At 41.8% G+C, this 139947-nt stretch overlaps 9 protein-coding genes and 2 non-coding genes across 19 annotated transcripts in view; 5 read left to right on the top strand and 6 right to left on the bottom strand.

Annotated features, from left to right (window-relative positions):
* ccbe1 (collagen and calcium binding EGF domains 1) overlaps window positions 1–18090 on the top strand; it is a 27759-nt gene extending 9669 nt beyond the window's left edge. Inside the window, exons 3-11 of one of the 2 annotated variants that reach the window (XM_029515839.1) lie at window positions 10105–10157; window positions 10395–10529; window positions 11112–11249; window positions 12051–12157; window positions 13557–13665; window positions 13759–13898; window positions 14962–14997; window positions 17188–17223; window positions 17571–18090. In XM_029515839.1, coding sequence (XP_029371699.1) covers window positions 10105–10157; window positions 10395–10529; window positions 11112–11249; window positions 12051–12157; window positions 13557–13665; window positions 13759–13898; window positions 14962–14997; window positions 17188–17223; window positions 17571–17843 — 1027 coding nt within the window. In that variant the 3' untranslated portion in view covers window positions 17844–18090. Of the gene's footprint in view, window positions 1–10104; window positions 10158–10394; window positions 10530–11111; window positions 11250–12047; window positions 12158–13556; window positions 13666–13758; window positions 13899–14961; window positions 14998–17187; window positions 17224–17570 lie in introns of both variants that reach the window. The other variant, XM_029515838.1, reaches the window with a different exon arrangement.
* An 891-nt stretch (window positions 18091–18981) lies between these two features.
* notch1a (notch receptor 1a) lies at window positions 18982–41863 on the bottom strand. 2 transcript variants are annotated; one of them, XM_029515410.1, is made up of 34 exons: window positions 41616–41863; window positions 40503–40584; window positions 33416–33678; window positions 32972–33310; window positions 31860–31982; window positions 31537–31770; window positions 31300–31455; window positions 30996–31181; window positions 30801–30914; window positions 30095–30208; window positions 29770–30003; window positions 29564–29674; window positions 28149–28341; window positions 27880–28025; window positions 27644–27757; window positions 26955–27074; window positions 26695–26847; window positions 26370–26598; window positions 26061–26262; window positions 25804–25957; window positions 25507–25691; window positions 25182–25314; window positions 24808–25065; window positions 24610–24722; window positions 23926–24497; window positions 23378–23818; window positions 23118–23263; window positions 22803–23016; window positions 22639–22723; window positions 22373–22535; window positions 21965–22263; window positions 21711–21858; window positions 21508–21605; window positions 18982–21374 (listed from the first exon to the last, which is right to left on the bottom strand). In XM_029515410.1, exons 1-34 carry the CDS (start codon window positions 41671–41673, stop codon window positions 20112–20114), a joined length of 7443 nt encoding a protein of 2480 aa, XP_029371270.1. In that variant the 5' UTR covers window positions 41674–41863; the 3' UTR covers window positions 18982–20111. The 2 variants fall into 2 exon arrangements, with proteins under 2 accessions (XP_029371270.1, XP_029371271.1); XM_029515411.1 differs by lacking the exon at window positions 27644–27757.
* Window positions 41864–54065: 12202 nt separating this feature from the next.
* On the top strand, window positions 54066–69605 carry sec16a (SEC16 homolog A, endoplasmic reticulum export factor). 3 transcript variants are annotated; one of them, XM_029515792.1, is made up of 32 exons: window positions 54066–54122; window positions 55747–58046; window positions 58644–59177; window positions 59288–59439; window positions 59548–59636; window positions 59804–59927; window positions 60187–60385; window positions 60584–60767; window positions 60867–61009; window positions 61101–61162; window positions 61450–61588; window positions 61714–61956; window positions 62040–62137; window positions 62253–62334; window positions 62457–62574; window positions 62683–62794; window positions 62897–63002; window positions 63115–63255; window positions 63336–63449; window positions 63820–64021; window positions 64157–64617; window positions 64732–64776; window positions 65008–65175; window positions 65267–65353; window positions 65457–65513; window positions 65629–65749; window positions 65868–66005; window positions 66100–66182; window positions 66374–66445; window positions 66860–66919; window positions 67896–67964; window positions 68107–69605. In XM_029515792.1, exons 2-32 carry the CDS (start codon window positions 55821–55823, stop codon window positions 68179–68181), a joined length of 6504 nt encoding a protein of 2167 aa, XP_029371652.1. In that variant the 5' UTR covers window positions 54066–54122; window positions 55747–55820; the 3' UTR covers window positions 68182–69605. The 3 variants fall into 3 exon arrangements, with proteins under 3 accessions (XP_029371652.1, XP_029371650.1, XP_029371651.1); XM_029515790.1 differs by having other exon boundaries at window positions 55747–59177; XM_029515791.1 differs by lacking the exon at window positions 66860–66919 and having other exon boundaries at window positions 55747–59177.
* A 249-nt stretch (window positions 69606–69854) lies between these two features.
* LOC115052226 (uncharacterized) lies at window positions 69855–72631 on the bottom strand. 2 transcript variants are annotated; one of them, XM_029516235.1, is made up of 6 exons: window positions 72262–72631; window positions 72051–72165; window positions 71749–71861; window positions 71558–71657; window positions 71232–71350; window positions 69855–71075 (listed from the first exon to the last, which is right to left on the bottom strand). In XM_029516235.1, the coding sequence occupies exons 1-6, from the start codon at window positions 72350–72352 to the stop codon at window positions 70966–70968; spliced, it is 648 nt and encodes a 215-aa protein (XP_029372095.1). In that variant the 5' UTR covers window positions 72353–72631; the 3' UTR covers window positions 69855–70965. The 2 variants fall into 2 exon arrangements, with proteins under 2 accessions (XP_029372095.1, XP_029372096.1); XM_029516236.1 differs by having other exon boundaries at window positions 71749–71858.
* Window positions 72632–72896: 265 nt separating this feature from the next.
* rpl28 (ribosomal protein L28) lies at window positions 72897–75157 on the top strand. The gene is made up of 5 exons (XM_029516099.1): window positions 72897–72936; window positions 73391–73478; window positions 73909–74032; window positions 74754–74872; window positions 75020–75157. The coding sequence occupies exons 2-5, from the start codon at window positions 73398–73400 to the stop codon at window positions 75107–75109; spliced, it is 414 nt and encodes a 137-aa protein (XP_029371959.1). The 5' UTR covers window positions 72897–72936; window positions 73391–73397; the 3' UTR covers window positions 75110–75157.
* Window positions 75158–78677: 3520 nt separating this feature from the next.
* On the bottom strand, window positions 78678–90512 carry pdcl (phosducin-like). Its single transcript, XM_029516446.1, has 15 exons — window positions 90302–90512; window positions 90130–90213; window positions 88259–88375; window positions 87026–87166; window positions 86799–86942; window positions 86226–86407; window positions 85921–86004; window positions 85443–85689; window positions 84344–84630; window positions 83547–83694; window positions 82859–83213; window positions 81733–81791; window positions 80383–80565; window positions 80036–80217; window positions 78678–79769 (listed from the first exon to the last, which is right to left on the bottom strand). Exons 1-15 carry the CDS (start codon window positions 90306–90308, stop codon window positions 79206–79208), a joined length of 2784 nt encoding a protein of 927 aa, XP_029372306.1. The 5' UTR covers window positions 90309–90512; the 3' UTR covers window positions 78678–79205.
* Window positions 90513–92433: 1921 nt separating this feature from the next.
* On the bottom strand, window positions 92434–95795 carry rpl37 (ribosomal protein L37). Its single transcript, XM_029515858.1, has 4 exons — window positions 95748–95795; window positions 94524–94659; window positions 94094–94178; window positions 92434–92543 (listed from the first exon to the last, which is right to left on the bottom strand). The coding sequence occupies exons 1-4, from the start codon at window positions 95748–95750 to the stop codon at window positions 92474–92476; spliced, it is 294 nt and encodes a 97-aa protein (XP_029371718.1). The 5' UTR covers window positions 95751–95795; the 3' UTR covers window positions 92434–92473.
* Window positions 93126–93204, bottom strand: LOC115052497 (small nucleolar RNA SNORD72). Its single transcript, XR_003841366.1, has one exon. It is a non-coding gene; the product is annotated as a small nucleolar RNA SNORD72 (small nucleolar RNA).
* On the bottom strand, window positions 94729–94808 carry LOC115052498 (small nucleolar RNA SNORD72). The gene has a single exon (XR_003841367.1). It is a non-coding gene; the product is annotated as a small nucleolar RNA SNORD72 (small nucleolar RNA).
* Window positions 95796–97562: 1767 nt separating the features above from the next.
* On the top strand, window positions 97563–108706 carry st8sia5 (ST8 alpha-N-acetyl-neuraminide alpha-2,8-sialyltransferase 5). 4 transcript variants are annotated; one of them, XM_029515920.1, is made up of 9 exons: window positions 97563–97950; window positions 102082–102189; window positions 102507–102602; window positions 104640–104732; window positions 106219–106305; window positions 106794–106938; window positions 107071–107183; window positions 107344–107436; window positions 107550–108706. In XM_029515920.1, the coding sequence occupies exons 1-9, from the start codon at window positions 97805–97807 to the stop codon at window positions 108010–108012; spliced, it is 1344 nt and encodes a 447-aa protein (XP_029371780.1). In that variant the 5' UTR covers window positions 97563–97804; the 3' UTR covers window positions 108013–108706. The 4 variants fall into 4 exon arrangements, with proteins under 4 accessions (XP_029371780.1, XP_029371781.1, XP_029371782.1 ...); XM_029515921.1 differs by lacking the exon at window positions 102507–102602; XM_029515922.1 differs by lacking the exons at window positions 102082–102189; window positions 102507–102602.
* A 4863-nt stretch (window positions 108707–113569) lies between these two features.
* Window positions 113570–137914, top strand: loxhd1a (lipoxygenase homology PLAT domains 1a). The gene is made up of 42 exons (XM_029516445.1): window positions 113570–113767; window positions 114107–114278; window positions 116633–116747; window positions 118365–118445; window positions 119152–119336; window positions 119949–120047; window positions 120223–120371; window positions 120449–120572; window positions 120699–120949; window positions 121027–121162; window positions 121302–121462; window positions 121583–121669; window positions 121850–121985; window positions 122118–122272; window positions 122367–122527; window positions 123718–123794; window positions 123900–124096; window positions 124207–124399; window positions 124487–124647; window positions 124726–125059; window positions 125167–125318; window positions 125701–125834; window positions 126201–126349; window positions 126466–126570; window positions 126666–126794; window positions 126888–127052; window positions 127142–127323; window positions 127443–127559; window positions 127991–128153; window positions 128441–128595; window positions 128778–128987; window positions 129198–129321; window positions 129452–129660; window positions 129783–129968; window positions 131244–131371; window positions 131458–131575; window positions 133432–133609; window positions 135579–135764; window positions 136071–136241; window positions 136759–136897; window positions 137193–137348; window positions 137434–137914. Exons 1-42 carry the CDS (start codon window positions 113570–113572, stop codon window positions 137912–137914), a joined length of 6909 nt encoding a protein of 2302 aa, XP_029372305.1.
* The last annotated feature ends 2033 nt before the right edge of the window (window positions 137915–139947 follow it).

Here is a 139947-nt window from a genome sequence, read left to right as displayed (position 1 = left end):
CCTGTCACTTCCTATCATTGCATAACACTTCACTGAATTCTGTTAAGCGTGATTACTGAAAAGTTATTTTAGATTCTGCAGTAAATGAGGCGTTTTGATTTCTGTCACGTACCAGCTTTAGGCGGCATTGTCATTATTAAAGATTGATTGAGAGCTCGTTTTCAATTCAGGGCAATTTTCCCACTTTTTGTTGGTTTATATATTTCTTTCCATAGACATTGGTGACATGGTAGGCCAACTCTGACTGTTAGAAGGTCTCAGCTGAGAAACAGAGAACATCTGCTTTTTGCATTTAAGTATTTATGGATGTTGTTGGAGTCAATCTTACTTGGGAATGAAGATATTTCTTGTTAAAGGCAAATATAAAACCACTGTTAATCTTAGATCACCGATTGGGAGGCCGGTTCATTGGGGACCAGCTTCCTTTAAATGATTATTTTACATTTGAATTTTATATCACAGTTTTTCTCTCTTTTTTTTTTGTCATAGTGTTTATGGAATCAGCTGTTTCATTTGTGAGTAAAAACAAAGGAATTTAATTACTAATAATCCCCTTCATCTTTTGAGACTCTTTAAGCATTTCCTAAAATGGACATTTGCACACTTTCGCAGTAACCTCTGTGTTTGAAGAGGATTATTAATATCTGGCTCTGGTCCAGTTGAATGGTTTGAGTTAGAAACACATGGAAGGGCCGATGATGGCTCACTGGAGCAGGCCATAGACACGGTGCTCGATCAGAAACATCACGCATCTACCTCTGCACTTGCCCTCAACTTTTCCAATGAAAGTTTATACCCATAATAATTTGACTTTTTTTTTTTTTTTAACTCAAAATGTGACACAAAAAAAGATACATTTCCTTATGGATTTCTTCACGTTGTAGAGCGTGCGGTCAGAGTCAAATCCGATTAGTCTGAGGCGGGTAGGCCGCTGAGGAAAAGCCGCAGAGGCTCGGATTGCCTCTGTTATAGCACACCAGTTGTGTTTTCGCCACAGCTGTCCACCTAAACTGAGCAGAGCTCAAGTGCCTCGCTGTAGTAGGTCGTTGAAAAACTGACAGTTTTGTCGGATTATGGTGGAAATAGCAGCGGGATGGGGTGCTGTGCACAGAGAGAGGTTCTCATTTTAAGTCACCCTTTATTCTGTCATGTTATAATAATAATAATTTCCTATAAGGCTGATCTACAGTTTTTCAGCAGAAAAATATTCAGGAATATTCACGAGCAGGCATTCAGTCGTTTTATGTTTGCAGAAATTGTTTCTGCTTTTGTTTTTGTACAGATTAAACAAAACCAGACACATTTTCTCAACAAGCTTTGAATTAGAAAGTGAAGAAATTTTATTTCTCAAAATTTTAAATATCCTTTTAATAGGACACAGAAACCATCGCGGCAGTCATTTCTACAACCAGCAACAACAGTTCCTTGTCATGTCTGTGACTTGTGCTGTTTCACAGACTAGTCAGCATATTTTCCTGCCTTTTTTTTTTTTTTTTGCATTTACCAGGCCGTCTTGTTAGCGTTGCGTCACAAGAGAGAAAATGAAAACAGAAGGCCAAGAATTAAAAGCTGAGTTTTGAATTAGTCACGTTAAATTGAGCGATGCATTTCGCGAGTTTTCAAACCAGACTGCTTGTTTGTTTTAAATGTGGGGCCTGACTCAGAGGGGTTTTGTGCCAAAGCTCTTTGACTGTTGCGGGCAGCACGCTCTGAGTTCAAACAGTCATTAACCAATAGGTTATGTTAATGTACCATAGTAGTGATCAAATGAGGCGCCATTACTTCTCTAGGCAATTGTATATGCACTCACTCTGGATACAGAAAGAAACAGCAGTTTAAAAGGATGAAAGGACCGCTCGGTTGTTTTTGATTTATTTTTATGCATAAAAAGTGATATCTTGTGTCTCAATCTGGCCTTTCTTTGATTTTCTAATACCAGATTTCTGCCGATTCAGCTCCATTTATGTTTCAGTAAAAGCTCCTTGGATGTTCAGTACATCAGCAAGTTGAGTCGTGTGTAAAGTACAATTAGATTTTTTTATTTTTTTTTTTGTTGACAGGGTCGAGGTGTGCTCAGCTTGCCCTTTAAGCTCCATTAAGGTGTTAATATCCAGTCTGAGGGGTGAATGAAATGTGGAAAGGGGCTTCTAGCACACTGGGGGTTGTCTCATGTGTAGCTCTATTAGCCTCATTAAGCTCACATTTTTGGTTTTATGGATTCCAGGGGCTGATAATATTCCTTTTAGTCTCGTGGATGTGAAAGCATGCAGTCGTTTCTTAGCACATTTGTTTTTTCTTTGCCAAAACTTTGCGATAAGGTGATAATGTGTCTGGCCTGTGTGTCTGGCAGCTTGTCTTGGCGTTCTTCTGTTCCTTATTGGCTTATTGGCCTGTTTCTCATTAATGCAGCTGGAAAATAAATCTTTGAACAGCAACAGGTGGAAAAAGATATGTGAAAAACTATGTTGTAACGTAATTGGGGCCATCTTAGCAGAGTTTAAACGTTAAACATTGAAGATGTTATTTGTGCAGTGTAGGCATTGTGTCAGCAACAACTAGTTCACTCCTTTCTTATAAAGTTCAATGTGTGCGTGAAGCACTTGAACAGCTGAGTTCTTGTTGGAAAGTGCAACCTAAGTAATGTCCCTTTAGTCCTCACGGTGAGTTATGCTGCTGAAAGTCCTCTGGGGTTATAACACTAAAAGTGCAGTTGTGTGAAATGGCCTACCTCCAGCAGACAGATATGAGCTTATAGAAAACAATATTCCTCCAACAGAGTTTGCCTTTTATGGCATCTCCAAACAATCACCTTACATTACAATATAATTAGTCACAATTATGGGCCATAATATAGCATAGCTGTATTATGTCAGCAATGCATTTAAGAGAGTAATGTTTGTGCATTAGGAACAATCATGACTGACTTTGGTGAGTCAGTGAAATATTATTACCAGAATAAATGACCCCTACAAGAGTGTTTTGTTTTGCAGCCAGGAGATTTGGAAAACACAAAGGTATCCAGGCAGTCTGAAAACACACTCGCTGTATTTAGGTTTTTTATTGTTTTTACGTGTTCCTATAAAACTCCTTCTCCTGAGAGTTGTTTTTTTTTTCTTCTTCTTCTTCTTCTTCTTCTTTTTTTGGAAACAGCATTTGCAGAGGTAACAGTCCTTCCAAAAAGCCCATGCTGTATTGTGGTCCGGTCTGAAATCCCTAATGCGTTGCTTAACTTTGCATCCTTTTTGACATGCAGATCGATCTGTGCTTCCAGAAGTGGGACACATTTTGACACGATGCCGTTTAAATGTCGACATGACATAATGTGAATCTCCAGAATGGATGTCCAAAGGAGGAGTTACGGACAGCCGTGTACATTTGTTCAACAGTTCATTTTACACTGTGGAGACCCTGAAGGTCTGGAGGAAAGCCGTGTGTGTGTGTGTGTGTGTGTGTGTGTGTGTTTGCTAGCTTGTCTATGCCCAAGACTAAGTGCATTTATTTGAAAATGACAGCATTGAAATTGTGATCAAAATTGGATAGTCTGAGTTCCTTCCAGATTTTTTGCTTTGACAATATCCATTAGTCAGATGAATGTATTTGTGATGGACTTGTTTTTAACTTGTCCACATTACTTACAAGACGCTGAACAAAAACTGCAGGCATACAAAGGCAGAGCTCGGTATATGAAAATATTGTGACTCACTGCTGTTACTGCCTTTTTTTTTTTAATGGCACCAGACGGAGACCCCACCTAAACCATCTCCTTAGGATATAATGCATCATTTGATGTGTCCAGGATTTTCTTAGTTTGGCACCAGTCCCATGCTAGCGTGTGGTTGTATACTTTATAGTCTGCGCTGCAGCCAGTCACCAGGGAGTGTTCAAAATATTTTGGCTCCACTTTTGGGGAGCCGTCAATCTTTATATGCTGTAATTTATTAAAAAAATTAGTAATTACCAATAGCCCAATCTACTGATTGCAGACTTCAGGGGGAATGATTATCCATGGAGTAATTAGTTTGCCAATTTACCAGTATTATGCTTTTCATAGTTTTAATCATGAGGCTGTTAAATCAAGAAAATGTGAGTGACAGTTTGAATTTCTCCACCACTTTCCTTTAAATCACTAATAATTTGGAAAATCTACTCGAAAAGCTTTGAGTCTACAGATGATCATGGGTGATCCTGCTGTGCAGCACAGACTGAGTGCAGCATCGACTCTGCTAGTAAAAAAGACTTCATGCCAAGTCGTCTGCATATTTGCAAAACACAGGGTAAGATGATCAGTTCTGTTGTGGATTAAGTCAAAAGGACCAGTTCCAGGTTTTAGCAGCTAAAAAGAGGGAGAATTTTACATCTGGATGAACTGAAATGAAACTGGATGCTGGCTTGGCGGGAAGCGCTTTTGTCCAGCTCATCGACTGAGTTATTGGTGACTGGTGAGTACATGATGAGGAAATGTCTGACAGTTTTGTGCAAGCACACTGATTTACAGATTTTGGATAACGTATGCGGGCTGAATTCTTGGCAGTCGAAGCAGAAGCCACCACGTTTTTGTCAACAATAACAACTCTTAGATACTATAAATTTTAATGGAAACAACTACAGCCACCTCACACTAAGTACGAGGCAGCTAGCGGATGTTAAAGCGAGGCAGGAGGCAACAGTGACACAAGTGGAGAGAAAGAATGAGGAACTAAATGTCAATTAAAGATCGTCGAGGAATTTGGTAAAAGGTCCACAAATTGATGTCAAAGGAGAGAAAAAGGCAAAAGAAGCGCAATAGTGGATTCCAGAGGATGGAAGATACAGAGCAGACAAATAATCAAGAGGCCTTTGGCACCGACTAAGATCTCTCTGGAACTTAATAGGAGTGAAAATAATTTTAAGCTCTTTTGTCATGTTTTTTTTATACTCCCTTCTTTAGACCATATATTAGGTAGAGATGAAGAAAATGATCTCAGCTTATAATAATTTCTGGCACTCTTGAGTTCAAAGAAATTGAATATTTATTCTGTAATGTTTTCAAAATGCAAACCGTGAAGTTGTTCCCATTGCCATGTTTATAAAAATGACCAACATTTCCTCCACTCACTTCTTTTTGGAAACATTTGCCTGTTTATTTTCTCTTGGCAGCATTGTATAGGAACAGTTGCTAATAATTAAGTGCATTTGCCATTTAATCTATAAAATCCAAATTAAATGCCGATTACAGCTTTCTAAAGTGACATCAATAACTGCTCTGGTTTGTCCAAATATTGAATTTACAAATGCACATAAAACAGAAAAGCTAGAACCAGATGATATTTGGCATTTGACTTTAAAGAAAGAAGCTCAGATTATGAAACGTATTAATTCTCCTTATTCAGCATGCGTGAGTGTGTAATTTGTTTTCCTCCCCACTTTGGAAAACATCTTTTGTGTGGAATGCAGACATGTTTTTGTATATCACTGGCAGCAATGCTAGACAAATAAGCCTCCTCTGAGGAGACTGCGTGTGCTGCCTCACAGCTGTGTGTTTGTGTGTGTGTGTGATATCCTTTAGTTTTGTAATTGTAATCCCTAATAGAGAGGAGAGCATGCTGCGATGTGATGATGAGACCCCCCCCCTTCGTGTGAAGGTGCACACACATCTATTCATTTATCTTTCCTTTTGTACCTTTCCTGTTGAATGAATTATTCTATGGCTGTAACAGTCTGACTGTGTGAATTAGTGTGTTTCGTTACAAGACAAATCCAGGCCAAGCTGATCTACCATGTTGGTTCAAGAGAGGTCCTCTGTTTATAAGGTAATTAGAGTGCTTATGGTTCACCCCGGGTAACTGAGGTCAGACTAATCTATGTCTAGATGTCAGGGGAGGGCTGGTAAAATGATACGGATCGCTGGCAAAATTAAATAACCTTTAGGGTGAAAAAAGGCACAGGTGGCAAAACACTAATTGTATGTGATGTCCTGCTCATTCTGGACAAGTGCAGGACTCAGTGTAGTGTGTCTGCAGTCGAATGGCGTTCAGCAAGCTGGTGTTGTGTATGAATGTGTGTGTGTGGACATGTGACTGTGTGAACGGCGCTCATTGATATTCTTGAGTGTCACAAAGGTTTTTGGGGATATCGTTCCTTCTTGTTCTCTCTCGCTCATAAATATGAATTAAATCCACATGTGTTTTGAGTTTGCTTGCTGATTTGCATGAAGTCCGTGAGCAGCTAACAAGCTCGCACAGGAAGTTATTGTTAGCTGCTGTTATGAAAAGTGCCGCGGCTCCGTGCGTGTCTCGTGTTGTGCCCTGAACATTGTAAAGAACTTTATGCCTAATTACCCACGCTCAAACTTTGGTGTAGTAGTTAAACGCAAAAATATCAAAGGAAAATTCCCATCATGCCCATAGGCCGTCCCCTTGTGTGTCAGCGTGGAACCTGACCTGGATCTGACCTGTTTCGGCTGTTCAAACAGACAGAGACAAAGATGGAGAGGAACCGTGGTGGACTGTGAAATAGCTTTTTGGGAATCAATGCCAGATATTGACTGAGACGGTTGTTAAAGTCTAGACGAAGCTAAAGAATTCTATCCTTTAGCATTAGAAGTGGCTGGACTTTATTACCACAGACGCCGTATCTGTCCAAGAGCCAATCTTTACCCAAACAGCTCCAATAGTCATCTCTCTGGAGATGTGAGTTCGGAGCACGAGCACTAGTCGCAGGTTCCAAGGAGCTATGTTCTGCTATTTCAGGAAAGGTAGCATTAGCATTAACAGCTGTTAACGGTGTATAAGAAAGGTTGGCGGTTCATTCTGTCAGGTTTCCTGATTCCGAAGTTAGCATGCTAACCAGCTAGCCTTAGCAGGTCACATGAATTTATGAAACGAGTGTTGGGAAAGTGTCATGAAGAGCCATTGTACCTGTTACGGCGATGGAAAGAATCTACACAGAGTGGGCAGCGTCACTCCAAATGGACCATAACGCTTCAAAACAAGCATAACAACGCAGCACCAACCATGAGATTTCAACTGTTAAGCATTCAGGTTTATTCTAATCTCCTGAACATAAATCTGCATCCGCTATGTGATAAGAATGTCATGTCCTCCTCCTCCAGATAATGTCCATCTATCTGAATTTATCTCCGAGACTCTTTGACAGATATTTTTACTCCCAGAGTAGAAGCCCTGACACTGGTTTGAGGTTATTTCATTGCACTGACCTACAGCCCTGTCTCTTTTCTAGTATGTTGTTTTAACTTGTCGACAGGTTCATATCATTGACATCTCAGTCCTCTCTGGGTCTTTTCATGTCCACATGTGTCTAAATACACGAGGTCAACAAAGGGACAACGTAAGAAATCAACCATTTTAAATTGAATCAGTTTGTATAAATGGGAAATGCAAGATAATACTTGATTGAATGTGTTTTAAAGGGACTTTATTCTGCAAAGTAACTAAATACCACTTTCTAGATATGTTTATTTAATGATATAATAAAAGAAAGGACAATAAGGTAGAATATGATGGGGCTAATCAGCATTTCCCTGAATACTAATTTAATAAAGACGCAGTTTGGTGAACTCACAAATCGGATATGGATCCAGTTTCCATGGGACGTTGTTGCCTCTTTCATGATCTTCTGGAGACGGACATAGATGTTTGTTTTCTCATGATTGTTCAACCATCCCTGGTTATTTTGCTAAGCTGCTTATTTGCTATAAGTGCCTTCTGTTCTCATGGGGATGTTATTGTGACATTAAATATTGGGTCACACAGGAAAGCACATTCAGATCGGCTCTCTCTGGGTGTCCAGCCTGTAGCCTTTCCAAGCCACAAATGCCACAACACACAATTTTGCTGAACTATGATAAAATACATGGCAAATGTGGAAATAATTATCCGCAGTTCGGTACATTTCCCAATACAGTTAGTTTTGTTTAAAATACAAGCATATATCAGTGGGTCAGTGGGTGCACGAGACACATCAGCTCAAGCTTGAAGTGCATCAGCAGGCTCTGCAGGCTCTTTAAAGCTGCTATGGTTGGAGATATGTGGGGTCTGTTGGTAGTGGAGGTCATTTTAAAGAGGCTGAAGAAAGACGTAAATCTAGGGAGTTATGACTGATTGGGGAGAAAAAAAAAAAAGATTTTCCCCCCAAAAAAGAAAAATTTATGTCTGTCTTTGTGTCCATTCTGCTTTTATTCCACTTTCTTCTTCTTTCTTGCTCTTGGTGGTGACTTAATGATGGATTTACTTTTTATTAATCATCCCTGTCATTGACACATGTACACAAAAGCACATTTTATTTGTGGGCATGTAGCTTTGAAATAAAAGTGATGGCATACACAGGTGTGTGCGCGAGTGTGATACGTCAGTTATGCTAATCATACAATAACACAAATGCAGGCCTTTCTTTCACGCATGCACATATACACACAAACACGGCTCGCTCTCATCTCATGGTGGGCGTCCTGAGAGGCGACTGTTCCTCATCGACAGTAGCCACACCTGCAGGAGCTGCAGTGTTGAGTGTCATAAAGATGCGAGATGAGATTGTATCAGGTTAATATTATTCAGTGTGGAGCACAGTGAAGGAGGTTCTTATTGTCCCTCTTCAGGCAGTAAATATTCAGCGAGTGAATACACACTTGGCTGCTCTGTTTATGCGGCACCTTTCAACATGAGTGTAAAAGCAGTCAACTCCACAAAGTAGGCACATCGCAGAGTCGATGATTTATCCTGCTCAACCGAGATTATATGCGTCTGATGACGGCGTTGCAAAAAAGCATAACTGCTTTTAGAGTTGGGTCACCAGATGCACAAATACAAATGGAAGCAGTCATAAATGAAAAAACTGAGAGATCCCCGGTTTCAGGTTATAACACTGTGGTACACTCACTTCTGTTCCAACTTTCTAATAGACCATTTAGGAAAGAGATCTCCTAAATCAATAAGGAGTCTATCTACAGAAAGTTTTTCTTACTTTTCCACATTCATTTACATTATTTCCCCATATGTCTTCTCTTCACTTTTCCTCCTATTATTTATAAAATAAATTTAGCAAAAAGGTGTAATTATAACTAATTCACAGAACACTGAACATGCTAAGATTAGCCTTTAGCCTCATACAACTGGTAGCGTTGCTCTACAGCATTTGTGTCATCTTCCTGTGGATAACTGCGTTGAGAGCCAAATAAATGGGTAGATCAATTAGAACAATTGTGTTTGAGTGTTGGTGAGCAGAGTTTTCATTAGAGGAAGTTGCCAGAGAAGCCAGGAGGAATCGTCATCACTGCTCCTGAGTAAAAGCTGTAAAGCAGCAGTGCATCACCAGTTTCTCTATCAAAGTCAGTTTGCGTTGTAATCGTATTTATTTATTTATTTTTTTACATCTGCTGTTCAACACCTGGTAACACTTTTCCCCAGAGCTGAATGTGGCAAAGGATGAATGAATGTGCTGATAAAATGCCATCATCGCAGTGATGACATTGGTGCAACTTAATACAGATGTTGGAAGAAATTATGGAATTATACGAACAGACTTCAAGGGAAAATGTTATTGGTTTAATTTTTTTTGTTTTGTTTCGTTTCACATTGTCTCATCAAAATGTTTTCACTTTCACTCTAATAGACAGATGCACAAACTCAAATGCATACACTAATCATTTGGATAAAGAGTAATAGGCCTCATTAAAATATCTTAAGATCTAAGTGCAGACTTGTGGATTATTTTTGGAAAATTTGAGTATTGGATAAAGCAGAAATCAGCAAAAAAGAAAAGGATGAAAGAAAAAAATCAATTGGAAACTGGCACTCAGAATAGTTAACCTGATAGTGAGCGTAATACACAAGAGTGCTGTTGGCCATGAACATGTAAGAGCACTGTGTGTGTGTGTGTGTGTGTGTGTGTGTGTGTGTGTGTGTGTGCATGCTGTCTGTCTTCATGGGAATGTTTTCCACATTATTACAATTGTAAAAGCAGACCACATCACCAGTTCATGACAAATTTTACACATCTTTATGAATCTCAAATGGGAAGTATCACACTCTTGAGAGAATTAGGGACGTGAGACGATGTACAGTAGTTTAGATTTTTCTTCTGACATTCATGTGTTTGATATTTTTGCAGAAAGAAATGCTGCAAGGGCTTCAAGTTTGTTTTAGGCCACTGTATCCCTGAAGGTAGGAAAAACTGCTGTAATATCTGTCTTGAGTATTTGGAATTATTTTTTTTTATTTTTCTCCCATCTTGTCCGATAAGGTCTCTGCCTTTATACTTGGCTCGACCTCCTCTTGTTTTAACCTCACTAAATGTTAAACGACCTGTGGTTGAAGTGCTGTCTGATGATGATTTGCGCTCCCTTTGGTTCACTACAAAATTCCATGTTTTATTTGTTTTATTTTATTTTTTTGTTGTAGATTATGACGTGTGTGCCGACGCCCCCTGTGAGCAACAGTGCACCGACCATTTCGGCCGAGTGGTGTGCACCTGTTACCCCGGGTACTACTACGACCGGGAACGCCACAGAAGGCGCGACAAGCCCTACTGTCTGGGTGAGAAGCTTGTACAACAACTCATCCACATAATTCTTTTCTTGAAAAACAACGAGCTGCGTCACGTTCTCGAATTTTTTAACTGTGAGTAAGCTAAACTCGTTGCTGTTTGTTTATGAAACCCCTTTTAGGAGAATAGTCTGTTACTGCAGAAGTCAAACTTCTCAGTGCAGTTTCCAAACTGGCTCGGTCTTATGAATCCCATTTCAAAACCAAACTTGGCCAAATGCTTCACTCACATGCAATGAACTGCAGCACTGTGTAAAGCTGGACTGCTGGGCTTCTTTCAAATGAGAATTCACCCCCTCAAACTGGTGCGATTCACTGGAATGCTCAGAGTAAATCTGAACTACAAGACAATTTTAGATTTTTTTATTCTTGCACACAATTCTCTACTTTTTTATCGTTGCTCGAACGTGTTTTAATTTAGTTGTATTTATTTGTTGCAGCTGTTTGAGCACTAGACTAATTATAATGACGTTACTGTCTTTTTTTTTTTTCATTTTATGTGCTGTGGTGCGTTTTAATGTGCTGTCTCAGCTGACATTTTGTCTTTCTACCCTTCGCTCGCTGCCTGTGCAGATATTGACGAGTGTGCGGACAAAAACACAACTGTGTGCTCTCAGATCTGCATCAATTCTTTGGGGAGCTACAGGTGTGAGTGTGAGAAAGGCTATTTTCTGGAAGAAGATGGGAAAACCTGCACCAAAGGGGAGCGAGGTGAGAGGACATTTTCTTCTTTATTCAAGAGCACATCTGACTGCGATGCGGACCTGACCACACATTGTTTTTTGGAGTGAGGGGAGAAAGAGACTCGCGTACTGCAGACATAGACACCTGGTAGTCATTACACATCTCAGCTCCTTCTGCATGTCAGAATAGTTCTGTCTCCCAAACATACTGCGGCCCCCACGACTCGTAGTCTGTTCTGATTTGCTGGATGCATTTGAGAAAAACATCACAAATGGTCCAGACAATAATAAAGTCTAACCCTTTTTTTTTTTTTTTTTTTTAACTCCTTCAGTTGCCAGCGAAGCGGTCAAAGGCTGTAGATTTGCTACTTCCTCCCATGAGTTTATCTTCCATTACCTACTAAAACATTTCAAGAGAAGCTGGAGACTGAGAAATGATGGTTCATATAGCTGGGCTCCTGCTTTATGTGTGGGGGAGAATGGTGTCCAGACACTTTCACTCATCCATTAAATATATGCATGCTCAGAGTTGGGCCCATTCTGCGACAGGCCTGAGAGGGAGTCAGTTTTGTCCTTATCGCTTTTTTAGTTTTTACAACACTATGGAAGCATTATTGATAACGTATGCTTTAATTAGGCCAGTGAAGCCGGGCGGTGACGTCTGCGTTGCTTTCCTAACTCATGCTAAGCCAGCCCACTTATTCATGTAAAGTTTGGGGAATGTTTTGACTTTTTTGTGACCTCGCCTGATGATTTTTTTGAAAAGAGAACTTTTTTTGGTTGCCGTCTGTGAGAGACAGTTTTTTTTTTTTCCTCCAATTGTTAGCAGTGCACCTTTTTGAGAAGTCTGACAACGTGATGAACGCGGGAACTTGCTCAGCCACCTGTAACGATTTCCACCAGATCAAGACGTCTGTCCTGCAGCTCAAACAGAAGGTAAAGATAACAAAAAGCGTACATGTTTTTATTTGAAGATATGAAATGGATTGAATGTAATTTCTCTGTTTACTCGACTTTTTTTTCACTCGTTTTTTTTCTTACATCGTAATCCTTCATCCTGTAATCCTTGCCTAGTTTTTCAGTGGTTGACCACAGAAAGGCTCCACTGAGGATTAAACTGGCATGCTTGATTAAGATTAATGTAAATTTCTGCAAAACTTGCGTCTTTATTTCCACCTAAAGATCTGGCTTTTTCTCCAAGGAGTCCATACCTGACAGTATTTCAGAAAAAACAGACACTTTTTTTTTTTTTTTTTAATCTCTGGAGAATATATTGTAGCACTTTATTAACTGATGAAGAAAAATGCTCAAGTTTCCTTCACTTTACGTAGCTGGTTGGTTGTAAGTAGGATGTTTGGCAGAAAGGAAAGGTATAATATTTACCTGTCTAATCACAGACGTCAGAATCTATCTGAGCACAAGTCTGTCAGCGGCGGCACTCAACACCCTCGACTGTAACAGATGATGTATTGCTTCCAGCTGTGTGGTTTGGTGCTCCCGCAGCTCTACTGTACATACGTCTTTTTCCCTAATGTTAATACATTAAGAAAACATGAGTGGAAATGCGATACATGCTTTAAATACTTACTGTTCTACATTATTACAGCTCATGATCATATTCTCATTTATTCAAATAACAGGAAGGTTAGAGTTTGAATCTGGGGTCACACCGCTGTTCAGACACCGCGGCCCAACGTCACGGTCTTCCATAAAACTTGCTGCTCGGCAGGTGAACCTGTATGTTTCATTGTCTGGGTACACAAATCCTGATTTATTGGCCCTTGCAGTATAGCAAGGTCTTTGGCGTGGCGGATCCACATGATGTTACACAGAGATCAAAGATAACTTTTTATCCCAAGGATGCCACTTAGCATACAGAGCAGGAGCTCCCCTGGCCGTGCTGGATAATGTGGAGGGGTATGCCTGCTTGTCCATCTGTCTGGGTTACAGCTTGTAGCGTGGTGCAGATGGAGGATCGGCTTTCATCTTTGCCAGGGTGCATAATTTAAATGTAATTTTACTTGAAGTTGGCCGTTCAGTGTGTAATTTTCCAGTTTGACAGCGTAGCTCTTCTGAAACAGTATTATATGAATGACAGCCACAGAACAACATTGTGCAGTTATGTTTGATAAAATTGGTCAATAGAACAATTCGCATTAATGTTGGCTATTTAATATGTTGTTAATTATACTGTTAACACCGTTATTTGCAGATTATCGGGTTATCAGGACAAAAGGATGTGGGGAGAACAGAGGCCTTTCAAAATAAAACACTCAAATTCCGGCGCCATTGTCTTGTGTTTATTAAGTCATTTCCTTCTGCATCCTTTTTTAAGATGGCCATGCTGTCAAACAGTGCTGACATCCCTGAGCAAATGACCAGTGAGAAATTCCAGACATCCTCCGTGTTTTTACCGGGGCCTCCAGGTCTCCCTGGTCCTCCAGGTAAGACACGTACAGCTAAAAATAATAAAACAGTGTCAGATTCTGAATAAGTTATCTCGTGTCCAATAACAACTGTCAATTTTTTTCATTTAGGAGATCCAGGTCCAGTGGGCTCTCCAGGATTTCAAGGACTGGTGGGGCCCCCTGGCCCTCCTGGTCCCAGGGGCTTGATGGGGCCCATTGGACCCACACCAGACTTGAACCACATCAAACGTGGCCCTCGAGGACCAGTGGTTAGTTCAAATGGACAACTTTGAGAGTTATTATTTTTAAAGATGCATTGTATATATAACGTTATTTCTCATATTGCTCATATTTAACAGTGGACACAGTAATTTAGAAAATTGTGTTTTTGCCAGCAAAAACAACAGAGAGGACGCAATCCTTCAACACCTTCAGCTCTTTTCTTTGGCTTGCTGTGTTGTTGTTGTGTGGCAGTCAGTCCTGCATGTAAGTCTGAAAACTGTTGGGCTCTGAATCAAGAATGTGCAGGATTTGGCCGGAGAGACATATTCTCATTTTTTTTTTTTTTAGCTAATCATGCAATCTTGTGATTTCAAAAAAAAAAAAAAAGACTACAATAGAGTTGGTTAAATCCCAAGATAAATTACGACAAACCAAGACAGTGAGTGAAATAGTGAAAACACTGTTTTATTCCAATTAAATCAGTGCATTTGTTTGTAAGGTCTGAGTACAAGGGGAGTCATCCTCTCATCACACAAAACCTCCATTAGATTCTGAGCACAATTTGAGGTTTGGCAGCCAGGTCACATTTGTTTTTTTGACTGACTGGATGTTAGAGTTTCAGAGACGACGAACATGGAATAGTTTCTGAGTCACAGGCGTGATACTGATCTGAATATTGGCCCCACTCCTTATACCATGCCGTCACGCTTCTCTAATGATGATTATCCCATGAAGGAGATCAAAGCGCTCTCTACCACAGAGCTGAAGTCGCACAGCAACAGCCCTGGGGGCAGCCGCAGAATTAAGCTTGGATGATCTGGGCTGGTGGAGCACGATGACGATGTCAGTTTTGTGTTCCAATAAAGATTTAAAGTGAATGTGTCATCTGAGAATATGAGTGAATTGAATATTAACACATTTCTGTTTGGCTGCAGGATCCATCATCTGTGTGTGTGTGTGTGTGTGCGTGTGTGTGTGCATGTGTGTCTCACTAGGCTAAGAGACAAGAGAGCCATTATCTATCCACCTGTCTTTGGAGTGGGAGGTGAAGCTGACATAAATGCAGAACTGTGATTGAAATAGGAATAAGACTCTCTTTATATTTAACAGGGGCCTCCTGGAGCACAAGGAAAAGATGGCCTGAAGGTGAGGTCATATACTCATTTTGTCACTGATGTGTGTTTTTTCTCTTCAATCCCAAACAACAAAAAGTGTCTTTTTTTCAGAGCAGAGATCTGCTGCTCTACCCCTCAGGCAAAAAGAACAGTCATCAGTGTTGGCAGCAGAATTTGACTCTTGGCTTACTGATTCAAATGAAAGAAACCAAAATGGTGAATAATAGTTGCTGCAGAAGGTTTTGAGAAAGTACCAACAAAGTACATTTGGCCCATCTGCCAACGCCATGCCTGTGAAAAGATATTTCTCAATAGCAAAATTGCTTGCAACTCCTTCAGCTTTGTGCAGAGTGAAAAGAACAAAACAGGACATTCACAAATCCTCAGCTGGATGCTGCTCAGGCAGGTAGTCCCTGCAGAGAATAAGAGCATTTATCTGCATGTTTCTACAAGTTGAAAGATGAAGAGTAGTGTGTCTGACGGTATTTCGCACAGTTAAACTGTATGTGCGATATGAACACAAGCAGAGCATTGTCCGTTGACGTGGAGCCATGTACAAATAGCTGTACTTGGCTGTGGAAACCTTTGAGTTATTGTGATTGATTAGAATATCAAATGGATTACACAAACATTTCCTCTGGGTTGGCTGCTGGGGGGGGTAGTAACCACTTTTCCAAAGGGTACCTGGAATGTTTTTTGGCTTCTCGGAGGCCTCAGGCAAAGTTTTCACAAAAAGAGCCTCCATGAAATGGTAAAGCCTCAGATTAAGGAGGCACAATGCAGATCCCAACCTGGTTTCTGTGAGATTTGTGTTTGCGTTATTCACATTTTTGACATTAAACTAGATCCCCCCCGCCCCCCTCCTCCTCCTCCAACTTTTGTGGTATTTATATTCAGGAAATCAAAGAGCAGCTGAAGTCAGGAGAACACAGGGGCATTATTGCTGCAGACGATGTTCGTCTGTTTTCACCTTCAAAGCTTCAAAACTAATGCAGTGTGGATTAAAAGTACACATGTCCCGAACGATGTATAGCAGTTATTTGACTAATGTGACCCTCATTTGTCACTGCGATAATAATGGCTGTTCAAATATTATTAGTCACAAAAAACAAGGATCTATTGGTAAAAGCTCTGTGATTGAATCAGTGCATCAGCTCGAACTGAAAATATGTGACAATACTGACCATTATTAGGTACAATTTAGAATTTAGAAAAAAAAAAAAGCCTGTGGCCTTTCTGTGCAGAGTGTGCATGCTCTCCCTGTTTGTGGGTTTCCTCCGGACATCATGTTTGGGTTAACTGGTGACTCTAAATTGTCCGTAGGTCTGAGTGTGAGTGGTTGTTGGTCTCTCTCTGTCTCTGTGTGTTGGCCCTGTGATGGACTGGTGACCTGTCCAGGCTGACCCCGCCCTCACCCAGAGTGAGCTGGGATTGGCTCCAGCCAATGGGGGGATGGGGGGGAGCTTGTGTGGAGGACAAGATTTGGGATTATTGCCTAGTTCTATCCGGCCAATAGCACTAAATTATTATGACTGTGATCGGCAAAGATTTGTTACTTGTAATCGCTGTCACGCTGGAGGAGTATGAGGTCCACAAGCTGAAGAGGTTCTCGTCTGTTTGCTAAACTTGCAGATCACGTATGGAACAACTTAGGTGCATCTGCCTTTTTGACACCGTACCTTGCTGTTCTCGCAGTACAGCTGGGATGTTTGTGTGGATAGATTGGAGGGTGATGGTTATCTTCCTCTCTGAATTTCAAATCCAAACCATCTGCCAAAACACTCACAGCCCCGGTGTGACCCTGAATCCAGCTAACAACCGCAGTAACGCAGGTCAATGTGAGCATGCTACCGTGGGTCGGCAAGGTCAGCCAACAAACTGCATTTACATGATTTCAAGGATTGTGAACTGCACTTTTCTGCTTTCACATGAACACAACGGAGCATTTCAGGAAATTCATGTAGGAAGATTGATATCACTTTAGTCTGTGTGCTAACTGCTTTATGAAGAAAGAACTGGAATTCATTTATCTTAGCTCTAAGACTGGAAACTGGGGGAAATACTCTGGCTCTACCTAGAGTTCAAAAACACGCCTACTATGCAATGCATATGAGAGTGTTAGTGATGTTTAGGCATATTTTTTTAACTTTGGCATGCTTTTTAACATGCTTTTATTCCCCAGTGTAATTCAGCTAAATCAAATATTTGTTTCATTTTGCAGGGAGATAGAGGAGCTCCTGGCCCTGTTGGACCACCGGTAAGACTATCTATCTATACTGACAGCACACCACGGTAACTTTTTTACTGCTCTCTAGGATGTTAACTACAGGACTGGCTCACTGTGGATTCTGTTCAATGAAACGCCACAGTTAATGTTTCTGTCAAACTCAAAGTAAAGTATATTCTGTAGAGTGGAAGCATCAGCGCCTTAGGTAGACACTCATGGTGCTAGTGTCAACAGATCATAAGGAAAGAGTTCAGTAGTCAGTGGCCTCTTTTTTTTTTTTTATTATCTTATCTTTCCATAACCTGAAGTTCATTAAAAACGATAATAAACATTTAAATGTTTGCTTCCTTATTTGGTTTATCATCCTTGACTCTTAGGGTCCACCAGGATCCTTTGATTTCCTGCTCCTTCTGATGGCTGACATCCGGAACGACATCGCTGACCTGCAGAGCAAGGTGTACGGTCGACCTATGCTCTCCCCGGGGGACTTTACTTCAGTCCCCGACAGCTGGAGGGAAAACCAGGAAAGTCTGGATGCAGGCTCGGGTGAGGAATTCAAGGACCCTCCAGCCCGAACAGGTGGAGGGGCCAAGAGGAGCAGGAAGAGGAAACCGGGGCGAGACAGGACAGACTTGGACCAGAATATTTAAAGAGGGTGGATTTAAATACTTTATCCTGGATGTAAATATTGAATGTTTGCCTTGTTGTTTTTTTATTTAATTCTTTTCAACAGAATGTATTGTATGTCTCTGGATCACAGATGTTTATTTTTATATGATATTCAAAACTGTGTGAATATTTTTTAACAAAATGAGTAGACTTTGCTAATGCATGTTTTTTTAAATGTTTTTTTTAATGAGCATACAGTTTCTTAACACCACATTAAACAAGTCTCTCGAAAGATTTTCGGTCCTCAGTGTTTCCTCCTGTTTAATTATTCTGCTTGGTATAATCACAATATCATATTTCATTTGGAGATAATGAAGGGCATCAAAGCAGCAGTAGTCAGCAGGGTTTCATTTAAAAGTAGAGAGAAATTTCAGAAAAACAAAAATAATTGATTTTATTATTCAATATGAATGAGGTAGAAATTAGGACAGCAAAAAAGACAAGAAAATTGTAAGCCTGTAGATTGATGATAGAAAAAGCAAATCCCCGTTAGAGATAAGTCTAAACTGACACATCTTTCTCCAAAGATCCAATACACATAAGAACCACAAAATCTTACATTTTTCACGAATTTTCTCGGCAAGAATGGAACATCAGTTGCTTTTTCCGATAAACTGTTTATATTTTTCGTGGCATCCACACTTTACTTTACTCTATAAACTTGAAATGAAATAAATTTGATTAATCTTCAGCAACAGCAGAGATGTGTCCTCTACCCAGCTCTTCATTTTCAATATGGTAGGATCAGCTTATTACCACTGGGGGGCGACAGGCTCCAGCTCTTGTGGTGAAGGAAGACCTCATCTAATCTTCATTTTACTGTCACGGATGTTGTATTGATGCGCTCTGTATCGATGAAATGGCCATGAGGTCAACGAAAAGAAAAGAAAATTAAACACAGAAAATAATGGGTTTTTTTTTAAAGCTTGACAGCAGCTTTTATTGAATCAAGACAAGTTTTACAAAACATTTTTAAACAGGAAATACTTTGCAAACTACAACTTTGCATGAGCATTGAATTTTTTGAATTACGTCTTTTCTTAAAAACATCTTTATCTCTGGATTAGTTTATAAAACATGACATTTAGACACCTTATACCACACTCTCTGACACAGTGCAGGCGATGTCGACAAACAAAGGTCCCGGTTTCTTTCACAAACAATGTTCTCCACCTTGAAGATTTTTTTTTTTTTTACCTTTTTTAATTTAACAAGAAATCTCACAAATACATCGCTTCTCTTAGGAAAAACAAGAATCACACTGGCACTATTTTAAACGGTGGCAAATGTAACATTTCAACTCCCTACAACAGGTCTGTAATTTAACACTTAGAGGTTAAACATAGTAACCATAATTACTGATTTGAGACACAAAATGAGCTACAGAAAGACTTCGAGCGTCATAAATAATCACAAATCAGTTACAGCACTTGCCCAGACCATTATTTAAACAAACAAAAAACGCTTAGCTTGATATAGATGCATTTTCCATTAATTATGAAACACATCTCTCAACACATAAGAGACATTTGTTCTCTGCTGTAAAGGTCCCAGATCTTAAAATTATCTCTGTAGATTTCTGATATTTGTAGGAAGGAACATTATGAAAGATGACATGAATGTGTGTGTGTGTGTATGTATACAAGTGCGTATATATACATAAACACACACACATACATTGGTTTGATCATCATCTGACTCAGTGATAAGACTTAATTGAATGTAGCTCAGTAACAATTCCTGTATCACGTAAAGACAATAGAGGTTAAAATATAATTAATTAATACTGAATTTTTGAAAAATAATCTATAAGAGAAAAAGAAAAAAATATATGTACAAACATAATGCAAATCCCAAAAATAAAATTTGGAAGGACCAATGAACCAAAAGATTAAGATAAATCCAGTGAATATAGCAACACAAGACACAAATAAATAGCCAGTGTACACATCTAGGAGTCCTTTTTCCGATACACACTCCATTTCTAATCTTCCCATACTTAACAAAAAAAAAAAAAAACATACAAAAAAAATTAAAAAAGCATAAATATAAAAGCATCTTCTTTATATTTCAGGTCAAAAAAAGCACATAAATAAATACAAAATTACTAAAAGTCTTTATCGTTAGTAGGAAAAGGTTTGTGTAAAAAGGAGCATCTTCAGTCTTGAAACAGGTTTGTCATTTTCTTTGTGTATGAACTTTGTTTAAAAAAAAATTTCCCTACAGAGTTCTGTAAGTTTACCAAGTCACTACTTAAACTGGTCTGGGATCAGATTCATCTGCGAATGGATACTTGTGGGTGGGCTGGAGATGCCTTCTGACCAATCGGACATGTTGGAATGTGGTGATGAGCTGGACCACTGGTCAGGAGAACCGGGAGAGGGAGTCAGAAACGGGTGGTCGGGGACCTGAAGCTGGTGGTTAGGTGTGTTGTCCATGGGGCCAGAATAGCTGTGCTGAGAGGGAGGGGTAAGAAACTGGGTGCCGAGGATCTGGGTCTCCTGTGGCATTACGGTGTGGATGGGCATGGAGCGGCCTGAGCTGCTGTTTTGTTGCATGTCGGAGCTGTTCAGCTCGATGTTGGGGAAGCTCTGGTTGAGAGTCTGGCCAGCGGTGGTTGAGCTGGAGCTCTGGTGCTGGAGCTGCCGTGAATGAGCCTGCTGCATCATGTGTGCGGGCGAGCTGAGGTGGCTGGTCTGCAGATTCTGGTAGCCCATGATCTGAGAGAGCGTGGCTGTGCTGACGCCGTGCAGCGGTCCCATCATACTGTGGGTTATAGGCGGTGCCTGCGAGAAGCTTCCTTGCTGGCCTACGCTTGGGTGCATCCTGGAGACCCAGTCACACTGGCCTCCTCTGTTTCCACCTATGGATGTTGTGCCCTGACTACTGGGGCTGGACACAGGCAGGTGGGAGAGACGAGGTGGATTAGGGTCAAAAGACATGCAGCCCAAATCTTTAGCCATGCTCATCTGGCCCATATGGGTATCTCCATTGCCTTGTAGATGATTTAAAGACATAGGTGGGGACTGCTGGAAGGGGGATGCCATCGGAGGAGAGGCCACATCAGACAGGTATCCATGTGGAGATTCGAGGGAATCAACAGGGGAAAGGACAGCCGATGTGTCCAACAAATTATTCTTTCCGTCCAGGGACTTTTTCTTCTTCACTCTGTTATCTTTGCCTCCATCTTTCCCTCCTTTTCCCCCAGAGCTAATTTTGCGAACCTTCTTGGCAGAAAGGGTAGGTTTGAGGTTGCTAAGGTAGTCATTAGGAGAGCATAGAGGCGGAGAGAGGCTGGAGGTACTTAAGGGGGCACTGTGAAGCCCGGGACTTCTGACCACATTGTACTCATCCAAGAGACGAACGATGTCGTGGTGCATGCGTTCCTGGGCGATGTCTCTGGGCAGCTGGTCGAGATGGTCAGTGATCTCACGATTTGCAAAATGTTCCAGTAGAACCTTGGCTGTCTCGTAGCTGCCTTCACGAGCTGCTAGGAAGAGTGGCGTCTCCTCCTGAGAAAGAAGCCAAAAACGTTGAAAAAAAAAAAAACAAAACCAAAAACGGTTAAAAACTATTAACGGACAAAGTATACTTTGTGGAATGTAAGGGTCTAAATATGTGAAATAGGCCAAACATTTCACATACCTTGTTGTCTTGCATATCCTTGTTGGCACCATTTTTCAGCAACACCACAGCGGCTTCTACGTTGTTTACAGCTGCAGCCCAGTGAAGAGCAGATTTACCTGCAGAGAAAATGAAAAGGGAGAGCGTTTACTATCATAACACACAAGCACACTGAGGGATCTTTCTTAACTGTTGAGATGCGATGCTGATAAAACGTTAGCTACCAGAGTCGTCTGTGGCATTAGCGTCGGCGTGGCAGTTGATAAGTTCTTCCACCATGCCCTCAACCGCCAGCCGGGCAGCCAGAATCAGTGGTGTGGTTCCGTCATGCATACGAGCATCAAGATCAGTGGCACGGTTTCGGATTAAAATCTGCAAGAACAAAGACTTGTTTACTTAAGTGCCTTCAAGCTGATGGACAGACTTATCAAAAACAGAAGTCGGTAAGATGGGAGATTTTTGTGGAAGAAATGGTTACCTGGAACACTCCCTGCGCATCTGCCGCCACAGCAGCGTGAAGCGGGGTGCGGCCCATGTTGTCTTGCACGTTAGCGTCGGCGCTGGACTCCAGGAGGCGTTTGGCAGCATCAGAGCGAGCGTACCGAGCAGCTAGATGGAGGGCAGTCTCTCCTGTGCGGTCAGTCTGGTTGTGGAGGTTGGCACCCTGGTAAATGAAATCAGAGATGATTTCTGCCGACGGATCCTCTTCCTCTTCACTGTTACCAGTCTCCAGTCCTCCACCACTGCAGGAGGCGATCATCAAAGGAGTGAAACCATCTGAAAGAAGAATGGCAGGGATTAGACTGAGTGTTTGCTGGTCCCAAGTGAACACAGTTTTCACGGTTCACAATGGCAGACAGACGGTTATTCATGTAAGTGTGCACACCTGGTCCTCTGACATTGACGTCCATGCAGTCATTTTCTATCTCTCCTTGAGGAGGCGTGGGAGCAATGGATGGAATACGTAGGTCGGCTGCATCCAGGTGCTGCTGTGTCCATTTCCTGTGGTCAGTGTGGTCACTCAAATCCAGCATACTCTGCTCCTCAAACTGAAAAACATAAATCACTGTCAGTATCAATGGGTAGCGTGAAAATGGTAATGCATAGTTTGGTATAACTAGTGAAGCCTTCTTATCAACGTGCACATCTTACCCTGAAGCGCCTGCAGTCTGGATCGTCATCACCCCATTCATTTTGGTTGTCATCCATAAGATTGATATCCGAGTTTTTCATTGGCCTTTTTTTAAAAAAAAAAGAAGTTAGATAAAACACTACATGATCCAGTCAGAAGTGCTTCAGTTTCATTTCCTACGTACTTCAGCCCGACAGAATCCTCTCCCAGCGGCTCTCTGCGTTTCTTTTTGCTGGGTTCTGACACTTTGAATCCTTCTGGAAACCAGAGCTGGCCATGTTCTCGTCGCCGCTTCCGCGACACCAGAACTCCCAGGCAGATAAAGCCCAAAGCAGCCAAGCCCAAGAAGACTACATACATGGGGTAGAGCTCAGAGGAGGATGGTGTGGGTCTCACACCTGAAGATAGAAAAGAGAGAAAATCACTGTGTATTACTTAGGAGGTTGGTCACTACTTTAATTTTATACATTTATAAAAGGGCTGAATTAAAGTGACATACTTGTGACCGCTTCAATATAGGGAACATTGAGATTCCCACTGGAGGCCAGTGCTCCCAGGAATGCCGCTACATCTGTGGCACTCTGGAAGCATTCAGTAGACTGCTGGTAACATTGACGATTGTCAATCTCCAGGTACACTACAGACCTACAAGCAGAAATGAGTAGAAATAATATTATGTGCATTTTAACTAATTTTAATCTTTGTACAAATCATATCACATATCATGATTTTATTTTTATTTTTATTTTTGGTACGCACCCTTTGACTTGCAGAGGATCCAGTTCTCTACGTTTCCGTGGGCTGACCATGGCAGACACACGTTCCGTCACCTGACCCAAAACATTAGACGGCATCGAAGCCCACTCGGGCCAACCGTCTGCAGAGCGCTTCAGCACATTGTGCTTAACCAGGTCCTGCTCGTTGCCGTAATAAGGGAAGATCATTGGTTCTCCTTTGGCATCTCGACGAAAGACGATGTTGGTGTGGAGGACACTGCTGAGCTCTCTCAGGAAAGCTGAAGAACGGTTCTTAAGTTGTTCTGGGGGAATGTGGACCACCAGAACTAAGTGCCCATCTGCCAGTTTCTCTGGCATGTTGTTAGCACAGTCCAGACCGTCCCATTCACATTCTGCATTGTTGCAGCCCTGGTCACAATGACCATCAGCATAGTGGTCTTTACAGTACTGGTCATACAATGGGCTAAAAAAAAGAAAAAAGACCAGATGAATATTCTGAGATTTGTGGAGAAACAAAAATCCAAACAAGGTTTCTACAATAAAAATAATTTTTCTGTTTTCTATACTTACTTGCACTGTCCTTCCTGTCCTTGGCAATCAAAGCCATCGTAAAGGCAGCCAGGGCTGTTGCACTGGCCATCACACTTCCCATCATTGAAGTATCGCCAGCACTGCAGAGCCGCAGAGCAGTTTTGCCATGGATCATCAAAATTCAGCGAGCAGTCTCCTCCATCCCAACCACAAGCGTGGTTGTTGCACAACGAGTCGCAGATGTGGTTGCCTGCCCACTCATCACACTGAGGAATCTCACAGCTCACCTCCACTTCCGGAGGTGGCGTGATGTCCCGACCAAAACCTCCGACAAAGGAATAGTCCAGGATGTGGCACAGCAGGCCATTGAAATTGCTGGGGCAGCTGCACTGGAAAAAAGGGGCATCTGGTGTGTTCTGGCACGTTCCACCGTTGTAACAAGGGTTAGAGATGCAGAGACTGTCGGTGGGGGTCTGGCACTCAGGTCCAGTGAAGGCCGGCGGACACAGGCAACGTGGGCCAAGGTGACCTGACACACACGTACCTCCATTTCTGCAATTCAGACTCCCACAGGAGCGAGAATCATACTCGCAAGAAGAGCCAGTGAAGCCCTAAAGGGACAGACACGGATAGAGATGAGTGAACTATATTTGAGGAAAAAATTGTATCAAAAACATCTTGTATGGTGCACTGGTTCTCAGGAGATGTCATAGCTGCACTCACAGGTGGGCACTTGCAAATGAAACCATGGGGTGTGTTGCTGGCAACAGCACATGTCCCTCCATTTCTGCAGGGTCTTCCTTTGCAGCCATCAAACACTTTATCACAACGCTGACCTGAGAACAGAGGCCAAAAGTATGTGTCAGGTGGACATACAGATACGTCCCACAAGCATAATGTATTCTTGGGGTGATGAGGTACCTGTGTATCCAGTGCGGCATTCACAGCGGTAGCTGTTGGTAAGCTGAATGCAGTTGTATGACCCTCTGGGATCACAGGGGTCCGACAAACACTCATTGACGTCACCCTCACAGCGCTCGCCTACGTAACCCGGTGGGCATACGCATTGGTAGCCTCCAATGCGATCCACACATTTGCCATTGTTGAAGCACTTAGGCTCATTGGTCAGCGGATCACTGGAAGGGTTGCAGTCGTCCAGATTGATCTCACAGTGGACACCTGTAGGAAAGAGTAGTGTTGGGTGAGTAAATATCTGTAACGTCATTTTTCTGTGGTCATCTACATGCTTAGATTTTTGCACGGTGTAGATGGGAATGTGCAATGTAGGTATTTACCCTGTGTTCCTCTGGGACAGGAGCACTTGTAAGTGTTGATGAGGTCGATACAGGTGCCTCCATTCTGACAAGGCTGTGATTGGCATTCATTGATTTCTTTGGAGCAGTTTACACCATGGTAGCCAGGGACACACTGACAGAGAGAGAAAAAAAATCATTATGCTGAGGAGTTTTCATGGAAAGAATATTTTATCTGATCTAAAGCATGAAAACAGATTTCATGTCCATGTCCAAGTTTAATATGAAATCCCCATCTCCCATCACCAGATGATTTTTTTTTTCCCCCCATTTTGACCATTTAAATTCTCAGTCCTATATTCACTACCTCACAACTGTAGCCTCCCAGGTAATCAGTGCAAGTGGCTCCATTTTGACAGGGATTGGGTGAGCACTCATCAACTTGCTCCTGGCAGTAACTTCCGGTGTAGCCGGCCTGGCAGCGGCAGTAATGTGTGTTTCCAGCATCCAAGCACTGGCCTGAGTTCCTGCACAGGTGACTCACCTCCACACCTGGAATCAACAACAGAGGAACAGGATGTAAAAATCACTCACAGGAATTTCATCGTAAAACAAATGTGAAGGCAGTTGGTTAAATGATACGATGATTGAACAGCTGTCGTACCTTGCTGTTTAGCTGCTACCTCACAGGACACACTGGGGATGTCACAGTATAGGCCAGTCCATCCAGTCTGGCACTGGCAGGTGTAAGAGGCTCCCTGCTGCCAGCAAGAACCGCCGTTTTTACAGGGGGAAGAGTCACACCAGCGCACAAGATTCTAACAGGGAAACCAGGAGAAAAAATGTTAAACTGTACACAGAGGCAATGCATGAAAGCAACAAGTACCTAAAAGGTTACTCTGACAAAAGACTTGCTCCCACCTGACAGTTGACTCCCGTGTAGCCATGAGGACAAGTGCACTTGTATGTCCCATAACTGTCAAGACAAGTTCCTCCATTGAGGCAGGGCTTAGAGTCACACTCGTTGATATCATACTGACAGTAGCTGCCGGTGAATCCAGGGAGACACAGACAGGTGAAAGCATTGATGCCGTCAACACAAGTGCCACCATTGAAGCAGGAGCTGCAGAAACACAACATTAATGCATTATTCCATTATCATACACACTTTGGGCTGATTACTGAGCAGAGTTTTTGCAGTTAAACAAGTACAAACAGCGTTTTGACTACCTGTCGGTACAGTCATTGGTGTTGATCTCACAGTTGATGCCGCTGAAGCCAGGCGGACAGGTACAGGTGTAGCTGTTTACACAATCCGTGCAGTTGGCACCATTCCTGCAAGGGTTGCTCTCACACTCGTTGATGTCCTGTTCGCATCTGCCACCACGAAAACCAGGCGGACAGGAGCAAGTGAAACTATTGATACCATCGTGGCACAAACCACCATTACTGCAGGGATCTGAAAGACACCAAAGAGGATATAAGTTTTGTGTTTCCTACTTTGAAGTTGTAGACAAGATAGGAACTTTTCAAAAGGTGCATATCTCTTCCTTACTTGGTTTGCAGTCATCAATGTCCGTCTCACACTTCTGGCCGGAGTAACCTGGCTGGCACTTGCACTGGTAGCCGCCCATAGTGTTAATACAAATGGCACCATTGCGGCATGGACTTTTCACACATTCATTGATATCAATTTCACATGTTTGACCTTGAGATAAAAAAGAGAGTCCAATTAAAGTTCATTTCATTATTCAGTGGAGTCACAGATTGATGAAAAGGACATGTGAGAGATGATTGACAGAAATGGGTGGATACCTTGCCATCCCTCAGGGCACATGCAGGAGAAACTCTGGTAGTCTTCAGACTCCTTACATATGCCACCATTTTTACAGGGTCTGGGGCTGCAGGGAGCCAGCAGGGTCTCACAGTTTTCACCTGGAGGCAGAGAAAAGACAACATCAGTGTTTGCATTGCACTGGTAAAACTGAGAAATCAACAACAAATGACAAAGAAACTAAATGTAAATCCCCTCATGTTTTTGACCCCCTATCAAAGTTTCATATCTAAATCCCAGTTTCTATCCTGCTTCCTTATCCATTTCTGTGACAATTTTCCAAACAGGAAGGGCCTTCCTGTTTCCTGCCATTATGTGGTTCCAGACAGGAAACAGGACGGGACGGAAGTGGGAATAGGGCTAGGGGTTGGCTCCAGCACTCAGACTTGTATTAGCCACTGTGGAATGTTATTCCAAAACACACACGCACTCTGTTATCCCTGAAAGGCAGACAAGCATAACTTTCCACACAGAGATGCCAAAAACAGACGTCCCTGTTAGTGGCCATTGGTCGATGTTTACTATGACAACACAAGATAGGATAGAATAATGCCTCTGTGTGGAAAGTGGGAAATTGCTTTTACTTTTTGAAACCTGTGCAAATAGCAGAGTCAGCAGATAACTATGGTGGTAGTCCAGGTAGTGAATAATGATCAGCTACATGTCATACCAGTGTAGGGCAGCAAACAGTTGCACTTGTATCCTGCCACATCATCGATGCAGGTGCCCTGGTTGAGGCAGGGGTTGGACGCACACTCGTTGATGTTAGTTTGGCAGTTAGGTCCTATAGCGGCAAGATTAGAAATTGCATTTGGGTTAGGTATAGGCCAACGAGGCACGCACTCAGTCTCAATGAGCAAAGAGGAAGCCGGGTAGTGACAAGAAATGGCAAGAGTTAAAACTGACCAGTGAAGCCCGTTCTGCATGTACAGTGGTATCCGCTGGTCATGTCCTTGCAAGTTCCCCCGTTCATGCACGGATTGGACTCGCACTCGTTGTTGTTGATGTCACAGTTTAGCCCGCTCCATCCGGAGTCACAGGTACATTTATAGCTTTAATAAAAATTAAAAGACAGGCCAATGGTGATTATTTGTTTGAGACATATTTCTGAATCGGCACAAAGAAATTGAACATTTTTTACCACTTTCTGCTGCTCACTCATCTTAAAATCTTACCCATTGATGAGGTCCTGGCATCGGCCATGGATGCAGGGGTTGCTGCCACATTCGTCCACCTGAGACAAGCAGGTGGCGTCATTGTACCCCTCTGGGCACAAGCAGGTGAACCTGTTGATGCCATCGACGCATGTGCCACCGTTGTGACAGGGGTTGATGGCACACTCATCAATGTTGATGTTACACATTGCTCCTGAAAGTTAGTAAGATATGATTTTATGACAATGGCAGCAAATATTTTTTTTGAAAGATGTAAACTGATAAATATCTTCACTTTCTATTATGAAAGCCCCACAGATGGACACCACTCTGTGTTCTGGTATTCTTTGAGCCTTTGCTCACGGACATGCATTGTGTGGTTTTTGACAATAGAGAGAGCTAACACTAAGGATTCAACATTCAACAGGCAGCAGCTCCAATGTGTGCCTAGCCTGGTGGCCCCTGGAGGCCCTTTTGCCTCTCCTTCATTGATTGAATGGGGCCCTGTTGAATAGGCAGAAGGAGGGTTTCAGCTGGATCTGAGGGGGAGGTGCTGCCAAGAAAGGGGGGGGCTGTCGCTACTCACCCTATTCACACATACACCACCCCCCTGTCCGGGGAGAAGTAACCTCACCCAGGGCTGTTTACAGGGACAGAAGGCCAGACCCATTTCACACACGGCCGAGTAACAATTAAACCCCCCCTCAGATCCCCCACCCAGCTCCCTCCTCCTCTGTTCTTCATCAATCAGTAAGGGAGGGCCCAACTGCCTGATCTTCAGTTACAATAGTCCTCTGTCCCTCTGTGTCTCAGTCCCACCATGCCCTCCACACTCACCCCATCAGCACAAAAAGATGAACGGGAGGAGGGATGCACTGCAGCCTACACACACACACACACACACACTTGTTCCTCCCTGCCCTGCTTTTAGCATAATGACACAGCCGCTACCAGTCAGAACCGGCTCTGTTGGGCCATGAAAGGGAGGACAACAAGAGCGGTCCACTTTTTGGAATACTGCTTGCTCATCAAAGTTTTATATACTAATACATTACAGTTAATCCAGAGCCAAAGTTAGTTATATGAAAACACTCAGTGGGATTTGTGATGTTGTCGCACACTAATAAACACATGTGATTAAAGGCCAGGTTCTTTTCCTTTTAAAGTATCGCCTTACAGACTCTTTCCAGGCTCAGTGTCACAGTCTTTTCAAATGGTTGGCAAGGTTTGTGCTTTGTGTGTGGGTCTGGTTGGAGACTGTGTTCCTTTCTCTATTACCCCCCCCCCCCCCCCCCCCCCACCCGACACACACACACATAGGGAATATGATGCCATTGTTCTGCAGGAGTGGACCCGCCAGCCACCTGTCATACCTGCCCCTCCCAAAGCTCAGTGGACCATCCCACTGCACCTGTGAAACTCCACCGAGCACTCACCTGTGTAGCCCGGCTCACATGCACACTCGTAGCCATTGATTTTGTCAATGCATCTCCCGTAGTCGCAGGGTTTGCTCTTACAGTCGTCCAGGTTGATCTCACAATTGAAACCTATAGAGTGGAGCACAAGTGATTAAAATTTTAAATAAAAGGCATTTTAACTGGAAGACTTCATCATTATTATGTGTGAAAGTCTAAAACCTAACCTGCAGTGCCTTTGGGGCAGGAACAGATATACGTGTTCTCCCTGTCCTGGCAAGTACCACCATTCTTGCATGGTTGGCTCAGGCACTCATTGATGTTGGTCTCACAAAGGCGACCAGTGTAACCAGGGTGGCAGTAGCAAGTGAAGGAGGCCAGGCCATCCTTACAGGTGCCGTAGTGGCAGGGGTCAGAGTAGCATTCGTTGATGTCTGTCTCACAATGCTGCCCTGTGTAACCTAGATGAGAGAACAGTGCGATTGATGGTAAAGATCGTGTGGTGAGGAAGTGGAAATTGAAAGAAATCTGCGCCAAAAAGGTTTGCTTTACCTTCGGCACATTCACAGGTGTACTTGTTTGGACCATCGGTGCATTTTGCTCCGTTCTTGCAGGGGGTGCTGGCACATTCGTCAATGTCCACCTGACACAGATTCCCTGAAAAACCTGACGTGGATTGAATGAAATACAGCTTCAGACTTTTCTTCAGTTCAGTTGCTTTAAATACGTGAAATTTTTCAATGGAGCTTGTCATGTTATGTATATCATACAGAAAGTGAGAACTGAAAAACTAATTTGCATGTGAAGTGGGTCTGGAGGACACTAAAGGTCTTAACGAACCATTCCACAGCACTCCTTCCACCACCCCCCACCCCGACTCCTCAGCTCTTACTGTGCAGTGAAATCTTTCTTTCAGACCTCAATACAATAGCCTCCAGCTTACTGGGTATAAACCAATCCCTACCCCCAGTTTTGGCGCTGAGCTCTAATACAAACACTCATGCCCGCGAAATATGCTAATGTTTCTGCATTTAGACATGGTCTGTCCTGCTCACCGAACAACCCTTCTGTGACACCATTAGTAGAAGTAAATCATTTACATGCAATCTAAGAACCAGACATGCTCTACTCATTGACAGATTCGTTAATGATTCACTTGTTTATTGCCTCTTCACTGCTCCCTTTGTCTGATCAAAAAGGACTTACAAGAGATCAGAAGGACTGAAGAAACAATTTTTTCCTCTATCATTGGTCTCACCTTTGGGGCATTCACAGTGAAAGGAGTTGATCTTGTCAATGCATTTGCCGTTGTTGAGACAAGGTTGGCTGGCACACTCGTCTGTGTTGATGTGGCAGAATGTGCCTTCATATCCTGAAAATTACACAGTTGCCATTTAAAACTGAGCCACATAACCCGTTTTCTTCTCCGTACAGTAAAAACAAATGTTCCCACCTGGCATACAGATGCAGTGGAACCCTCCAATCTGGTCCAGACAGGTGGCATCATTGTGGCAAGGGTTGGACATGCATTCATTGACGTCCATCTCGCAACGAGGACCTTCATAGCCTTGAAGACACTTACACTGGAAAGAGCCTTTGGTGTTCAAGCAGCGACCGCCATGTTCACACGGGTTGGCACCTAAAATGTTTAAAGAAGAAGATATTACACTTATGTGGTCATGTATAAAAAAAAAGACAATTAGAAATGAATTTCCAAACCAAGTCCGAGGGGAGGAGAAAATGGCTTTATTACTTACCAAGGGAACACTCATCAATGTCCAGGTTGCAGGCTGACCCAGTATAACCTGGGGGGCAGGTGCAGATCGCCTTGCCGTTGACTGGATTGGTGTCACAGTTGGAGCCCTTTTGACAAGGGTTGCTGATGCAGGCGTCATCCAAATGGCACAGCAAACCTGTGAGCACCACAAGATCCACATTTTCCTTAAAATGTAATGACATCATTGAAGTCATGATCTGCATGCCTGGAGTCGTACCTGTGCGACCATGAGGACACTCGCAGAAGAAAGATGCCACGCGGTCGTGGCACGTTGCACCATGGTAACACGCTGCACTGGCACAATCGTCTATGTTTTCGCTGCAGTCGTCGCCCATCCAGCCGTTGACGCAAACACAGTGGTAGCCGCCATGAGTGTCATGGCAGGTCCCACCGTTCTGGCACACATTGGGCATCAGCTCACACTCGTCCACATTTTCTGTGCAGTATTGACCTGAAAGGTGAAACGGGTACGTTTAGAAATGCTTTCTTTGCATGTTTCTGATTGAGATAAAAGGAAAGACTCTTTAATGGAAAGATCACCTGTGTAATGAGGAGGGCACTGGCAGTTGTAGGTATTCACACCATCTACACACACACCACCATTCTGGCAGTTGTGGCCTGGACAATCATCTATGTTGTGCTCACAGTGAGGACCTGTAAAGCCTGATGAATAGAGAGACATGGGACAAAAAGAGATATGGTGAAAACAAAAAAAAAAAAAGCTGACTATGATAAAAGAAAGATCTGGCAACATCAAGACTTTCTTCCTCTTTGTATCACTTTGCGCTTAAAATAGAGATAGTCTCCATATCCTCGTGGCAGATTGTTTTAATGCCCTGGAGTTGACAGCGGTGCTTGTCTCCTCCTCAAACATCAAAGGCTCGAGTGGGTGTTTTACAGCCACGATAGTCTGATAAACTATCAACATCGCAGCCCTGCAGGTGCCTGTGCGGCTTCGCTATCTAAACGCATTCCAGCACGGACACCCACGAGACACACACAGCATGGGTTAAACTTTAACACATAAGTCTACAATATCCCTCATAAGTGCAGAATCAGACAAAAACGCAGTCAGCCAGCTGAAAGCTCAAACAAACATTAAGTCTTGGACCTTTCAGAGAGACACTACTGTGCTTAGTGTGAAGTGGTATACAGAGGATAAGTTGCGCCACAGCTGCCTGCTCTCTGGATTTAACAGCAATAACCACAAACTACGCAAGAATAGTTTTACACAACATCGCAACGGTTATGGGTGACAACACAGTCAAGATGTGAAACAGACTGGCTGTTTTTAGGTGAAAAACAAGATACTTTGTGTGATTGTGTGTTTGACCTCATGAATAGGGTGTGTATATCTATACATTTATCTGAATGTGTGGCTCCTGGTGTTGTGAGGGGCCTGTTGGTGATTATCAAGAGGAAACGTCTGTGGGACTGTATCCTGCCACGGGTGGCTGGCAGAGTCAGAGAGGGGAGAGGGGTATGTATTCCACCCAATCAGATTATACTACAACAACAACTGGATTATAGGTCAACTGATGTAATAGGAAAACAAAAGTGGGTGCCAGATACAACTCCATATGTCAACAGAAAAAAGTTAACTACTATTGTCCTGCTTATTAGTGTAGGGTAGATGGACGTCTGTGTCATACCTGGCAGGCAGCTACAGCCGTAGGTTGTGTCTCCCTTCTGGACGCATGTGCCTCCATTCTGACATGGTGATGGGCTGCATGGCATGTAGGGGGTCTCGCAGTGTTGGCCGGCAAACTCTTGAGGGCAGCGGCAGTGGTATGAACCTACCTCGTTCACACACACGCCACCGTTAAGACAGGGGGAGGGAGTCTGAGCACACTCATTGACGTCTTGCTTGCAGGTTTGACCGTGAAAAGCAGGCGGGCAGGTGCAGATGTAGGTGGAATCAAAGGCCGAGCACTGGCCACCGTTTGCACATGGGTTGGAAGCACAGGGGTTGGCGAGCTGGCATGTTTTGCCTTGAGAACAAAACAGCAAAAGAAAGTTATTAGAAATGATGGCTTATAGTACAGCGAGACAAAAGAAAATACACAAAAAAACATAGATATCCATCACATCCATACCTGACCACCCTGGTGGGCAGCGGCATCGGTAGACAGCCAGGGTAATGAGATCACATGTCCCTCCATTGCGACAGGGGGAGCTCATGCAAGCATGGTTGGTGGGGGTCAGGCAGAGCCGGTCGGTGAAGCCCAGACGGCACACGCAGCGAAAATCGAATGTGTTGCCATGGGAAACAGGGTGGCATTCGCCTCCGTTGCGGCAAGGCGAAGGGCTGCACGGGTTTGGGTACTGGCACCGACTGCCTACATAGTCGCTGGGACACCTAGGAGCAAAGAGTGAGAGAAGAAGTGATTATGATTAGAGAACTAAGATCTTTTTTGGTTTAAATCATGGGAACAGTTATGTAAACAAAAGAGGAATAAGGCGAGTGGAGAAAGGGGACAGAGGGAGGTGGACTAAAGTTTTTCCCGCCCAGCAAATTCCCAATGCAGTGGGGACGGGGAAAGCGTGTTGTTCTAGTGTGCCTCTCTGGATTAGACTCCCTCAGAACCTTGAAAACACATTCTGCTGGGACAACAGACGGCACAAAATAGTCTAGCCGTAACAGCCCGTTCCCATCTACCTTTCGCTCGCACGCTGTCCACACTCATCCTGAATGATTGTAGAGATCAAGGGGACTGCGCCGGCTTTGGATGTCCTATATGGAGCACCACATTCAGACTCTAAGCCCGCGGGTGCTTCCCTCCCATCCAGACCAAAGTGCAGATGCTTCTACAGTCACATAGCTCAAACCGGCTGATTATGAGAGTTGAAGATAGCTGGACAACGATAAGGACAGACCAGCTCTTATTTTCACCCCCCACCCCCCCAAAAAAAGACAAATCAAAAGGATTTGATATGCAGCTTGTGCACAATGGCAAAGCCCTAACTGTCACGTGGAGGAGCATTTAAAGTCAGCAGAAAAGGTGTTTATGTTTGAATTGGGGCTTGTGTTAGTGTGTGTAGTTGTGTGTATGATTGTGAGTGTTTATGTGCAAGGGAGGGCATCTGTTGGCCTCCTAGTATCTCCACAGGGAGCAGGTGCGCATGTTAATGAAGGCAGCTGTTGGACAGGACTCCTCCTCCCACCCCCTCCTCCTTTCTCCTCCTCCTCCTCTGCCCTTATCCGCCCCCCTTCCCTCCATCACCCCCCTACCTCCCTCCTTCCCCTCTGTCCCCTTGTCAGATGGGGGTGCTGACAAGCCAACCTCTCCTCCAGGGACATAAAGAACCCATGTGAAGTCAGCTGTTGCAACTTCTGTCTCTTCAACCCCCCAAAACCACCACACACATTTTTAATTCCTCTCATACTTACCTGTTCCTCCTTCAATTTTATTTGTTTTCCCCTCGTCTCGCTGCTTTTGCTTGGAATCACTCTCCGCTTTTAATGGGCCTATTTTCTGTTTTCTCAAGTGTGGACTTTTTACAAGTTTGCTTTTTACAGCATTCCCCTTCTGTCACATGGCACTGCTGAAAACTGCCTTGTTGACTTAGTAAGGTGAGACCAAATCAGGGAGATTTTAACAGTCTTGTGTGCCCCACATGGATCCCAGACAGTTGCAATTGACGGTAGCTTGTAAAATCTTCTGGGGAGGCTTTGAAGTTTCTCCCTTTCACTTTACAATGAAGACTCGCTGAGTAATCACTGAGAAAAAAATCACAGTTTCAATCTTCAAATCCTCACTTAGCTTTGCACGGCGTTAGAAACTGAGGCATTATTAATGGTGTGTGTGTGTGTGTGTGTGTGTGTCACCCCATGCTAACTGTAATAGATCTTCTTTGTCCTGAAGTCAATCCAGTCTCAGATAAAGATCCACCCACATGCTGAAAAGCCAAGCAGCACACACCACGGCAACAGGTCTCTCCCAGCGATGCAATGTCCCCTCAGGCCAGAGCAGATGCTTCCCTGACCTCTGACCCCAAGCACTTTTGTGACTGTGGGATGGCCTCTTTGCCTTCTCTCTCCTCTCTCCCCACTGGGCCTGATCTACCATCTGCCACTGTGGGGGTGACTTTATCCTCTGACACAAACCTGCCCCACTGTGTGCTGGAAATGCCACAGCTGAGGAAAATGTTATGTAAATGTCTGAGCGTGGTCTACAGTAACCATGTCTGTGAGTATCAGTTGCATACACTTCTTGTTTTCTCTCATGGTCTTTTTGAAATTATATAAAACGATCCCCATATTGTCTTTTCCCCACTCCTCTCATCCCACCCACCCACCCCACCCTCCTGTCATTTACTCTTCATTCATTTGTCTAGTTAGCTAATGACCCCTTGGATGTGTCTAATAATTAGCCAACGTCTGACCCCTGGGCACCACATCTGTTGGTAGGGCTGGGAATAGCAAAGTAATGTTAAAGGAAATGAGAAATATACTCAGCCTGGAGGAATGTGAACTCCCACTGCATTGAATGACCTGCACCTTTTTAGGCCCAGAAATTTTAATTCAGTAGCTGGAGAGAAGTACAACAATTATCATGTGTCACGTGCATTAGGTCGGTATTATCAAGATTAATATCATCTCGTCTCATACAGTATTTTTTTAATGATTCCACCAGATAAAAACCAGCAAAGTCTTAAATAAGGATTTAAAATGTCTTCTTGGCTAAACAGAGGAAATAAAAAAGTTCACCAAGCCACTTAATATGAACAATGCCCCAAAACACAAGTTAAGTGAAGATGAATGCCTACTTTATGTAAGCTGTATCGTAAAAAAGCTCACGAATCAAATGTTTTGGCGGCAATAAAGCTATTTCCTCTCTCACCCTCTACACAGAGAGAAGGGGGAAGTTTTATGGGGGTCACTCAAGCTGACAGGAACTGAGCACCTGCTGACTAAAGACAGCAAAGTCACTTTCACGCACAACATAAGAGATAACAAGCACCATGGTCATAACTATCCACAGTTTCTGTGTGTGACTGAGTGACACACTTCGTTCTTTCGGTGTCAGGTTAATTTCAGTTACTCAACACTGTGGAGACGTCAGTCAGTCCAACAACACCTGCCTGTCATTTTGCTTCTTGTGAGGGTTATCAGTGACAACACATCTGTTAATGCACCTCTAGACTTGAGTCCATGACTCATGTGTATACATTACATGTCACAACAACATCCTGGATATGAAACGGATCTGAGAATAATGATGATCCTGATAACATTTCTCACCCTGCACATCTTTTAGACACAGGTAAAGAAACTCATGTTAACATTTGGCCAATGTACTTTCTTGCTATGTGCCCTGAAGTGTAACACTGACCTGCCAAAAGAATCTTGTGCTTTTACATTTGTCAACCTTTGCTGGTGCATGTGAACTTTCAGCACCCACTAGAGTCAAATAGCCTCTTATCTATGTGCTCTGAGAGCTCAGCTTTGATCGTCCCGCTCTGAGGATCTCCAGCCCCCCCCCCAGGATCCTGTTCACTGCCTTGTCTCGTCTCGATGTGTTATTCTGAGGCCATGCCACCTCTACACAGGCATACATTACAGCATGTAATGACTATTTTATTAGTTTCACTAAAATTCTTAAGAGCAAATCTCAAACCGAGTATAAAGCACTGCGGCGGTAAACGGGATCAAACTATTTTCTCACAGTGTTCCTCATTTACTGCTGTATCAGAGAGGCCTTGGCATCTAGAGAATGGGCCTGACCAGGGGAGTGGCAGTCTTAGGCTTTTATTGGAGTTTAAGCTCTAACAGCAGCAGGCACACTTGACCCAGTCATGCACTTGTATGCTCCTGATGCACTTAAGCCTGCATGGGGATGATCTTAAACACAGACCTGTCCAGTAATCCTGTAAGAGGACAAATGAAGAGGAGCATTCCTTAAGGGAGACTGGAAGATCTTTTGAGTGGTACTCGGCTCGCTCTAGACGGTCTTTAGGGGCGAGACATTTTATCGTCAATATGCAACACCAGGCAGCCCTGTGCAAGGTCGGAGAGGTCTGATCACACCAACCACAGCAGACTTTCAGTCACTTTTCTGTCTCGGGTCTATTTCTGTCAGACTTCTTGCAGTATTTCAAACATGTGGAGATCGTGAGATTATTATTAACACTTCGGATGAAAACAGTGTCTATTTCAGCAAAGCAGCATTGACAAGTCAGTCAGCCACAGAAAGGCAAAGCTGAGGGGCAACAACCTTTCAACCTCAGCATGCCTTCGTAACAGTCCCACTCATGGAAATGAAATTTGACACAAACTACGCTGTACTCTTCATCTTTTTAAAGCACCCTGTATGACTATGGCTCCATGGGAAACAGGAAGCTCCAGACCTTCAGATTACCTCTTGTTCTCAGAATCATAACCGAGCGCTTCCCCATTACCGTGACTCGTTTTGTGTCTGTGTACCATGTGTTACCACAAACCAAAGCAAACTTTTCGGTCTAGACAGTAGATTTTTCCCTCGGCTGAAACCTCCGAAAATCACTTACTGTGTCATGAATTTGATTGAAAGCTTGATTGAGGGATTAGACATATGTTCACTTGTCCCCCTTATGAGTTTTATGCTTTTTACAGATAAAAGTTACGACATATTTTATTGATACCGAAAGAAGACTCGTCATAGTTTGGTGTGTTACTGCACATGATAGCAGGGACAGTTAGATTCTGTAACTGAGAATAAAAGCAGCTGAACTGAGTATAGGTAACTGCCACCTCAGTTTAGTTTGGGTGTACTCAAGTTAAGTTACTTTAAAATCTAAATGAGATTTTATAGTGTTATTTATCTATAAATAAGTTTTTTGGTCTACATTCAGTATATCAGCAAAACCTTTAGCTTTTCTAATGTCACTCTCTGTCTGTCTGTGTTTGCAGATACCTAAAGAGTATCAAGCTGAGCCTCACCGAACACAGAGAGATAAATACGCCGCATTTAGACAAACAGCACTCAGGACACTTAAAGAATGATCCATCATGAAAAGAAATCTAATTAAAAGGACGATATTTTTACAGCCAGGGACAGAAAATATCCTTTCTGGAGGAAAGGGAAATGGAATACCAATTTTGTCCTAACACAGGTATAATCCCAGTAAACCTGTGAGACATGTGATTAGGGCAGTTTAAACCAAGCTTTTCCTTGTTCTCAGTGCCACCATGTGATTTCACTCTCTCCTCACACTCGTGGGAACTGAGACGATGGAGGATTTAATTACATCTTACCATTTAAATTTGTGCCACCATATGCTTATGCACAGCAGCAAAAAGCAACACTGAATATGACTCAGTTCTGGAATCACATATGTAGTTTTAAAGCCTTTTTTTTCCCCCACCATTTGAACCTTTGACATTGCATTTACCATCCTGTAGTTGGCAATGCCGATCTTAACCTCACATCACACAACCCAAATGAACCTCAGGGGTTGTTTTGACTCATCTGTCACTGTGCCAGCCTCTTCGTTTTTTTACCTGTTTTTTCCTGTGTGGACTTTCCAACCATGTGATCGATACACAATCAAAGACCGCTTAGCATTTAAAGTGACACAGTATTAAAAAAAAAAAGACTTTATTTGTGCCATTATTGGGACCCCCCCTCCACACACACACACACACAGATGCTACACTTTGACCCCAGAGCACTGATGCTGAATCTTCCAGTGCAGCGCCTGGCTCAGCAGGGATGAATGATTAATGAGAGGAAAAGCAAGGAGGAAGGGAGAGTGCGGATGGATGAAGTGATGCTCTTATCCTGTCTGTTTTTAATTGGACTGGGCAGAGATGGGGACCACAATACCAGCTTTGTGGAGGAGGAGGGTGGGGGGAGAGTTTGTATGTGCACACGTGTGGCTGTCTGTGTGTGTGTGTGTGTGTGTGTGTGTGTGTGTGTGTGTGTGTGTGTGTGTGTGTGTGCAGATTTTATTGTAAATTCTAAATTGGTGGCCCTGGGATTGTATCATGGGCTATTCAAAAATCCCCCCTTGTCCCAGCAGACCAGAAAAGTGCCTGCCATGACCACATGCCCCGGGGGTAAACCAGCCCACCCATGAGCTTTTATCAAATGGATAAAAACTGCACTACAAGGGTAAGTCGTGCTTTTTTTTTTTTTACAGTAAAAATCTAAGACTATCCATGAGATAAAAAAATTCTAGTCATGCGAAAGACAGTCAAAGATTCCAAATTAAACGCTGGTCAACTTGAGGGAACATCAGCATGTTAAGTGTTTTACCCACAAACTGCTAACATCAGTTCATAGTCTGAACAAACACAATCTGTGCCCCCCTGTCTGTTCCAACTTGTTTGCCTTCAAATTTCTGCACTTTATTCCAATTAATCTCACTCTTTCGACATCAAATCCAATTACATTTCACAGCCATCTGGCTTTTTAGTGGAGATCACAATCTTGTAAAATTGGGGTGGGGATGGGTGGGGGGGTGAATCCATTGAAATAGCAGGAGGGGGATTTTTAAGGTTAGTGGGGGTTGTGACAGGGGTTTGGTGTGTGCTGTGGTGTTTGGGGTGGCTGTGGCATGATGAGAAGCCCCACTCAGATTAGTCACACAGCATTATTCTGACTGCAGGACAATGGGTGACGGGCGGCAGGCGAGCCCCAGCTGTCGCCCATGAAAGAGCAGAAAAACAAGATTTAAGACTCGACGCGTCCTCTCACTTTGCTGGAGAAGGGGTCTTGCATTCATTAACGGGCCCACTGATGAGAGGGGTGTGGGGTGTGTGTGGGGGGGGGGGGTAGACTTTTGTCCCAATATCCCTCTCTCACCTCTACAGAACCCTGGAATTGCACTTTCTTTTCATTTCTTCACTTCTTAAACTCTTTTCTTTTTAGGGGAATGTGTGCAGCCTCACAGAGCGGCTCCTGGAGGGACACAGGGGCTCACCAGCCCCGAGGAAACTCAAGGGCCTCCACCGGTTGCTGGGCACAGGGCCCGCTCAAAGGCTGGAATGAAAAGGGAGAATACGCGGCCCCTTTTCTTTCTGACCAAAAAGCCTTTTCAAGTACCAAAATTACACCACGCTATGCTGCATCTCTAAACCTGCTCAAATTCCAAAACACCTCAACAAATGACACTAGATAAAACGTAAACGTTGCTGTGTGCTGCAGCATCAGGGGCCTGTGGCTTTTTTTTTTTTTTTTTACTGTACTTGTTACTTACTTGCATTCTCCATTTCCATTCGCGGTGGCTTCACACCTTCCTCCATTCATGCACGATTCAGTAGGTAGGGAGCATTTCAGACCTGTTGAGTGCATGAAAACCATTAAAACACACATGCATAGAACTGTGTAGCCAATGAAGACGCAATGTGACAAAGTGGATCTGAAATCTGCAGCCATTGGGAGCAAAGTCTGAAGTTATCAGAACATTTTGAATCAGAGAGTTTTTATGCAATTTTTTATTCAGAGAAATTTCATATTTAATGCACACGCTTCGGCCATCCAGATCTTTTAATTGATTTGTTACACAGCTGTCCGTGGGGGATATTGGGGGGACTGTTGTGGACACCGGTGAGGCCAGGGAGCGCGTGGTGCGTGGCTTTTTTTTTTTTTTTTTTGCGGGGGGGGGGGCTGTGGGTGCACACAGCAGCTGCGGGGCTCAGATGCGGAACAAAAGAAATCAGAGTCCAGCACGAGCCATAAAACACTCTCCTCGGGCATTGTTTACCGGCAGACGGGAATAACAGCACCTCCTCCAACCCACCACCCTTCAGCCGGCACTCACAACTCTCTCCCACACAAGCGGACAAAAGGTGCCCCCCCCACCCAGGCTCCAACATACGCACCGACCTCCATTATCTCCCATGTTATTTAAAACCGGATCTCACGACAGCAATAATAATAATAATAAAAATACAATAAACGGAAGAGGCGATATTTATCAGGTTAAAAAAAATTTTCCACGAGACCACAAACATTTAAAAACTTTTAAAAACTCCCACATCGAACTTTTATTGATTGATAATTTATTTTAGCGTTTCCCCAAAACAGCCAGTTTGCACCGGTAGCCAATGACTGCGGTGCCCGGGCAGAAGAAATAAACAGTTAACTTTGTGCAACTCTAACGAGAAAAGCTCTTAATTTAAGTCAATTAAACGTTCAAAGGCCTTTACAGGCGGACATTTGTCTCTGATCGTCTACTCTTAAAAATATCCCTGCTTGTGCTGATCAAATTGACACCGAAATGCCCCATTCATTGATCTTACTCTCACTTTTCTTTCCTGTTCTTCAACCAAAGGAAAATGCAACAAATACGTTTCCCAGACATGTTTACCTTGTGAGATGACGATTGCAGGAATCAGAAATGTTAGTTTCACAAAGAAACGATACATTCCTCCTCTTCAACTTCACAAATGTCGCTGAATCCCACGTAGGGTTGTCATAGATCCACAGTTAGGTGTCCTCCAGATGTTTCCTTGAAATAAAAATCCTTGGGAAGGAAAGGTAAATCCAACAGAGAAGACAGAGAGGAGAAAGTCTCGGGTCATCAAGGGGGATCGGTTCATAGATGTTAACCTGGTGTTTTCCGAGTTCTCAATGAAGTCTGGAGGCAACTCTTCAAGTTCCTCCCTCTCCTCCCTCCTCCCCCTCCTCCCCCCCAGCCACATAATAGCTGCCTCTCTCTCCCCATGCTGGAATAGGAACAAACACTCCTTGCCCTCTCACTGTCCAACGCCGTCGAGCAAAATTATTAACATTAGGCAGCGGTGGAAAATAAATCTCTTTGTGGGGTATAATTTATAGGAACTTTTTCTTCTGTGGCTATATCATACATCTGCTGTGGTACATGTCAGAGAGGAAAAGTACTCCTTTTTTTTTTTTAAACTCCACCAGGTCCAGCTGAGCTATGGTCAGTGTGTAAATGATGAGGTTCTAAAATATGAAGTATTATTATGAATTTACTAATAAAACAGTTTAGAGTTCCCTCAGACCAGATAACGGAAAAACTGAAGGCCTCATAAAATTAAATTACAATATTCCAGTTTAACATTCCCATTAATTATTAAAATCATATTTTTCCAGTTAAAATGTTCTGTTTTTTTTTATTGGATTATTTTCACATTGTGCTGAAGTTGTTTTTACTAACTTCAACCAACTTTAAATGGACTTCATATATGAGCTTTACTGATGACACTCCCCAAATTTCTACAAAGTAATTGAAATCAGTTCTGTGTCGAACGTTGTTTATCAAGATCACTTTTATGCATCAGTCATCATAACTGACATAGTATATTAATGATTTATGAAGTACATTTTGCTGATAACAAAATTTAAAGTCCCCGTGCAGTATTTTGGTGTCATTATTGCATCACTGCTTACTGGTTCGTCTAACTTTAGAACAGCTGTAAAGACAATCCATTGCGTCAATTCACGTTTGTGTGCCCACTTTTTATATATCCATTTGACATTTTGATATCCTGGGCACTAAACCACAAAGTTTTAATTTCATGAAATAAAGATACGTTTCAGTTCCCATTACAGTTGCTTTCCCACACCGCAATTCCTGAAACTGCATGCAATGTCTCTGGTCAAGGCTTTCTGCAAGCACAGCATGATTTACACTGAATTATACTTCTATAATGTTTCAGCAACAACATACAGAGTATGTCACAGGAGATTAATTGACAGTGAAAGCACATGTCTGGGCCAGATATCCCATTATTTCTTTTTTTTTTTTTTTCCCCTTTCTTTCTTGGGGCAAGTGAAACTGACAGGGAGTTGCTGCAGAGTTTCAGCACCCCAGGGCAAAGATTATTTTATTATCAAGCCCACGCACATGCTGGTCCTTCTGTTGGTGCGAATGCCAAATGGACCAGTGCCAAAAGGGGCTAGGTCTCCGGAGGTGTATGAAGTGTGGGAAACACAGGGGTAAAGAGGGAGTGTGAGCAATCAGCTACAAATTTATTGCATAACTGGGTGAAAAAAAACCTAATCTGAAGTGTTATTTGCATGAAGTAAAAAAAGATGTGCATGGGCATGCAGCGTGATTGTAGAAAACACCTGATGCACCGTGAGAAATGGCAGATCAGTCAGGCACACGCTCAGCTCAAGCCCTGGCACACTGTTAACACATGCCCTGCACCCTCACTACTCGTAGTAAGGTGTGGCTCAGTCTTTCAGTCACAAAGTGCTGATTTTTCAGTGTTGGTGCACAGCGTTGTCTTTTATCTGTCATGAAATCTGAGCCTCTGTTTTCACTTGCATGGCTCTTTTTGACGTCCAATACTTGTTTGTTTGGGGCGAAGATTTAAGGCCATGAGAAAATGCTCTGGATTGGATTCACAAGGTTGTAGAGGGGAAGACCCAAAGCTGGGAAAACAAACTCCATCAAAGCTTAAAATAGAAAAGAAATCCAGGCAGGTCGACACAAAGTGCAAGAAAACAGAATAATTTCTTTGAGATTAAATATAAATACAACTGCCCTCTGCAGTGTGAACTCTGGCCACTCCGCTGCTGTAGAGACTGACCCCAAGCAGACTGTAGTTCATTCAGTGTCAGACTTCCTTCCTTCCTTCTCTGGGAGGAGGAATGGAGCGAGGCCAGGGGTTATGATAAAAAGCAGCTCTGCTCGACAAGGTCCGCATGATGTCATGTTGCTATCAGACCACTAAGTTTGACCAGAGCAGAGAGATGAGATTCTTGGTGCCTACCCAAGAAGAAGAAAAAAAAAAAAGAAGCATCACCACACTGATGAAACACCGCAGTTACTATATAAGCAGCAACAGAACGGCGGAATCTAATCCAGGAAATATTCAGCACAAGAACAGTGTGTAAAATGTTCCTTCTTACTAAGTTATCAATCAAGTTATCTAAGTTAGCTTATCAATACACTTTCTTCATTATGTTGAAAAAAAAATTACAATTTTGACTGCATGTAAACTGATTAACTGAAAACAATAAAATGTTTTAAAATCTCAAAAATCAAATCAATCAGGTGACTTTACAGCCAGACACAAAGCTCAGAGGAAAGAAAGGCCGCATGCCTAATCAGTTGACAGTACTTCGCACCTTTGTCTCTACCAATCTGATGGCCCAGTATTTACTAAAGGGTTTGGACTGAATTGGCTGCTGTTTGTAGAAAAACAACCCCTTTGTTGGTTATCTGAAGATAAGTGAGTGGACCAGCTCATCACTTTATTGAGAAGAACACTGACCTCCTTGTAGATCGCAGTCTGTTTGTTTTCTCTCTGGAGTATACGGTCCCAGATCAGAGAACAGAGGTCCTCTGGTGTCCCAATTATCGCCTTCTCTAACGACCTTCACATTTAATTTTTAGTCAAGCCCTTCATATGTATGTAGGTCATGTTAATGTCAAACATGCCCAGACACTCAGCAGTGAGAGGAGGGTGTTACAGACTAACCTCATGTGCATCACATCTAATCCCCAGCAGGAGATCAGAACATGAGAACAGCTCCTCCCATCAAGGTTACAGTATGAGGCCATTCCTTCAAATTGTTGAAATGTATTACAACTTAGAGAGAAACCATTAAAACTGTGCTACATTCATTTCATATTCTGCTCCTTTGATGACTGTGAAAAATTATATACAATTCTAAAATGCAACTCGACCACCAAAAGATGTGCTTCTTCTGGCACCTTAAAGGCCAATAAACAGAGTTTTTCATATAAACAATAGTGATCCCAGAGACTCTGATGTGAAAAATCAACAGGAGTTACCATTTGAAGAAATAAATGGTTTATTTTCAGAGGTATCAAGGTCAAAAAAGTTTTTCAATGAGTGAAAAAAAAAATGCATTCAACAGCTATTGCGACATTTCATTCAAATTCAATGGAATTAAAAAACTGTATCTGCAGGCAATTGCATTTCTCACGAAATCTATTTGCCATGGTGGGTGAGTTAAGTAGATTTTATGAGATCGGGCTTGATGGAGAGTCACACTCATAAGAAGGATCAAAGCCACTGAGAAGTACTTTAGTTCAATTTTGGCCATTAGGGGAAAAAGACTAAAAATAACCCCAAAAGACTCACACTGTAAATTTTTATTTACAAAGCAGGAATTTAGTCACCCAAAAGAGAGACACAATTATCCTAATGACTTGTGTCTGACAAGGCTGACAAGATAGATCAGAACAAAGTTTTCATTTGAAAATATTTATTTTCCTTCTGTATTTCTTGCTTTTGGTAATTGGGATCAGATCAGTATCATTACCACAATAATTAACTGGTTAAAAGATCTGTTTGTGTTTGTGCGTGTGACGGTATGCTACACAACAGGAAGGGCCCAACTCCATGTTGCTCATGTAGACAATCTATTTATATATACCTACATGCTACACTAGCCTAACACACACACACACACACACACACGCACACACACGCACACTCACTGGGTTATTTTTGTTGTTCTTTAGGGAACAGTCCTTCCCCTACCTACATACACCAAAGTGAGAACAGTGGAGGAAATTGTCTCTACTTCACAGCCTTGTGTCAGAAAAGACAACTGGAGACGCACACACACACACACACACACACACACACACACACACACATAGAAAGAGAGGGAGAGAGAAGGAGAGAAAGAGAGAGAAAGACAGAAAATTGACGTTACTTGCAAATCACTAAAAAAAGAGCTTAAATTAGATTTTCTGCCCCACTAAGCAGATGTTCTGGCCCACAGAGGGGAACGTTGCCTGGTTGTGGCTGGAGACGGGAACAGTGCGGCAGGCCAGGCAGTTGGCCTTTACAGGCCCACTTATCCCATCTATAATAGCTGGACAGACGGATCAGGGTTGCACAGTTGGATGCTCTCTGCTCTATGGCTCGCAATAAAGGCATAGCAGGCCTTGTCCGTCGTCTTTTCCTGTTTGTCCACCCTGTTTTTCATATCCACCTCCCCATCCCAACCCAAGGTCTCTCTCTGGGCAGTGTGTCGGTGTGTGTGTCTCTCCAGCCAAATGTAGCAACACCAGAACAAAGAAACTCGTTATCCTGCTGAACCCACCGCTCCCCACAACCCATCCAGCCGAACCCTGATCCCATGTAGTGCAGCCAGTCTGGTTCTGACTCATGTCCTTCAATTAGAGAAATGGGGAGAAGCCAGGAGATGAAAGACTAGAGAAAATTAAAGACAGAAATGTTAATGTGATCTCCATTCTCATTTCCTGCCAACATGTTGTAAGGGCAGAGCAAAGAGGAGAGCTGTCTGAACCTACCAAAGTTATACATGACAACACACAGCCGCAGAAACTGACTGGAACAATGTGCTTGCAAGCTTTATGTGTGTGTGTCTGTGTCTACGCGTGCACAGCGTGTGTGTAGGAACACAAAGATTGAGAATATTCACTGGGGGGAGATATTTGTTCAGCCGCGGAGTTTACTGATGAGATTAGGTGCTGGAGATCTGGTTAGGGGGTTTGGGGTGTGGAATGTAAACAAGAGGCCAGTAGAGAGAAAGACTTTAAAAGTAGATTCAACCGCCTGCGCCCCCCCCCGCCCACCACCACCACTACTGCCAGTATTCTTCACTCCTTTGTGGCGCCACAGATAACTGTGTTACAGGAACTACGGCTTTAAGTGCATTTTCTGCAACATCTATTTGCAAATTTATGTATACACGTGCTGAACTTGGAAGTATAAAATACAACAGAGTAGAACTACCAGAACCTTCTGAATAAACACGGCAACAATATTGATGTACAGTAATAATGTCTCAGCAAAGACACAGCTGGACTGTTTAGCTGCTGGAAGTCTTTACTCATGTCATAACTATTGAATGTTTGTGTTCTCCCCACACTTTAGAGAAGTGACAATGAAAGATCATTTCCGTTCTGTCCATTAGTTGGTACTAATGGACACTAATGGATGCCAGTTTGCTTCGTCTCTCCCTCTGGGAGTGAGTGAATTTTGGGATACACAGACACAGCTCATGCAAGATGAGGATTGGTGAAATCCCATCAGTCATCGAGGAGCGCTTTGGTTTATTACAATTTCAGTTTGTATTTTTTTCCCTCCTCAACTTTCTATTAGTTAAGATGAAACTGATATAAGGAAAATTGTTGTGGGGATCTGGGGAGACGGTGACATATTCACAACAATGTCTGAGAACAGAATCAGACAGGATGTTGCCATTTAAAACACTTTATTTACTGTCCAGTAGGATTTATCCTCTGGAAACTGTGAATGAATGAATGAACAATAAATTGGAATTATCATTTAAAATTTTATCAGAGTACATGTCTATTTCAGTTAAGTCATTTGAAGGGATCTGGGGAGACGGTGACATATTCACAACAATGTCTGAGAACAGAATCAGACAGGATGTTGCCATTTAAAACACTTTATTTACTGTCCAGTAGGATTTATCCTCTGGAAACTGTGAATGAATGAATGAACAATAAATTGGAATTATCATTTTAAATTTTATCAGAGTACATGTCTATTTCAGTTAAGTCATTTGAAATTGCAAAAACAGGAGACATACCTAAATCTGTCTCACATATCCCACATTGTATTCAATCAGCCATGTGTGGAACTTGTTGGGTCCTATTGGGAGAAAGAATATCTAGTGTCCGGAGAGCTTCATCCCTCCTGTTTATTTTAGGGTCCGCCTGATATGCAGCCTGACTGTGGAGAACGAGGGACACATTTACCAAGGGCCTCTCGTGATCTGGGGCCCAAGAGTATGTGGGTGGAGAAGGATGCACACAGGAAGGTAACTGGCCTCGGTGACAGCGACTATGATTGAAAGAGTTATGGACATTGCATGACTGTGGTTACATGTCAAACTCAGGAATTCATTCTGTGGTCTTGCAATGGTGACTGTAAATCAGTGTATGTGTGTGTGTGTGTATGTGTGTGTGTGCGCTGGGGTGGGGTGGGGTGGAGGGTTAAAGAGACACAGATGCTGAGATTTCTATTTAGCCCACAAGTCCACGTTCATTACAAATCCATCCAGTGCAAAATGAATGTTAAGACACTCCAAATTAACCCTGCGAGTGATAGAAGCATCTCCAGCTGTCTGTGGTATCACTTTCCATCCAAATGGTATGGACAGGGCTCTGACAACTGTCAGCCTGACCTTGCTTCTCCATGCCACTCTCCCAAGACTTACCAGACTCTCTGGGGCAGGGCGGGACGAGATTACCAACATGCACAATCTCCTCTGTCTCTACAAAAACACAACTGTCTGTCAATCACAGAGATAAAGTCAGTTGAAAGCATGGATACTTACATCATAGGACTTCAGAGTATGCCTCAAGCAGGCTCACATTTGGAAAGTGTTTGTGCCCCCCTCTTGCATGTCACCCTCGAATTGCATCAGAAGTCGGCAACTGATTGGGAGAGTGAAATGTCACAAAGCTGCAGGAGTTCATCTTTGCACTTTAAATCTTCATCAAGCATTTCACTGCAGTTGTCGGACCAATCAGTAGAAGAAGTGACATGGAAAATGTAATGACGGGAGCCTTAAATCCTACTAATGACAGACGAGATTAGCCACTGGAAGAGAAAGAATGAAGTCTGTAATGTCAGATGAGTACACAAAAAACTGAACATGGATGCTCCTTCTTGTCAATACATTTGCATTTTAAAACTCATGTCACGCTGTCTGTAGACACTGAGAATCAACCAGGAACCTTCAATTAAAGCCAAAACTGTGTCTTCACATTAAGCTGGTATCTGATACCCGATAAAGGCTGCATCCAAGGCCAAGTGAAGGGGTGAGAGGAGGGAGGGGAAGGCCCACAGGGATGCTGAAGGGTGTGTGAAGCTGTGGCCTGCGTGCCGTCGGCCAGCCGCCCGAGGGGGAGGCACATGGTGCCAACAGCTGCCGTGGTGAAATGATAACCCTTATAAATGCTAGCTCCAGTAAACAACGCCGAGATGAACACATGCCAACGGGGGAGCCTGGGTGAGGAAAGGGTGAATGGGGCAACCCAGCTGACGCCGTGGAGAAAGGAGATTTGACCCCTGTGAAATGGCTTATTAAAGTGTGGTGGTCACGATTCTGGGGGGCCAACGCAGGACAAGACTGTAAGGGAAACTCAAAACCCTCGTTGGCAATCCAAGCACCACGCACGCCACAAGCCGCAGACAGGAAGCCTTAGATTCAAGGGATACTTTTATTGGCTGTATTTACATTGATGGGACACATTGCATGCATGAAATACAGATGACAGATGCTTTTATTTTCCCTGCCTAACCCAAAGGCTTATCATGCTGAGTTTATTTTATCTCACAACTGGAGGATGGGCAGGACGGGATTTTAACTCTGCTATGAGTCCATCTTTTTACCCCTCTTTACCTTTTAAATTGATAAATGAACTGCACTTTGTGAAGCCTGTTGCAGTCTCCGGCGCTGCCGAAGGTTCCCATGCTCCCAGGCCCCCTGGGGAGTGGCAGGAACAGATGTGACGTCTACACTCCTCCACTCTGCCTGTCCCTCCCACCCTCTCTCCCTCTCTTTCCCTCCCTCTGCTGCCTGTAAAACAATCCATCTTCCACTTGTGAAAACATTACTTTCTACCTTCATCATCTCCTCCCATAACTCACTTTCCTCAACATGAAAATAAAATTATCCCTAATTTTGTAATGTGATAATTGCATCCAAACCTAAATGATGGTTGAGTGTTATTAAGGATTGCCACAGTAATCCACTTAGTGTGCTTCAATCTATCATTTCATTTTGCTGCCACTAACACATGCATTTCATAAAGCCCACACTCATACCGAAGAAAAAACTGTGAAAAAAACGAACAGAAAAAAATCTGCTGTTTCAAGACATTCAATAAACTGTCTAAGAACTATCTAAATAAGCTGTATTTCCTAAGAAAGATCTAGCATTTTATCCCAGTGCTTTCCATGTGTACCTCCCAGCAGGCCAGTTGAATATGCCATTGTCTCATGATTGATGATCTGAGCAACGACGCCCCCATCTGGTAGTGCTTTCAAGAGTCTGGTATTCATATTTTTAAGAATTACTCAATTTTCACAGCACAAATACACATTTATTTAAATACTTCAATTCCAACTGTATTTGATTGTGAAACCATTTGACGTGTACAAGGCCCAGCCATGGTTTCCTGCTCGCTGGCCCAAGGGCTTTACTAAAATGTACAGGCTAAAATTACACCAGCCAGCTATACTTCAATTATATTAACGGGGCAACATTTAATGCAACAGTTATATTGTATACACTTAGTTACTTACTGTAAGTGAGATTTTTAAAATATCAGCTTTAGAGCAGCAGCATGGTGGAGTTTCTTAGGCAGGCAGCCGAATCTCAATCTTTAACACTGGTTTATTATGGGGGGAAGATGGGGTGATACAAGAGATTCTTTGATAGAAGGTGCTCTAACATCATTCTAATCTCTGCACCCTGTGGTGTAAAAACCAAGCCCACACCTGCCCAGACAATCTTTGCTATCACTCCATGAACCAAAAACAAGATTGTGTAGGCGTATGTATGTAAAGGAGATACCCCAAGGCAGATTAAGAAATGCAAAGACAAGGATGGGACTCGAAATATCTGTTATTTCCTTATCTGGCCAGTAAAATAAAATCATCTCTCCGTGCAGAGTTCCTATCACAGTCTTAATGCACCTGCCAGATTTGACAGCTGAACACAAACATACATGCTTCGACAGGGATGTACTCACCCCAGCACTATTGTTCAGAGACCCCATGCCATTAACGAAACCACAGGTCTCAGGTTGATGTTCATGGGCTTATCAGGAGTTTAGACAGTGGTTAACCAAACATGAACTACTCTCCAGGCTTTCCTGTAAATATGGCCTTAATGACTGGGTTAGTGGAGCCTCTCGGGACAAACACTGTATACCCTCAGGAGGTGATGCATAATATTGCTGCTTGGCCAAGGACAGTACTGCTCAAGTGAGGAGTTTTAAAGGATTTTCCCTGTTTTTCTCTGAGACACAGTTTCCATGTTTCACGTCAATCCAAACGTCAATGTCAACCTCTTTGATTTCTCAGTTAATTTGAAACTTTTTGATTCTAGTTGTAGTTACTAGCTATTCATACCAAAAGAAAAACATGTATTATATTCATTTTAACTGAGATAAATTTGAACTCAATGTTTTCAAGTATTTCATTCTTTATCACTGCTCATTAAATGGAAAAACAATGTCTGCTGGAAATTGAGCGAGAGGAGGTTGAAAGGTGAAATGAAAGCAATGAAATTTGTGGTTAGGGTTTGCAGCTACAGCTGATGCAGATGCTCTTTACTGCGGTGTCAGTGTGTGTGAGAAAGAGTCTATGCATACTTAACCTAAGTTCCAAAAACTACAACTTGAGTTCAAGCAGTCTATTTCGCATTTATGATTACTGTTAAAAACTATGATAAATGCTCGGCATATAAAATCGTTAATTTATCTTTAGTATAGTATAGTATCTTTAGTTATATCTAACTATTTAGATGAAGGCAAATTTGATATTGTTATGTTTATTAACTGCCTTTTACTATTTACTTATAAACTAGCCTCTAGGCAGTGCAGAACAACACACAGTAGTAGTAGTTGGCCAAAATGTCAATGGTTAGCACTAATGCCATTAAATAGAAAAACTGTAATGGTTTTTACTGAAATAATTTGTGTACAATACATTGAATTTCCTAACATAAATTACCACCTTGTGTCATTGCTGTATTTCTTTTTTCTGTATTAAAATTATAGTACATCGAGGATCAGGCAAGAAATGCTAGGAAATGACATACTCTGAATTTATATAGCATTTTATGATAGCATTTCCATTACATGCATATTCTGTGTTTTTAGAAATAGTCTATCACACTGAGAAAGACTGCTAAATGATCATTCACTAGAAGACTTCACATAGAGCTCAGGATTAATCAACAACCTCTTTCTCCACCAAGAGGTTAAGCCAGGGGGTTTCAGGTGCAAAACGTGAAGGTCTGTTCCAACCTGCCTGTGGTTTGTAGTCTCCAGACACGGTCTTGTGAGAGGGCAAGTTTCGATAGACAAGTCTGAGCAAAAATTGAGAAAAACGAGGCGTGTGAACGAGGCTTCGGTGAATGTGTACTGTGGGTGTTTATAATTTTCACATTTCACGTTTGCTTGACCACAGCTTGACACGGTGGGCTTTTCCATTGCGTAAAAAAAAAAAAAAAAAAAAAAGACGATTTTATGAATATGAAAAAGTAGAACACGTGGCTTATAAAACTATGCTTTATGCCTGAAAGGATTAGCAGCTGCATGCCAAGTTAGATATTGCATTATAAAATTTAAATATAACTTCAAGATGAATATAAAACAAATATGCTTCCAAATAAGCAGAATGAAACATTTCATCACATCTGTACCATATGTATGTTTCCATTTATTACAGCATACCAATTTAACATGATAAGAAGAAAAGCTTTGTGTTTTAGGAAGTATTGGCAATATTTTGGGACATGAATGAAATCATGTATGTATTTTAACAAAAACAAAGTCTTCTAAATTCTGAATAATATTCCAGTATCATTTAATTTGGTCTAATAATATGAAAAATATGTTGTACTTTTTAGAATCACTGCATCATGATTTGATTAGATATACAGTATATATATATATATACTGTATATACATATATATATATGTGTCTGTGTGTGTATACACATAAAATCAGAGGCATGTAGAAGAAGCTCAAAGTATTGAAACAATAAGTAAGATGACTTTAATTACTGGTGTGACAGCGTAGCCTTAGGGGAAGCATTTAAGCAAGCTCTTATATAACGTTCCTTTCGCTCATCTTCTCTCTTGTGCACTGACAGTCTGTGGGGATCCTCTCTGGTCTCTAGTCTCTGGAAGGGTCCAGTTGCAGGGGGTCTCTGGAGGGTTCTAGTATGTCTCCTGACTTAAGTCTCTGGACTTAAGTCAGTAAAAAGAGCCGAACTTCCATCACTACTGTCACTACTGGTGAATCTCTCCTCCCACTCTTGGACTCCCATAATTGATACTCAAGCATGAAATAGTCCAGCCTGGTATGTTTAATAATAGCCAAGTTAACACGCACTCATTCTTCATTAGGCACACCTATAATAGTGCTCATTCATGCAATTATCCGATCAATCAATCATGTGGCTGTAGGAGCTTCACATTGTTCACCTTGTTGATGACAGAGGTGAAGGGAGAATAACCTAGAAGGCATCAATAACGAAGAAAGCCATTGTGCCTTAATAGCAATCAGTCATGGGTTGAATACCGCAGCCTATGTGAATATTGTTGCTGACCATCTGTATTCTTTTATTTTCACAAATTACCCATATTCTAATGGCTCTCCTCGTGGTGAAGTCATTGTGTCACAAAGCAAAAGTCGTTGTGTTTGCGTGAGCATGATAGTGTATTCAGTGAACCTCAAAGGCCTCTCCAGCCACCAGTTCTGAATCCAAAAGATGCCTTTTGAATGTGGTAGAGAAGGAAATTTGCATTATGAACATGCATCTGACAAATCTGCAGAGACTGTGGGATGAAATCATGTCTACACAAAACAGGATATAAGAATGTTTCCAGCATGGTTTTCCTGAGGAGATGACACAAATGAAAAATTGAGACTGTTCTACCCAGCATTATATTGGTGACTTGAGCGTAAATCATAAACAATATCCACGATTTAAATGCATAAATTCTTGGAAGTACATGAATTGTTTAAAATAAATACACCGAATACACACTTTAACAAGCCCCGCCCCTGGGTGACGCAAGGGTTGTTTGGCCCGTGACGCAGCTTGTACACGTAGCCTAGTAGGATGTGTTACCATTGAAGATGGTGGCGGTGTGTCAGACTCACTCTGCTGCACATTTGTAAGAATTTATTTATATCTGTACACATATCCTACACAGGGTAAGAGCAAATATGTGACACAGGGAACCGTGTTTTACCCTGACTGTTTTAAATCGGTGCTTGTGGCTCAACTGAAACTGTTATCCTTGCAGTTAGCATAGGCTAGTTAGCCGGCGGTGCTAACTAAGCAGCAGTGCTAATGTTAGCTGACCGGCTAGTGAACCTGCTAAATTATGCTCGACGGGTGACTAACGAACTGAAACTGCTTGGTGTGTGCCTCTGTCGCTGTTGAATGGGTATATAAAGTGACAAATCGGTCGTTATCGGGCAGTCGGGGAAGTGTGGCTTCGGGTTAAAGCAGACGACTTCGGGTGTCAGTGTTTTCCTGGGTCCGGCGTTTGGGGCATGTAGACCAGTGTAGCGTTACCGTTAGCTGATGAGCCGAGCGACCCGGACCTTTTCCTCATAGGCGGATTAATGTGTAACCTTAACTCAGAAGTCGACCTGGAGCAAAAACAGAGCCAGGCACCGATTAGATTTCAACCAGTGTCCGGTAATGACCCGAGGTCGATGGCGTTTAGTGCTGGCTGTCGGCGAGTTGTCATGTAGCCATTGCTAACGTTAGCGCTCAGTCTCTTCAACGGTTCTTGGTGAAGTTGTAACTCGGGCCGTGTAAATACATCCGTCCTCATTTTGATCATTTGACCAAGACGGTTCTCCTGCTACATGTGTCTGTTATTCCTGTCATTTTCTAGCATGTCAAATGATCAGTGTCAGTCAGTGTTAGCTTCCCCGAACTTCCTTTTGGCAGATCCCCAGTGACTCAATCTTATACACAATCTATTTAAGCTTCAGTCAGCTGCAAATGCACAACACACTAGCGTGTGTTTTGTTTTGTTATGTGTGTTTGTTGTGTGTTTTGTAATGACTTCATCGAAAGCTCGCTAATAACTAAGGTCACAATAAACCTGCTCAATTAATCAAATTATCTGTTGAGCTACATCAGCAACTTCCCTTTTACAGTTCTGTCAGCGTTTCCTTTAACTGATCAGCTGTTTAATCTTTGTTGTCATTAATCGTTTCATAATACAAGAAACACCTGAAGTTACAGTGCCATGCAATGCTGGCTTGTCAATAGTTTCTTGAGGCCAGCACGTTCAAATTACATCCTGGCAGCAGAGGTCTCTCATCCAAAAGCAGAGGCTTTTTTTGGTTAAAAATTTAGCTTTTCCCCTTTCATTGTGAAATTATTTAGGTACTAGGAAGTTGTATCTGATTCAGTGAAAATAACTCAGAAATATTTTCTTGTATCTGGCTTTTTTTTTCTTTTCACATTTTGTCCATAAGGAATCACATTAATTGTTACATCCGTTTGTGTGATCCTGCTTGAGTGAGATAAGCAGTAAGCTTGAAAAGTAAAGCCTATTTACTGAATAGGTCAAAGTAGACATTCATTACAACTCATCAATTTTGCCCTGCTTTATGTATTTTCATTTCTTAACATTTGAGAGCACATGTAGGAATTGCCACGTTGTAACTTAAGTTTAAATAGATGATAGAATACTACACAAATAAAGGTGTGGTTAAGTCCATCAAAAAGGTGTATTTAGCTTTGTTAACCACTCCTTCTGTTTATTTTCCTAGCCTCGCCTGACTTCACTCTCTTCAGTGACATCTATTAAGGTGACCTGGTCTTCGGACCTGTTAGCTCTGCAGTCATGCAGCCCCCTCCGCGGACTGGACCTCCAGGAGCCTCTGGGCCTCCTCCTTCTGGGCCCAATATGTTCCGCAGGCCCAGGCCCCACAAGCATCCAGCAGCAACTACTGCCACAATGCCACCTGCTCCTCAGCCCATGACAGACCCTTTTGCTTTTGTTAGAGCTCCTCTGCCTATGGCAGGAGGTGGTCTCCCAACAATCCCGAACAGCACCCCTCCACCCATGCAAGCCCCACTTAATGCCATGTACCCTCATGCTGGTGGAGGGCTGCCTCCACAACCACAGACACTGGAGGGTGTTGCAGCTGCTCCTCCTGGTCCCGTACCATCTTCTGTGCCAGGGGTTACACTGTTCACCCCTAACAGCACAGCATCGTCTGGTGCTTTCCCAGTTCCAGGTCCCACAGAATATACATCCCATGGTGAACAGAGCTATTTTAATTCAAGAGAACAGACACCATCCATGGCCTCAGAGCCACCAACTGTCTCCTTAGTCCCAACGCCTAATCCGATACCTTTTAACCAGGAATTTCAAGGACCGCCACCTCCTCAGTCTGGCCCCTTTCAGCCAGCCCCTCCCACCACTTCCACAGCCCAGTGGGCTCCCGATCATGGAAGTCGTCCTCCATCAGTTCAGAACTACTTCCAGCCTACCAGTGACCCTCCACCACAAACATTCAATATACCACCACAGACCCAGATGTACCCCTCCCACACCCCATCACCGCATCACAACACCCCCACCCCTCCAGTACAGCCGGGACATCACCAGGTTCAGGCTCCTCTTCCTCCTCAGATCCCCGTAAAAGCTCCTACTTCTCAGTGGCCTGACCCCAATGCACCACAGCAGCATAATTCCCACTTCCAACCTCAAAGCTACTTTAGTCAAAGTTCTGCACCCCAGGACTCTTGGTTTAACCAACCTACACAGGACTCTGGCTACCACCAAATGGGGACTGGCCTGGGCCATCCTCTACCCCAGCCTCAGTCTGTCGCTTCTCAACTTGTGTCCAACTCTGGGCCTCTGCCTACTTCTCCCCCTGTCCCAGCCCCATACTCTCAGGAGTGTGGTACAATCTCAATGTTCTTCAAAAATAATGTTGAAAATGAGGAAACGCTGGCTGGGGACAAAAATAAAGCAGTGAACGGTATCCCTGGATCATACCAGCCTCCCAACAACCCACAAATCCACAGTGGCCATGCAGAGGCTACTTTAGATTGTCAAGGGGCTTCTCCTCAAGATCATCCACAAGTACCTTACATGAATGATGGCACTCATGCATCACAGGGAAACACCCAGAAAACCCCAGATTCCCACTATGACCATGTGGAGAATTTGGAGTGTGTCCCAAACCAGGAAGTATTACCGAGTGACACCCATGGCAGTCCTGCAGCTATTGCACCAGCCCATGGTGTAGACCAGTTTGAAACAGGGCCTAACCTGGAGACCCCAGATTCTGTTCCTAGACCAATGAGGTCTGCCAGTGTGTCATCTAACTTTAGCAATATGAGCCATGGAAGTGGAACTAGCGGCCGTCGGCACCAGGGAGTAGTAGGTACCTTTATTCAGCAGGAAAGCCCTCGTCTTACTGATGATGCTAACTTATCTGCTGCCGCTGGTGGTTACTTTGAACAGATTGACACATCTCCTGCTGGAGATATGGGTGCTCGTCAGAGCTCCCTGGAGCAGATGTGGCCTCCCACACCTAGCCCTCCCAAGCCAACTGGTATCTTTCAGGCAAGTGCTAACAGTTCTTTTGAGCCTGTTCGCTCACATGGGGTTGGGGTACGTCCCGTTGAAGTTGATGTGGCTAAAATTGTAGCAGAAGAGGGTGCAGATTCTACACCTGGAAACCTGGAACAGCCACCAGATAATATGGAAAATATATATGGTCAAGGTCACCCATTGCCTGCTGCAGCTGGAGGAGGTGTCCCTCACCTGATAAACCCAGTGGTTCTTTCTCATTCTCGACCTTCATCCCGTGCTTATGGGGCCAATCGGCCCTGTGACAGTCCTGCCACCACTTTGTGGGCTCAGAATGATCCTGCTAGCTTGGGCAGTAACATCCTACTGGCCCCTGCCGCTCCAACAGTTCTTGCCCCTTTACGAGAGCCCAGTGCTGATGTTATCCAACCTCCAGAGGATGGCCCACTGGACCTCCAATCCTCACAGAGAGTCCAGATAACGTCACAGCAGCATTCTGAGAACCTAGAGAACCCACCAAAGGTGAGTGAGGCAGAACCAACTGACTCTCAGGGCAATATGGGATATGCGTCTCTCCTGGTATCTGATTCGCTCCACCAACCTGTTTTGATTGCCCCACCTGTTTCAAATTACAATGTGATTCACCCCAGCACCCCTACTCAAGCAGCCAGTCAAATCAGCCATAGGGAACCTACACCCCCTGTGAGATCACTCTCACAGGGACAGGGTGCCAGTACTCCTCAGTCACCTTCAGTAGCCTCTAATCTAAGTTCACCGTTTGCAACTGGACCAATAAGCTTCAATTCTTCAGCCTCTAACCAGAGTCCACTCAATCTGACCCGAGACAACAAAGAGGCAGCAGCATCAGAAATCACAGCTTCGTTGCATCCTCCACCAGTCCGCCCTCCTCTTTCAAGGGGCCAGTCAGACAGCCACTCTGCTCTCCAAGCTAACACACAGACTTCTCTCATGACTGCTCCTGTATCTAATCATAATCAGCCATCAAATTATGAACTGCTTGATTTTTCTATGCACCAATCACAAACTCAAAACCAAGCATCTGGCCATCCTTCCTCTCTACATGAGTCTCCACAATCTAGTAATGGATTTTACCTACAGGTCACCAAAGATGCTCAGCAAGGGGTAAGAATGGAAGGGAATGCCCCTGTCCAGACCCCAGCTTCTTCATCTACCCCACAGGTACCACCACCACCAGCAGCTTCTCAAGAGACTGCAAACCCACAGCTGCCACCAACAGAACCTCCTAAGACATCAAATCCTCAGGCTGCACTGCAGGGACAGGGTGGTGCTCCTCCTGTTCCAGTTAGTAGAGCACAACCATCCCGCAGTCACTATCCACCAACAGCGCAGGGGCCTGCTGAAGGGAGTGCTCCTTCTACAGCAGCTGCGTATCCACCAGGGCCTCGTGGACCAGTGCCTCCTGGGTCCTCCCAGCCAGTACCTGCTGAGCCACCTCGACCACCCTCTTCTGTAGGAAGTCAGCAAGGCTACGGTCCCCCAGCCCCAGTGCCAGGACAAATGTATGGTGGCTATTATGGTAACTATGGAGAATACCCAGATAACAGAGCATCTTATCCTCCTGGGCAGTACCCACCTCCACCTGGGGATCCTAGAGCACAGCAATATTATCAAGTATGTGGGAAGTATTTTTTCTTTCTGCCAAATGCTTGACCTGCCATAAAATGTAAAAAAAATAAAAAATAAATAAAATTAACAGATTTATTGGCACTTTTACCTCTCAGGATGGGCCATACAGAGGCCGAGCAGATCCTTGGTATGGCAGATATGACGGGCAGACCCAGGCTTATCGTGATCCAAACTACCAGTACAGAGAGACTCAACCAGAGCGACCCAGCTCTCGGGCCAGTCAGTACTCTGACAGGCCTTCATCCAGGTCAGTAGTTCCTCAGTCTTTCACCAACATTTACATAGGCTAGAATGTTTTGACTTGGTTTTACATCTTGGCCTACGAATCTCGCTTTTTATTAATTTTCTCCCACAGACAAGGCTATCCTGATGATTACCAACGAACAAACCGAAGTGCCTATAGTGATTATTATGCAGAGTACTCCAAGAACTATGATTACAGAGGTATGAGCCATGTTTACTTGTTTGCATTGACCAGAATATGTCATCACCTGCTGGTTCACTGACTTTATAATAAAAATAATTTATTCACAAAATATGTGAATGCATATGAATTTTTTATTTTTTTTTTTTGATATGCATATCTGTCTCTTCTTATTTTTTGTGGAAAGGATACCACTATGGACAGTATGACCCTCGGTACAGAGGCTATTATGATCAGTCCTATTGGTCTAATTATGATGATGGCTACAGAAACAGAGACAACTACTATAATCAACATATGTATCCTGCCAGGTAGGCAGAGAAAATCACCACCCTCAGATGTATATGTCATTAATTATGTGTATTTAACCTAAATTTGTCAAAAGGTATTGTGTAAAAAAAAGTGTTGCTGTAGCTATTTGTAGTTGCTGTAATTCTTGTCATTAATGTGTTATCACATCCTGTGTGATTGAAAATAGATGTATAAAGTAAGATTGTGTGTATTTAAGTACAATCTATCACATTTTAAATAGTCTTGTTGATGTATAAACTCTTTACTCTCCATACTTAGGAAAGATTACCATGATGATCAGTGGAGGTACTATCCTGGTTATGATCCCAGTTTTGATGAAGATTACCATCGCCGTGGAGAAATGTATGGAGATGATTTTGACAGACGCAGTGTCCACAGCGAACAGTCGGCACACAGTGTGCATAGCTCTCACAGCCACCACAGCAGAAGAAGCAGCTTTAGCTCACGGTCACAACAGGTAAATACATTTTCTCTCTGTAGTGTTACAGGTCCTCTGAGTCAGAGCTACTTGTGAACGTGTTTTCATTCTGAAATCAGATTGATGAGATCAGTTTTTGGAGTAGTAGTAGTACAAATTCACGATTCTGCTTGTTGGTAGTCTTGGAAATGTGTGCATCCTAAATTGATGATCTTTGTGTGGCTTTCCGTCTTGTAGAGCCAGGCATACAGGAGCCAGCCTGACTTAGTGTCAGCAGATTATGACACCACAGCGTCCACTCTGGCTGTGGACTACTCCTATGGACAATACCCAAATACAGCTGATGTTTCCCAGAACTACAGCCAGTACATATATCCATCTGAGTACACTGCAGACAGCACATGGATAGCCCCTGAGCAACGTAGGTGGACATTCCTTCAACACTTAAGCATAAATGTTAAGATGATCCTAATCAGAGTTTCATCAAATAGTCATAGCCTGACTTTTATTTTTCCTCTAGCCCCCCCTCGTCCTGCAACCCCAGAGAAGTTTACCATACCCCACCGCTGTGCTCGCTTTGGACCCGGTGGTCATCTGATACAGGTTCTATCCAATCTACCCTCAGCTGGACAACCTGCACTTGTTGATATCCACAACATGGAGGTATTTTTTTTTTTTTTTTTTAAGATGGAATTTGAGTTGTGCTGCCACAGCATGTATCAACTAATATTTAAAACTATATTTGTGTTGGCAGACAATGCTGCAGGATACCCCAGATCAGGCAGAACTACGAGCTTTTCCTGGACCACTTGTTAAGTAAGAGCATTCACTTTTTTTATCCATTACAAGTACCTTAGGGAGACCGATCTTTGAGTCGCGAGGCTGGCCGAAATATATATTTTTGTTATTGTCAACAGATGAAATTAAAATATCAAAACTGTTCTCTATGTTGAAAATTCATACTTTTAATAGTTTATTGAAGAATGGAGTTCAGAGACAGAGGAATAAGCCTTAGTTATAAAAATCTACTTTGGATTTTCTGTATACTAAGACAAAAATACTAAATATCAAGGGGCTAACCCATTTTGACTTTTATCCATCAGAGAGGAGACCCATAAGGTGGACGTGATAAAGTTCTCTCAGAACAAAGCAGTGGAGTGTTCTCGTGACAATAACCTCTTGGACAGGGACTCTGCTCGTCTCCTCTGGGACTTCATTGTCCTGCTTTGTAGACAGAATGGGGTAAGACTATATGGACATAACTGGAATTCTGCCACAAAGATGGACTGAAAGCACCAAGGTTCCCTCATGAAACAACTGTCTCGTTACTCATACTTTTTTTTTTCTTTTTTTGTTTGCTTCTGAAGACCGTGGTAGGCACAGATATTGCTGACCTCCTGCTGAAGGAGCACCGCTCTGTTTGGCTACCGGGCAAGAGTCCTAATGAAGCGAACTTGATCGATTTTAACAATGAACCACTGGCACAAGCTGAGGAGGATCCAGGGTCCGGACCGCTCTCCCTCCTATCTGACACCTTCATGACTGTACCGGAGAATGTTGGCAAAGAAACAGAGCGCTTCAGAGAGCTGCTGCTGTTTGGCCGCAAGAAAGTAAGAAGTACTTTTAATTTTATTATTTCCATTTTATTCAACTCCTGTATTCTCAATTTTGCTGCACTTTGTCTGTGGGATAGGATGCACTAGAAGCTGCCATGAAGGGAGGTCTCTGGGGTCATGCCCTTCTGTTGGCCAGTAAGATGGACAACAGGACACATGCACGTGTCATGACAAGGTAAACTGTTAGTCATTTAAAAGTTGCATTTTTAATCTTTGATTGTTTTTTTGTTGTTTTTTTTTTTTTTTTTGCTTATTTATAAATGTTTAATTTGTTTGTCCTTGTTGTTAAGGTTTGCAAATAGCTTGCCCATCAATGACCCTCTCCAGACTGTATACCAACTTATGTCTGGGAGGATGCCTGCATCAGCCACTGTAAGTACTGCTTTTGCCTTCTCTTTTGAATCACTCATTATTTTTTAATGGTCCTTTTACATTTAATATGTCACACAGAACGACTATACATGCAGATTAAATTATTTGTCATATACATGTAGTGCTGTGGAGAGGAGAAGTGGGGTGACTGGCGCCCTCACCTGGCCATGGTGCTGTCTAACCTCACACACACTCTGGACCTAGATACCCGCACAATCACCACTATGGGCGACACTCTTGGTAAGATGACATCAAAAAGGCAGTAACTCTCCTCATTAAACTAGAAATAGGTCCTAATTCTTCATAACCAAATGCCTCACACTTTGTGCTCCCTTTGTGTTGTGGCAGCTTCTAAGGGGCTGATTGATGCCGCGCACTTCTGCTACCTGATGGCCCAAGTGGGTCTGGGAGTTTACACGAAGAAGAGTACAAAGATGGTTCTGATTGGCTCCAACCATAGGTTTGGTCACATGCACACTGTTGAAAGGGTCCTTTTTAAGACACATTATAGTTTGCACAAAATGTGCCTACATACAACTGTGTTGTCGTCTCTTCATTTCAGTTTGTCCTTTTGCCAATTTGCTACCAATGAAGCTATTCAGAGGACTGAGGCCTATGAATATGCTCAGTCTCTGGGCTCTCAGCCTTGTTCATTGCCCAACTTCCAAGTAGGTTTTTCTGTTGTATTTACAAGTTTAAATAAACAACTATTATGAAAACAAATGATCTCCATTATGATAATGCTACTGAGGATTAACGCGGTAATCTGTTCCATGTTAGGTGTTCAAGTTGATCTATGCATGCCGCTTGGCTGAAGCAGGCCTGAGTGCTCAGGCCTTCCACTACTGTGAAGCTATCTCTAGGACTGTCCTTATGCAGCCATCCTACTACTCTGCTGTTTTTATTAGCCAAATCATTCAGGTATACACTCACTCTTTTTTTCAGATATGTATTCAGATTTCACATTCTGAAAAATGTTGTTTTCTACTGTTTGTTGACAGATGTCTGAAAAACTGCGGTTCTTCGATCCTCAACTTAAAGAGAAGCCTGAACAAGAGTGGTTCAATGAGCCTGAATGGCTTATTCACCTCAGACAGCTGGATGGACAGATCAGGGTGAGGTGGTGGTGGGGGGGTGTCTTTGCAGCCAAACTTCCTATGCCACAGGAAAAACTAAGGATATTCAAAATTCTGGATTAGTATTCAAGTTAGCACTGCTGCCCTGAAGCAAAAGGATTTTGGGTTACAACCCCATGTCTGGGTTTTTTTAATATGTGGAGTTAGCATATTCTTCCTGTGCCCCCATGGGTTTCTTTCTACAGTCTAAAGGCATGCATGTTATGTTAATAATAAAGAAAAAAGTTGGTAACCTTCATGTTTTGTTAACACACTACGTTTTGGACTTCTAATCTGTTCTGATATTTTCATCTTCCCGATGGGTACCCATCTAACAATTTCCAAATCTTTTTTTTTCTTTCCCTCAAAGACGGGTGTGATTACTTGCAATGCAAACAGAACAACTCCAACACATTTCAACAGCAGCAGCCCCAGCTCAGACTTGGACCAGTCCAGTCCACCTGAACCTTACAGCATGCCGCTTGAGATGGATGGCCCCACCCCTGACAATCCACTAATGAGCTCATTACTGCCTGGTCCTCCACCACAGGGAGTACAGCTGATGCCTCCAGGTATGTGTTTGGTTATAAGCTTGAGTTTGTATAAATGTATTTGTGTGTCCAACATAGTGCTGTTGTTGTTCAATTTTAACCTTCTGACTGCAAGCCAGTTACAAAATACATCTCACTTAAGCTACTTCTTTTCAGCTCCAACATCCATCCTCCAAGAAGGGATGGCACCACCTCAGACTTCACCTGTCAGTGATGTGCCGCAGTTCTACCCAGTACCCCCAACTGGACCCCCAGGCCAGATCCCCATCTCAGGCTATTCTCCACAGGATCCTGGCTTTGCCCATCCTCCCTTCCAGCCTCATCATTCCCAGCCAGAAATGTATCCAGGAGCCCATGAGCAGCCTTGTTCCCCACATACTCAAATGGGCCAAATGTCTCCACACATGCCCCCTCAGATGCCACATTCACCTGTGCAGATGGCCCACCCACCACCCCAGATGCCTCAGCATATGCCCCCTTCTTCTGGGCATATGCCACCTGTAGATCACCCACACCAGGCTCAGCCAGAGATGCAAACTGCACAGCCAATCTCATCATCCCCCCCAGGAAGCTCCTTCCCTCCTCAGATGGACCTCTATGATCACATGGCTCTCATGGTCAGTATACATCTGTCTTGAGTATCTTCATAAAAAAGTTTCTTCATAAAGTTGTTGCTGTGTTATATGAATCTCTTGTTATGATTCACTACATCGTCATTCTTGTTGCTACAGGGTCATGGAAGATCAAGGACTACTTCACAATCTTCAATGCATATGGTGCGCCTAAATGTTACACTTAAAATACTAATTTTTGTTGTTATTGTTGTCTGACTTTACATAGAGCAGGTTGTTTTAATATTCAATATGGGACTAAACATCAACATTTAAATTCTCTTAAACTGCTATTAGAGTCTGAAGAATTCACCCCAAAAGCAAGGTCTCTCTGAAGGAAGTTTAAAGGAGAGGTATGCATGTTTCTTACTAATGTCAGTGTCTTCTGCTCTAAAGGGTCCAGGAAGGCGCTCACGTACCACATCTGAATCTTCCACTCACTCCGGTGGCGTGAGAGAGCGCAGTAATTCAGCTGTCAAGCAGGCCTCTCCCCCTCCCCCTTCAATTCCTGAACAACCCCGCAGTGAACAGGCCAGAAACGTCAAGAAAGACTCTCCAAAAAAGGTTCATAGACACACACACGCAGTCTTAACAGTTTGTGCTCCCACATTGCTTGCTGGTGTTTAGTACAATTTCCTCTTTCTTTCCAACATAGAGTGGGGGTGTTATATTTGGTTTCGTGAACTTGTTCTCTCGTAAGGGAAAGAGTGAAGCTCACTTGCCAGATGACAAAAACAAATCTGTAAGTTTCTGTATTTTTTTTTTTTTTTTTAGTAGCTCTGTGAAATTTTAGTTCATCTGTATGTCATCAATATTGAGAAGAGTGTTTTATTCTTAATTTTCAGATTGTGTGGGATGAACAGAAGAAGAGATGGGTGGACTTGAATGAACCTGAAGAAGAGGTTGGTGTTACAATTGATCTCCAATGCACAGATTTGTAAGCAGACTGGTTATGACTGAATGAAGAAACTGAAAGCTTTAAATAACCTGTTCTGATGTGTGGCTTTCTTATGGTAGAGTAAACCCCCTCCGCCGCCTCCTTCTGGTTTCCCCAAGATGGCACCAATGCCTGGTCCTGGAGGGCCTGCTGCACCGCCAAGCAGTGGTCCTCCTGTCAATATATTCTCCAGGAAGGCAGGTGAGACTGTGGTGTTCTACAATCAAGGATACACTGTCTAATAGAATGACCACAGTGAGTGATTACATCAGCCTGTTCCTCCATTTCATGCTGCTCAGATGTGTTTGTGTGTCCTCAGGCACTAAGAGCAGATATGTGGATGTCCTGAACCCCAGTAGAACAGCTAAGCCGGGTGGAATGGCTCCTGCTCCACCAGACATGTTTGCTCCATTGGCACCAATGCCCATGCCCACTAACCTATTTGTGCCTAGTTCAGGTGTGTGTTATGTATAAAATAACTACATACATCTGAGTCTGTTGTCTATGATGATGCCTGCGGCTGAAGTATTCTTCCTCTAACCCTGATGCAGCTCCTGATGATCAGCAACCTCTGGAGGGCAGTGAAGGTGGACATCAGGAGCAGAATTCACCGAACACCAGCACTGCTCCACAGGTAAACATTTTTAATATTGTTTTCAAATGCTTGAATATACTTAAATCTACATTTGCTCTTTGATCCATTTTTTTTAATCATCAGTGTTATCACTAATGAAGCCATTACAGGAAACTTAACTGTCAAAATTAAGCCCAATGATGAAGTTCTACTCATCCAGATTCTCTTCTATTGGTCTTGAATTTGTTTAGATGTTCAACCCAACATTGTTGCCACCTGCCTCAGAGGGGCCTCCTGTGCCTGATGGCTCACAGTCTGGAGAGGTGAGAAAAATCATTCCAGTCAAATGCTACTTCAGCTACCAATGTGCCATAATGCCTGACACCTAACAGCCAATGTGTGCCGTTTGCTCATATGTATGAATGCAATGTATGTATAAAGGGTTTGAAAGAACATGAAGATGTATGCATGTCAACTTAAGATCTTTCTTCATTATCACGCTAAATGCGCAGCTTTAATAAGTTGTCAAATTAAAATTTCTGTTCCATTTGCTCTTATAATCTAATTCTGTCCATTTCTGTTTTTTAAAGAACCATCATTTTCTAACAATGATTCATTTATTTTCATTTTGAACTGGTGGATGGTACAAAACTGATCTAATCCAATTCATGGGTTTGTGGTTTATTTTATTTTATTTTTTTATTTTGTCTGTCTTGTTTCCCTCCTGCTGTCTTAAGCTCTCACGTTCTAGCTCAATGAGTTCTTTATCACGCGAAGTGAGTCAGCATTTAAACCAGGTACCTCTAGTAAATGGTCCACTCTCACCCCTGCCTGCTCACTCACCCAGGTCACTACATTAATAATAGCATGCTTCGTCATTTGCACCTCAAATCCTCACCGCCTGTTCAACCCAAGATGTCTGCCTGCTCACCTGCCTGCTGTCTCCAGCAAAACTGACTCTCTGTTATGAACAACCAAAATCAACACTTTTATGTAATCAGAGCTGCTGTGATGGCCACCAACCTCCTACAGCTACCAATGTGGTCCACACTGAAGTATTTAAAGCTATTGGATGGATCATCACAGATTTTACTACTTACATTTATGGCATCCAAACAGTGAAGGCCATTGACTTTGGTGACTGACTGACTTTTATCTTTAGCTCCACCTGCTGGTCACAATGTAAATCTCAACTGTTGCTGCAGAATTGCAATATGCACATCTCAGGAGCTGTAATTTTGTTAAGCAAAATTATTTTTATGTCTCTTTCTGTCAAAATAAAAATTTTAATTGCAAATTACAACAATTGAAATAATCAAAATATTTTCCTCGTCTTAAGTCCATTCCTGATTCATAACACCTCCAGCTGCCCCTCTAGTCCTAATTATCAAAAGTTAACATATTAGACTGAGATTGTGAACATCAGCATGATGACGTTAGCCCACAGAGCTGCTTTTGGGGCTGTTGACTCTTGGACTCATGATAAGCTGGAGACTGTTGGCAGGATGTCTCCCTTGCTAGTTGTCAAGGGAGCACATTGCTTCATTAATGCATCATTAAGCTTGCATGGTTACTAAAAAAAAAAAGTGAAACTGTGGTTTGTAATGCTGCCTCACTGTGGATCCAGGATCATCTTCACACTTTCCTCTTTCCCTTCGCTTCAGATTTATAATGTTCAGACATTGTGTGCCATTTTTCCTCTCTATCTCTTGCCTGTCTAGATAGTTGGATAGTAACACTGCACGCACTGTAGTAACTGCCTGTGCCTTTCAGAGTCATCCTGCTCAGGGAGCGGCACCCGCAGGAGGCGTCACCTTTTATAACCCTGCACAGTTTGCACAGGTCAGAATAAAAAAAAAAAAATCATTCCTCAATCAAATCCTCCAATTTGTAGGGTTTTTTTGTCCTTCCTTATTGTGATTTTTTTTTCTATTTATTTAAATATATACATATATAATTTTTTTGTTTTTTGTTTTTTCCCCAGACAAGTGCACCACCAGGAGGTGGACTCCGCTCTGGTCGTTTGGGAGGTCACCGCCAGTACCCAGTGTTGAAGTAAAAGCTTTCTTAAAGCAAGATTGCATAAAGAGACTTGAGTAGAGTGATATCCTACCTGAAAGAAAATGAAGCACATGGACATACTGCGCTCTGTCTTAAGGACCCTTATTTTTGCCTGCACCCACAAACACCATAATCGTATTCTCAACCATGTTGGTCTTTGTCCGACAGCTTAACCACTGTCATGTTTTTCTTTACTTCAGTAATTGTCACTGGTGTATTTTTAACTGGCACGGCATTTCCCTGAAGGGCTTATTCCTCTATCCGAACAGAAAACAGACAGTTGTAAAATGGGTTTTAACACATAAGTCATACACAAACTGTCTGTCCGCGTAGGCATAATTTAGTGTACAGTAAAATGTCGATTGTCTAAGCTCTCCAGCTTCGCTCTAAATGCAACACTCATCATCCCAGGTCCTGATTTAGGTTTCCCTTAGTGTCTAAAGTCTAAATGTTTGAATGATTGATTGTATGTGCGATGGATAGAAAGTGGCACCTTTTTTAATCTCATACTGTTATATCAGATTTGTATGTGCAGTGCTTCAGTGTCCTGTCAACTGGAGAGAGCTTTTTGTGTGAGACTGAATTTTGTCAATAGTGCATTGCTTGCTGTGTAGTTTGCTTTTCATCAGTCGCCCTCCAGTAAAGGATTTTAAAGGACACAGGAAAGAGACTCAAGCTGGCTTCACAACCGGAGAGCTGGAGGTAGTTTGCAGTGTCAGGATGCTGTTCGTCACAGATATTTATTTAAATCTCCTCCTGCCCATCAGAAACTCTCCATGTTCGAGATGTGTCACAGTCTTTCGTCCAACTTAGGCTTCAGTTTCTCCTCTTGAGAAATTTGACAATATCAGCGAAACGAGGGGTGGTCTTCAGAGCAGCAAGAATCAGAATTAAAACTGCATTTTAAATGTTGCTAAAAATGAATCTATCCAAATATTTGTATATCAGATTGATTGTATTTATGAGATGTAGGCAAAAAGGTGTGTGTGAATGAGTGTGGAGAGCAACTAATTTCTTTCTGAATAGCTTTGACAAAATGCATTTATTTCTGACCAGAGGCTATATTGATTCATATTCTGATCATTTGTATTGGCCGCTTCTGCAGACAAATAAATCTTTATCCAAATTGTGAATTTTAATTTTAATTTACTGAAATAATTTTGGGTTTTTTTCCATCCCAAATGTCCGATTGAGTGGTTTTGTAGACATCAGGTTATGACTTTAAAAGTTTCCCCCTTTTTGTTTCAAAATTGTTCTTCATGTAAAATTCTTGCCATAAAACAGTAGAAAAGGTAAGAACAAAATGGTAATAAAGGTATTTTTTGCGCTCTGTAACACTATGAATGAAATGTGTAATGGTTTCATAAAAGAACTTCAAATGTTTTAAAATAAAATTCCTATGACAGTAAATACAAGACATTTGTTAAATATCTTTTGGCAGCTATCTGTACCTGAAGAAAGTCAATGGAAATTTCTTTGGCCTTTGGTGCCAATACGATCATTACCTGACTGCTACTGATAACGTCATCTAAGATGACAAAGATCTAGCAAGAAATTACATTTTGTGGAATAGGTGAGGTGAGACAAACTTAATGCTGTGCCTGAAGGGAATCCATTGAGAGTTTTGTGAAATGAATACTGAAATGACATACTGTAGGATGGTATTTACAGTAACATTTTAATGTCTAATCTCAAATACAAATTTCATATAAAAACACTCGGCTAACCAAACTTAGCAGTCACTGTTGTGCAAGTTCACTAAGTATGAGCCCCAGTTTGTACCTCCCATCTATTTGTGTTGCATTTGGGTCACAGAGCTGAATATCCATATCTCTCCAATACAAATACTCGATCTCAGCAGTGGTTAAAGAGAGGGGGGAAAAAAAGTGGTGTGTTCAGTTTACTGTATGAAAAAAAAAACCTACAACTCTTGCAACTCAGGAAATTTAATTTAATAGAGCTTATTCTTTTTAAATCTGTTAAAATTGTGTAAATATTTTCATAACAAAATATTTTTTTTACATATTTATCATCTTTTCTCATGCTGGCATGCTAAACTTTACTAATCAACACAAAACAAACACCTGAGGGGATTTGTGTTGTTTTGAACGTATTTAGTTATAAATCAAAGTTATGGTCAAAATGAAGCTTTGACAGTATAACGGTAAAAATGAAGAGATCTGTCTGAGTTATTATCCAAATCGTAGTTGTTGAGATATTTCGCAGGTGAGTGAAAACAGCCAAGGAATTGACTCACTGGGGAACATGAAAGTCCACACAACATTTCAAGGCATGGCCAAAACAGTAGCCATCATTTCACCCACTTACACTGAAATCATTACGGGTACAGCTGACATAATCAAATATTTTGCCATCTCTCACATGATTGTTGGTAACACTGACATAAACACTTTTCAACTAAATCCTCTCATGCAGTTGGCATATTGTCAACAAGCAACAATAATTCTGGCAATTCGCAGTGGAGTTGTGCCTCCCATATGGAGCAATAATGATAAACATTTCTTATTGTGCTCTATCCTTTCACTGAGCAACGTGGTATTTTCTTGGTAAAGTGAGAACCTGTATTAGAAAGTGGAAATATCAAATTTTAAGATGGGAAGAGGCTTCATAGCCTTCTAACTAAAATACACTATGTCAAACTTAGTCCCTTTAAAGAGTTGTATAAACGGTGTTACCATGATCTCCTGGCATAACCTGTCAGCTCTTTCCAGCAGTATGTTATCTTAATGTGTTATTCTATGTGTCCATTGTCTTCAGCACTTCAGTTATGAGTGTCCAGTGCCGCTTGTGCTTTTTGAACAGCCACCTCCAGCATCTTGTGGTCACGAAGCATCTGTTGGAGAGCAGCTGGATCCATCTCAAGGAGCATACCTGCACACACAAATCAATGCAATACAAATATTATTGGTGTTATGTTATATTTTTATATAAATGCCTATGTAATAATAATAACCATGAACTTCCATGATGTCACAGCTACCACAACCAACGATATTCACAGGGAATGCCGACAGAATATCAGCTCACCTGTAATATCATTTGCACGGAGAGGATCTCTCTCCTCCACAAGTGAGAAGAGCTTCTCTCCCAGTTTCTCTGTGTCGTCAGCATCTGATGAGTCACTGACATCCGTCTCCTCATTCTGCCTGAAGACAAGTAGATGGAAAATTATTACTAACAGCTGGGTTTTACAGTAGTTAATTCCTTAACACTGGCATTAATTTAATCAATTATTTGGCTATTTTCATTATTTCTTTTCTAGATTGCAGCTGGCTGAAAATGCAAGTTAAAGGGATGCAAATGAGTGATTGGACTCTGTTATACAGATATGAGTACAGAAATAAGTCACATACTGCTGGAGTGTCTTCATAGCAAGGTGCACCTGCTCCTCCAGTAGTTTTGGATCCGAAAGAAGCTTTAAAACTGCCTCTTTGTGCTGCTCCAGAAGCATTCCTGTGGTAGAACAGTCACATTTCAATAGATTACACACTAGGTTCTGATCATTTTATCTGCCATGCCGTCAGCTCTTTGATGCGTTTCTTACCTGTGATTTTCTGTGAGTTGCCAGTGTTGTAGATATCCACCAACTCAAACAGCTGCTCCCCAAGGGAGTCCGAAGATACAGACACATCATCCTCTTCCCTACATGTTACCCTACTGGAAAAAGGTTAGAATATGCCATTTTTAACCTATTTTCTATGGTGGGTAATTTTTAGGCTACCTTATTTCTCTGCTGGAACTGCATCGGACTCAGAAATGAGGACTTGCGAGAACCAACATATTCCTTAAGACCAGCCTGATCAGGATTATCGAGAAGGGAGATCAGGATCCTGCCCGTTCCCATACCTGGGCTCCTGAGCCAGCTGCAGGGCTCTGAGGGCTTTCTCCACAGCTGCAGTCAGCATGGCTTCATCCTGCAGCATCTGACTCAGGACAGGACCTGGCAACTCCAGCAACATGCCTGGACCATGCAGGCAGACATAGCAACTTTGATTTCAAGTCATATTTTCAGTGCTATTGCAATGCGGATTTTACTGGCTTAATCACGTCAGCTCACCTGTGAGTTTCCCAGCAGTCTCTTTGTGTTTTGGGTAAATCCGACTATACAGTTCTTCACCAACCGTTTCCAGGTCGTCTTCTTCGTCCATCACATTTAAACACCGCTTTCAATTTTTCCTTCGGCTTTAAAATCAGCTGCGTCCTCGGTAATTGCCCCCCTCTCACAACTTTGTGGTGTTCACATCTTACAGCACAAAATATGTTAAATCCGTGTCAAGAACTGTTGATTCTCACTACATTACGCGATCTATTTATGCTGCACTTGTCCTGAACACGTAGTAGTGTTATAAAACAGAATAACTATCATGCGTTTGGGGTTAAAACAGCTGGTATTTTGTATCTGATGACCATTTGACGTCCCTCTGTAAACACCGGACGCGGAATAATGACGTAGGGATTTTCCCCAAACGCAAACAAGAACGTGTTCTTCCGCTGGAGTTCAGGATAACTAGTACTCCACAGAATGGTGTTAAAAATTTAGAAGAGCATCGAGTCACTTTAAAAACAACACAATAAATATAACAATTGTTGGCTATACGTGTATTATATGTGTGACAATGGTGGTTAGAGGATAAATATCTTATAATAAGGTGAATTTAGGCGCGCAAGGATCTTTGATAGAGGTTCCGTAAAGCGGCTTCCGCCCTCTCCGGTCCTTTTCCTCCGCTAAAAGGTAACGTGGTCGTGTCCGCTGCTAACAGTCCGTCATTAAAAGTTGGTTTGTTTGAATGCTGTTTTTATATTTATATTTGAAACTGAAATATTATTCTTCAGTTGGCTGTAATACACCAACTTTGGCCAGAGAAAGTCACCGTATGTGTAGAAATGGCAGAGAAATCTCAGTGAACACGTCGCCGGGGCTAGGCCTCGCCGTGCCGAGCTGTGAAGCTAGCGTTGGAAAATTACACCGAAATGAAACGATAGCTCAGATTTCTCTAGTTTTGAGAGAGATTGCACTAAAACAGTCTGCGTTGTGTTTAAAACAGAGCTCGGATTCCCCCAACTCATCAAAATCGTAGATGCATTGTGGCTTTGCGCTAACACGCTGTGTGCTAGCTGCATGCTAAATGGCCACAGCCGGGCTGTCTCCTGTCATGGTGGCTTCACTAACACACGGTTCTCTTCAGGTTCACCATGTCGTCCCATTTGCAGTGGATGGTCATCAGGAACTGCTCCAGCTTCCTCATCAAGAGGAACGGACAGACCTACAGCACTGTGAGTAAAGATCTCAGCCAGTGTGTGTGTTAGCTGTTAGTTAGTCTTCATCACAAATTAATGTTGATCATTTTCATCATCATCAAGAATCATGTAACTATTAAGTCTTGGATATTTGTAAAAGGTGCCTACCACACTGTCCCTTACGTTTTGGTTGGCATCTTTCTATGTCTCATTTTAGTAAGTAATAATTAACGTAATTACTTAAATGGTTAATGATCACTTCATTAATACTTATTATACAAGTCAATGCTTGCTTGTTCTTTGAAGTATAAATGGTAAAAGCTCTTTCTATGTTAAGATTGTGTGACATTTCATTTAAACTTCACTTATTAAGACCACATTTTCTAGGTTTAGGCATATGAAAGGAATCATTTTGATGAGTTAAAAATGCAGCTGTTGGAATGAGTTTAATCTGTTCCTGTGACAGGAGCCCAACAACCTTAAGGCCAGGAACTCTTTCCGCTTCAATGGTTTGGTGCACAAGAAGACTGTAGGTGTGCAGCCAGCTGCTGACGGCAAGGGTGTTGTTATCGTGCTGAAGAAGCGTGCAGGTAAATGATTCTTTTCATCTTCAGGTCTTTAAGCTCAATTGAGGTACAATTCTAATGTAGACTTACATTTCACAGTAGAGTAACAGCAAAATCGTGACCAGTTGTGCCCTGCAGCAGTACAAGTATCGACTGAGCTTGACGTGCTTGAACACTTAGTTACATTGTTTGCTTACAACAAATAAGGACTGATATATCCTTCTGAGGATAGAAAAGTGTTTTCATTTTGACGTTTGGGGGATAAATTGAGTGTGGGGGGTGGTCAAAACAACATTTCAAGGGAAAAGAAATCTTTTAAACTTTAAACTAACTTCACATTTTATAACACATGCACTGTGATGACACTGATGTCAAACATAAAACATTCAAACACGCAGAGAGCAAATCTCTGCATTTTCAAATGTTTTATCTGCATCAGGTGCATCCAAAAGTATTAGAGGAATCAAGCAAAAACTAATGTCCACTACAAAAAAAGCAAAGGGACAAAAATGAATTGCTGGGTCTCAAGATATACCTGCTTTGGTTTATATTCCTAAATGTGAAGAGAAGGGGGGATGCTTGGCAATGAGTTAGGATAATCGTGATGCAGATGAATTTTCAGTTTTAACAGTTGTATGCTGTAGAGTGTACCCTCCTCACTCACATGCTGGAATACACTAACACGACCTGAGCTTCAAGTTTGACTGTGCATTTAAATTCAAATACCCTTTATTTTGTTCTACAGGTCAGCACAAACCTGCCGGCTCCTATGAAAAAATCACCATTAACAAGAACTCCCGCGCCACCCTCAACAGCCTGAGGCACATCATCCGCAAGAACAAGTACAGGAAGGACCTGCGCATGGTGAGTTCTAATCTGGGTACTTTAGTGGCAATCCTGGTCAACACATTGGTTTGAATTCTGGCTTTAAGGTTGTTATTTTTGTTTATATTTATTTATATTAATAAATATAATATATATAGCTTATAATTATTTATATTGTTTCCTCAGGCTGCCCTGCGTCGTGCCAGTGCCATTCTGAAGAGCCAGAAGCCTGTTGTGGTCAAAAAGAAGCGCACCAGGGCTGCCAAGACAGCATAAATTGATACATATTATTGATAAATAAACATTTTTTGTTTGGAAAAAACACATCATTGTCCCGAGTCTTGATTTAGCCAAAGATCTCAGTGACATCTCTATTCCACAGATGGTTCCTGACACTTAAATGCAGTCATTTGGTTTGGTAATGGATCACATTCTCTCCAGGTCTTTACTGTTCAAAACTTCCAATGTAAAAAATGCACAATTTGTAAATTCTGGGGTACAATTTGGAAAAAAAAAAAAGATTTTATACAGCACAACAGCAGATCATAGATGATCTGAAAGCACTTTGCTTCCCCTCTTGTTCTCCTGATACCAGTGATGAACATGCATGTGACAGAAATGAGCTACAGCTAATTAAATACCGTCAGGATGTCTGCATTGATTTTCTGTCTGTTCCTTCAGCGTGGATAACATTTCTCTTTTTATTAATATTTTTTTACTGTACTTCACATAATTACCTAAGAAATCAACAGCTAGCTCTTACGACTACACAGTTGAAATTTTGACATGTATAATTTTCGTTTGCAGCTCACCATGTTGAAGCATATTGAGGTCCCATGGAGTGGTCAGTGTGCCTGTTGGTGTGGAAACATTGAATAGATTTTAAAGCAGCCCATTGGCAGCTTTCCACTCCTGGCTTTAGAAAGAAAACATTCTGCAGTCACCTCCCCTGGACTTTAAGCTGATCAACTCATCTGCTCCAATCATTTTTGCAGTGAAGCAGGTCTCTTTCACGTGAGATTGGCAGAAAGTGAAGAGAGGGGGTGGCATGGTGTCTGCGAAGGCATCATAGAGGCTGCGTGCTGCGGACACCATGAGAGGACCGAGGCTGGTGCTTTTCTTCATGCTGCTGACGCTGCTCATCCCGCAGAGTCAGAGCTTTGAACTCCAGGACACAATCCATGCACTAATAGAGGAGAACATCCACCTCCATGACCAGCTGGAGAACCTCACCCAGGCCCTCAGGGAGCTCAAGCGAATGCTCTGGCATCACTCAAACGGTACTCCTTACTGTTCATATATAAAATAGGAAACTCACTATAGAAAAAGATGTGGTGGTGCAAAAGTAAGTTTTCTGTTGTTTTCAATGTTATACAGATCATTCAAAAACTGAACATTTTCTTCTTTGTTGCTGCTGAAAATTTTGCTTCAGCACAATCAGGACTTTTTTAATACATCAAATAATTATTAAGAGTTAGCTACCTTGAATTTCAGTACTTATTTTGTTGCATAAGACAAATCCAACCAAGAAATGTAAAAAATATTCATTACATAGAATATTAATCTGAAGATCCAGGATATGTGATATTCACATTTTTAAAGCGGATAGTGGTTAAAATGTTTGGCTTCCCCTCAAGGTCAAAACACCCGTCTGTTCTTTTCTTGGTTTAGTAATTCCCTTTATTTTCATTTCCTGTTGGTGTCCTGCCGCTTTTCCCTCTTAATCCTTTCCTTTTATCCACCCCTGTTCTCTTAAAACCCACAGAATTTACTTAGCCCGAGGACTTTTTGTAATTTATTTTTCATGACGTGCAGAAGAAACACCTTCTCTGTGTGTTCAAAACAGACCCAGATCATCACGAACACCACGAACACCACGATGGGGATGCTCAGCGACTGTGGGATGAATGGTCCGAACATGGTGCGTATTCTCTTCACACAGCCAAACATTTCAACTGAATTCAGAGCAGACTGGACCCAGTTGGGAAAAGCTTCACAACAGATTCACTGCACTGAGCCCGTACCATTAGTTGGCATTGATTTCACAGCCATACTGGCTCCAGTTAGATTTATCATGTCAGTTAAGCACCAGAGGGATAATGAAATGATTTGTTAATCAGCTTGACCCCACGTGGGCCTTCTGTATTTGTTGCCCAACTTGGATGATAAACACAAAGCTGCAAAACACACAGTGATGTGACTCTTTCTCCTCCGCTGACAGGCATCAGTGCAGAAACTCATCTCCTGTTGGAACATGCCTTTTGTGGACATGATCTGCATGACTCAGCTGCTCCGTCCCTTCATGAAGAAACAGGCCTGCTGCTGCTGCTGGCGTTAACCTGCCTCTGGCTGCTGTTGCTCCGGTGTTTGTAGGCTGTCCACTGAGGAGCCAATGGGGCAGATAAGATCAAATTACACTGTGTGATAGGTGTAAAGTAGGTGAATGGTGAGCTTGGGTGATGTTGCAGAGATTAGCACTAGCCCTGGCTTTTTCTGCTCAGGGTGATTATCGAGCGCACAGGATTGGATGAGTTGACCTATCCGCCTATCCGTTTGAAAAATCAGCTCTGGGAAATTTACTGGACTGGAAAGGAGCCTGCTGATGCTGCTGCATCACCACAGAGGAAACTCAGCGACAATTGGTTGGAGCTCGTGCTGTGGCAAATTTTTTTTTGTTTCAGTTACTTGTGTGGGTGGTGTTACATCAATCACATTTTGTCATGACGATGATGGGAATTAATTTTATATTTTATAATTTTATCAGCATTAGAAATAACACTCCTACTGATAACAATAATTACACTTGTGACAAGACAAATGTTAATCGGCTGTTTTAGCAGGAAATGGGAGAACCTGGGCAGCTCAAGGAGTCTGCTTCTGATGTTATGCTGATTACTGGAGATTAACGTGGTATGCAGTTATATTTCTGGCCACTTGGGGGAGGCAGCTCAAGCTGTGAACAATGACGTAGTTGCAGTGAATGACAGAAAAGGTGTTTTCAAAAGTGTGCTTATCGATAATAACTCATCAAAGAGGAAAATGCTGAACACTGACTGTGTTATTTTGTTGATATCCATCTGTACTAACTATGATCTGTTGTTTTCCTGTGTGTTTTTATGTGAAACAGAAGAACAGCAGAAGTTGGAAATGTTCCTGAATCTGAATTGACCGTTACTTGATACAGCTCTGATAAGGTGCATAAAGCAGGTGAACAAAAACGCTGAGGTGAATACTGACTTGTGTTCAATTACATGCACCATTTCCTCCTCCCTTGATTGTGTTGGGAATTTGAACCGAGTGCACCATCAGTCTCACGTTACCAGTAAAAACTAACTCAGGTAATTACTAAAGGTAAATATGGAGAGTGGGTATTTAGGAAATGTACCATTTTAACAACCGATTGGTATTTTATGTCGTGAAAATTGAAGTTGTTTTGACTTAAAGTCCAATATCTATGCTCTTTTCAGCTATGATATGGTCTCCAGAGGGAAATATCTGGCAGACTGCTCTACTATAATCAGCACCTCGTTGGCATCTTCCTCTATTTCCTTGTGGTGCTGAGCTGGTAGTAAAGTGGGTTTAGTGGAGCTTTTTTCCTGAAAACACAGCTGGAAACAAGGTTGTTGAGCACAGAACTTGTTGGCTGGATGATCAAAGCAGTAATCCGAGGACAACTGCAAAGCTGCGTGACAGTACTATTGTTTGTTCACTGTGAGAATCTCTTCACTTTACACTGGCTCCTTTGTTAATATTAAAATTTTGGTTACTGCGCCTTTAATTTTCCTGATTTCCTTCTTTGTGTTGGACAACTGTGATGAATAAAAATAGCAATGAGTCCAAAGACTTAAAAGATTATTTTTTTATTACTAATTGAAATGGTACAGCACATATAAAATTAAAAATAAAACAAATGAACTCAAAGTCAGTTATGCCTGAAGAGTTAGGGCTGGGTTGGGTTTGTATTCTACAGTGCCACACTTATAAAACAATGGGGATGCACAGGAAATAAAGGAAATGTGTTTTAACACAACAAATAAATAATTGACAGTCACAGCTCAGCCTGGATCTACAGCATTCTCACTGTGCATGACAAAAAGTCCCCATAATGAAAAAGAACAATATTTATTCTCATTTAAATATAACTCACGATAACCGTGGAATGATGAATGCACACATGGCCATGATGTCTGTGCTTTGTCTGCATTTACATTTGGTTCTGCTTCAATGCTGGTCCTATGTTGCTGCATGAGTAGTAAAATGCCAATCCTGGCTCAGTTTGTGGTCACGCCACATGTTTATATAAAGGATCTATTGTCCACACAGACTATGTACATGTTTCTTGAGCATGTAATGCATGTTAGATATCATGATTCTAGTCTATATCAAGGTCAGAGTCCTCATCACTCACAGTGGTCTGTATGATGGCTCCATTGCGAACTGTCTTAGGTACGAGGGGGGGCTTGTCAGGCAGTAGGCCGTACTCCTGCAGCAGAGCCTCCAGGTCTACAGCAAAGAAATCTTCCCCGAGCTGGTCTGTGAGCCGCACAAAGTTGCCGATCAGGTCTCCTCCTTTGTACACGAGCAGAGCGGGCAGAGCACTGTCTCTGAACAGTGCGCTGGTGCTGATGGCCGAGCTGCGTACGCTGCAGAACTTCACAAGCGGGTATTCCTGAGCCAGACACAGCAGACTGCCACTCATGGCCTCGCAGCCTGGGACCTCTGGCTCGTAAATGTGGATCATGACCAGTGTGCTTTTATCCTCCTTGTCTAAAGCCTCCAGGAAGTCCTCTCCACTGTTGAGCTCATAGACCTGCTCAAAGCGCTTACCACAGCAGAGTTGGCGCCGCATCTCTTCAATGCGCTGCATTCGGTAATGCTGGAGGAAGTCTTCATCATCCTCCTCTTCCTGGAGCATGTTGTATTCCTGCATGGTCATCTGTGGAACAGACAAAAAGGAAAACACATATGCTTCATTAAAAAAAACAGTTCTACATTTTGCTTACAAGACTGATAACACTTGCGTCTCTTTGGTAAAGGAGAATCAGCAAGGGAAAAATAGGCAGCTTCTGTCCAAAGGTGATAAACATACTATCTCATTTGCTTAACTTCAGCAAGTTTTTTAGTATCCAAAGTGTGTTTCCATCTACCCTTGCTAGCCTATCTTCTTTTCCATGTATGTATTTCGTCCCCAATCTTACTTACTTTGCCTTGAATTTTGTCCTGCAGCTCTTTTTGTTTCTCTTTATCTTTTTCCAGGTCTAGATCCGAGCGGCAGGTCATCGACAGCTTCTTGATCAGTCTTTCCATTTCTTTCTTCTGCTCTTGCTTCTGCTCCACCTCCAGCTGCTTGTATTTCCTCCAGTCATTAATCACACCCTTTGGTCCTGAATAGGAACAGCCGATGTTATCACAGTAATGTTTAAAATTAAAATTTTAAAATTCAACATTTGGTTTTGAGCAAATTTGCTTCCTTCCTTTTTTTTTTTTTTTTTTTTTGTAATTTTGCAGTCATTAGTAGCAGCTGTAGGGCCTGTATTTGTGTTACCTACCTGTGTTGACAGCGCTTCCGTCAGCGCTGTAGTCGAGCTCAGGCTCATGAACACCAGGATCCCTGATGGTCTTGTTCTCTACATCCTCATCCTCATTGTCGCTGCCTTCATCCTCACTGCTGCTGTAGTAGTACTGCAGCTTCTCCCCCAGTATCTTGTCATCCAGAGTCGTCATGACAACAGCTCACCTGAGGGAAGCAGTTACTGATGTGGTAAACAGAACACTGATGCAACTCTATCACAACTTTGAAAGGCAAACGCTATTGTTATATTTCTGTTTATTCTGACTAGCAAGCTCACCCTTCATGCAAGGTAAAGTGTGCACGTCAAACCAATATAAATATTAGCTAATCTAATGCATTTCCCCCCCCTTAAATTTACAAATAATATCAACATCGTCAGCTCTGGGAAGTGATGATTTTTTTTAACCAGGTTAATGGAGGTTTTAGTACATGCAGCCTTAAATCTGACTAATATTTATAACCCCAGCCCAGCAGTTTAACAACTCTGTATCAGAAAGCACAGCACTCAGTGAAGCGTAATCATCCAAACCGACAGCCACCAGAGCTGTCAAAGCTTAACCCCCCCCCCAAAAAAAAATAAAAAATAAAAAACAGGACAGAGACTATACATAGCTTTAACCTAAGTGTGTCACCTAATAAGAGCTGATTGTAAAAGGCCTTTCCTGGTGCAGCGATCCGTGTATAAGACAGCTCTTATGGGCAGATTAAGAGACCAGGAGGTAAACACCCAACATTAACAGAGTGAGGCAGCACATTAAGAGGGAAAGATAGATAGATAGATAGATAGATGGCATGCCATACTATTGCACAGTGCTGCTAAATAATCCAAACACATCTCTTTTATCTCGGCTAACATGTCCCCAACACCTTGTAAACAGCAGCTGGGTTAGGGTTAGCATCTGTTAGCCTCTGTTAGCATCTGTAAGAGTCCTTGTTGAAGTGACAGCCAAGCCAGCTAATTGTTATCTTTAGCAAACTGTTAACTGTTGGTGCTGTTTTCTAAGGTATTCAAACACCACAAGGGGAGAGGACAGAGACGATCCAATCAGCTGGTTTATTAAGTAGGACACAGGCCGAACCAGCAAAGTCTGCCTGCGTTTGTGAGAGTGAGCTAACGGAGCGTTAGCCAAATAAGCTAGCTGCTCTTGTACCGAGTAGTAAACATTAGCTAGCCGTAAACCGAGTTACACAAGTACAAGTAACTCAATGCCGCTATTACACGTGATAATAAAAGCGTAGAAAACAGCCATTAGTCACGCGTGTTTAATCGTGATCCTACCTTAATATTACGTCCTGTTAGTGTCGGTAAAATGTCACCAACTCCGACCGATCACTCCGGCTAATCTGCTAGCTTTAGCTACAAGCCACGCCCCCGGACTGTGCTGCCTTCACATGATCACAGTGGTGTCGAAAATTTAACCAATCCGATATTTTTCTGAAAGTTTCTATCCAGGAAATATTTATTGTGTGTGGACATATAGTGTAGTTTATGGCACTTTACATACACAGCTATTGCTCCAAATTTATAAATGTTTGAAATTTTTTTTGTTGTATACACATTTTGAATTGAGACTTTACTGACAATGTTTAAAGGCAACATGACGATTTAGTTCAATCCAGTGACGCGAAAGACGCTGCATGTTGTTGTATATATGTAAATATTTAAATAAAATATATCATAATAATAATGACTGCAGCTACTGGTACCTCCAAAAGTGTCTAGTAATTTAACTTTATTCTTTTTCTAATTTCTTTCTATTATTACAAAGCACTACAGGATAGCGTGAGTGCATAAAAGTGTGGATTTAGGGATTTTTACTGGCTGTCCTTTACATAAATACACCAATTTGGAAAGAAAGTTTACCTAAGTTTTAATGTTTTAAGTTGCAATGTTTTAGTTTAATGTGTCTTATGTGTCTAAACTTGCTTGCGTTGCATTTAAAGCCCTGTTTTTAATCTCTCTTTTGACATCAATCATTTTCAATCTCAATCCAAAGAAAACACAAAGTTCACGATAAGCGGTGGGTAACAAAACAGAGGAGGGAATGCCAACTTAGGAAACAGTAATTCAGAACAATGGGGAGTAAAAACAAAGACTTTAATGTCTGCCAATCTAAATACATTTTCAGTAACCCAGTAAGTTTTATGTTATGTTACATGTTACAAAAAAAAAAAAAAAAAAAAGACAAAACAGGGACAGTGTTGGTATTTCAGTTTTCAGGTTCAAGTGTTTCAATGTGTTTAAGTGTGAGACTGAGCGAGTTATAGAAAAGGCATGAATGATGTAATACTGAGCTCTGTGTCCCGTGTGATTTTTCCAGTGCTGTTCAAACAAGCATTACTGTACACTATCCTCTCAAACATCAACGCTTCTTTGTTTTTTAGCAGCAGGCTCTTTTATTTAAAAAATGCGTTCAAACCATAAACCTCTGGTGTCTGGAAAGAGTCATAACTCATCGGTCAATACATTACTGTCCCTTTTCCCTGTATGTGATTGCTCCTCTGTTGGCGTTCTAAACGCCACATAAGGACACGTCCTGGTGTTCAAACAGACCAGTCTCTTCAGTGTGGCAGAATTCACTAAGTCAAATCCAACTTTGCCTCCAAAGGTGCTGGGCTTCCAGTACTCTGGAGAACATAAAGGATTTCCTAGAAGACCTTTCAGAGAAAAGGGGGCACCCATCTCCACCATGCTCTCTCCAAATATGGCCCCCTCTCGTGTTTTCTCCAGCATCAAGCCAGGATAAAATTCGAGAGCATCTATTTCACCGTACAATTCCTCAAGCGCATTGGCTATCTCCTCATTATCTGCAAAAAGATTAGAAGTATTGCATAATTAATGTACAGCAACAGTGGGTGGATTATCCTTAAATATGACGTTTCCCGAGGGATGAATTACAGTAATAACTTTATTAAGTGACATTGGTAGTCAAACCTTACTAGCATTCACTGGCAATAATATTATATTACATTGCTGATTGCTGATATTGCATTCCTGCAAGGGCAATAGAGAAAGCCTGCAAATCAAGTGGATGCCATTTATTTGAAGAATGTATGTTCAGCTTCTCTCACAGACTTGTAAAAGTCGTAAATCACATGCTTTCTCCCTGCTGCGTGGTCTGCAAACAAAACAGTTCTTACCGTTGAATTCTCTGAACGACGTGTACGGCTTGAGGTGAAAACGCTTCCTGTACTCATTGAAAGACTGTATGCGGAGCTGGCGGGACTCCTTTATGGCTCCCACAGCCACTCTGGTCACCACAGCATTAATGTTCTGTCCTCCACCAATCTGTAGGACAAATGTTTGAAAAGTAGGAATCGAACATGAAACATAATATCACGTAAAACAATATGACTCTAGATTTTAAAATCTTTATGATGTTGAAATTAATTGAATTTGAATATAATGAAAATATTTACATATTAAACATGAAACATGTATTAAAATCAAGTTTTAGATTGACTTGGTTTAATCCAAATGAAAGTTCCAGATGGGGGTCTTATTTCATGATATCATTATTGAGGTAGTTTATCATGCAGAGAAAGATTTACACTATTTTTTATTTCTATTAAGTAAAAAGCAGCACAGTTTTTAATATATGATAAGGTGTGAGAATGTTTCTATTACATATGGGTGCTATCACCACATAATGAGTTTCTAAAGCAGTTAACCCCAGAACACGCCATCACCATCCTCAGTAAATCACAGAACAATACTGTGAGTTATCAACTTGCAATAAAGTATTTACAAGTTACAAAATAGGAAACACTAAGAAGGATTGGCATAAAAACCCACACTTCTATTTAAAGCAACATTGTTTTGAATGTAAGTATCAGGAAGTTATAAACAATTATAACCTAAAATTCGATTCTATTTCCATTTGAATATTTATACTGTTATGTAATCCTGTCCGTTTTTCATGTCTGTGGGAGCTTACCTGGCCAGCAACTTGTCGAGAGAAAGCATCCACCAGCTTCTCAACACCGTAGTGTGTGAGAACAGAAGTATTGAAGAGGAACTGAGTGTATGATAGTTCGTCTCCATTGATGAAGAAGCTGTCAGGCATCAAGGGGTGCCAGTGGTAGAGCTGGCTGAACTCAAGAGCGATACGGTTCCCATACTGGAATTGGGAGTTAAACAGCAGGGTGGGATCAAACCTCAACTGCAGCTTGTACCCACTGAGGTGCTGCACGTACTCCTCTATTACGATTTTTATTGTCTCACCTGAGAGAAACATGCAGAGACAGAAAGAGGGTGAGCCAAGATAATTAAGGTTACATACACCAACCGACTGAATCGAAACTTGACAGGTTCAAACTCAAACTCTCTCCAACTAAATCCATGGGTTTATGTGGAGGTCTGCTGAGATCTAATTAAAAATGTCAAAAACACCAGTACTAGAAAAATAGGCCTCAGCATTATTGCTCATTCTGTATCATTTAGTTGAGAAAACAAATGGCGCTTCAAGCTCTCGTTTGTCTGTTAAATATGAAGCTCCCATCAGAAATTGGATAACTGACTGAACACAGGGTGAAGTAAACACATTTGTGGTTTAATGTTTGTGTCATGTGCCAGCTTCGTTTTGGCACATAACTGAGTGCAGTGCCCGCATGGAGGCTTCACATCACTATGTGGCTGGCAAGGAACTTGGAGATTCCAGGAAGGTACTGCAGCATAAATATCATGGCATAAGCCCATTAACCATGCTTAAATGAGATCTGATGAGTCTGCTAATAAGCTTTAGGATCCTGGTTGCGATATTTTATTGCCTTTTGTCAGAGTAATAGGATGCCTTTGAAGAAGACTTAAGGTACAGTCAAAACATGTCAAAGCAAAGAAACATCTTCTTAATCTCAATGTCTGGAAAAACAGAAAAAAACCTCAAATTAGAGTGATTCCCTCTGAGTCTGTTTCCCTTCTTTCCAAGCTTTATGCTAAGCTCAGCTACATTATCCATTTTCAAAATGAAAAAAAAAAAAAAATACATACATTTCCCAGGATGTCAAAATATTCTTTTAAAAGTCCCCCCAACTAACCAATGATGATGAAGCGCGTGGTCTGGAAAAGCTGTTCGTCATCCCAGGTCGGATGCTCAGCTTTTAGGATATCACACACTCGGTTATGCTCTCTCAGCCACAGCGTAGCGTACACTCCCAACCCGGGAAGAAGTCCGTACACTTCCTGACCAATAGCCATCTGAACCTCGGGGGGCACCCCAGGTGGGTAACTCATCTTCACGGGGGCCTCAGCCACAGAAGGAGGATACACCTCGCCGTCAATTAACTAATGGTGGGAGGAAAATAGCGAAGAATAATTACACTTAAAAACCCAAACACTTTATCTGAGACTATATTCCTGCTGCAACACTTTATAAGGTTTCTTCAGAACATCAGATTCAAATTTGGCAGATGCTGATTAGTGATGGACGAATGGTCAACTAATTCAAGTCAGATAAATAAGCGTGGATAGGCTATTTCTTTTTTCTTTTCTTTTTCAAAGTTTTAATACTTTCACCTGATATTTGAGCTTTCCGTCTTTGTGAAGCCTGAGCTGCAGCTGACGTTCCAGGTTGTCACCGTAAATGTGTCCTGCATCCACCTGGATGTTTCACAGAGGACAAGCAAAGAAGTGAGCGGATGCACAAACAACTGATAGGAAAAACCCACAATACCCTGACAGATCCACTTAAACTGAACACAGTCCACAATGTGAAAAAAAAAAAAGTTTTTATTTACTTTTAGTATGTTTTATGATTTGATGTTAATTTTATTTTTTTCCTTTGGAAATGGTAAATGGACAAAAGCTGTAAACTGACTAACTCCATGTGCAAGAGCCTTAGTGAAGCCCAGGCCCATGCGATTGTAGGTCTTAAAGAACTGGTGGGTGAAGTGCTGGGCGAAGAAGGCAAACATTAGGTTGCTGCCCTGGGGGTCGGGTCTGAACGTTCTTCTCTTCAGCAGCTTCTCAACCAGCAGCTCAGGGTCAGGCAACCCAGCCTTCCCTGAACAGAAAAACCACAGCGTCACACACACCACATGACACAGATACGCCACACCTCTAGTCATAATACTGAAAAAGTACATCTATTAAAAGTACATCTATTAATTCGAGGTCAATGCTGCATGCATTGCCACTGTAGCCAGAGGTCTGTTTTCACTGATAAAACACTGAGCAGAAGATATGTTCTGCATTTGATATTCCTGATGGTGTAACACATATGCAGCTCAAAAATACAATAATCGCAAATCTTTTGTTGCGTAGTCTCTAACTTTGTCTGCAGACTTGGGTGCTATGAGTCGGCTTAGGGTTAGGCACAACTACATGCAATTATTTGTTCCAAGCATGACACAGAAATATTGCAACTTTTCGCTTGGCATGAATGAGCAGCTAACCTTTAACCCCAAGAGGTGTAGGGCAATCATCTGGTACTGGAGGCAGAAGGCGAGTGTAGTAGCTCAGATTGTAGTAGGATTCCCAGCTGAGGTAGCTGTACTTTGAATTGAAGGTTGGAGGGCTGGGTATGATATTGGCTCTAACTGTTCATAACAAAAGAGAGAGAGAGATTTTCTGATGAAATGAGAAACAGTCATGAATCAGTTTGTTTGACAAAGCATCAGACCTGTTAGAACCAGCCGCATGAGAACGTCCCGTAGGAAGGTGTGATTGATGATGTCCCAGAGCCACTGAAAATGGGTGAGGATGTAATGCACCATGTCTGGGCTCGGCTTGATGAGCTGACGGACTCTGGACCAAAGCTCCGCTGCGGGGAAAAAAAACAAAAAACAGACTATTGTTATTGGAGATGGGAACTGAAAGTGATAACTAAAGCATTATGTCATCATCGAACAAGACACTGCCAGCTTGGGCTTGGCTTTATAACCTATTTACTGACCTCTGAATCGCTACCTGCATTCAAAAATGTTCAGGACTTTACTGAGTGAGAGAAAACATTCTCAGAAGAAAGAGTTTATTGCCAATGTAAATCTTGGCATACAATAATATTTGGTACAGCTCAGGTTCATATCTGACTCTGTAACCTGGGCAAAGAAAACTACTGAGCATATATATGTGCAGTGACTTATTACTTTCTCGCTCTAGAAATGAGTCTTGAAGTCAAGTAAAAAGCGGTTTAATACAATTGTTAGTTCAGTTTTGTGCTGAGTCTCTCATTAATGTAGATTTGACCTGATATATTTAAATTTGGCTGCAAGAAAGTAAAAATAAAGATGTTCAGTAATTATGCAGCTGTTTATTTAACAGAATGAATATAATTATAATGTTTTAGAAGGTTCATTCTGCTGGAATGAAATAACTGAGTCACATGTACCTGGCTAGTCTACGTTATGTAAGAGATCGTTAATGTTATGCTCTGTTAAGCTGTCACACTAACCCATTTTCCTTTCCCTGTTTGACTTACAGTTTTCTTCAATCTGAGCAATGCTTAATTGTTATCATCCCTGGAGTGTGTGACGTAACTACATAACTGAAAGCCAAACACATCACATCTAATTAAGGCCCACAGTGTGTGAAGGAGCCTTGTTAATGAGAATGTGAACAGAATTAGTAGATGCTTCAGCACAGTGATTGGCAGAAGCAGCACTGATCCAGCTGGTCCCTTCCTGGTAGTTTAGCTCCTGTTTCTGATAATTTTCTAAATATTTAGGTCTAGACAAGAAATCCCAACTCTCTGGGCCAGGGTGTGTTGCACTATTTCCTGGTTTAAGAAAAACAAAATGAAAGTTTTTCATTCAGCAGCTGCCTGAACCCCTCCATCATGTGGACAAAAGAAAAACAGAATGCCTCAAATTCCCCAAAAGCTGAGCGCTGATCTCATGAGAATAACTGGACTCACGGACAGTGCAGTTTTCGCCATAGTAGCCGGTGCGAGTGCAATCACACTCGTACTTGTCCTCACCATACCTAACACACACACCCGAGTGCTGGCAGGGCAGATAACAGCACGGGTTCACTGTGGAAAACAAGAAGAACTCATGTCAGAAGTCGGACATATTCGCATACACACTCATTCAAGAGTAACATTTTACAGCTCTGTATGCACTATTAAGAGTTAAACTAGCATTTTGAGAAACGCATCTGCTTTGGATATGATTACCACATCTAGCAACAGCCAGAGATGTAATTCTGTTTAAATTCCTTCTCTTTGTGCAATCCTTGATTTTCTGGAGTTTTTCCACTTTATTGTTGAACTAGAAATGTTTCAGCTATTTTTTTGTTTAGTTGGTACAGTAAAAATTATCTTGATTACCATTTTACAATCAGAAACTGAAATACTTTATTTTTTATTTTTTTTTACCCCAGGAGAAACTGACAAGTGGTTGGTTTGTCAAGGCCATTGATTTGTCGTCTCAGGTCAATTTCTCAAAAGAAAAGAAACTATGGCTACTGGCACCACCAGCTTTGGCTAGTGGAGCAAGGCGCATGAAAAGCCTTTTCTTCTCACGCACAGATATAAAAGGAGAGCATGGGGAGAGCATGAGGAGGAGGCGTGTCAAAGGAACGTTTAAATGGGCAACCTCTCAAATTTCTGGGAGATGAAAGATACCACGCATTCCTCAATTCTGATTTATGCACCGATAAGTGAAATTAAATGATGCAAAAAAAATCAGAGCATAACTTCACAGATAAGCACATTGCAGGAACCTTGTGATAAACAATGAAATATGCAGTCCGGTGTGTAAGGGCAAATTCCTCTAACACAAAGTGTTATAGCACTGAATTATCCCCGTCTCACAATGACTACACGATTTAATAGGTCAGTAAAAGTTAAGAGGTTATGCATGTTCAGAGGAAATGACAGCTTCAAAGGCAATGAGTAATTGAATTGCTTAATCACCATAACCACAATGTAGGTTTTTCTCACGTGAGTCAGTTAGTTTCCAAAGCCTGGAGTTTACGTGTCCTTGCGTGAGCTCGACTGGAAAAAACTCTCTCATTCATTCATCAGTCGGATATAAGATGCAGAAGGATGAGGTGGTGAAAGTTTTTGTAAACACCAGTGTGAGCTGATAATGTTATCCTCAGGGCAGGATGGTGGATTGTGTATATAAGGGGTGTGGGTTAGTGAGGGCGGTGGGGAATGGTGGCTGCACAAGTAAGACTGCATGAATCTACAACTCAGGCAGGAAAAGTCTGTTCGGGGGGGGATTCACCATAAGAAATACACACATTCAGTTTGAGCTTGCCGTGCAGGTTATTCAAGTGGTGTCTTTAGAGATAAGGGATCGGATTCAATTTGTTTGTAATTGAATACACTGAATACAATGAACAATGAAATAATTCATTGTCTTTCACTCAAATTTTAGATTAAGACCTTAATAGGGCTGATTTGTCTTCTGCCAAATATCTGAAGGAGACTCAAAGATTTGTCAGATGGGACACTATTTTTCCAGTGTGCCACCTCCTCTAGTTGATGAATTCACACCGTTTTCCCAGGGGCAGGCCTGTACGGGCCTGTCTTTGTTATCAGAGTTGGAGGAATGTCTAATAGCATGGTGACATCTTAACCTACTGTACTCAGAGGAAGGAATGATAAAACTAAAAGGATAATAAAAACACAGGCGCGGTACCGTGATTCAACACCCCCCCTGAACATTTGCTGCTGCCAGCTTTAAAGACAGACAGCACATGCTCACCTAGATATTAGGCAGTTACATTTCAATGTGGCTGTAACAAGTGACCAAACCCACAGACTGCCTCACCCACCTGTGCTGGAGGCAGCTTCATCACCGAAACATGCAGGCTCCTGCAACAGCAATAGCAGAGTCCACACTGATCCTAAGACAGAAGCTTCAGCAAAATTTTTGAGATCAATTTGTGTTTCAGGTTTGACACTGTGCATCAACACAAGCAACTGTCACACATATCATATACTCACATCTCATTACAGCAGCCTCGGTTCAGGAGAATTTCATTCCACCACATAAAACTGAAGAAAACGTGCAGTAATCCAGACTTTGGCTGGTTAAGAGCTGTAGGCAGGAGATCCAGCGGCTGACAGATGGTGAAAGTGTCAGAGAGGCAGTCAGCAGTGCTGCAGCTCTGTCGCACTGTGCCTCTACCTGCCCTCAGACTGGAGAGGGAAAGTGGGATGGTGACTTCAGTTTTTTTTTTTTTTTTTGGGGGGTTGGTCTCGTCTCCAGCTCTTCACCGCCTCCCGCTGGCAAAGTTGATTGCTTTCGGCTGTATTAACCAAATCCTGACTGGAAGGACGGACTTCAATCTCCCCTCAAATTAAGCAAGTGCAGTTTGGTCATTGTGGCATGTGAGGATTGGTTTTCTCTACAAAGCTGCCAAAATAAAATTCTTGCTGCTGTTGTCCACGCTGTGGCTCACAGTCTCTGAAGGTTCACTGGGATCACTGGTCCATCAAATGTTTTTGAGCCAACAGCTACCATGACGAACCTGCCTTTACTCAACCGCTTTCGTCATCACTTCATTCCAACAGACTTCCCTGTTTGAGTCTCTGGCCTGGCTGATGTTTGCATGAGCAGTATCACTCCATAAACACACAAGAAGGGGTCAGTGAAGACTGGATGGATTTAATGGATGACATCATCCCCCACCCAGGAGTTGAAGAAGCCCATTAAAGTTGTATTACTTTATGTTTACATCAATGGCACAGAGTAGGCTCCCTCCCCCCACGCCCCCCCCCCCCCCACAAAAAAAGGAAGTCATCTGAAGTTTTTGCTTTGCAAAAGGTCTAGTTTTGAATTTTATCTATGCTATTTTAACATTTTCCATGTCCAGAATATGGTTCTATATGAATTGTTCTACCACACACAGGACTGGAAACACTGCTGTACTACAGGAACACATATCAGTTTCCTTTTTCATTCCTTCTCCTTTAACATAAACATGAAGTACATTCGATACGTCAAACCCCCGCATGCAAGAGTGCAGTAAATCTACAAGGGGAGGCAAAAACGTAAATCTTTTGAGCCAAAGCTTAAACATTTTGATCTATTTTATCTATAGAGGCAGCATCCATAGCAACCTCACCAACAGCACAGCAAATGCAGCAGTAAACCTGGCAAAAGCATGATCAGGTGTGACAACAGTGAAAGAACACAGATTGTTTTCAAAAGAGTGGAAAGTACTTTGGCGGCGCTGGAGAGACGCCCTGCAGCAAAGCCAAGAGGTATGCTGGGAACTACTGCTCCTGCAAAACTCTCTGACTGAAGCCCAACTCCTCCACCTCAGTGTGTGAGGTCGCAGATCAAGTTAGTCTTGTTCGATTCCAGTTTCAGGCCATAACTGAGAGCAAGAAACCTCTCCAACAGCATAATGTGCCTGTTGATGAGTTTAACTAATTTTGCTTTTCCTACAAACAGAAATATGATTGATTAAAAACTAATGTGCATTTAAACTGCTGGATGTATTTGAGGTCACCCTTGGAAATGAATTATCTCAGCTTGTAGCTTTGGTGCACCTCTGTGGAAAGAAAGCCCCATATCTCTTTTTTTATAATTCATCTCCAACAACCAAATATTTCCACAGTTGGGTTTCTTCACTTAGGTGGTCTACTTTGACATCTTCCAGCTGCAACCAAAACTTAAACTTTTGACTTATTTGTAAACCTAATTCCCTCCACTTTTCATTCAAAAAATTTCTGAATTGTTTGTCCTCTTGTAAATATTTAGACTTGTTTTGTTGTTGAAGACCAGTGGAAACTGACATTTTGCCTTTAAAACACCAGATAGCAACTCGTCTTCCAGCTGCACCTTTACCACGAGAGGCTCTCTAAATCTCTAGGGCCTCGTAACAGCATGTTTGTTGCACAGCACCGGTCAATGAACCAGTCTGTTTCTCCAAATCACCTTGTATTTTGGATGGACACACTGTTCTTCCGCAAAGAGCTATTAGTCATTTTGAATTGCTTTTAGATTAAGTCCAGATTGTCAAACAGGCTCTATTTAAGTGAAAACCAATACAAACTAAGAATGTTATGTTGCTTTCTCAAAAAAATATTATTAAAGTATGGGTTTAAAGACCAAGAAACGAGACAAACTTGTTTAACATCACATTTATTTAACCAAAAATGTGTCTTTTAGGATGAGCTGGAGGCAGCCACTGCAGCACGTCTGGGTTTGGGGGTGGTGCCTTCCCTGAAACCATTCCTAAGAAGAAAGAGAAAGGTTAAGTTAATCCAGACAAACATAATTATTAATCTCAAGATCTTATTGTAGCAGTTTTTCCACCCTTAGACAGCTTTATTCAGAAATGAGACAACTTATCTCACGCTACCATCTACTACAGTCAGTGACAAGTTGGTTATTCCAGTGTCTGGTTAAACAGCAAGGATTACTGCAGCAGTCAGGATTAATTTTGACTGCAAATATTTATTTCTCCCTGAGTTGTTTGGACAAGATGATAAACAGTACATTGTTGGCATCATGTCACCAATTTCTGATGTTGCCCAATCCGGGTATTCCTGGTGATAGTGACTGGGTTTTCCCAGGTGAGCACTAAGGCTCCATTTACAACTCCAGTAACCAGGAGGTGGATCGGCGACATGAACGCCAAGATGATTATCTCCAACTACACCTTTGACACATGCCGTAAAAATTGGATTTGAAAGTTGCCTGTGCATTTGAGATCCAGCTGGTTTACCGTTTCAGAAGTTATGACAAACTGGTATTTTACTGGAAGCAGAAAATGTATAAGATTATTTCAGTGCCTACCGCCTGCATTTATAATGATGCTTACCTCAGAAAAAATAATGATGTCATTTTGAGATCATTTGTTCAGACATTTTTTTTAAACCATCATTGGTAAGCAGCATTGACGAACATTATAGTAGGACCATAGACAAGCAGGTAATTTGTAAAGGCCAGACAATTCCCTGCCAATACTGTTACATTATAAACCTGGAAAAACCTCAGTTTTTTGATGACACTGTCCACTGCTGGGAGTAAAATCATTGTGAACGGGGAAACTCATTTCTAGCTCAGTTTCTGATTGCTGAATGGAAATGAGATCTCTTAAGTGTCTGCTGATCCAAATATTGTCTTCTCCAAAAATAAAAACAACTTCCCATTACACTTTCCATAAGCCATGTAACAATACATTTTATCATCTCTTGGCAGTACAGGAATAACATTTCCTTGTCGATTTTGTAAACATTTGTTAAAATGTTTATTCCCATTTCCCACAAACTAGTTTTTATGAAGCATTGTTCATAATGCTGAGTTTTAGGCCACATAATGATAAAATAATGGATTTCTCAATAAAGTCCCTGTTAAAGTTGGCACTTGAAGAACAACATTCACTTTTTAAATGGGGGAAAAAAGTACATACAAGACTCCTTTGAGTAACTTGCAGGACCTGACTTGTATTCCCAGTTTAGAATACATCAACATAGCAAAGCCAGTGTTTGTGGATTCTAGTTGATAAATCAAAATGATCTACCACAGATAAGGTTAGCTCGTGTTTATTGTGTCTTTAAACACTTTAGGAATGTCTTCTTTCAGGCAGCTTTCTGCTTCAGTCTCTGAATTTATTATTTCATTATTTGCCTTACTGATAGAATTACTTACTAAGGGAATAATAACATCCTCTCTGGTACTAATCATGCACTAACAAACTGCAGCAGGCAGCCAACAGGTTTTTAGAGGAGAACTTAAGTGGCAGCAGTGGCAGCTGAGCACATTTCATCAAAAGATCATACCTGAATCTACGGTAGACAACCTTCAGGTGTCTCAGACGGCCAGTTCCAGTGGTGTTCCTCCTCTTGGCCTTAGCGCTCCAGTTGTCTGCAAGAGTGTTGTGACATTATGTTAAATTTGGGGCTTTTACTGATCCATTATGGTGACAATAGATTCAGTGTTCACTTTCCCTGTTTCAACATTCATCAATCATTAATGCACTTTTGCAACTTGAGGTTTTTATTGTAAGATACCAAATGAAACCCATTGATGAGGCGACTTCATTCTATTTCATGCTTAAAACCTGTAACCTTATATGTTTGAGTGTTTTCTTAAACTGATGGTACCTTTTTTTTTTTTTATTTCCCCTTAACATTTTCTCACTCATGTAAAGAGTCAATAATGCATGCATGCAATATTTTGAATATCAAATCATGCTGGTAAGTGACTTACACTTTCTCTTGCGCTTCTCAGGGTAGCCACACTTGCCGCAGGTGGACTTCTGCAGGTGGTAGGCCTTTGACCCACAGCGACGGCACAGGGTGTGCGTCTTGTTCCGGCGTTTACCGAAAGATGATGTCCCCTTCGTCTGAGAGTGATAAGAAAACACAGCTCAGGAACAATTCCCAAAAATTTTCAGTAAAAGTTAGATCAGGCAGTCTTGTCTCAGTTAGGAAGAGTGAATCACAGAAAGTCATTTGTTCAGACATTTGTGTTTGGAGACATCATTGACAAGACTTGTGCTCAGGTGGCAGACACACTGATCACTACCTCAGTGATGGAAAAACTGTTGTTTGCGACAATTTCATAGCCACTCTCACAACAAAAGCAATTATCAGTCCTAGATCTCAGAAACAAGCCAGCAATATGTACAAGTACTTAAAAATTGATCGATGCAAATCTTCACCAGCCTCCACATATTGTAGTGCACCTTAACTTAGTCAGACTTAGCATTTCCTCCAACAGAGAGGGGAATCCAGCATATAGCACACAGTCTTTTATTTTGATATGAATGAATGGGCGATAGATTTGACAGCATCACCTTCTACCCAAAGTTCCACCAGGTTTGGTTATTGTACCAGAACAGACCATTAAAATTAATAATTTTTCCAATTGTCTTTCTTTTTTATTACACACAGTATTGGTGTTTGTGTTGACCCCATGTTACAGACCTATTTAAACTTTACATATGGGTTTGTTCAGGCTCTGGACGTTTTTGCACATGGTGAGATGTGATACAGCTGCAAATGAATTTAAGTCTGTTTAGACTCTCTTAAAGGAGACACATGATGGAGCTAGCCGTGTATGCTAACCTCGGTGGAAACACTGGGCCATTTTATAGCCTGCTACTGACCTAAAAACAACACTCGTACATGTTTGGTTATCAAACAGCTGCCACCGAAATGACTCTGACTAATATTAACGTTGTCCGACTATGTCCAGGCTGAATAAAGCCGGAGCTGAACACCGATCCTCGGTGCTAACAGCAGCTAAGAAATGCTAAAACGGAACATGGAAGAACGTTAAATGCGCATCAAAATCAAGCTTCATCTGAAAAATACTTCATCCAAACGGTAGAAACATCCATCCGACCACCAAACGAACTCTATCCACGTCTAATAAACCACACATTTGACAGATGTTGGCAGATTTCTGTTTAGCAGCGTTGCATCTCACCATTTTCGTCCGGTGGCTAAGGGAAAAGAGGGCGGAAGAGGAGCGGGCGCTGCGTCAAATCAGCTCCGTGCGGCTTCCGGTGTAACACAGAAATGTGCCCCCTTTTTTTCCATTTCATTCTCCTGCCGAAGTTCAAATGTTCAGTTTTGATTGTGTCTCATTCAGCGTAATTTTACAGACAAGCACAAACAAAATCTTATTAAATGCATTGCATAGCAATTTCACAATGTGATCAATCGCATATTTTCATGACGTGTAATTTATTTACTACTCGCTTCAGTAATGACAAATTAAATGTTAAATCACAACATTAAAAAGAGTTTTGCCAAAAAAATGTTAAGTATTAATGTTCGATTGAACATAATTATGTATATAGCACGTGCATCCGAACTGAAGGAGATTAAAAAAAATTATGTGGTACTATCTGTCAAAGAGCCATTTGTTTGTCTCTTTATATTTTTCTTACATAGCCTTTTGTGTTAAACAAATTACTGGCTGTGTGCGTGCTGTGTACTGACAGCAGGATTTATGCATAGTACACAAAGAGGAGGCCAAAAGCGCAAAAGCTAAATTTTCACTTTTTATATATTCAGATTAATCCAGACATGAGAATTGTATTGCACATACAAGGAAGAAATAAGATTCCTTTGCAGGGTATCGGGGTGGGGGTGGGGGGCTCCGATCAGAAGCTTGGAAAAGAACTACTGCTCTTTTCTGATCAAAGTTGTTACGGGTTTCCATTGGGAGATATTCTTTGTCCAACATGGAGCAGCCCCAGGACAAAAACCCAGAAAATGCTGGTAGAACTGTATAGTCCATCTGGTCTGGATGTGGCTCAGGTCCTGGGGGGCCGTGAGTTGAGAGAAGGTTATCTGGGCCACTCTGTTCAGCCTGCACTACAAACTGGGTCCAAACTGGCTGAATAGAAGAAAATGCATTGATGCTGAGAAAAGTTTCTTTTTTTTTCCCTTGTTCTTTTAACATAAATGAAAAATTCACTGTTTCTTTTCGAGTTTAATACAGCCATCATTCTGGAGATTACTTCATTTGTCACACCCACCTAATGACTCAGAAGCTTGGAAAGGTGTTACTCATACAGTAGTATCATCACATCTGGGGTGGGGGCGTCTGGTGAGATGATTAATCAGCTGTCAAGGTGGACACCGAGTTGAATGGTTCTGGTTGTTATCAACATTTCAGATTTCACCATTGTCGAAGAAATCTGAAAATAGCTCCCATTGACCTGAACTGTTGGGACATAAAACCAACAGTCGATGATGCATCGTTGCGGCCAATATGACAAAACGATGACTTTCACTCTGCCCTACTCCTTGCAGATTGTTTTCACGCATGGATTGTGTTATTGTGTGCGCAGGTGAAGGAGACGGTGACCTTGGATGAGCGCGCCCCCGACTGCCAGGCTGAGAAAAGGCGCATCCTCCTGCGTTTTCATTTCAGTCACGCAGCTTCGCCCAGATTTCAGATTAAGCATGGGGTGTGTTGTTGTTTCTCTCACCCGCCTTCGTCGCAGCCGCATCAGTCATTGAAAAAAATTTAAAATTTTAAGCGCGTTTGGCACCGATGCCTGCTTTAACATTTATCCTGGACAAACAGCCCGCAGAGCGCTTTATTTTTATTAATTTTTTTTTTTTTTTTTTGGAGAATCTGAATTGACCGAGAGTCGACTGCATTTCTTCCGAGGCGCGTAGCGCGGCATCCCATAGAAATCAATAGCTCCCCTCGGGACATTACCTTTTCTTCCTCCACAATATAGAAATATATTTACACACGGGATTTATTATTTATTTGTTTATTTACTTTGGCGGAATTGGATGCAGGGGGACCAGTTGATGGTTTGCACTAAATGAGATCACCGCCGGCGACACATTGCGATGCTTCTCATCCAACAGCAATGCGATGCGATGGCATGAGAGCAAGTGAAGCAGCCTAGTTAGGGTGCTGGACAATGTCCAGTCCAGCTGGGACGAGACACCTGCGCTCCTGGTCCTGAATGCAGCGAAGAGAGACACCTCAGCGGGTGTCACCGTCAGCCCTGGATGCTGCGCCGAAGAATGGGATACTCCGACCCGTCGTCGGGTAAAGACATACTGGGCAATAGATCCCTTTGTTTCATATTCATTTGCGCATTTGGACTTGTCACACTATTGCAGCAGATTCTCTATGGGAAGAACTACATCAAGAGGTAAGTGCTGATTTCTGCACGGTCGCCATTAACAATAGGCAATTAGAGCCCCATCGGGCCCTGCTGTTTGGAAGAGTTTGGCCAAGCTAGGATGATCCTGTTCAGACTTGAGGTGTTTTCTGTGAACCTTATCGGTCAGCTTCTACTCCAATTGATGGAAGGTAAATAGCGATAAATGAATTAATTGGGCGATATAAATGGGCCAAATGTCGGGAACAACACGGGGAAAACAAGCTTTAATGGCTGAAAAGAACAATAGCAATTTACCATCCATCTTTTTTTCCCAGTGGCATAGAAACAATTTCCATTGGATTTCCTTTTTTGATATTTTCTGAAATGGAAGCATCACATTCATACCATACACAGTGCTCCGGCTGTGCATGGTAATGTTTTCCCTTTCTTTTTCCAGAGATCTTTTATTTTCCTTTCAGCCTTCTTGACTGGTCATAGCCTACATCTTACAGAGGCATCAGATTATCATACAAATCAGATAAGAATCCTTCATTAATCCCTTAGATGGGGAAGTTTGCAACTGAAAACCGTTGGAGCTGATGATGACCACAAATAACAACATTGTTGTGATGATGTGTATTTATTATTGGCCCCTGTTGAATAAATCTTTTTTTTCCTCCACCAGGCTGCACAGTGCACACACAGCCACTGCAGAGCCAAGTTTTATAATGACAATTACTCTGCTATAGTAAAAGTATTTACCTCCCTGATTCCCTGATAGTGATTCTTGAGCTGCACTCATCCACAGCAATTGAAACACCCACTTGCTTACCAAAACATTAGGCCCCTGTCCATGACGTTTTTGAAGAAATGAAAAAACCCCAAAAACAATAATAATAATAATAATAAGAAGAAGAAGAAAGAAAAATCAGTGTGAGACGAGCAGATGCTGAGAAGCCGGGATGTTTGAGCTTTAGGTGGTTTATGAAGTACACCAAAATCTCACTTCTAATGAAATAAGCTATCAGTGAACTTTGTCCCCACCTCCAGATTCTCTAAAGAGTGCACATATATGCTTACTGCAAAGCAAATATATGTGCTGCAATCTGAAAGCTCCCCACAGCTACCCCCCTCCCTTGCCACCCTTCTGGGCTGGTGTGGATACTCTGTGTGGATTCATGACATCCTGACCGCTTCAGTGAGATGCATGAATCCAGAAACCAACACACGCACAAACACATACAACTTTACTCGCCTGTGCCCTTACTTTGCTCCTAGCGCTCAAACCTAGGAGAGAGACGGGGAACAAGCCACACAACAGAAACCAGTGGGCTCAGCGGCAGCCATTTTGCTACAGTCTGCCTGCACACACAAGTGGGGGAGAGAGAGGGGAAGGAGAGGATGAAAGACTAAAAGGGTGTGATGAAATGAACATGTTCGCACGTGTGTGTGTGTGTGTGTGTGAAGCAGAGAGAGAAGACGTCATCCTATGACATCTCTTATAAAATAAATAATCACAGGTCGCCTGTGCCTGTCCATATGGGTTTGACCGCACCCAGCCTCTTTCCCAGCCTTGAAACATGCTGGCAGGCTGTTTATCATGTGCTCTTGTGTTTCCAGGCCAACGGAGAAAAAAGTAAAAGAAAAAACACCATCTCTGCAAATTACCAGAGATGTCTGGGCCAGAATTGCAGCAGAGGAGACATTTGGATGCCTACATTGAGAGAAATATAGATTATCACAAATGCAGAATTCTAAATTACAGTGACCAAAGAGCAAAGGGCTCTCCTCTATATGTATAGTTAGATTATGGAGCTACATTATGATCTCTCATGAATCAATTTGCTTCCCTGCGGGTCTTCACTGACAAAGTTGTGGAGAATGTAGGACAGTAAAATGGCAGTGCGGGAACAAGAAGGAGCTTATTAAAGGATCACAATGAGTGGCACACTTCTTTGATGGCAGACATATTAACTTTCAACTCTATTTGACTTGAAGGGAGTGATATCTAAAAATATTCACAGCTAGAGGAATACCAGTGCAGAAGTTAGCTTTGAAAGTGAGTGCACACAACTGCGACTTGGGATTTTCTTTCAGGTTATTTAGAAAGTCTATCAAACATCAGAAAATACCAGAAATTATAGCGTGTATCAGCATCTCAAAGTATATATATATATATATAAATCTATAAAATATAATATTCATATAATATTAAAAGAATAAAATACAAAGCAAATAAAGTGCTCACATTCGAGAAGCTGAATCCAGCAAATATTTAATTCATATATTCAATTTCTACTTGATGAATAATGTAAGAGATTGTGAAAATTCTTGGAAATTCTCCTTGTAAACTAATTGACAAGGAGAACATTTAAACATTTAAAGACATCTTTACAAAATGTAATCTTAAATGGAAATACCTCTGGACATACAGCACTAAATGGTGATCCACCATTAATGTTCCTAGCCTAACCCCAAAAACCCAAGTCAAGGAATCCAATATAACAAAAGTCCGTAATGCTTTCAAGTCCCATTAACAATGCTCAGGGGCAGAATCAAAGCTCATTAGTGCTTCAGAGAAACTTTGTGCCGGTTGTTTGTTCAATCTAATGCTTAGATTACTGTCCAACTTGCCTCATAATTGAGTCAATGGCAGATAAATGGGTTCTTCACATTTGAATTCAAGGCAGTAAATGGATCTATGAGACAGATGAGGTAACATGAGATTGATGATGTTTTTTTGTTTTTTTGGTGGCCACAATATTGCAAATGATTAGCAGTGTATAATCTTTCTGTCCATAAAACCACTGCACTTTAGATAGAAATCAAGTCTCAACATCTGCAGCATTTTGGGAATAATTAGATAAGTTAAGTAAATAAGTTAGATTATATTATAACAACACATTTTTTATGATATAATTAGGGGTTTATTTTTTCTTTAGCTGCCCTTAAGTGTGGCACAAACATTGTTCTCATTTTTAGCATGTTCTCTTCTGCAGCCAGTGGAAGTGTGTTGTTGAAATGTTGAAGTGGCACTCAGAGAAAGCAAATGTACCAGTACATCAGTATTGACATGCATGATGAAAGCTCAATCCCATAATGCACCCAGAGAGGCTCTTACGGCTCAATTTCCCTGCTGAATGTAGCACAACACCCACGGTGCACTTACCAAAATGAGTCACACATGAATACTTGCATAATAATCAGTCAGATAACAGGAGAAGTTGCACACCCACAGAAATCTGGATGTATGGAATGTGATTAATCTGTTCATACAGGAACATCTAACGATACGGAGAGGAAGTTAGGCACTGTTGGCTTAGATAGTTTCATGGTACTTATTGAGAAAAACAAAAATCCTGTCAGCCATTCACCTCAAAATTAAATATATGTTTGACATTTCGTAATAAGTATGAACCCCAAAACGTGCAAATGTTATAAAGTTTACGCACCAAATGGTCTCCTCTGACTATGATGGCTATCAGGAAAATTGATGTAGAACAAACAAAAATGGCTCAAGCGCCACTGGATCAGTTCCGATAATGCGACCCATAGCATTCATTTGTTAAGACAAACTTTTTTAGTCTCAACATTCAGGTCCAAGGTGAGATAACTCTGAATCCATCCCCTGGTTTCATTGCTAAACCTCTTCTAAAGCCACAGTTGATATAAAACATGGCTGGATAGTCCGATGTCCAAAATGGGCCATTATTAAGAGATTAAGAGATGGTCTAAATTGGCTATTTTATACTATCTACACGTTGCAAGTCTTTTGGCATCTCTTTCTCAGAAGTAATTTGACATTTACAAAAACACTGGCAGCAATTATTGTTCCTCACTTAAATCACAGTGACTTTAATACATTGAATTAAAAGTCCAACACTGCTGCCTGCCAATATCGTAGGCTGTAAATGTTTGAATCACACTTGGGATAGTGGCAGCGGCCCAGCAGATTTAACATTAACCCCTCAAACCCTAGTATCATTAAAGGAAAGTCCATCCTGACCATGTCTGATGTCACATTTTGACTGTTTTTCTTGAGCCAAAAAGCTGCTTGCCGTTTATTGTGTATGTGCGCTGTGAGTTTTGTGAGTGAACACATGGGCTTGGTTGTATGTGGTTGACATTTGCACAATAAGGACAATAAATCCCAAATAAACTGACTCATTTTCTTACTAGTGCACAACAGTTTAGCCGACTCAAAGGGGAAGAGACAGGAAATTGGACCGGTCCCGTTAATTTCTCGGATGATGGATCCCTGAAGCCTGCCAGAAATGGAAAGAAAAGGTACCTTTCCAGCGTGACTGACTGCACAACACCTCTAAGAAAAGAGAGTGTGAGAGACAGACAGATAGGGTGAAAGAACATACAGTTTCCAATCCATCATAGTGACGAGCCAGCCATGCATGTGCAGACTAGGCTAGGCCGATGTTACGCCCTCCAGTCTCCTCAGAAAGGCAAAAAGCCGCAGCACATTTACACTCTTTTTCCTCTGTTTTTGAAATCTGCAGGTTTGGGAAGTTAGCTGGGGGGGGCGGGGGGGGTGATGTCGTAGGACTACATCACACATTTAATTCTAACTTAACCTGTCTGCATGTTGACAGATGTTTCCGTCAGCATTTTCAGCCAGATTCACAGATCTCCGTAATAGTCACACCCTGCCTAGCTGATATTAAGAAGAAAAAAAAACGCTCTCAAAGGTAGGACAGTTTGAAGGCATTTTTAGTATTTTCACAGAAACCCAAGAATGCCTCTTTTTTTCATGAGTCTGAAGGGTATTAACTCTCATATTTTTTTCAGTGGTGGTTGCACTTCAGATTTGCTCTTGCATGCTGTCTGATCCTGTCCACCTCGACCCCAGATCCCTAAACCCCACCCCACCTCCCCCTCCCCGCCAGAAGCTGGTTGAACCACGGTCTCCTGTTGATGTTCTGGCTTCTCCTCGTACCTGTCTCCCATCCAGCACCCATTTCCAAATGCCTTGTCCTCCTCAACCTGTGTCTCATGTGTTCTGCACAACTCTGTGTGTATGCCATGTACATAGTGTGGACACTTCTTTCTGCTCCCCCTATCTCCCCTTCTCACATCTGCATTGTCTCTCTCTGCGAGCTGGATTTATCCCTTTTTCCACATAACTTTCCTTGTTACAAGAAGACACAAACGCGCCAGATTCCCTCCCCCCCAAAGCTCCAAATCCTCATTGCACTGAGCAGTAGATTTAAATATCTATGATTAAAATGCTGGTTAGTCTTTCTCATTCTGGATTGGTTTTTGAACCAGCATTATGATTCAACTAGGATGCCATGTGAGATGAATTTCATCTCATCGAGTGAATTGCTGTCTTGCTTTTAGAAGTGAACACTTGCAAAGGTTTCATCATCTTAGCTAAAACAAGCGTGTATAGTGTCAAATATATATTGCTTATGACAGTACAACCTCAGAAAAATACTGCATCATCAGGTGGATGTAGACAACCAGTTTCATTGTTCCTTATTTATATGACTTCATCCCAGCATCTTGTTCCTTTAACTTATTGCTCTATTGTATTGCTTGTCCTGTCATTTTATCAGCATTATTCTTTTTTCTATAAACTCATCCCATTTACCTCCATACCCACAGGTAATATGTTGCATTTTTACCCATCTTTCAAATCACCGCATTCATTCTGATAAATACCCCCTGCAATTGCTACCATTTTGACCACCAGTCCCATTGCCACCCCTCAAGCATTATATACAAGCAAATTTAAAATATATACATTTAGAGCTTTTCACAATTCATATACACATCAGAAGGGTGTTGAAATGATAATTGTAAGAACACTCACACACACACACTTTAACCAGAGCGCACCTTGATTTCATGTTAATACAATGTTATGCTGTAAAAAAATAAGCTTTTGTGTATAGAAAATGATCATACCGCCACAATGAAGACTCTTTCCATTTAAATATAAAAATTGTATTGTATAAACATATCTAAACTAATTCATTAACTCTGGTTGACAAGATTAAATTCCAAAAGTGTTACATCTATGTTAAGAATTCCTCTCTGCATGAGCATCTGTGTATTTGGTTATGTATTAAAATAGCATGAAATCAGCCACTTAGTCGAAAACTCAAGTTACTTTAGCCAACATGACTCACATACAACTACTTTTAAATATTTAGCTAAATAAATGTATAAACCTACTGAAATGCTAACAGAAAAGCATAAACACACTCATCCATATGCAAATGTGACATTTTTATAGTCATCTAAATCCACCATTTTAACAAGCTATGAGATTCTTTCACCTCTAAATGAATACACATTTTAATCATAGGAAAGTTAACTCATGCAAGATTTCATCATAGCCAATTAAATAAGTGAAAATATGAGCGGTGTTATTTTTGTTCTCAGTGTTCACAGTAAACATTGGTTTAGACTAAGATGTAATAGAATCTGGTGCAAGTGTCGAGTATATAGTATCTTACTATCCTGTTTGTGACGCCTAAAATCAGTCGCATCACTTCTGTCATTTGTCATCCCACAATGCTATTCTGATATTCTATTATTCTATCCAGTCAAACTTCAGGCATTTCATAGTAAATGTAAGATATTTTTTGCTTAATTGTGTCCTTTAACACACTATTTTATATACTACATCTTACCTCCACAGTTTGTTCTTAATTCTGTTGATTCTCTTGTGTGTGAGGAGAGCTGTAGGCAGAGCATGACTGTGTCTATCCCGTCAGGTATCTGGACAACTATGATGGATCCTTTGACTACAACTCCACTGCATGCAGGGAGCTCAGACAGGAGATTATCGATGTCAAAGTCCTGACAATGTAAGTGTTCATTTATGACATAGTCAACACATGTCGTGGACAGCTTTACTTAGAATGACATTTTTTCCTCAAGCACCTGTCAGGTAGGTAGAGAGAAAATTTACCACCAGATATGATATATAAATATAGTTTAGTGAATGAAGCAAATCCTGCAGGCTTAAGGAAATACAAAAAAGAATGACTTTCCGCAGAACAGAAACCAAAAATAATGAATAATTTTCAAATTATGACAGCCCTTGAAAACTGTTAGACAAGTCTCCCTCCGCACTTGTAATTCTTAAACAAGTTTTGTTGATCCATGTTTATTTCAACTTTAGGGTTAGGGTTAGGGTTTTTTTTATGAGGGATGTGCTCTACCCACAAAGCTACCAGCTTACCATTTGCTGAAATTAGTCAGTTAGTGCTTCTGAAAAAAGGACATGGATGTTTTTATTTTAAACTATATGAGATCTGCAGCTGTGTAATAGTCTATTTGTAATATTTGTCATAGTTTTCACTTTTTCACTCAAAACCTCAATATGTGAATATCATGACAACAAAAAGGAAAAAGTACAGCAAATCTAAAAGTCATTTGGATGCATCCTCCGGGGCCATGAATTTTTACATCCTTTATATCCTTTTTTGTTTGGGTTTCAAGTTGAGGTATAGCAATGACTTAAAAAAAAAAAAAAAAAAAATCTATTTTGCTGTGCAAATTTTTCATTTTCATTCAAGTTTCATTCATTAAGAGCAGTCTTTTTGTCTGAATTGAGCATTTGAACAAATGAATAAGTTATTTCACATATTTTCTTTCTTTGCAAATTAAATCTTTGTCATTGGCTATTAAATGGCAAACAATAACTTAAATGTTGTCGCACTGAAAATTAGAAGCGAAAAAATATGTATACAAATGTCAAATGAAATCTATTTTATCATCAACATTTTACACCGAAAACTCAACTTTTACTGTCAGATTTAACTGCAGGAGACTATAATTTACATATTTTCCACCATAAAATAGACTACTGAGCTGGATGAAGTCAGGGGCCATCTGAGCAGCATATTTGCCCTTTTGAAAACTGTCCAGTGAACTTGAATGCATGTCAAAGGGTTTTTTGTTAAATACAGCCTCAAGGGTTTGATGAACGGCTGTGTGTCAGTTTGGCTGTGGTGGGGAACAACTGCTGTCACGCTGCCAGACAGTCAGTGTAATGGTCCCATTCTGCCTCCTAGAGCAGATCCCAGTCATCTTGAAAGGAATGTCAGTTCAAGGGCAGCTATTTACAGATGTGCTTGATGTCTTTGTCCTAACAAGTCTAGAGCTGGCGGCATCAGTGGTGCCGTCCCAGCATAGTCACTGCAATTTCCTGTCCCTTTGCGTGTCATTTTGAGTCATTTTTTATGATGTTTCTTCAATTTACTTCCCTTCTAAAAACTTGGGTAACAGGAAAATACGTCGACATGGGTATCCTACCTCATTCCACAAGTCTCTCTGCCTGTCTGCCAGGGTGAAAACCTCAGACCTGTTTGAGAGATGGCGAAACCTGCAAGTGTGTAAGTGGGAGCAGAACAAAGAGGAGACCAGCAACTTTAAGTGAGCACCCCTTAGTCTCAGCATATACATATACTGCATGTACGTGTTGATGTCATCCTTGTTGTTTCTATCATTGTTCCTAATGTTTGTCTTTCTCTGTGCTTTTTCATCCATGTGCTGGTGCATTTTTATCTTTTGAATTTTCAGTTTCCTGCCACCCCAGATTGTTTTTTGTTTTTCTATCAAAGTGAGATTTGTGTTTTTCCCTGTTCAATAAATCTTCAACCCAGGGCAGCTCAACTTTGGCTCCGGAAAACCATTATTTTTTTTTTTTGTCTGTCTCTGTTTCTGAGGTATATGTAGCTCTTCAATAAATAATGAATTTAGTTTTCATGAATATCTTATTTGTAAAGAATGAAATATGACTTAATGGATTTGATTAATAGGATGTGAACGCAATGGCAGGATAAAGCCAACATTAGCACAACTCATAGGTTGAGCTAGTCTTAGCAGACTAACCGCCACTTATCTTTGTCGTCTTCCTGAAGGATGTCGCTATCTCGCTGCTGTAATGCTCCTTCCTTTTTGTTCACCACCAAGAGGAACACTCCTGCAGGAAGCAAACTGAGGTACGAGGTGGACACGAGTGGCATCCTTCCCATCACCACTGAGGTCTTCAAGATGCTCCCAGATGTGAGTTCATGCTCACATTCACAAGTTTAAATTGTTTTCTTTCATTGAACCTTGTAGCCTGTTGATATAATCTGTTTGATTTCAAGTACCTTCCTATCTGCCATTAGTAAAACCTGTCTGTTTCATCATCAGGATATGCCGTATTCAAAATCACAGTACAAGAAATGTGCTGTTATTGGAAATGGCGGCATCATCAAAAACAGCAAATGTGGAAAGGAAATTGACTCAGCAGACTTTGTGTTTAGGTATCTTACCTTCAGTGTTTGATAGTGGGGGGTGCACAATGATACATTAATACCAATTTTCTCACTATGAACAAAGTGATTATTTATGATGTTGGTATAAAAACTTTGGAAAGAGTAAAATGTTTGTCTTATATGGTTGATCTATTTTCTTTTCTTGCAGGTGCAACATACCGCCCATTAATGAAAAGTACTCAGCTGATGTTGGAACTAAAACAGACCTGGTGACAATAAATCCAAGCATTATTACTGAGAGGTACTGTAAATATGGGTGAGGGTGAGAAATCAGAGCTCCCGCTCTCTCGTTTTCCTCTGTATCTAGTCCTCTGCTCTTGGCTTTTATCAACTTGTGCTTTACCTCCTCTGCAGATTTCAGAAGCTGGAAAAATGGCGGCGGCCATTTTACGAAGTCCTCCAGAATTACGAGAACTCCTCAGTGGTGCTTCCAGCTTTCTACAATGTCCGCAACACCGACGTATCCTTCAGAGTCAAGTACATGCTGGATGACTTCGACTCCCAGAGGGGGGTGTTCTTCTTCCACCCGCAGTATCTGCTCAATGTTCAGCGTTTCTGGGCGGTGCAGGGTGTACGGGCCAAACGGCTCAGCAGCGGCCTGATGCTCGTGACAGCTGCCTTAGAGATGTGCGAGGAGGTCCACCTCTACGGTTTCTGGGCGTTCCCCATGAACCCGTCTGGCATCTTCATCACTCACCATTACTATGACAACGTCAAGCCACGGCCGGGCTTCCACGCCATGCCCCACGAAATCTTCAACTTCATTCACATGCACACTCGTGGGATCATCAACGTACACACAGGGCAGTGCACGTGATCTCTCACTGCTCCGCTTTAATCTTGAAAGCTCAACATTTTACCTTTAATGTTTCTTTTTAAGGTGGTATTTTATTTCAGTGAATGAGACCAGTCACTATTGCCTCACTATCTAAAAAGAGAGTTGGCCTTTGGAGTGTACACTTCCTCAACTGCTCATTGAAGGTTGCTTGCTTTAATTGCCAGCGTACTTTTTCTTTTTTGATGTGTACTTTATGTTGTTTTATTCAGTCAATCTAATCACTATGGTTATCTTTAACTCTCTGGCCATAGGATGCTTGTTTTTAATGTGAAAAGTGGTCTTCATAGTGATGTTTTTGTGAAGTTTTCTAGTGGCTCTGCTGTACAGAGGTGTTGTTTTCTACTCAACGTTGCACAGGTGTTTATGCTGAGGCCGCAGTGGGTGTTGGCTCCCTGACACCCCCCACCCCATCTTCTTCTCTCTTCCTCCTGGACACTCTGTGGGTGTGGCAGCTTTTAATGTTTGTGTAAGACAAAACCTAAACCTTGATATTCAGCTAACAGTCAAAAAAAAAAAAAGAAAAAAAAAAGAGAGAACAAAATAAGATAAAATTGTAACTTCCAGTTGTCTACTTTTGTAATCAATTTCCTATTCACCAGATTGACTTGGTGAATATTTTAAAAAGCATTATTAAAATGGTCTGTTTTTGGCCTACTTTCACCCATTTGAAATTTCCTGCAAAAAAAGGTGGGTGTATGAGAAGAAGTGAGGATATATTTTTCCCCTTTTCTTTTTTTTTTCTGCTTGTCTCAGATGCAGTGACACCACCAAAACAAAATTTCAAGGCCATCCAATTTGAAAAGCAACAAAGCACTGTTGAGCTACCCAGCCTCTTGTCATCATTCATGTCTTAAGCCATGCTGCCTTATGAAATATCAAACCCTTCAATGTGATATGCAGTACACCCATGTGTTTTGCATATCTTCAAATTAATTAACATCAAACTGAATATCTGTTGATCTGCAAAATAAAAGACACTGAAGACTCTCTGAGGTACAGAAGATCATGTGCAGTTCTCAGCTTCTATTGGAATTAGTTAAGTCTTATTCCTTGTAAACGCCATTCACAATCATGTAATGCTCTGCATGACTTTACTCTGTACTTGGCTTTGTGTGTGCCTGCTTCAGTGATCACTAAAATATGTTTACACTAGCCTCTACTGAAATTCAGTGCTTTTCGAGATATATACAGAAACCTTATTACAGAAAGATAAGTAGAAGTGAGTAGTCTAGCCAATAGTGGATGCAGTTCTCACTGATTAAAAATGCAAAAATGAAGACGGTTGCTGCCCTTTTGAAATGCTACAACACTTTTATGAATGCTTTAATCTTTTAGTTTCCCCTTTGATTTGGGTTTGCACTTAAGAAAACATTGTGCATTTAAACACTGGGAAACAGTGTGTATGTTTGTTTAGTTGTACACTACGAAAGCTTTTAAGGGAGAATTAATTTTTTGTCACTCATCTGTCAATGCTTGGCTCACTTGTTTTTCCTTTGTAGATCAAGGATAACATTACCACTAGGATTTTTTCACCATTTTTATAGACTCCTTGCGCGGATATGCACAGGAGATACGAGTTCACCAAATATGATTGCCAAAAGAATTTGGCTTTTCCACTAAATTGATGTACAGACACACGTGAATGAAGAGTGGAACAGGAAAGGATCTAGTGTTTGTGCTGAATGGAGGAAATACAAAACACAGTGCTTCTTAACTGACTCTGGTTCATTCTTTATACTGGTATTATGTTTGTAAATAAACTTGTTTGGATTTTCTCACTTGTATGCTCATGGATTCATTATTATTGTGCATGAGCTGGAATAGCTTTGGAGCGTACTACAGTATCGAATGTTAAATTCATAGTCTTCTCTAAAGAATGACCTGCAGCCAATAATTGTGTTGTTTTTGCTTAAACAGAGGGAGCAAAGAACACATTAAGGAAGACTCAGGCTCTTAAAACCATCTGGTTGCTGACAACCAAATTAATGCTTTTACAAGGCAGTGGTGGAGCACACCAGGATGTAAATGTTTATACTTCAGTCAATATGAACATGCTACACCTTGTTAGCTTAAGTAGATTCTCGTTAATTCTACTGTTATGTTCGCAATAACAATGAATACAAAAGAATTGACTCATATTTACACAAACCTACAAAGACAAAAAACCCTGTTATTTGGCTATTTATACTGTAGTCTGTTATGGCTACAATGGTTAGGTACAGCCAACAAATGATAAGAGTAGCTATAATTTCATGTTAGGCCATTATCAGAGAGCTCCAGATGGGGCTGCAGAATCTGAAGAAGTGCTAGCTGAGAGACAACACACAAATGACTGAAATAAGGAAATAAGAGTTTAAATGTATTAAACACTAATTTAAAAAACCGAAAATTATAGTCACTGTCTGTCTAAAACAGATTACCAATGTGCCCAACCACGCTTTAGATGAGCCAAAATAAATGAAATAAATGAGAAACAGTCCTTGCTAAAATTGAAATAGTGAGATCCCTTTTGGGAATCCCATTATTTCAAGCATTATTTGTTTTATTTCTTTAAGCGCTAAAAGGGTTAGGGTTAGGACTGTTTCTCAATGAGAACATCTTCTTTGAAGGAAAGGAGTTTGAGTCTCTTGTTTGTGTGTGTGTGTTCTTGTCGAAATAACTATTTTCTACCTGTTCTCCACAGCTGGCTCCTCCGCAGTCAAATCTTCTTCCTTGGCTGGTTCGCCACTGAACACACAGAGTTCAGGTCCAATCCGGCCCGGGTCAAAAACCAAACTAGGGACACAATGAAGAATGTATAAATTAAAATCTTCTTTTCTCTATTGATCTCATTAATGTATTACCATCATTCAAACTTTTTTTTCAGGTTTAACCAACTTTCAAGGATACACAACAGTCTAATCGTTATGAAATGAATAAATACACATCACACAAACATGTTTAGTACCAATAAGGAATCAATCAACTTCTATTTAACAGTATCAATTCAAACACACAAGTGAAATCATCATAACATCTCGGATAACCAGCATTTTCATTTAAAACATCTTAAATCTATTTATAATTTTGAGCACTTTTTAAATATAACATTCCGATTAGCATCAAAACGCAAATGATTAGCATAACACTATAATTAGCGATTATTCCCAATCGTTCTTGACAACTTAAAATGATCTGTATTAGTATCTGCGGGGCGTTGAACACGCGCTAAAAGTATGACAACACCGACAGTTTTTTGTTTTTACAGAAAGAACAGTTTATGAACACTTCACGGAGTTAGCCGAGTCGACATGACGCTCCCGTTAGCGTTAGCATTCCTGACCAGAACTCCTCATTGGCAGTCTCGTCAGATCTCGCGAGAGAAGCGAGCAACCAGCTCCATGGAAACAAGCCCAAAATGGCGACTTGGCTTATAAAACAAACACACAAACAAATGTCTCTAATTTGTTTGTTTGTTTGCATAGGCAACAGTAAGTTGGCATTCACACACAAATTCAATACAAAAACTGTGAATAACAAACTCTGATTAAAAAAAAACAAAAAAACATATGAATGGAGTACAACCAGCAGTAAATTGATAGTAAACACAGTCACCATAAAAACTTTGAGTTACTTAAACAAGCCCAAAATCCGCAATCTGCAACCAATGATATTTATTTTACAGAAAAAAAACAAGCCTAAAGTTTTATATAAGTGGACCTGGCAACACCGGTAGTGTGTTGTGTGTTGCCAGATCAGCGTGGCAGTTTCCAGCCCAATCACAACTTAAAAACTGTCCAATTCAATAAAATCCAGTCCAAATCATAACCTGGCTGGAAACTGGGTAAGACTATAACACACGTTAACAGGAAAGACGCCAATAGCCTGCAAAACTTTTCAACTGCATCCATTATAAAGAGGACAGTCAGACAACCAAATTTGGAGGGCAACTACATTGCTGTATTGTGCTCGGATCTTTGTGTTACAATGCATGCAACAAGCTTTAGAGCCATCTGGGATTGAGGCAACTGAGGGACTTAGGAAACCAATAGTGAAACCCAGCAGGGTCAAGCCCTCTCTTATCACTAAACATTGGATAGAAGTGATGTCATTTCTGACCATAGCGCAACAGCTTGTTTAATAAAATTGCTCTCAGTATTTTCAAAACCCACCATTTGCATTGAAAAGCAGTCCAATTTTCATCTCCACATTCCTTTAGGGGTCCACAGATAAAGAGTTTTTGGGCAAAATTTTTTGTGATATTAAGTCCCTTTTGCAGCCTTCAGTCTTACTTCTTCTTCAGTCGTGTTTAATGGCAGTAGTTGCATTGCTGCCATCTTTTGGAATCAGTCATTTCCTACATTGTACGGTCTTCTAAATGGTTAAAAGTAATGATATAAACACTTGAAACTAAATAGCGAAAAGGGATTTGATTGAAATCATTCAAAAGATTGGCGAAAAAATTTGGGCCAAACGATTGAATAACTAATTAGCTAATGACTTTCAGAGAGAATTGTTTTAGTATATGTTTAATTATTATTTTTTTTATGTGCAATTAATAATTTCAGTTTTATACATTTAATGGGTAAAAGGAAATCTGCAACATTTTATACTTTATGATTCCTCAGTGTCAGATGACATTTGACTTTGCTGTCAACTCCTGGCAAGGTAACATGATGTTGAAGGATAAATATGGCCAAACTCTGCCCTTCGCCTTGATGCCAACCTACATTATCAGGTGGCAGCAATAAGACTAATGGGATTATTTGGATTATAGTCTGGCTCAGATATGTACAACAGTGAGACGGAACTGCAACAAAAATTTGCATATAGAGGATTTTTCACCCATTAAATATAGAACAATCTTAAAATAAGCCAACCACCTGCTTAAAGTGAAATGCTTTACGGGGAAAATAAATAACTGCTGCATGGACATTTACTTGTTTCTTGTAAATCTCAATGCTACAAAAACATTCTTTGTTGCCACTCATGAGTTTCTTTTTATCAGTACTTGTAACGATTTATACTCACTGCGACACTTTTTTATATCAGAAAAGGGAGTAGTTGTAGGGGAGAGTTGTATGTGTGTGTGTGTGCGTGGGTGTTTATCCCCATGCATGTGTCTGTCTGTCTGTCTGTCTGTGTATGTGTGACTGCAGGTAAAAGCGAGACACCCCCGGCCCGTAAAGCGATCCTGACACCATGAATAATGGAGAGTGCCGTGGTGGAGAGGATAAGTTCTCTGTGCAAGGCTCCTTTTTCACAGGGCTTTCTCCCATGGGTCACGTGAGTGCTGAGGTGAGGTGAGTAATTTTTCATGAGTAGTGTGTGTTGGTTGTATGACCATATAGTGGCCAAACAGGACACATCCAGACAGCCATCACTACATCAGCATGGCCTGACTTGGTACACCCACAGCTGAACACACCCAGGCTGCTCTGAACCCCACGATCCCAGAACCATCGTGCAGCCAAGGGTCAAATGAATTGTCTTACACCATTAGAAACTCAAGGCAGCACTTACGAAACTAAAAGCCAGTGAAGTGAATTAATAAAAGATGCCGCTGAAACAGAAAAAATCCACAGCTTCAGAAGAAACCGAAGAGGTTGATGACGAATTGGAGGAAACGGAGCCAAAGTTAAAGGAGAGGAACAGCGGTGTGACCTCTGGGGACGCCACAAAAAGAGAGAAGAAACACAAGAGCGCAGAGAGCTCTGACAATCAGGAGGCCACAGAGAAAGGGAGGAAGAAAAAAGTAGAAGACAAAGTAAAGGAAAAGAAGAAAAAGAAACCAGACGATGACACTGAAGATGGTGCTGTGATTGAAGATGAAGCGGAAGAGGGCGAGCAGAACAATAATGATCCCACAACCAATTCCAACAAGGAGAAATCAGGGAAGCTTAAGGAGGAAGTGAAGGAGGATAAGAAAAAAAAGAAGAAGAAATCGTCAGCAGATAACACAGAGGGCGAGGAGGAGATGGGCTCCAAGGACAAAAAGTCTAAAGATGGCAAGAAGAAGAAGAAATCTCACAATGATGATGATGAGGAGCCCTTGATTGAGGAGCAGGAAGAGGAGGAGGACTCAAAGAAAAAGAAAAAGAAGAAAGCAAAGAAAGGATCTGCAGACAGTGATGAAGATAAAAAGAAAAAGGGAAAGAAATCCAAGAATAAACAGTTGGACTATGCTGCACTTTACCAAAATGAACTTCTGAACTACCACACTGACTCATCTGATGGCTACGAGGATGAGTACTACAAAAAGAAAGGTAAGAATGGGACATGGTAAACCCAAACAGAAACACATAACATACTGCCCTTTAGGAACGGACTGCACCTGCCAGTCAAGCCTGGAAAGTGTTTCAGCTTTGAAAGGGATCCCTGGGGAATCCCTCTGTGATTGTTCTTGGGTGAAAGCTCAGTTATGTTCCACACGATTGGAGGCAAACAGAAGCTCGGGGGCAGACAGGTGCTGGGTGCCATCCCAGCCGCAGGGGTTAGGATCGACTCTGGGGCCAGAGGCATGGCTGACAGCCAGAGGACCTTTTCTTAGAGCCAATGAGAGTTCCTCAAATACACTCTGCACCGGGGGGCCACAGGGTTGTTTTGTATTTTTTGTTGAGTGGGAGGACAGGAATCTGTGGATGATCTTGGCAATAGAAAGCCGAACACATTTCTCAAATTTAACTCAACTTTTGTTCTTAAAAACTGTCTAGTTTTTAGCCTTTGCAAAATTAGAGCCGGTTGGAGTGTTATCTTCTTCTCCAGCCATAAACAACTGCCTCTTTGATATTGTGTTTATATCCATCTAATGTTCACCCTTAAAGTATCTGCAAAATGTCGACAGAATGTACAATATCTGATAATCTTGCAGGTTTTGCAGGTTTATGTTTATGTTTTGGAAAAACACTCATTTAATTTTAGGGAAACTTGTCTTGATAAATATTAACAATATTATTACCAGTGACCTGTGGCACATTTAAAAACAAAACAGAAAAAAAAAAAAAAATCACAATCTTTTTCTAAAGAGCATAACTCAACAACAACTGAAAGGCATGCAAACTGTCTCTCGGGGCTCTGGCATCAAAACTCTTTCAGGCAAATCATGTCTAGCAAAAACAATCAGTCCATAAAGTGTAATTTGTGGGTGAAGGAATGGAGCAATGTTGTGTTTGGAACTTGCAGCACTAAGTTGTATTTAAAAGTCTTTTGAATTAGACTGTTTGGACTTTTTAAACTCTTATTTTCCATCAAGTTGACAAGACAGTGCTGAAAAAGTGTAAAATGTGTCGGAGTATTGTCTAAAGGGCAGTCAGTACTGTTGTTGAGGCTCATCAGCAGTGATGCATGCCTGTGTCGAAGTCAAACTACTGCTCCACTCCACAGAGTTTATTGAGGCTCAATTTTTCTAGGCCACCATCTATCTAATTTGATCAGGCGTTCCTCTTTCTTTTGAATTCAGCCTCACCATGTCCCTTTCTTATCAAATCCTGTCAAATTGCTCTTTGTCATGCCTCTTCCTCTTCTCTGTGTATTTACATTTATTTTAGCTATTAATTTTTCTCCTCAGTTCATTGTTTCCTTTAACATTCACATTCATCTGGAACATCAGATACCCTGTTGAGAGCAAACTCAAACTTTTAAAGCTGTCTTCAGACTGGACAACACTTGTTTCTTGTCACTTAAGTTTGTCAGTAGACTGATTCAGTGTTATATAACTAAATAACTGTTACATTACTACAATAGAGAAGGATTTTTTTTACATATAGTAATGCAGCAGGACTATAGAATTACGGCTGCATAAGCCAAGGTGTTGAGTCACAGGCAGCAGCCATAAGATGACTAATCTCCTTATGAAGATTTAATGTTCTCACTCAAACAACAGCAGGCCGACAGGTGTGACTTCCAAAATCCACAGCCTCCATGGTGACCAGGCTTGCAACAAAAACAACCCTCCTTAAGTGCAATGCAGAAATAGAGTTCGAAATTAAGAACAGTTCCAAGTGAAAACAAACACAAAGCTAATAGCAAAGTATTGTGCATGTATTAGCTTGCTTCTGCTCTATAATACAGGTATCCCGAGAACGTGGACCTTCCATTGTTGCTGAAATACAATTTTCAAGCTCATGGTAGTGCAAAAGAATCACTACAGTCAAATGTTATGGCACGCCAACAATAGCTATGAGCAATCCCAACCATCCCTGCCATTGCTGCCACCTTGGCGGTGACCTCAGATATAAACACCTTAAATAACACAAACTGAGGCAGATTTTACAAACTGATGAGCTCTCATCTTGTTTACCTTTCCATCGGCCTAGCAACTCAGGAGAGGCACATTTGTGAAATGTGAGAGAGGGTTGGCTGCTGTATCACACCAGATATGGATTCGCTGCAGATTCGCCGCATTGAATTCCCTGGCAACCTGCATGGAAGGAAACATAATGCACCCGAATGTTTATAGATTATTGGACACTGTGTGAGTGTTTGACTTTGGGTTTGTCCTCAAGTTCAAGTTTTTACTCTTCAAAGTAGACCCCGCCAGACCGAAAATAATTTATTCTCTGCTCTTTATTTCACACATTTGATGTCATTGCTCGATCTCTCTGATCTCCCTGTCTTGCAGTGTACGAGGTGGTCACTGTCACTGGTGATGTAAAGGGAGCCGGGACTGATGCTAATGTGTTTGTTACCCTTTTTGGAGACTTTGGCGTCACGCCCAAGGTTCACCTGGCGAGCAAGTGAGTTCAAAGATGTTACCGAATTAGTGCGGACTCAGTTGGACCTGAATGAGTCACTCTGCTCTGACATGTTTGTACTTTTTATTTGTAACTGAGCAGCTTTGAGTTTTCAGTTGGAGTTTTATTCTGTTTCACTTGTTATAATTGAACAAATTTGAAATGGTTTGACATGTTTTCGATATCAGGTGTTAACTGTTACTCTTTTGTATTCTTCTCTAACCCTTCAGCACAGAAAAGAGGTATTTTCTAATGAGTCTGTTAAAGGATGGTTATGATTCTGTCTTTGTCTTGGGTTATATTTTGTATATAACACTGTATGAGAGAGTGTTCCTGTTCGGGGCTAACCTGATCCCTGCAAATCAAGATGCACACCAGCAATCTCTTTGACCTCTTTGTCATTAACCTGAAAACTAAAAACCCTCTGTTGGCATAACAAGATGTTTGGTTGTTGTGCAGGAATCTCTCATCTATACAGTCATGTAAACACTGGACACAGAATATCTGGAGTAAGGAGGAACTATGTGGCATGGCCGGTCTTCTTTTCCATTCAGAGGCAAATGAAAGAAGACCACGATGTCATTTATGTGGATGATCAAATGACTCTCAGGGGATCGTGTCAGCAGTGGGCTCCCTTTATCTCGGCACACATTGATTCACTGATAGGGTTACCCGTGCTGTGTATAGGATATACCAACTTATTGTAAGCCACACTCAACCTTGTCACCTACACCTTGGGGTGGTCTCAGTCATCCCCTTCAGACAGCACCAACAGGCCATGTATGGAGTATTTCCACGCCTTGTCACTCAGCTAATGAAATACCATATATGGATGTTGATAAGGTCACTTGTCATGTGCATATTGTATAGTAAGGAGTTTCCCCTTACTCCAATATATATTAGGTCCTGCCTGTATTGTGTAATGATTGATTAAAACGTTACAGAATGATACAGGTAAGGGAGGACTGCCCTGACTCCAAACATATTTGCCCAATTGAACAATCGAAGCATATGAAAAATACAACTCTTTGGAAATTCATTGTGATTACTGACCAAGTTCAAATTGCATGAATTCCAAAGTTTGCATTGGGTTTGATTTCCTTGTGATTAATGCCTCTCCATTATTCTCCCACAGGTGATTTTACATGTAGTCACATGTGTTGGACAGCAATTTATTCAGTGTTTGAGACTGTGAGCGTTTGAGCCAAGGCATGGCGCAGGACAACAGATGGAGATGTGGGTCAGAGACAAAGGCATGTTTTCTCTGTTCATGGAAAAGAGGGTGTCTCCCAGTGGCTGGCAGAGATGGTCTGTCTGTGAGAGATAGAAATACTGAAGGAAGAGAAGGAGAGAGCATTGAAAGGGCCAACTCAGTGGATGTTTCAGATTATAGCGCTGCTTTGAGACCACCAGGGTTCCTAAATCTAGATCAGTTCGGAGATGGGATTTATGGCTCCAGAGTTCAATTTAGCTCAGACTTGTCTGGACGGTCTTTTTTACCTCCACTAATCTGTCCCACTTAAATAAAGTTGCCCTCTCTTGCATACACACACTCTCCCTCTTTCTCATTTAACCTTCCTCCCAAGTCTCTGACATTTTCCATATTTCCTACATTTACAGGAGCAGAACTGCATTTGAGAAGAATAAGACTGATGTTTTCCGGATCAAAACACACAATGTGGGACCTCTGAAGAAGCTTCGGTAAATTCCACTTTGCTGATTGTGACATTCCAATACGAAATAATGACATAATGCCCATTTGATCTTTACATGGCTACATATCCTGATTTCACTGTTACAGGTCAATGACAACATCACAGTTAAAGCTTCATAGTTAAGTGTAGTTCATGCACAATAACAGCAGCTTACAGAGGATCACACAGTGCCACAGGCCATCAAAAGCTTTCATTCCAGTGACAGAAGGTTAAGCTCCATCTGTTGTTGGGAGTTTGTGTCTTACTCCAGTGGAGACTGAGTTACATGACAGCCACCAATGAGACAGCAGGACATTTCAAAGTGAGAGAAGTCCAGAAAGTATGGAGTTTTCACTGTGACTCAAATGATTAAGAACAATCAAAGTGTTGTTTTCTTTTCACGTTTGTACAGCAGTTTCTGAGTCATGTCAGAGATTTCAGCTCTACTTTGAATTTTCATGTTTCACTTTCAGGCCAAGACATTTTAAGGTGTTAAAATGCACTTGCTATTCTTTTTGTTTTTTTCACCACTTTATTCAGTCATTCTGATATGTATGAAGCAGATATGTCTGAAGTGTTTTTTGGTGTTTGCACTGCAGAAATACAGTCACATTGTAAAAAATCATAGTCACTACTGCACCTGATGTGATAAGCCCATTTATGTTTACCTGCAGCATGAATCCAAGTCCCATTCTGACTGTTGATTCCCGCAGGATTGAACACGACAACACAGGGATGAACGCCAGCTGGTTCTTGGACCGCGTGGTGGTGACCGACATGAACCGGCCCCATCTGCGCTTCTATTTTGCCTGCAACAACTGGCTGAGTCGAGAGGAGGCTGACAACCTGTTTGTCAGGGACCTGCTGGGCAGTATGAACCCCATGGATGTCCCGAAATGTAGGTCTATCTGGGACAAGAACACAAAACAAAGACATGAGGGGTCAGAGAGGTTAAATGAAAATAACAAACAAGTCCACTGGATTTGAGAAAATCTGAACAGAATAATTTTAGTTGTGAGATCTACACTGTGTTAAGCCAAGAAGAAAAAGATATTTTCAAATTCAGCCACCGGAAACAAACAGATTTCTTCCACCCTGACACTTTCAGTACGATGTGTCTGTACGCAACTGTTTCAGACTGTAAAGGAACTCCATGAGAGTGTAATCTTCAGGTAAACCAGCCCATGTGGCCTCTGCTGCAATGTGATATAACAACTCAGTACCTGCAGGCAATCAAGCAGAGCGTCGTGAAGCCGAGGCTCAAATGAAAAACACCTTTAGGGAGTGGTCAGTGTAATATGACTGTAACAACCCCCAACACACACACGTGCACAAACACACCATTATGAATATTTAACCTGGAAACTGTATGACCTGCCTAATTGCCTTGCTAAGAGCATTTTTAAGTAGGACATTTTCTGAAATGAACTGAGAAGCAGCATTTGTTACACTCTCAGCATCTGAGCCTTGTTGTTTTTCTTAATTCTCGATGTCCTCTTTTAAAATACAGCGAATAAATACATAGTGAGTGTGTTCACTGCTGATATGAAAGGAAGTGGCACAGACGCTGATGTCTTCCTGAATATTTTTGGAGAGAATGGTGACACAGGTAGGTCTGCAACTTTTTTTTTCAATGTTATTAATTAAACATTGTAAACATTTGCTTTATTCATTTATTCCCACGGTTGCCACTATTTCAGACACTATAGTGTCTTAAATTTTGTCGGACAAAATGATTCAATGAAATGAAATTCAATGATTCTGATTGCTTGATCCTTTAAAAGGAGAGAGACGACTGGACAGCGATAAAGACAACTTTGAACGAGGCTCAGAGGACAAGTTCACAATAGAGGCTCCAAACCTTGGAAGGCTGAAGAAAATCACCATCGGACACAACAACCGAGGTTCATCAGCCGGATGGTTTCTAGATAAGGCGAGTTCAACTGGCACATGCACACATTAACTTTACAGACATACATACAAACACTCACGATGGTGCATTCTGTACAGGTGGTAATTGATGACATGGGGAATAAGGAAGTGTATGAGTTCCCAGTCAATCGCTGGTTTGCAATGGATGAAGATGATGGAAAAATTCAGAGAGATGTGTTGGTTGGATCTCTGCAACCAATGGGTGAGGGCGCACAAGACACCTTTTTAGTATTTTTTTTATAGAAAGGCTTTATCCATCCATTCACTTGTTTGACTCCAGTGATAACTTTTTTTTTTTTTTCATTTTGATTTCTCTGCTTCTAATTAGGAATCATATACAATGTGCAAGTGATGACTGGAAATGTGCGGGGTGCAGGCACCAACTCAAAGATCCACATGGTTATGCACGGCTCCAAGGGCTCAAAAAACAGTGGCAAAGTCTTCCTGGAGGGCGGTGCTTTCGAGCGTGGACTCATCGACATTTTCAACGTGGAAATTTGTGAGCTCATCAGCCCGCTCAGCAGGGTGACCATCGGGCATGACAACGGGGCCGTCGGTGCCGGGTGGTACTGTGAAAAGGTAGTTCACATGTCTTAGTGGTTACAGAATGTCTCTCAAAGCGTCGTTCACCCACAGAGCACCGCTTTGTCTTTCAGGTGGTAATATACTGTCCTTTTACGGGCATTGAGCAGACATTTCCATGTGGGATGTGGCTGGATGAAGATGAGGGAGATGGACTGATTGAGAGGGAGCTGTATGAGATGGTGTCTCTGAGGCAGAAAAAACAGAAGAGTGGGTGTCATTCTACTCTGTATATTAGTCTTATTAGCCTTTATGTCTGATTTCTAAAATCTGGCCCCCTGATTAAGAGTATTTTCACTTCTTAATAATATGACTGGTCCACTTTAGTATCAAATCTGTCCTTGTCCAGAGTACCCATGGTCCCTGTGGATTTGGACCTCAGACGTGAAAGGAGCAGGGACGGACGCCCAGGTGTTTCTGCAGATCTACGGAGAACAGGGAAAGTCTGATGAGATCAAATTGGAAAACAACTCAGACAGTTTTGAACAGGGCCAGCTTGACAAATTCATGGTAAGCCCGTGAGCATATTAGACTTTTTCCCACTGTGCATCACCCCAAGAGATGTTTGGTTGTTTTTGTTTTGCCCTGCGTCTTTTGTTACTGCAAATTCCTTTCTATAAATGGCTATAGATCGAAATGCCTGACATTGGAAAGTTGCTGAAAGTGCGCATCTGGCACGAGAAGCGACATCCATTTGCTGGCTGGCATTTAGCGAAGGTAAGATCCATTGGTCTGTCTAATCTGTCAGTGTGAGCTGTTAAGTCTGCTGTACAGCGTCACTTCTGAGCACTGGGTTAGGCCAGAAATAGGGGTTTGTTTGCCACGTGAAAAGAGAGTATGTGCAATTTAGATAGAAGAAAACACGTGTATTACACCCCAGGTAATGACTTTCAACAGGTCACTTTGCTTAAGACCCTGACGATGGAGAAATATTCTTTTGAATGTGGCCGCTGGCTGGACATCAATGAGGACGACAATGAGATTGTTCGAGAGCTTCCAGCTACAGGAGCCGTCATTGAAGAGCCTCTGCCCTGTAAGAGACAGACACATACAAATACGGTGATCCGAAATATACACAAGCTCCATGTTACCCGTCTGCATTGTTGAATCTGAGTCATTGTGTTCCTGATGTGATGCGAGCGTTCATGTCTGGCTTCTTTCTCAGTGATAAAGTATCGTGTTACCATCTGCACTGGCAACGTCAGCGGCAGTGGCACCGATGCCAGCGTCTTCCTCAACATTATTGGCGACTTGGGTGACACAGGGGAGCGGCTAATGATTATGAGCAAAAACAATGTCAACAAATTTGAAAAGGGCAATGTAATGCTTAATTACTTAAAGATGAACACAAAAAAAAATACATCCTAATTTGATTCTAGTGGTTTTAATCTGTTTTCCGCCCATCTTCTCACAGCACGACGAGTTCCTCATTGAGTCCGTGTCCTTGGGCCAGGTGCGCAGGGTGCGTGTAGGTCATGATGGCCGCGGGGGAGGCTGCGGTTGGTTCCTCGATAAGGTGATGGTCAGGGAGGAGGGCCAGCCAGAGAATCTGGCCATCGAGTTCCCCTGTTTCAGGCAAGGCAATGATACTCATGACTCATTACCATTTCACTGTCTTGGTTACACTTGTGGTGACTCTTTTGCCTAAAGAGTGCATGTGACACTGAAATCTCTTAGCTTCGATTAACATGAAGACAGGAAATCAAATAAAATCAAATCAGATTTATTTGCATAGCGCCAAATAATAACAAAGTTACATCAAGGAACTTTACATAGAAAGCAGGTCTAGACCTAACTCTTTGTAAAATTACTTATAAAGTAGAAAAAAAGGTTCCAATGATAAAAATATTCCTGTTTGCACCTCTAAAGCTCAGCAATCCCACAAATTTAAACATATCCAAGCTTTTGTAGCCTTTAATGCCAACCCATTTATCAGTCTAGTCTCCAGTGGCCGCCTTCACAGTGAATGCTGGCTCCATTCATAGCTAACTATCACATCAAGGGTGGAGCTAGGACCACAAGACAGTTGACCTAGTTTTGCAAAGAGAAAAAGCCATCACTCTAAATAAGAAATAGCACTATTATTACTTAATGTTACAGGGAGCAAGTATGCATTATTTCTTTATGCTAAGCTGATGTTACTTCCTGTTAGGTCCCTTTTTTATGTGTCATGAAAGCATTGATATTGGTTTTCACTTGATTTTCACAATAGAGACAATGATGAGTTCATTGTGTTTTATGTCCAAAGGTTACATATAATTTTTGTGTTAAATTAAAGTAATGGCTTTTAAATATTCTAAAATCCATAAAAACTCAAACCGGATGGACAAATACAGATCTACTATGTTGGCCTCGTTTCTGTTTCCCAGCTCTCTAGCAGCATGCGTTTAAGTAGTTAGGCGGCTGATGGGTAGGCAAGCTGTTACAAATAGCCACTAAATGCATGTGCATTCTTTCCTTTAGTAACAGGAGCCAAGACTGAGGTGCAGTGTTACCACGAGAAAGAACCTCTTCCTGTCTGTCTGTCCGGGTTAAAGAGGTTATGGAGCGTCCCCTTTGTTTGGGTTTTGTGTTGCTTGTACTGATTATAGTCTAGAAAAGAGATTTTTACATTTTCTGTCAATTTGTCAATCTGTAAATAATAACTTAATCTGTAATTCTTTCTTTTTTTTCTCCAGAGAATTTCAAAAGGCGGTGGGGCGGTCTTCATCCCGTGTGTCCTGCTTTAGGATAAACTTGACTGTTTCCTTTGTGTTTTTCGTCAGGTGGTTGGACCGTAATGAGGACGATGGACAGATTGTCCGCGAGTTAGTTCCAGATGGAGATGGCCTGCGTCTTTTCAGTGAGTGTATAAAGAGCAAGCAAACCAAATGAGTTAAGCAACCAAAAAGAAGAGAGACAACAGTCTTTTTAATGCTCATATAAATGTCATTTCTCTCATCATCAGATGTCAGCTACCACATAGCAATCAAGACCGGCAATGTGAACGGGGCCAGCTCTGACTCCAAGGTGTTTGTGAAGCTGTACGGGGAGAAGGGTGACACCAGCAAGATGATACTGGCAGTCTCTGACAACGACCTCAGGAACTACTTTGAGACGGGACGCACTGACATCTTCACCATTGAAACCTTTGACATTGGACAGGCAAGAACTTAGGCGACACCTACACAGAGTAATGGTTCAGGCTTATGTTTGTATGTTTGTGTTTCCTGATTCTGTTCTCTACTGTTTTTTCACGTCCTTTATATTTACAGATCAACCGTCTCCTGATCGGCCACACCAACGAGGGTCTGCGGGCTGGATGGTTTCTGGACAGTGTACAGATTTCTGTTCCGGTCCACGGGAAGCAGTACATGTTCCCAAGCCACCGCTGGCTCTGTAAAGATGAGGCTGATGGGAAAGTGGAGGTTGAGATCTATCCCAGCGAGACCCTGGACATCGAGCAATGTAAATAGCGACGACTTAACATGCGGAGCGGCTGCTCCACGTGGTCTTTCTTCTTGTGATGATGCTGTGATGCCTTCTCATTAATAGTGATCAACTATGAAGTGACCGTGGTCACAGGGGACGTGCGTGCAGGTGGCACCAATGCCAATGTCTTCTGTCAGATCTACGGAGACGAAGGAAAAACCGAAGTCCTTCCTCTCAAAAGTCGCTCCAACAATTTTGAACGTGGTACTACCGAAATCTTTAAGGTCTGTCCTGCACCTGTGCGGTGTCATGTCAGTATCTGCAGCCTCCGGTTTGACCCATGTTTGGTATTTGCCCCTTAGATTGAGGCTCTGAACGTCGGCAAGATCTACAAGCTACGCATTTATCACGACGGAAAGGGTATTGGAGACGGTTGGTTCCTGGAGACAGTGGACATCAAGCGGCTGACGATGGCCATGGTGCAGGTGGAGGTGAAGAAGGAGGACACCAAGAAAGACAAGAAAAAGGACAAGAAAAAGAAGAAGAAAGAAGAGGAGGAGGAGGTGGAGATAATTGAGCAGCTACAGGAAGTGGTAGAAACATTTTCTTTTCCTTGTAACCGCTGGCTGGCCAGGGATGAGGAGGATGGTGAGATTGTTGTTGAACTCCTGACTGAAGACGATGAAGACCTTGAGGGTAGGGTGTTCTCCTTCTGATTAGTTTCCAGGAAATGCATATCATTGTTTAGTTGTGAAAATACTTTAAATCTCATTATGAGCAACTTTTAAATGTCTTCCTCACAGTCAACTCATATGAGGTTCATGTGTACACTGGGACTATGTGGGGGGCGGGGACTGATGCCAATGTTTACATCAACATCTATGGAGAGATTGGCGACACAGGGGAGCGACAACTACGGAAGTCCAACAACCTGAACAAATTTGAGAAAGGCCAGGTAAGGTTTGGATCTGTCCTTCAAAACGATGCTTCAGTGAGGCTTCACACTTCACATGGCACAAATAAACTGCCAACGAGTCCCTTCAAAATTCACCACTCACACTTAACTCACTGATTAACAGACCCTCACCATTTTCAGACTCTTCCAAAAAAGGTCACAAGGCCAAAAAATATTTGCAGCATCTCATCTTAAAATGATTCGTAAGAAGTATCTTGGTGCCTCCACAGATGTATTTGTTTAATCTACTGCCTCTGCATAATCGGGATAATTATCACTGATACTGATAAATGTCAGTTCTGAGGAGATTAAATTCATGAGTAAGGAGACTCTACTGGTGTGCTCAGTTTTCTTAAACCTTTTTGTTGCATGTGTGTGCCAGGAGGACATTTTTGACATCACAGCAGTCGACCTGGGGACGCTGAAAAAGCTGAGAATCCGGCATGACAACAGCCAGGCCAGCGCTGGCTGGTTTTTGGACAGGGTGGAGATTGTGGACAACAAAGATGACACCATGTACGTCATGAAGAGTAACGGATTGTCATTGCTAACACAATTTTAGCCCCTTTGAACCAACTACGAATCAATCAATTTATTTATTTAAAGATAACTAATATCACATTGAATTGAAATAAAAACATATTTATACTTTAGACACAAAATCAATGACACCCCACCAAATAGCAAACAGCAGATTTGCACATTAAATGTCTGAGAGCTCCACTGTATGGTGAAAAGTGGTACTTAACCTGTCCAAGGACACGACCAGTGTAAAGAGGGCTTGTCCCATGGTCACTTTCTTAAAGTCCTAAGGATGGACAGCTTACTCTATTATTGTTATCTACACACTATCTATTTAATATATGTATATTTATGGTTTAGGTACTTTTTTCCTTGTAAACGCTGGCTGGCTATTGATGAGGATGATGGACAGCTTGCCCGGGAGCTGGTTCCGGTGGATGAGGCTTTCATGAAGAAGGGTGATGATGACGAGGAAGACTCCGAAGCCATGCTCGGTCTTGAACAGAAAGGTGAGAGTAAAGAGAATCAGCCCACTAGACAATATTTTTAAATTAAATGAGAGGCAATAATCATTACCACAATAATGATTCCATGACTGAATTGTTCTCGGTCATTCTTGCACCAGCAATGTCATCGACGTACACAATACGGATAAAAACTGGCGACAAGAAATATGCAGGGACTGATGCCAATGTCTTTATGATTCTGTATGGCACCAAGGATGACACAGGTAATACCTACAATCATACAGCATAATATCTCTGTACATGTGTATTTAAACATTGAAAATACGTTTTGGTGTCTCTGTCCCTGTGTCATCTACAGGGATAATTAATCTGAAGGCATCAAAGACCCATAAGAATAAGTTTGAAAGAGGTTTGACCGATGAGTTCACCGTGGAGGCCGTGGACATCGGGCCGCTGAAGAAGCTGCGTATTGGGCACGACAACTGTGGTACAGTAGGACAGCGCCTGTGCGGTGAATAATGACCACAGAGTGACACTTTGACAAACAGGAATATTGTACCTTGTGTTACTGTTTCAGGAGGAGGATCAGCAGGATGGTTCCTTGACTGGGTGGAGATTGATGCTCAATCTCTGGGACAGAAACAGCGGTTCCCCTGCGGTCGCTGGTTGGACAGAGGCGAGGATGATGGGGCCATCATCAGGGACCTTTTCCCAAATCTTCTTCAGACAGAGCTTTACACACCTTGTACATCAAATACATTATCAATATAACATTAAATATATTTGTCATTTGATGCATGTAATTGCTTATGATGTATGTCTTTTATTTTGCAGTTGTTCCTTATGAGATTAAAATCTTCACCAGTGACGTGTTCGGAGCTGGCACAGATGCAGACGTCTTCATTGTCTTGTATGGACGAGATGCTGTGTGCACGCAGCAGAAGTCTCTGTGTGTCAACAAGAGGGAGAGGAGAATGTACTTTGAGAGAGGAGCTGAGGATATGTTTATTGTTGAGGTATAATAAACTTCTTCTGTCATAAATAAGAAAAATGTTGCATTCATCAGGTTTAAGGGAGCAGTGCCAGAAAACAGGACTGTATTAAACTAGATAATATTTTCTGGTTTTGCGTGCAGCTGGAAGATGTGGGGGATGTGATTGAGAAGATCCGTATTGGCCATGACAATCGGGGGGTGAACCCAGGCTGGCATCTGGACAGGGTGGAGATCAGACGTCTGCTCAGGAAGGGAAAGGTAGCGTTTACAGAGGACAGGGAGCATTCAGCTGTCTTACCTCACCAAAAGCAGCAATACTGCAGAATAAAAGTCCTGCCATGTGAGTGAAACTGCGCAAATATCACGCAGTCAATTCAGAAACATGGCCCCAAAAATCCATTTCCTATTACATCACAGCATAGTATAATTTTAAAGTGTTGCTGTTTTAATTTTAATGTTGAGTTGTAACAGACCAGCACCCTTTTCTGTCAGTAGGTGGAGATGTTTTCCTCAAAAATAGATGACAGTGCTGCAGCCTGATGAGTTCATTTTTCATTCCACATAGTGATCCCTCATATTGATTCCAAGTCTCAGACAGAGACATGCAGCTATGCTGTCTGGCCCTCCTGTGAGGCACAAGCATACACCTGAATCTGTAGTCCTTCTTTAAGTCTCTCTTCCCCCCGAAGGGTTCAGAGACTGTCATCTTCCCATGTGAGCGCTGGCTCGCCAAGTCAGAGGATGATGGAGAAACAGTGAGAGAGCTGGTGCCCTCTGACATAATCACCGAGAAACTTTCACGAGATGGAAACCTGAAAGTCACCGAAGAGGAGGTGGAAGATGCCCTGGAGAGTATGTTCCCATATACGCACAGGCAATTCATCCAAATGCATTTAATACACACAAACAACAAATCTGTGAAAGATTTGTCTCACTGTTTTGTTCTGTCTTTTCTCAGCCTTTCTCATTATTAGCTGGGGAGACTAGAGACGCTGTTCCCCTCAGGCTTATTTTCTATCCCTGACTGAGTTTCTATCATGGCAGTGGAACCAAACAGTGACAGAAAACAGCTTTCTTTTCAGCCTAGTTGCCTCGAACCAATTGCGTGCTCTTCTCTGTGATCTCTGTCCCCACCACAGCTCACACATACAAAGTGTCAGTGATGACAGGCGATGTGTACGGAGCTGGCACGGACGCTAACGTCTTCCTCACCATTTACGGGGACCTGGGGGACACTGGAGAGAGGAAACTCAGCAAGTCAGAGACAAACAGCAACAAGTTTGAGCGAGGATCTGTAAGAAAGGATTTTGTTGCTAGTTCACCTCAGTGTTGTCCTGCATTAGTTGTGACGTCCAATGACGTCATGATAGACAAAGCATTCTGATGTTGCCTATTATTAATTGTTTCAACAAAATCCATCACAAAACACATCAAATGTGTCAGTACGAACTACATGTTGCATTTTGGTCTCTGCAGGTGGATAAGTTCACTATGGAGGCGGTTGACCTCGGGCAGGTTTTCAAGATAAAAATCCGCCATGATAACAGCATGGTGAGTGCTGACTGGTACCTGGACCAGGTGGAGGTGCTTGATGTGGACACCGAAGAGGTCTTCCTCTTCTTATGTGAACGCTGGCTCTCCAGGAAAAGGGAGGATAGACGCATTGAGAGAGTCTTCTATGTCAAGGTGACACGACAGAGATGTTTTACAATCATATCTATAATGTTTAAATAGTCCAAACTAAACATTACACCACGATGCCATGTAAGGAATCAATGCTTTCATGTTAATTAGATGAATCCACTGAAGTGGCACCTAAGTGACATAACATGTATAGTATATATATTAATGTTTGTGTGTCTGTGTTTCACCGTCTTTGTGTTATATCCCATGAAGGGTTTTGAAGGAGTGAGGGAGAGCCTCAGCAGTAGAAAAAGCTCAGCTCTGACGGTGAAGAGCGTCGACAGTAACATGAACAAAAAGAGCAAGAAAAAGAAGGAGGAGGAAATTGAACTCCCCAGTAAGAAAGCTCAGTAATCATCAGCACTGCACCATCTTCTGCTGTGTGACTGCTATTGTTATTAATATTCCAACGCAGACGTTTTACATAATCTCAGTGAATAAATACGCACTGTGGCCTTCCTGTGCAGTCATACCATACCACGTAACCATCTGTACTGGACTGGAGCGGGATGCGAGCACCACCAGCAGGGCTTATGTGATCATTATCGGGGCCAATCATGCCCAGACAGCGAGGTTGTGGCTGGACTTGCCAGATGGGAGGAAGGGCTTTGAGGCTGGCTCTCTGGAGAGCTTTGAGTCCCACGGTGCAGACGTGGGGGACATCAAAAAGGTTGAGGTGAGGAAGTTGCAGGCTGCTTTTAGACTTTGAGTGAAGATCCTGCTCATACATTTACACACATGGACACAGAAAAATACACCCACGTAGTCTGAAGTGATTGTTTCGCTCCTTCCCTGCAGCTCGGCCACGATGGGGCCACTCCTGAGAGCTGCTGGCTGGTTGATGAGCTGTCTGTTGCTGTGCCAACCAAAGGGGTCAAATACATCTTTGCTTGCAAGTGCTGGCTGGCCAAAGATCGAGGAGATGGGTTGACTGCTAGAGTATTCAATGTGCTGGATGCAGAGGCCATTTCAGTCTCCCAGAAGGTATGCAAATGTGAACAAATTGAGCCAGATGACAGAAAACACACATCACAGTTAGAGCAAACGGCTGCATCTGACATCATACTTAGACTAATGAAACCACTGGAACCATTTACTATGTACAGATTCCAACACCTGACATTTTAATTTTTTTTTACTGCCATCATAGATTAACATGAATTTTTATTTACATCAGCAAAATCTCTGATTTGGCAAACATTTCTGAGAACATTAACTTCTTTTCTACCTCTTACAAATACTGTGAAAGCTTTGACTTTAGCGTCTGAAAGCCAACAAGCACCTCTTATCTCTTCATCACTTTGTTAAGATGATAACAGTTGTTGTAAACACCAGATTTTTCTAATCCTACCAAATATGTTTATGTGTAGCGATCTTTTCGCAGTTATGAAAGTAATGAAATGAGTTAATAGATCTATGAAATATCTTTGACAGGTCTTGAGTTGGTGTTGGTTATTGTGTGTCATGGGATAGTGTTACGTATCATTTGGAAATATGAATGACATGGACGTGTATTGATTTGAGGAACCCAGATGAGTAGTCTGTGTAGCACTGCAGTGGCTAATAGGGACCAACTAAATAAATATGCATCTGAAAAATTGGAAATCCATACGATCCATTACTGACATGTATTTAAAGCTTATTCCACTAAAATTACATTTTGAATGTGTGCCTGATTATGAGAACATGCTGCTTGCAATGCTGTTTGATGAGATTATGTCTCTATAATTTGATAGTCAAATAGGATTATAAATGAGCATCTACTCCAAGACACCTTATTAGAAGGAGTGTCAGAGTTTGCTGTTCTCTGGCTTCTTATCTATTTGGGTTTGGACTAGAAATATAAAATTAGAAATAATAACATTAACTACATCACAGTCTCATTGATTTACAATTTTTCAATGGTCATTTCCCACACTGATAGATTACTGAATGGAAATAATGCCTGTCGGTCAGAGCTTCTGTTTGGAGTGGGTGTTCACTTTCCCAGACAGAAGAGCAATGACTATAAAGACATCAAAATAACCACAATATGACACAAAACAACAGCAGGAGACAGTAAAAATGACTTTTCAATATTTCAGTCTTGTTTCTATGTCTGGCTCTGTGTGTGCTTCTCAGTCTAGCTTGTTGTCAGAGGGATTTGTACTGTGTATGATTGCCAGTTTCATGATGAAGCCCCTTTTGCCCCGGTGTTTTAAATATAATACTGCTTGTGAGAGACAAAGTGGGTAAAATGTCCTCGTCCTTCCACATCAGATAATTTATGAGGTGACAGTGGTAACGGGAGACGTGCAAAACGCAGGAACAGACACCCTGATCTTCATGTCTGTGTTTGGGGCCAATGGCAGCACAGAAGAGATGCTGCTGCAGAAGAACGAGGACAGGTAACCAAAACACAGACGTCTTCAGATAAAATTATTAGACTGTTTCATTACTCTGCAGGCAATGAACTTTCTGTACTGGGTAACAGGTTCGAGCGAGGTCAGGAGGACACTTTCAACATGGAGATCGATGACATTGCCCCGCTGAGGAAAATGAGGATGCGTATTGATGGCTCTGGGAGTCGACCTGACTGGTTTCTGGATAAGGTCAGCCCACTTTAACCAACTTACTACAGATACAGGCATGCATATATTACAGCAAGGTCAAAGCGTTCAGCATGTTTAAGGCACCGGAATCAGCTGATGGTGCACCATTAGCATCACCCTTTACTTTTTGTCTGCGGCTAATTGGTTATGAAGAAAAAAACTGCCGATCTCATCCATAAAACATGAAACGGGGAGCACAGAAAGCAGAAAAGTAATTGCTAGCTTCTTCCAAAATCCATAGTGCAAAGCAGTCACAGGTTTGTGTTTTTGTGTGAGCGCCTGTTTGCTTTGGGTTGCAGGATCATTCCATCTATTATATCTCACAGACAAATACACACACACACATCATCCATGCCTGCAGGAGAAGGGTCAATGATTCACCCACCCACACACACACACACACACACACAACAGGGCCCAGAGATCCTGGAGTGAGCATATTGACCCATTTTATTTACCATGCTGTTGTTGCCGGCATCACAGACACACACATACAGTATACACGCAGCACTTGGTAATGAGCCCTGTGTGTCTGTCGAGAGAGTGAGGGAGAGAGAGAGAGTGTTTGCTTTTTGTAGAAATCAGTGTGTGTTGGTGCAAATGCCACCAATTTTAATGCATATTCATGCAATTTAATTGACCGCATTAATGTACATAGTTTCCCAAAACGGTGACCCTGTGAGGATGGCATCACCGCTCACCTCCAAATTCGGTCTGATGTCTCTGACCCACCGTTTTGATGTAACAGAGCACATTTCCTATGCAAATGTCTTCTCTGGTAAAGGCACCATGTCTGCAGAGCAGCAGACCAGCCAGGAACAATACCAAGCCCTGTCCGTCCGTGCCTGGGACTCAGCGGCTGCAAACATCTCCTTGACTTGACCCTGCACAGAGGCTGGTGTGTTCAGCATCACAAGCAGATGTGCTGTCTTTATGGATTTCTGGGCCTGTGTATTGAAATGGACGCGACAGTGCACTAGGCGAGCTGCCAGCATACAAATCTGCCCAAATAAATATGTAGAGAGGAGAGCTCATACAAATGTAGCTGCCTGAGCTCAGACTCAGTTAATTATATCAATTAATAATGATGCTCCTCAGGACAAGTGATCAGATGTCTTGGGAGAAGTGAGGCCTTGTGTACAAATCAGGAGCACCTGAGAGTCGATAATATGACAATGTATGACCTGGCACTTTTTAATATACCCATTAGATCTTGTTTTCTGGCATCAGATACGAAATATCTCAACAACCTTTCAACCGTTCCTGAGAGGACGAATCCTACTGACCATTTGTAATTTGGAATCAGCTATTTCCAGGACTGTCAAAAATATCTGTACAGACACAAATTTCTCTCACAGAACTGATAAAAAATATGATATAACTCAAAAACACTTTTTACTTTTTTTTTTTTAGAGATAATCAGCAAATGTTAACCCTGCTAAGCAATAGCTGTTGAGGACATGATAGGTTGAGCTGCAAACTGCTCTGATTGTGTAGTTCTTCGTGTGTGTTCGAAAAATAGGCTCTAGCTTCAAGATGAAAAAATGTTGATTGATCCATTTAAAAACTAATGTCGGAAGGACTCACATGGTTAAACGGGTTAGGGCTAGCCACATTATAACAGTATTAATGATAATGGGATGGACTAGAACGGGTCATTTTTCTTACACTTATTTGATGTTGTCATTGCTGAGTTTGGTAAAGTGTGTATATCCAGTGCTTTGTGTTTTATTACACTTTGGATGTATTCTTGGACTTGTTGTGGCTGTTTGTCACAACAAATCTGTGAAGGGATTCAAACTGACATTTGCTATAAGGATCATATTGCATTTAAAGTGCTGACCATACACATGTAGGTTATCACGCGTAACCTGACCACAGAGGAGGTGTCTGTGTTCACCTACGAGGAATGGCTGTCCAGGACACGTGGACCCAAGAGGACCATGATCTGTGAGATGGCTGCTGTAGTCGATGAAGAGTTGATGGTGGAGCTCACAACCTACATCATTCAGGTCAAGACCAGCGATATTGCAGGTAGGTGCTGAACGCAGAACATAAATGAACACTTTCTCTTAACATGCTGGGGGATCCACAAAAAAGAGGCGAAGATGGCCAGCAACCTCTCGTGTTGGAGAGAGAGAAAGAGCCCTTTCCTGTGCAAACATGTTCATTATCTTGTCTTATCAAACATTTCTGTGTAGCTCGGGATGTGTTTGGTGACTTTCTGTATTTTCATTTTTATACATATAAACTCAGGCAGTCTTTCCCAATGCTTCTAGCTTGTACCTCTTCAAACAAGCCTTTGTTTTGTGATGACAAATCGCAAGTTATTATTTGGTTTGGCTAGTTAATTTATTCAAAACATTTCATGAGATGAAGAAAAAAAGAAATATGCAAATGTGTCAAATAATAATAGTAATAAAAAATAGTTTGCAACCAAAATGTTCTGCTCTCATCTTGTTCTAATCTTCTTTATTAGCGTTTACACCAGAAACTTTTTGTGTTCATATTTTGGCTCAGACATCCAAAGCCAAAACATTTCAAGTCTACTTATTAGGAATATTAGCACAATCCATCCATCCTTCCGTCGGCACCAGGTCAGAAGCAAGGGCACTCGCTTTCATTAGCAGCATGCTCAGGCTCTTCTCTGGGAGATCCTGAGGGACTCAGCGGTGAGCCGAGACGTATCATCACTCAAGTGTCCCGGGCTCACCTATTCCACCATCTATTAGCTGTTGGTGGTGTTGAATACTTCTAAAGCGATGCACGTCAGGTTATCCTGCAGGAGTTCAAATGGCAACCTTAAAGGTGGAGGGAGAACTAAGTTCCATCAGTGAACTCCTCACCGCTGCAACGCCGAATAAGGTTCACTTTGCAGCAGCTATTTTTGTCTGTAATCTCATTCTGTCACTGTTCAAATTCTTACGGTGTGCATTTAATTGTGTTCATTTGGCCTGTCCTTGTGCAAACGTCTGTGTTTTCCTGGAGCATCAAAGCAGGAATCATTTTTGTTTGACTTCAGCATGGTAATGGAAGAAATCCTCCCTGGAAACCCTCCATGCGGATTTTGCTCTCTTTTCTTCATGCAGTATTTTCTATGGTTCAGTAATGCTGCTGATCAGTACGATAGTGTGGTGAGAAGTCTGAGCCGACTTCAAAGGGCTTCTCTCTGCCCTTGGCTGTTACAGGAAGCTGAGATGTAGCTCTGCACCACCACTCAGACTCTGCTGGGAATAATGAGCCAGGCTTATAGACGCACGTGCACACAACTGTGCATATGCAAATTGACTCCTTGAGAATAGATATTGAATGTCAAGTATGCAGATTAATATATATATATATATATATAGAGAGAGAGAGAGAGAGAGAGGGAAAAGAGAAAAAAAAGTATTTGGTTGTATGTTGCTAACATTAAAACTCATTAAAACTACAAAGCGTTTAATTAGAATATTGGCTCTCTATCTTTGTCTACAGACACTCGGAAAAATGCCGCAGATTGAGAGGTATCTAACCCAGTGTAATGAAATCACCAAGCACAGGGGGATTATAGATAAGCTCTCTGAGTCAGAGAACACTGCTCTGTCTGCTCCCCTTTTTTTTTTTTTGCTCTTTGCACTTGTTGTTAGATGATCAGTTTTCTTGGGGTTTTGCAATCGCAGTGTTTATTTTTAATTCAACAAATCCTTGCAATAGTTGAGATCCACCGCAGTTTGAAAAGCTCTGCCAAGTGCACAGTGCACACAATTTTAAACCGATACCCACCACAATAAAAGTAGTTACAGAAAAGAGCTAATCTTATGTAGACACATGGAAAAGAGGGGGGAAATTTCAGCCACTCATTTTACCAGGAGATCTGTCACCCCCAGTCACATTGGCTGTGTTGAATCCAATGTTTCTTTTTTTTTTTTTAGAAAATCAAAACAGGACGGGGCTCTGACGTTTATTCAGGAAGGCAGAATTTGAGATTTTATCTAAAAGGGCAGCTCTCCTCCTGTCCCCTCAGGAGCGGGAACTGATGCCAACGTGTGGATCATTGTTTTTGGAGAGAGTGGAGATACGGGGATCCTGGCACTGAAAGAATGCAACAAGTCCAACAAGTTTGAACGCAAGCAGGTGGACACTTTTCGCTTCTCAGACATCCTCAGCCTCGGGGAGCTCTCCAAAGTGAGAGTCTGGCATGACAACACGGGTGAGCCAATTAAATAAACATTGGTTATTCAAAAGGCCCTTTTTACATGCCATAGGTGAAAAGCCTGAGGCTTCTCTGTTAAAATTAAACGTTTTTACACGAATTTATGCCAAACAACATAAGATGAATGTGTTCGGGAAACGTCCAAGGTCCCAAGTCATCTTGATTTTCACGACACCTGGACAGCTGATGGATTAATGGAGGTGCTGCCCATATCTAACAACGGCTGCATCGCTCTTGAAAACACATCTGTCCATAATAGCTCACTTACTTGTTTTGTTTGTATCCTGAATCCACTGCACCCAGGTCTAGCTCCAGGATGGCATTTGGAGTACATCGATGTGAAAGATGAAGTCTTGGACAAAACATTTCGTTTCCCCTGTGACCGCTGGCTCGCCAAGAATGATGATGACGGACAGATAATGAGAGAACTGGCTTGTGCTAACAACGACTATTTAGACCTCAACGAGAAGACCAGTAAGGCTAACTCAAGTTGTGGGCTCTATTGTTAAAATTAAAATTCTGGTTTGATTGATGGCAATGGTTAATGCAATTTAACATCATCCACAATTCTGGCAGTAGAGATAAATACCAGAAGAGCAAAAGGCTGTGTGTGTTTACAGTGCAGCCAAACAATCTCATATGTTTATGAATAAAACAGTTGGAGTGACTTTGTACAAACACATATTGTATAAAGAGAGTGAGCAGTAAGTTGAGGTGGAGATCAGTGAGATAAAATCACAGGCTGCATTATTTTCAGAATGAAAAGTCCTGTATAAATAAGTAATTGGAGAATACATATAATGGCTATCACAGAAAAATGCAGACCGTACAAAGAATCAACAATTTGGCTGAGTGAAACGATTACAGATTGTATCTTGAAAAATGATCCTGAACATGTTTATGTCAAGAGTCCTTGATGTTTGCTGTATATTGACGCTATGTCTGTTTTAGGACATTTATTGCAGCTGTGTCCTTGTTTTCTCTCTAAAAGAATATGAAATTTGCGTCACAACCGCGGACATGGCTGAAGCTGAGACCAAAGAAAATGCCTGGATTGTACTTGAGGGGAAGAAAGGGCGATCAAAAGAATTTGTAATGGAGAACTCCTCAAAGAAGAAGAGGTTCTTGCGGTAGGTACTTGCTGCAAGATTAATTCACTGAGCTGAAACTTTTTTGCATGAAAAAAGCTCACTAAAATTCACTTTCTCTCCCTCTAACTCTCCCTTTACTCCCATTATGAGACTTTGTCTAGCACCGAGTACTTGAGCCCAAACCAAAGCTACCATCCACTATCGTGACATTACACCATCGTGCTGAGAATTCACTCAGACACAGAAAAAGTTGGCAGTGACATGAATTTAAAGCGTGTGAGCCAATTCAGGAGAATGGTCTCTCATTTGCTCGTTTGTGTCGCTCGCTTCTCAGGGGAAACGTTGACAGGTTTGAGTTTTCGTCCAAGAACCTGGGTGATATTGCTGGCATCTGCCTGGGCCATACACCAAAGGATGGAAAGAAAGTTAAAGGGGAGGTTTACTGGCATGTGGAGGAAGTCGTCATCACTGAAAGGGAACTGGGGAACAAGTAAGATATTTAAGCACCTTCGTCTTTCTACATCTGCGGCCGCATATTCACGCTAGTATTTACACTTTTTTCCCCTCGTCTCCAGGTACATTTTCAGATGCAAGGCCCCCATCCCTCTCTCTCCGAAGAGGGATGATTTCTTGACCTTTGAGTGCGCAAAGACAATTGAGAGCTTTGCCAGTAAAGCTCGAAGCTTGGTGCCCGTCAAGTACGAGATCATCGTCATCACAGGTGATGAGAAGGGAGCGGGTACAGATGCCAACGTTTTCATCACTATCTACGGCTCCAACGGAGACTCAGGCCGCCGGCAGCTGCGGCAGAGGCTTCGCAACCTTTTCGAACGCGAGCAGACGGACCGTTTCCTGCTGGAAATGTTGGACATGGGAGAGCTGCAAAAGGTTCGGGTGGACCATGACAACTCGGGCCTGAGCCCCGGCTGGCTGCTGGACCGCGTGGAAGTCACCAATACAGCCAATGGCGTCACCACCATCTTCCTCTGTGGGAAGTGGCTGGATACTAACAGGGCTGACAGGCAGATCACCAGAGTCCTCTACCCGAAATACTAATTTCTAAACACTCCCATAGAAGAGAGACCTACCTGCATGGTGAAAATTAGTAACCAAAGAGATTTTGCTCTGGAGGTTTACTTCTCAGGAACTGAGACAGATTTTTTACATTCAGTTTTGTTTTTTGTTTTTTTTTATCCTAATATGATTAGATGTTAAATACAACCTGGGAATACAGCCTGCAATGAAATACTGTGACAATACCTTATTTGGTCAGGAAATTGAATGTGCCATTGTTTTTAAAGCCCAAATGTCAGGGATAATTTGCTTAGCTGTTTTGTTATAGCAGAGGTTTTATAAAAGATTAAACTCTTTTGTAATACTCACGATGACTCTATAGAGGCTCTATAGAGATATCAAACTCTACTTCCTTTGTTTTAAAGCTCCACTGATTCACATCTTTGATAGCAACAATCGAAGAAATGTCTCCGCACCACGGAAATTAGTCACTTATGTTGATGAACCCACACAGATTCAGCTCTGCGGTGAGTCTCATGGTCCTTCTACTCACTGTTTTGGTTTGCAGCTTCAACTGTATTGTTTTGGTTCCATCTCACTGCTCTCATCAAACCATCACAGCTGGGAGCTGTTTTCGACAAAACTCACTGTACACCATTGGCTCATATTCATCAGGAGCACAAGGTGGTAATGTGTTTACTCCATCCACTGCACTTAGATGGTAAAAATCAATCACCACTGTTTTAATCATGCTATCAAAGGTTGTCTGACCACATGAGAGCCATGAAAAACACTCTGATAAACACAAAACAGACTTATTTTTACCTCATAAGGGAAACAGTTACCTATTCACACATCCAGTAATTATGACCAACCGCTCCTCTCTTGTTTCTGATGTCAACAACCAAAAATGTGCAGCCGCTAACGATGCAGTGAGCGAGAACCAAAAAGTTATTGACTGAAAAACCAAAATAATTTGCAGAGAGTTTTTATGAAGGTGAGGCGACTGTAGGGAATATTGAATTTATGAAAATGTGCATTCATCTTTTTTTCTATTTGATGTCAAATCCACAAAATGATATGACGTCTACATCTGTTCACAGAAATTAGGATTACAAACAAAAATATAGAAGATAAAAAAATACGAGGCAAACACAAGTCTATTTTATCCAATTTATTACAAAAAGAGCACATACAAAAGGATAATATACAAGCCATGAAATAAAATTAAAATTAAAAAACAAAACAGAACAGTTTGGGTTTAGCAATGCAACTTTTGAAATCATTATCATTATTATTAGTAGTAATAATAAATAAAGTACAAAATTCCACCAAATGTGAATCTAACATTTACCCATAATATGCTCATCCATTTCTTCATCAACACACTCATCACCATTAATGCGCTATTGCTTTAATATTAATGATAAATAGTTCTATTTTCAGATAAAATATCCTATATTGAAAAACATTGCGCAGTCACAGCTAAACAGCAGATTTTCATACAAGGATGGCGGCAGCCCTTTCACTGGCACTTTTTGGGATTTTTCTCTTCAGTTTTGTTTTTCAGATTCAAGCAGCAACAAAATTTTATTTTTTTTTTTCTGTTATATTCTTTGTATATATTTTCACCATATACTATTAAACCATTGAGACTATATTGAAACCTGAGAAAAACATGCATTTTTAGAAAAGGTTGTGCTTTAAAATCCTTGCCTTCCTTTTTAGACTGTGAAAGGAAACAGAGGATAGATTCTGAGAGGAGGGGTGGACGGGGCGGGAAAAAAATGAAGAGGAGGGAAAATAGGAGATAGAAGATACACAGATTAAAGACATTAAGTAAAGAAAGATGACTGTAATATTTGTAAAGCCCACAGTGAAACATGCCTCTTTGTGGTCAGAACCAACAGCTATTTTGAACAGTTTGACTTGAATTTTTGAGGAAAATGGCTTTTGTAGACACCTGTCAAATATTGTCTTAGCTCCGTCACGACCCATCCTTTGAATTAATTATGCAACCAATAAGGCATGGTGGCTTCATGGATTGATTGTTACGTAATAACGGTGTCAGTAAT

This window comes from Echeneis naucrates, chromosome 12 (genome assembly GCF_900963305.1).
Source record: "Echeneis naucrates chromosome 12, fEcheNa1.1, whole genome shotgun sequence".
NCBI classification, from domain to species: Eukaryota; Metazoa; Chordata; class Actinopteri; order Carangiformes; family Echeneidae; genus Echeneis; species Echeneis naucrates.
Note: the sequence above shows the minus strand (reverse complement) of the source record. Positions and strands in the feature narration are given on the sequence as shown.

What these genes read in the sequence shown, in the direction of transcription:
- rpl28 (XM_029516099.1), top strand. Translation starts at nt 73,398, where the DNA reads ATGTCGTCCCATTTGCAGTGGATGGTCATCAGGAACTGCTCCAGCTTC. An exon ending in CGTGCTGAAGAAGCGTGCAG is followed by an intron (nt 74,033 to 74,753) that starts GTAAATGATTCT and finishes TTTGTTCTACAG; the next exon opens with GTCAGCACAAACCTGCCGGC. An exon ending in ACAGGAAGGACCTGCGCATG is followed by an intron (nt 74,873 to 75,019) that starts GTGAGTTCTAAT and finishes TTGTTTCCTCAG; the next exon opens with GCTGCCCTGCGTCGTGCCAG.
- st8sia5 (XM_029515920.1), top strand. Translation starts at nt 97,805, where the DNA reads ATGCTGCGCCGAAGAATGGGATACTCCGACCCGTCGTCGGGTAAAGAC. An exon ending in GGGAAGAACTACATCAAGAG is followed by an intron (nt 97,951 to 102,081) that starts GTAAGTGCTGAT and finishes TTTTCTTACTAG; the next exon opens with TGCACAACAGTTTAGCCGAC. An exon ending in GAGGAGACCAGCAACTTTAA is followed by an intron (nt 106,306 to 106,793) that starts GTGAGCACCCCT and finishes GTCTTCCTGAAG; the next exon opens with GATGTCGCTATCTCGCTGCT.
- pdcl (XM_029516446.1), bottom strand. An exon ending in TGAAGCTGCCTCCAGCACAG is followed by an intron (nt 88,376 to 90,129) that starts GTGGGTGAGGCA and finishes TGTTTTCCACAG; the next exon opens with TGAACCCGTGCTGTTATCTG. An exon ending in CATGCGGCTGGTTCTAACAG is followed by an intron (nt 86,943 to 87,025) that starts GTCTGATGCTTT and finishes TGTTATGAACAG; the next exon opens with TTAGAGCCAATATCATACCC.
- LOC115052226 (XM_029516235.1), bottom strand. Translation starts at nt 72,352, where the DNA reads ATGGACGAAGAAGACGACCTGGAAACGGTTGGTGAAGAACTGTATAGT. An exon ending in GACTGCTGGGAAACTCACAG is followed by an intron (nt 72,166 to 72,261) that starts GTGAGCTGACGT and finishes TGCATGGTCCAG; the next exon opens with GCATGTTGCTGGAGTTGCCA. An exon ending in GCTATGAAGACACTCCAGCA is followed by an intron (nt 71,351 to 71,557) that starts GTATGTGACTTA and finishes ACTTGTCTTCAG; the next exon opens with GCAGAATGAGGAGACGGATG.
- loxhd1a (XM_029516445.1), top strand. Translation starts at nt 113,570, where the DNA reads ATGCCGCTGAAACAGAAAAAATCCACAGCTTCAGAAGAAACCGAAGAG. An exon ending in AAGGTTCACCTGGCGAGCAA is followed by an intron (nt 116,748 to 118,364) that starts GTGAGTTCAAAG and finishes CTACATTTACAG; the next exon opens with GAGCAGAACTGCATTTGAGA. An exon ending in AGTCTGGCATGACAACACGG is followed by an intron (nt 135,765 to 136,070) that starts GTGAGCCAATTA and finishes CACTGCACCCAG; the next exon opens with GTCTAGCTCCAGGATGGCAT.
- rpl37 (XM_029515858.1), bottom strand. An exon ending in TGAGAAGCGCAAGAGAAAGT is followed by an intron (nt 94,179 to 94,523) that starts GTAAGTCACTTA and finishes ACACTCTTGCAG; the next exon opens with ACAACTGGAGCGCTAAGGCC. An exon ending in GTTGTCTACCGTAGATTCAG is followed by an intron (nt 92,544 to 94,093) that starts GTATGATCTTTT and finishes CTTTCTTCTTAG; the next exon opens with GAATGGTTTCAGGGAAGGCA.
- sec16a (XM_029515790.1), top strand. Translation starts at nt 55,821, where the DNA reads ATGCAGCCCCCTCCGCGGACTGGACCTCCAGGAGCCTCTGGGCCTCCT. An exon ending in ATGGATAGCCCCTGAGCAAC is followed by an intron (nt 60,768 to 60,866) that starts GTAGGTGGACAT and finishes TTTTTCCTCTAG; the next exon opens with CCCCCCCTCGTCCTGCAACC. An exon ending in AGTACAGCTGATGCCTCCAG is followed by an intron (nt 64,022 to 64,156) that starts GTATGTGTTTGG and finishes ACTTCTTTTCAG; the next exon opens with CTCCAACATCCATCCTCCAA.
- notch1a (XM_029515410.1), bottom strand. Translation starts at nt 41,673, where the DNA reads ATGTATCGTTTCTTTGTGAAACTAACATTTCTGATTCCTGCAATCGTC. An exon ending in CTGTCCCAGAGGAACACAGG is followed by an intron (nt 25,066 to 25,181) that starts GTAAATACCTAC and finishes TCTTTCCTACAG; the next exon opens with GTGTCCACTGTGAGATCAAT. An exon ending in CTATATTGAAGCGGTCACAA is followed by an intron (nt 23,017 to 23,117) that starts GTATGTCACTTT and finishes TTCTATCTTCAG; the next exon opens with GTGTGAGACCCACACCATCC.